Genomic DNA, 112627 nt, shown 5'->3' with positions numbered 1-112627 from the left:
AAATCAAATCAAGAGTCTGCTTTCTATTTCGCAACAAAGCCTCCTTCACTCACGCCGCCAAACTTACCTTAGTAAAACTGACTATCCTCCCGATCCTCGACTTCGGCGATGTCATCTACAAAATAGCTTCCAATACTCTACTCAGCAAACTGGATGCAGTTTATCACAGTGCCATCCGTTTTGTTACTAAAGCACCTTATACCACCCACCACTGCGACCTGTATGCTCTAGTCGGCTGGCCCTCGCTACATGTTCGCCACCAGACCCACTGGCTCCAGGTCATCTACAAGTCTATGCTAGGTAAAGCTCCGCCTTATCTCAGTTCACTGGTCACGATGGCAACACCCGTCCGTAGCAGGCGGTAGAGAACTGCAGAGCACTCGCTCCAGCAGGTGTATCTCACTGATCATCCCTAAAGCCAAAACCTCATTTGGCCGCCTTTCGTTCCAGTTCTCTGCCGCCTGCGACTGGAAAGAATTGCAAAAATCTCTGAAGTTGGAGACTTTAATCTCCCTCACCAACTTCAAACATCTGCTATCTGAGCAGCTAACCGATCTCTGCAGCTGTACATAGTCCATCGGTATATAACCCACCCCATTTACCTACCTCACCCCATACTGTTTTTATTTGATTTACCTTTCTGCTCTTTTGCACACCAGTATCTCTACCTGCACATGTTCATCTGATCATTTATCACTCCAGTGTTAATCTGCTAAATTGTAATTATTCACTCCTATGGCCTATTTATTGCCTCATGCCTTTTGCACACAATCTCTACCGTTATTGTTAATGGTTTACTCCATGTGTAACTCTGTGTTGTCTGTTCACACTGCTTTGCTTTATCTTGGCCAGGTCGCAGTTGCAAATGAGAACTTGTTCTCAACTAGCCTACCTGGTTAAATAAAGGTGAAATAAAAAAAATAAAAAAATCATCACCGCCTGGTATGGCAACTGCTCGGCATCTCACCGTAAGGCGCTACAGAGGGTAGTGCGAACAGCCCAGTACATCACTGGGGACAAGCTTCCTGCCATTCAGGACGTGTATAATTGGAGGAAAGCCCATAAAATTGTCAGAGGCTCCAGTCACCCAAGTCATAGATTGTTCTCTCTGCTACCACACGGCAAGCGGTACCGGAGCGCCAAGTCTAGGACAAAAAGGCTCCTCAACAGCTTCTACTCCAAAGCCAGAAGACTTCTGAACAATTAATCAAATGGCCACCAGACTATTTACATTGACACATCGTCCCTTTACCTTAACTAACCTGTACCCCCTGCACATTGACCCTGTACCGGTACCCCCTGTATATAGCCTCCACATTGACTCTGTACCAGTACCCCCTGTATATAGCCTCTACATTGACTCTGTACCGGTACCCCCTGTATATAGCCTCCACATTGACTCTGTACCGGTACCCCCTGTATATAGCCTCCACATTGACTCTGTACCGGTACCCCCTGTATATAACCTCCACGTTGACTCTGTACCGGTACCCCCAGTATATAGCCTCCACGTTGACTCTGTACCGGTACCCCCTGTATATAGCCTCCACGTTGACTCTGTACCGGTACCCCCTGTATATAGCCTCCACATTGACTCTGTATCGGTACCCCCTGTATATAACCTCCACATTGACTCTGTACTGGTACCCCCTGTATATAGCCTCCACGTTGACCCTGTACCGGTACCCCCAGTATATAGCCTCCACGTTGACTCTGTACCGGTACCACCTGTATATAGCCTCCACATTGACTCCGCACCGGTACCCCCTGTATATAGCCTACACATTGACTCTGTACCGTAACACCCTGTATATAGCCTCCACATTGACTCTGTACCGGTACCCCCTGTATATAGCCTCCACGTTGACTCTGTACCGGTACCCCCTGTATATAGCCTCCACGTTGACTCTGTACCGGTACTCCCTGTATATAGCCTCCACGTTGACTCTGTACCGGTACCCCCTGTATATAGCCTCCACATTGACTCTGTACCGGTACCCCCTGTATATAGCCTCGACGTTGACTCTGTACCGGTACTCCCTGTATATAGCCTCCATGTTGACTCTGTACCGGTACTCCCTGTATATAGCCTCCACGTTGACTCTGTACCGGTACCCCCTGTATATAGCCTCCACATTGACTCTGTACTGGTACCCCCTGTATATAGCCTCCACATTGACTCTGTACCGGTACCCCCTGTATATAGCCTCCACATTGACTCTGTACTGGTACCCCCTGTATATAACCTCCACATTGACTCTGTACCAGTACCCCCTGTATATAGCCTCCACATTGACTCTGTACCGGTACCACCTGTATATAGCCTCCACATTGACTCTGTACCGGTACCCCCTGTATATAGCCTCCATATTGACTCTGTACTGGTACCCCCAGTATATAGCCTCCACATTGACTCTGTACCGGTACCCCCTGTATATAGCCTCCACATTGACTCTGTACCGGTACCCCCTGTATATAGCCTCCATATTGACTCTGTACTGGTACCCCCAGTATATAGCCTCCACATTGACTCTGTACTGGTACCCCCTGTATATAGCCTCCACATTGACTCTGTACCGGTACCCCCTGTATATAACCTCCACATTGACTCTGTACCGTAACACCCTGTATATAGCCTCCACATTGACTCTGTACTGGTACCCCCTGTATATAACCTCCACATTGACTCTGTACCGTAACACCCTGTATATAGTCTCCACATTGACTCTGTACTGGTACCCCCTGTATATAGCCTCCACATTGACTCTGTACTGGTACCCCCTGTATATAGCCTCCACATTGACTCTGTACTGGTACCCCCTGTATATAGCCTCCACATTGACCCTGTACTGGTACCCCCAGTATATAGCCTCCACATTGACTCTGTACTGGTACCCCCAGTATATAGCCTCATTATTGTTATTCTTAGTGTTACTTTTTATTTTAGTCTACTTGGTAAATCTTATCTTCTTCTTGAACTGCACTGTTGGTTAAGGGCTTGTAAGTAAATGTTTCACGGTGAAATCTACACCTGTTGTATTCGCCGCATGTGACAAATAAAATTTGATGTGATGTCATCCCTCTACCAGATTGATCCCTACCAACCAGTCAGAGATGAGAAGTCTACTCCACCTCAGGTTTGATGCCACAGAAGACTGTATAGGAGGCTGATGAAGACCTGGGAAGGCGGTTCAGGCCTCACAGAGTTGACATGAACTATGCTGGATGTTGGGCTCTGGCCGGTTCTGACGCCAAAGAGCATCATTAAAGCATTGTGTGGACAACGGCGGCGCGTTCAGTAACACAGGGCAGGCAGCTGCTTCCTTCATTTCCTTTCTGGAGACTAGATGCAATGCAGCTTCTTACACTTGACTCATCCAGAGCGACTTGGTTAGTTAATTCTGTACCTTGGCGTGCTCAGACTCCCTGCAGCAACACACTAGAGAAAGGAGGTCAGACTCCATAAAGTGCACTATTGTGACCAGGGTCCATAGGGCTTTAATCAAATGTAGTGCACTATTGACCAGGGTCCATAGGGCTTTAATCAAATGTAGTGCACTATTAACCAGGGTCCATAGGGCTTTAATCAAATGTAGTGCACTATTAACCAGGGTCCATAGGGCTTTAATCAAATGTAGTGCACTATGTAAGGGATAGGGTGCGATTTGGGATGCATTCCCAAAATCTCAGAAGCTGCGAGTGACTAGATTTCTTGCCACTAAAGTGCAGATTATGCAGAGAGGCTCTAGAAACACAATGTGGGAGAGATGTGGTGTGCCTCATCGAGATTCAAGTTCAACCATATATTGGGGAATTGTAATCTGAACCTCCAAACTGGTCACACTTGTAACGCAGCCAGTCTTTCGTTCAAAACCTGTCATCGTGCATTCATTTTGGAGTGTAAACATCCCCCCCCCCCACAGAACCATTAATGTGAAATGTAATGAACATTGGTTTAAATCACCAAAACATAATATATTTTCACTGTATTCAGTTAAACCAATAGCAAACAACGCAAGAGACGTGTTTAAAATCACCCTTAGAAGAGTTATGATGTTACTGTAGATTACCCAACTAAACTGACAGAAAACCTATAATCAATGAAGACATCCTCTAACGTCAGTCATGCAAAAAAATAAACAGTTAGATTTTTCAGATATAATTGTAACATAAGTGTACAGTTTTTATTTAATTAGGCAAGTCAGTTATGAACAAATTCTTATTTACAATGACGGCCAAACCCTAACCTGGACAACGCTGGGCCAATTGTGCGCCGCCCTATGGAACTCCTAATCACGGGCAGTTGTGATACAGCCTGGAATTGAACTAGGGTCTGTAGTGACGCCTCTAGCACTGAGATGCAGTGCCTTAGACCACTGAACCAGGGTCTGTAGTGACGCCTCTAGCACTGAGATGCAGTGCCTTAGACCACTGAACCAGGGTCTGTAGTGACGCCTCTAGCACTGAGATGCAGTGCCTTAGACCACTGAACCAGGGTCTGTAGTGATGCCTCTAGCACTAGAAATAGCATAAACTCCTCTCTACATGAGGCCTGGCACTAATCTTCAAAGTATCATATTATCAATCCAGACTGATAGTTACACAGCACCACAATAGTAGAAAAATGAACAGTTTAGGGTCAACCTTTAGGTTTAGAGAATTTAACTCTGGACTGACAAGCCAGCCCCCCTAAACCAGTTCCCCTCTAATCAGGAACTGGTTTAGACCTGGGACACCAGGTGGGTGCAATGAATGATCAGATCGAACAGGAAACCAGCAGGCTACAGACCTCGTAGGGTCAGAGTTGAATATCCCTGGTTTAGAGTACACATTCATGCACTCTGAGAATCACAGGTACGTAGCCCTAACGCTTTCCGTGTTCAAAGATGAATCGTTTCGTTTGAACATGTACTAACACGCCAAAAAATACCCCCCCCGAAGACGTCTCATTCTTGATGAAACCATAGCCTTTGAACCACTTGACTGCACCCAAGACGGTTGTCACAGTGTTGACTGCACCCAAGACGGTTGTCACAGTGTTGACTGCACCCAAGACTGTTGTCACAGTGTTGACTGCACCCAAGACGGTTGTCACAGTGTTGACTGCACCCAAGACGGTTGTCACAGTGTTGACTGCACCCAAGACTGTTGTCACAGTGTTGACTGCACCCAAGACGGTTGTCACAGTGTTGACTGCACCCAAGACTGTTGTCACAGTGTTGACTGCACCCAAGACTGTTGTCACAGTGTTGACTGCACCCAAGACAAGACCTTTGTTACAGTGAAGAAGTGGAAGGGAACTGTACAGCTGAAGCGTTTCCCCCCCCAAATCCTTCAAATAAACACTAAGCTATAGGTGAATGTTACTCATTAAATCAGATCATGGACCGCTTGGCAGAAGGTTGTCTTAAATGCTACACTATATAGGGAATAGGGCTCCATTGGACACCGACTCGGTCTGCTCTGCAGAGCAACACTACACCCCTCATCAGGGGTCCTCAGGAGTGAGGGTTCAACCACAGTAGCCTGTTCTGTCTTTGGTAGGCTAGGTGGTTACCAGATTGGTGTGTCCATTAGCATCTCTTGACTTGTTAAACACAATGATGATGGGATGGTTAGCATCTTGACTTGCTAAACACAATGACGGGATGGTTAGCATCTCTTGACTTGCTAAACACAATGACTGGATGGTTAGCATCTCTTGACTTGCTAAACACAATGACGGGATGGTTAGCATCTCTTGACTTGCTAAACACAATGACGGGATGGTTAGCATCTCTTGACTTGCTAAACACAATGACGGGATGGTTAGATAGGATCTGTAGCGATAACAACACTTAGACATTCTGCTTTTCTCTCAATTTCTTTGGTTGCGTCCCAGATGGCACCCTATTCCCTATATAGTGATCAGGGCCCATAGTAGTGCACTACACAGGGAATGGGGACACAGTCCTGTATCTATTGAAGAGACAGGATGAGGTGCAAACAGACAAGCAGCTTTTTCAAAAAGGCAACATAGGTAGAAAAATCCTCATTTGCATGGTTCCAATGGAGAGGTGTTTGAAACGACCTGAATGCATCACCGTTAGGCCTGGCTTGTCCCCTCCAACGGGTGATAATGACCTACGAGTTGAAGACAGCACAGATCATGAACTCAGGCTTTAAATCACCATAGCCTTTTAATTAGAAGTGATGTAGATCTATAACAGAATGAAAAGAGAGTCAACCTCTTATCGCTCCCTTTATACCAAACGACCGCTGTTGTCCTCCTACTGATGATGGGCCAGCTCAACTCTGAGGCCTGATTCTTTCTGGAATATTTACTTATATTGGAAATCCAATCCTGACAGTTAAAATCTGTGTTGTTTAAGAAGAAGACAAAAGGGTTAAATTAGTTGACTCCTCCTTCCTTCCCTCTGCTCACCCCAACCCCCACTGGCCTCCCCAAACACAGGATCTTACCCCACAGGGCTCAACATGGAAAATACTAAAACTACAGAACAATATTCATCAACATCTTAAAAGTAATATTCATTTTTTTTTTTATAGAATCATGGAAAAAATAAAAATGACTTATTGACTGGTCCCTCTTAGGTCAGTTTGACCTTTTCTTTGACCGGTTTATATTATAACTGAAGCTTGACAATCCTTTACGCTGTGGTGTGATGCGACTGACTGACTGGCTGGCTGGCTCTTCTCACCACAGACATAGAAGTCTGTCTCAAATGGAACCCTACTCATCTAGTAACGCAGTACACGGTGAATATGATGCCACCTGAGACGGGGTTCGTTTTGAGTCGGATCCATAGGAGCTTCCTGGATGGACAGTCGTGTGGCCTTCTGGAGAATCTGTCCCCCATGTGAAGGCTAGTATAGAACACTGCTACATCATCACCCCACTGATACACCTCGTCCTCGTACATTTAACTGGAACTTTCCATGGGCCTTGGTCCATCTAAATGTTACCACCGACCAAAAACACTCCGGACATGAGATTTAATCAAGACTTCCCATCCAGACTGCCAACGTCTCTTCTATATGAATAAAACCCTTAAACCAGTAGGAGAGCTTTCTCCCTCTCTATAGCCTGTCTACCTTATTCCTCCACCTGTATCACTACCCAGTCTACCTTATTCCTCCACCCAGTCTACCTTATTCCTCCACCTGTATCACCACCCAGTCTACCTTATTCCTCCACCTGTATCACTACCCAGTCTACCTTATTCCTCCACCCAGTCTACCTTATTCCTCCACCTGTATCACCACCCAGTCTACCTTATTCCTCCACCTGTATCACCACCCAGTCTACCTTATTCCTCCACCCAGTCTACCTTATTCCTCCACCTGTATCACCACCCAGTCTACCCTATTCCTCCACCTGTATCACCACCCAGTCTACCTTATTCCTCCACCCAGTCTACCTTATTCCTCCACCCAGTCTACCTTATTCCTCCACCTGTACCACCACCCAGTCTACCTTATTCCTCCACCTGTATCACCACCCAGTCTACCTTATTCCTCCACCTGTATCACCACCCAGTCTACCTTATCCCTCCACCTGTACCACCACCCAGTCTACCTTATCCCTCCACCTGTATCACCACCCAGTCTACCTTATTCCTCTACCTGTACCACCACCCAGTCTACCTTATTCCTCCACCTGTATCACCACCCAGTCTACCTTATTCCTCCACCTGTATCACCACCCAGTCTACCTTATCCCTCCACCTGTACCACCACCCAGTCTACCTTATCCCTCCACCCGTATCACCACCCAGTCTACCTTATTCCTCCACCCAGTCTACCTTATTCCTCCACCTGTATCACCACCCAGTCTACCTTATTCCTCCACCTGTACCACCACCCAGTCTACCTTATTCCTCCACCTGTACCACCACCCAGTCTACCTTATCCCTCCACCTGTATCACCACCCAGTCTACCTTATTCCTCCACCTGTATCACCACCCAGTCTACCTTATCCCTCCACCTGTACCACCACCCAGTCTACCTTATCCCTCCACCTGTATCACCACCCAGTCTACCTTATTCCTCCACCCAGTCTACCTTATTCCTCCACCTGTATCACCACCCAGTCTACCTTATTCCTCCACCTGTACCACCACCCAGTCTACCTTATTCCTCCACCTGTATCACCACCCAGTCTACCTTATTCCTCCACCTGTACCACCACCCAGTCTACCTTATTCCTCCACCTGTACCACCACCCAGTCTACCTTATCCCTCCACCTGTATCACCACCCAGTCTACCTTATCCCTCCACCTGTATCACCACCCAGTCTACCTTATTCCTCCACCCAGTCTACCTTATTCCTCCACCTGTATCACCACCCAGTCTACCTTATTCCTCCACCTGTATCACCACCCAGTCTACCTTATTCCTCCACCTGTACCACCACCCAGTCTACCTTATTCCTCCACCTGTATCACCACCCAGTCTACCTTATTCCTCCACCTGTATCACCACCCAGTCTACCTTATTCCTCCACCTGTACCACCACCCAGTCTACCTTATCCCTCCACCTGTATCACCACCCAGTCTACCTTATCCCTCCACCTGTATCACCACCCAGTCTACCTTATTCCTCCACCTGTACCACCACCCAGTCTACCCTCAACCATCACATGATTTTATCTTCCATATTAGCAGACATGGATAAAACACCTCTCCTCCTCTGCTGTCCTGTCTGTCTCTCTACTCTGTCCTGTCTTTCTCTCTACTCTGTCCTGTCTTTCTCTCTACTCTTCCGTAAAACGAGCTTGCCCACTCAGAGACAGAAGTGGATTTCAGGCTAGCTGTGAAAAAAGATGGCATAAACATTAGGTCAGTCTGTAGTAGTAGCCCTGGAGTCAGCCAGCCAGTCAGCCAGCCAGCCAGTCAGTCAACCAGCCAGCCAGTCAGTCAGTCAACCAGCCAGGAGAGCTTATATCTCAGTCTGAATGCAGCCACTCCTCACAGGGCTGGAAGGCTGCTGGGATACGACACCTCCGTCCAACATGTTGTTATTGGTCTCCTTCAGGACCTCCTCCACCGCCATGGAGTCCAGCTCCTCCTGCGTCGTCCTCATCAGCCCTAAGCTCTCCTCGGCGATGTAGAGGAGCATACCTCCTCCTACCCCTCCTTCTGTGTAGACGGGGGCCGCGGAAGAAGGTGAGGAGGAGGAGGATGCAACGGGACAGTTCTCCAGATGGTCGTTCTCCACCTCCGGCAGGGGGTGACGGTGACCAGGTCTGTTCCCAGGGAGGTGAGGGGGCGCTGGGGGTGGAGGTCAATGCAGCAGGGGGTGAGAGGAGGAGGTCTGGAGGTCTCCGGATCAGAGCAGCTGAACTCTGATAAGTGGCTGCAGTGGGAGTCTGCTACGGAGGGCAGGGAGCCGCTGAGGGAGTCGAACTCTGAGGAGTTAGTGCTGCGCTGTTCTAGGAGCTGAGCATCCATGTCCTCACGGGTCTCCTGGATCTTAGTTCCTCCGCTGGTCTTCTTAGTCCTCAGCTTGCCCTTGCTCTTCTTGCCCCCCGAGGAAGAGGGGTCCTTCACCCATTTGGAGGAGCGAGACTCATGAGGGCAGCCGGAGGGACACACTCCAACCCCTCTCCCCTCGCCGCTGGCGTCGTCCAGGCTGCTGCTGTTGCTATGGTGATGTAGTTTCTTCTCCTGCTTCCCCTCCATGTCCACCTCCAGATTACCCTCTCTGTAACCATGACAACAAGACATGTTAACACCACCTCCCGACGGTTCTCTGTAACCGTGACAACAAGACATGCTAACAGGTTGGTGATTGGTGATCATATAGGGACAGTAGTATTTGGTGACTGTGCAAAAACCATCTAGTGGTGAAGACGACAACAATGTCAACTACCAGAACTGAACCAGTGCTGCGGAGGGTGCTGACCTGTCCAGAGGCATGTAGTTGAGAATGGATCCAGCCATTGCTTTGGTGCTAGTGTTGTCACTGATGGTCCCCAAGCTGACATTTGCAGACTCCCCACTCAGACTACCCTGCTCCTTCTGAACGTCAGCCTGGACCTCCAACCTAGGTAGAGAAGGAGATAAACATCAGAGATATACAGTGTTGTGAGCAGGAAGGACAGAGATAGTGTTGTGGGGAGGAGTAAGAACAGAGATAGTGTTGTGAGGAGGAGTAAGAACAGAGATAGTGTTGTGAGGAGGAGTAAGAACAGAGATAGTGTTGTGAGGAGGAGTAGGAACAGAGATAGTGTTGTGGGGAGGAGTAGGAACAGAGATAGTGTTGTGGGGAGGAGTAAGAACAGAGATAGTGTTGTGGGGAGGAGTAAGAACAGAGATAGTGTTGTGGGGAGGAGTAAGAACAGAGATAGTGTTGTGGGGAGGAGTAGGAACAGAGATAGTGTTGTGAGGAGGAAGAACAGAGATGTATAGTGTTGTGGGGAGGAAGGACAGAGATGTATAGTGTTGTGGGGAGGAAGAACAGAGATAGTGTTGTGGGGAGGAAGAACAGAGATGTATAGTGTTGTGGGGAGGAAGAACAGAGATGTATAGTGTTGTGAGGAGGAAGGACAGAGATGTATAGTGTTGTGGGGAGGAAGAACAGAGATGTATAGTGTTGTGAGGAGGAAGAACAGAGATAGTGTTGTGGGGAGGAAGAACAGAGATGTATAGTGTTGTGGGGAGGAAGAACAGAGATGTATAGTGTTGTGGGGAGGAAGAACAGAGATGTATAGTGTTGTGAGGAGGAAGAACAGAGATAGTGTTGTGGGGAGGAAGAACAGAGATGTATAGTGTTGTGGGGAGGAAGAACAGAGATGTATAGTGTTGTGGGGAGGAAGAACAGAGATGTATAGTGTTGTGGGGAGGAAGGACAGAGATGTATAGTGTTGTGGGGAGGAAGGACAGAGATAGTGTTGTGGGGAGGAAGAACAGAGATGTATAGTGTTGTGAGGAGGAAGGACAGAGATGTATAGTGTTGTGGGGAGGAAGAACAGAGATGTATAGTGTTGTGAGGAGGAAGGACAGAGATGTATAGTGTTGTGGGGAGGAAGAACAGAGATGTATAGTGTTGTGGGGAGGAAGGACAGAGATGTATAGTGTTGTGAGGAGGAAGAACAGAGATAGTGTTGTGGGGAGGAAGGACAGAGATGTATAGTGTTGTGGGGAGGAAGAACAGAGATAGTGTTGTGGGGAGGAAGAACAGAGATGTATAGTGTTGTGGGGAGGAAGAACAGAGATGTATAGTGTTGTGGGGAGGAAGAACAGAGATGTATAGTGTTGTGGGGAGGAAGAACAGAGATGTATAGTGTTGTGGGGAGGAAGAACAGAGATAGTGTTGTGGGGAGGAAGAACAGAGATGTATAGTGTTGTGGGGAGGAAGAACAGAGATGTATAGTGTTGTGAGGAGGAAGAACAGAGATGTATAGTGTTGTGGGGAGGAAGGACAGAGATGTATAGTGTTGTGGGGAGGAAGGACAGAGATAGTGTTGTGGGGAGGAAGAACAGAGATGTATAGTGTTGTGAGGAGGAAGGACAGAGATGTATAGTGTTGTGGGGAGGAAGAACAGAGATGTATAGTGTTGTGAGGAGGAAGGACAGAGATGTATAGTGTTGTGGGGAGGAAGAACAGAGATGTATAGTGTTGTGGGGAGGAAGAACAGAGATGTATAGTGTTGTGAGGAGGAAGGACAGAGATGTATAGTGTTGTGGGGAGGAAGAACAGAGATAGTGTTGTGGGGAGGAAGAACAGAGATAGTGTTGTGAGGAGGAAGAACAGAGATGTATAGTGTTGTGAGGAGGAAGAACAGAGATAGTGTTGTGAGGAGGAAGAACAGAGATAGTGTTGTGAGGAGGAAGAACAGAGATAGTGTTGTGAGGAGGAAGAACAGAGATAGTGTTGTGAGGAGGAAGAACAGAGATGTATAGTGTTGTGAGGAGGAAGAACAGAGATGTATAGTGTTGTGAGGAGGAAGAACAGAGATAGTGTTGTGGGGAGGAAGGACAGAGATGTATAGTGTTGTGGGGAGGAAGAACAGAGATGTATAGTGTTGTGGGGAGGAAGGACAGAGATGTATAGTGTTGTGGGGAGGAAGAACAGAGATGTATAGTGTTGTGGGGAGGAAGAGCAGAGATAGTGTTGTGGGGAGGAAGAACAGAGATAGTGTTGTGGGGAGGAAGAGCAGAGATAGTGTTGTGGGGAGGAAGAACAGAGATAGTGTTGTGGGGAGGAAGAACAGAGATAGTGTTGTGGGGAGGAAGAACAGAGATAGTGTTGTGGGGAGGAAGAGCAGAGATAGTGTTGTGTGGAGGAAGAACAGAGATGTATAGTGTTGTGGGGAGGAAGGACAGAGATGTATAGTGTTGTGGGGAGGAGTAGGAACAGAGATGTATAGTGTTGTGGGGAGGAAGAACAGAGATGTATAGTGTTGTGAGGAGGAAGGACAGAGATAGTGTTGTGGGGAGGAAGGACAGAGATGTATAGTGTTGTGGGGAGGAAGAACAGAGATGTATAGTGTTGTGGGGAGGAAGGACAGAGATGTATAGTGTTGTGAGGAGGAAGGACAGAGATAGTGTTGTGGGGAGGAAGAACAGAGATGTATAGTGTTGTGGGGAGGAAGGACAGAGATGTATAGTGTTGTGGGGAGGAAGGACAGAGATGTATAGTGTTGTGAGGAGGAAGAACAGAGATAGTGTTGTGGGGATGAAGAACAGAGATGTATAGTGTTGTGGGGAGGAAGGACAGAGATGTATAGTGTTGTGAGGAGGAAGGACAGAGATGTATAGTGTTGTGGGGAGGAAGAACAGAGATGTATAGTGTTGTGGGGAGGAAGAACAGAGATAGTGTTGTGAGGAGGAAGAACAGAGATAGTGTTGTGAGGAGGAAGAACAGAGATGTATAGTGTTGTGAGGAGGAAGAACAGAGATAGTGTTGTGAGGAGGAAGAACAGAGATAGTGTTGTGAGGAGGAAGAACAGAGATAGTGTTGTGAGGAGGAAGAACAGAGATAGTGTTGTGAGGAGGAAGAACAGAGATAGTGTTGTGGGGAGGAAGGACAGAGATGTATAGTGTTGTGGGGAGGAAGAACAGAGATGTATAGTGTTGTGGGGAGGAAGGACAGAGATGTATAGTGTTGTGGGGAGGAAGAACAGAGATGTATAGTGTTGTGGGGAGGAAGAGCAGAGATAGTGTTGTGGGGAGGAAGAACAGAGATAGTGTTGTGGGGAGGAAGAACAGAGATAGTGTTGTGGGGAGGAAGAACAGAGATAGTGTTGTGGGGAGGAAGAGCAGAGATAGTGTTGTGGGGAGGAAGAACAGAGATAGTGTTGTGGGGAGGAAGAACAGAGATAGTGTTGTGGGGAGGAAGAACAGAGATAGTGTTGTGGGGAGGAAGAGCAGAGATAGTGTTGTGGGGAGGAAGAACAGAGATGTATAGTGTTGTGGGGAGGAAGGACAGAGATGTATAGTGTTGTGGGGAGGAGTAGGAACAGAGATGTATAGTGTTGTGGGGAGGAGTAGGAACAGATGTATAGTGTTGTGGGGAGGAAGAACAGAGATGTATAGTGTTGTGAGGAGGAAGGACAGAGATAGTGTTGTGGGGAGGAAGAACAGAGATATATAGTGTTGTGGGGAGGAAGGACAGAGATGTATAGTGTTGTGAGGAGGAAGGACAGAGATAGTGTTGTGGGGAGGAAGAACAGAGATGTATAGTGTTGTGGGGAGGAAGGACAGAGATGTATAGTGTTGTGGGGAGGAAGGACAGAGATGTATAGTGTTGTGAGGAGGAAGAACAGAGATAGTGTTGTGGGGAGGAAGAACAGAGATGTATAGTGTTGTGGGGAGGAAGGACAGAGATGTATAGTGTTGTGGGGAGGAAGAACAGAGATGTATAGTGTTGTGGGGAGGAAGGACAGAGATGTATAGTGTTGTGGGGAGGAAGAACAGAGATGTATAGTGTTGTGGGGAGGAAGAACAGAGATAGTGTTGTGGGGAGGAAGGACAGAGATAATGTTGTGGGGAGGAAGGACAGAGATGTATAGTGTTGTGGGGAGGAAGGACAGAGATGTATAGTGTTGTGGGGAGGAAGGACAGAGATGTATAGTGTTGTGGGGAGGAAGGACAGAGATGTATAGTGTTGTGGGGAGGAAGGACAGAGATGTATAGTGTTGTGGGGAGGAGTAGGAACAGAGATGTATAGTGTTGTGGGGAGGAGTAGGAACAGAGATGTATAGTGTTGTGGGGAGGAGTAGGAACAGATAGATGGCACAACATTTGAATACGCATTACATTTATTTTATAAATAAAGATATGCAACACCAGCGCTCCTGTGTGAAAAAGTATTTGTCCCCTTACTCTCACTAACTGGTTGTGCCTCCTTTAGCTGCACTGACTCCAACCAAACACTTCCTGTAGTTGTTGATCAGTCCACCTTTAGCTGCACTGACTCCAACCAAACACTTCCTGTAGTTGTTGATCAATCTCTCACATCATTGGAGGAATTATGGCCCACTCTTCTATGCAGAACTGCTGTAAATCAGCAACATGTTGGTTTTCGAGCATAAACTGCTCGTTTCAGGTCCTGCCACAACATCTCAAAATCGGGTTTAAGTCTTTCACGAGGCCATTCCAGAACTTTACATTTAAACAAATCCAAGACGGCGCTGCAGTAGGACGTGTGTGTTTGTCTGTCTTAACCTGTGTAAATAGCCGGTCTTTCTCGTATACATCTTAATCTCACTTTCTATCTACGAACTAATTAAACTTTCCTCACCCAATGTGGTACGGATCTGCTATTTTCATTCCTTATAACGGGAACTTCCATCAGGTGCTAGCCAGCTAACTAGAACCTAGTCTTTATTAGCCATGGCTAGCGGTCCTCTAGCCAGCTAACTAGAACCTTGTCTTTATTAGCCATGGCTAGCGGTCCTCTAGCCAGCTAACTAGCACCTAGTCTTTATTAGCCATGGCTAGCGGTCCTCTAGCCAGCTAACTAGAACCTTGTCTTTATTAGCCATGGCTAGCGGTCCTCTAGCCAGCTAACTAGCACCTTGTCTTTATTAGCCATGGCTAGCGGTCCTCTAGCCAGCTAACTAGCACCTAGTCTTTATTAGCCATGGCTAGCGGTCCTCTAGCCAGCTAACTAGCACCTAGTCTTTATTAGCCATGGCTAGCGGTCCTCTAGCCAGCTAACTAGCACCTAGTTTTTATTAGCCATGGCTAGCAGTCCTCTCCTTTTTACCCCGTCATCAGCCAGCCTTAGCTCGGAAAACACCAGCCAGTCTGCACAGTGCGATATCAACCCAGAGCATATCGGACTGCTTCTCTCTACCACATCACCGGATTCATCATATATTCCAAGATGGCATAGCAGTTCAGACGTCTTTTGTCCTCGTCTTGTTGTGTCCCGTATATATATATATATTTACAACTTTTCACATACCTTTTTATATATATATTTTTTTAATTTTCCATAAACTCGTTTTCAAAACTCTCCTGCAACACGCCTCACCAATTTATATTTATAAAAAAAGTATTTTTTACCTCAAATCTGTAATCCTCCAAGAAGCTAGCCAGAAGCTAGCCAGGAGCTAATCCAGAAGCTAGTTAGCTTCTTTACTGGCAAATCGTTAGTATTCAGCTAACCACGGTTTGTGGTCATCAGCTATCCTTTAGCTCGAAAATCTATCGCCAGTTTTGTACAGCGCAGCGCGGCTCGGAATGGAACATACCGGACCAATTTTTCTCTCCATGTCCCTGGATTTCAACCGCTAACTCTGGACATTCATACCTGGATCTCACAGCTAGCTAGCTGCTATCCGTGTGACTATCCGCTTTCGTCGATTCCAGAGCAAACATAAATTATTCCGGAGCTAGCCAGCTGAAGAGTTCCATCAATCACTCCTGGGCTACAATCACCTATCCGGACCCGTTTTACTGCCTACGCGGACCTTCACAACTGGACTGCCGACGTTATCTACCCGAAGGAGTTATCCGGCTGGCTCCTCCGTCGCGACGTTACCTGAATGCCCATCTGCGGCCCGCTAACCGTTAGCGGTCAACAGCACTGCACCCCCCACAGCAACTCGCCCAAGCCTTCCCCATTTCTCCTTCTCCCAAATCCATTCAGCTGATGTTCTGAAAGAGCTGCAAAATCTGGACCCCTACAAATCAGCCGGGCTAGACAATCTGGACCCTTTCCTTCTAAAATTATCTGCCGAAATTGTTGCCACCCCTATTACTAGCCTGTTCAACCTCTCTTTCGTGTCGTCTGAGATTCCCAAAGATTGGAAAGCAGCTGCGGTCATCCCCCTCTTCAAAGGGGGGGACACTCTTGACCCAAACTGCTACAGACCTATATCTATCCTACCATGCCTTTCTAAGGTCTTCGAAAGCCAAGTCAACAAACAGATTACCGACCATTTCGAATCTCACCATACCTTCTCTGCTATGCAATCTGGTTTCAGAGCTGGTCATGGGTGCACCTCAGCCACGCTCAAGGTCCTAAACGATATCTTAACCGCCACCGATAAGAAACATTACTGTGCAGCCGTATTCATTGATCTGGCCAAGGCTTTCGACTCTGTCAATCACCACATCCTCATCAGCAGACTCGACAGCCTTGGTTTCACAAATGATTGCCTCGCTTGGTTCACCAACTACTTCTCTGATAGAGTTCAGTGTGTCAAATCGGAGGGTCTGCTGTCCGGACCTCTGGCAGTCTCTATGGGGGTGCCACAGGGTTCAATTCTTGGACCGACTCTCTTCTCGGTATACATCAATGAGGTCGCTCTTGCTGCTGGTGAGTCTCTGATCCACCTCTACGCAGACGACACCATTCTGTATACTTCCGGCCCTTCTTTGGACACTGTGTTAACAACCCTCCAGGCAAGCTTCAATGCCATACAACTCTCCTTCCGTGGCCTCCAATTGCTCTTAAATACAAGTAAAACTAAATGCATGCTCTTCAACCGATCGCTACCTGCACCTGCCCGCCTGTCCAACATCACTACTCTGGACGGCTCTGACTTAGAATACGTGGACAACTACAAATACTTAGGTGTCTGGTTAGTTTTTATTTTATTTTATTTTTACAGGGACAATGCACATTAATCAACGTTTCAGTAAAAGTGCCGGTTTTAGCCAGCCGGCTAATTTTCAACCGCAGTCCCTGGGCAGGTTATTAAAAACAATTACAATATAGACAATAGCGCCATAGAACAAGCAAGACATAGGACAAGCAAGACATAGCATACAGACAGAGCAACATAGAACAAAAAGCAGCAAGACAAAATTAATAAAAGCAACAAAGTGTTTCCACACCTCACAAGCTACAGACAACAGACAACATGGAAAGCGGCAACACGCAGCTAGGGACCATGTTCACAAATCTGATTGACCTTTAGCCAGGTCTTCAAGCATTTTGTGAAAGTGTGATATGTGGTGCAGTTATGTGTGTCTGATGGCAGTGTATTCCAGACATGGGAAGCTCTCACAGAGAATGCAGATTTACTAAAGGTGCTTTTCCTTAGGGGAACTATACAGTCACCTCTCATGGCAGACCTTGTGGATCTGCTGCCATATGTCTGGGTTTTCTGTTTAACAAAAATATTGAGTGGAGGGGGAGCCAGGCCATTAAGGATCTTGAATACAAGACATGCGTCGGTGTATTGCACAAGATTTTCCCAACTCAAGAGCTCATGCTTTCTAAGGATGTGACAATGATGATGGCTATTGGGCTTCCTATCAAGCACTTTGAGAGCCTGTTTGTAGACAGACTGAATAGGTTTTAATGTTGTACAGCAAGCTTGGGCCCAACTAGTCAAGCAGTATGTTAAGTGGGGGAGTATCATAGATTTGAAGTACAGTTTTGCTACTTCTGTAGTCAAACAATTTCGTATAAATCGGAAATTAGCTAGATTGAATTTAGTTATTTGAATGACCTTTTTCACATGCTTTTTAAAAGAGAGGTTGGAATCAAGTATGATGCCAAGGTACTTAAAATCGGATACCACCTGGAGCTTCTCCCCTGACACATAGACATCTGGCTCAGTAGCATCTGTTGCCCTCTTTGTGAAGAACATGCAAACAGTTTTTTTCACATTGAGATGCAAACACGAGTCACTGAGCCACTTTGTAACCTGGACCATTACAGTAGTGAGTTCTTGTGCAGCTGTAAACTCTCCTTCCAGACCCATATCAAACATCTCCAATCCAAAGTTAAATCTAGAATTGGCTTCCTATTTCGCAACAAAGCATGCTGCCAAACATGCTGCCAAACATACCCTTGTAAAACTGACCATCCTACCAATCCTCGACTTTGGCGATGTCATTTACAAAATAGCCTCCAATACCCTACTCAACAAATTGGATGCAGTCTATCACAGTGCAATCTGTTTTGTCACCACTACCCACCATTGCGACCTGTACGCTCTCGTTGGCTGGCCCTCGCTTCATACTCGTCGCCAAACCCACTGGCTCCATGTCATCTACAAGACCCTGCTAGGTAAAGTCCCCCCTTATCTCAGCTCGCTGGTCCCCATAGCATCTCCCACCTGTAGCACACGCTCCAGCAGGTATATCACTCTAGTCACCCCCAAAACCAATTCTTTCTTTGGCCGCCTCTCCTTCCAGTTCTCTGCTGCCAGTGACTGGAACGAACTACAAAAATCTCTGAAACTGGAAACACTTATCTCCCTCACTAGCTTTAAGCACCAACTGTCAGAGCAGCTCACAGATTACTGCACCTGTACATAGCCCACCTATAATTTAGCCCAAACAACTACCCCTTTCCCTACTGTATTTCATTTATTTATTTATTTTGCACCCCATTATTTTTATTTCTACTTTGCACATTCTTCCATTGCAAATCTACCATTCCTGTGTTTTACTTGCTATATTGTATTTACTTTGCCACCATGGCCTTTTTTTGCCTTTACCTCCCTTATCTCACCTCATTTGCTCACATCGTATATAGACTTGTTTATACTGTATTATTGACTGTATGTTTGTTTTACTCCATGTGTAACTCTGTGTTGTTGTATGTGTCGAACTGCTTTGCTTTATCTTGGCCAGGTCGCAATTGTAAATGAGAACTTGTTCTCAGCTGGCCTACCTGGTTAAATAAAGGTGTTCTCAGCTGGCCTACCTGGTTAAATAAAGGTGTTCTCAGCTGGCCTACCTGGTTAAATAAAGGTGTTCTCAGCTGGCCTACCTGGTTAAATAAAGGTGAAAAAAAATAAAAATAAAATCGTGCCGCTCTGGATCATTACACCGGATCATCGCAGCTAGCTAGCTGCAAACGAGGTCTACTGTTCGCTAACGCTTCTGTCCCGAAGCAAGCACCAGTTAGCCTTCAGCGAGCCTCGAGCCAGGCCCATATACCAACTAATTCTAGGGCTACAATACCTCCTTTGCCAATTGGCCTGGACCCTTTATTGTCGGCACGGAGCCCCGCCCATCCATCACGACTGGACTGCCGACATGATCGCCCGATGTGGTCTCAACAGGCTATTCTGTAACAATGTCGCCGAAGAACCATCTACTAGCCCCGGCCGCTAGCTTTTCTGAACGCTGTGTCCCCTGCTTGCCTAGTAATGACTACAGAACGGCACCCTGACTCACCTAGCGTAGTAGTGACTACAGAACGGCATCCTGACTCACCCAGTGTAGTAGTGACTACCGAACAGCACCCTGACTCACCTAGCGTAGTAATGACTACAGAACGGCACCCTGACTCACCCAGTGTAGTAGTGACTACCGAACAGCACCCTGACTCACCCAGTGTAGTAATGACTACAGAACGGCACCCTGACTCACCTAGCGTAGTAGTGACTACAGAACGGCACCCTGACTCACCTAGCGTAGTAGTGACTACAGCACCCTGACTCAGCCCAGTGTAGTAATGACTACAGAACGGCACCCTGACTCACCTAGCGTAATGTAGTGACTAATGACTACAGAACGGCACCCTGACTCACCTAGCGTAGTACGGCACCCTGTGACTACAGAACGGCACCCTGACTCACCTAGCGTAGTAGTGACTGACAGAACAGCACCCTGACTCACCTAGCGTAGTAATGACTCACAGAACGGCACCCTGACTCACCTAGCGTATGTACGGCACCCTGACTCACCTAGTGTAGTAGTGAGAACAGCACCCTGACTCACCCAGTGTAGTAATGACTACAGAACGGCACCCTGACTCACCTAGTAGTAGTGAGAACAGCACCCTGAGCTAGTAATGACCAGAACGGCACCCTGACTCACCTAGCGTAGTAATGACTACAGAACGGCACCCTGACTCACCCAGTGTAGTAGTGACTACCGAACAGCACCCTGACTCACCTAGCGTAATGACTACGGCATGACTACAGAGTGACGAACAGCACCCTGACTCACCTAGCGTAGTAATGACTACAGAACAGCACCCTGACTCACCTAGCGTAGTAATGACTACAGAAACGGCACCCTGACTCCCCTAGTGTAGTAGTGACTACAGAACGGCACCCTGACTCACCTATTACTGCTCTTTTGACCCTATGATCACTCGGCTACACAGCTGATGCCCCTGGACTGTTTCAATAACACGGTACCTCATTTTGTTTATCTGTCTGCCCCAGCCTCTAACTCAGGTCCTGTATGTACCTCACTGACCCTGTCTGCCCATTCATCACCATTTACCTGTCTGCCCCAGCCTCTAACTCAGGTCCTGTATGTACCTCACTGACCCTGTCTGCCCCAGCCTCTAACTCCCAGGTCCTGTATGTACCTCACTGACCCTGTCTGCCCCAGCCTCTAACTCAGGTCCTGTATGTACCTCACTGACCCTGTCGGCCCCAGCCTCTAACTCAGGTCCTGTATGTACCTCACTGACCCCCTCTTACCCGTTGCGGTCTTAGCTCTCCTGATCAACACCTGTGATGTCTTTTTGCCTCTAATGTCAACATGCCTTGTCTACTGCTGTCTTGGCTAGTTTACGGTTTTATTTCACTGTAGAGCCCCCAGTCCTGCTCAAAATGCCTTAAATAGCTCTTTCATCCCACCCCACACAGATGCGTACCTCACCTGGATAAACTTGTCCCCTCCAGAGACAAAACCTCTCATCGTCACTCAACGCCTAGGTTTACCTCCACTGTACTCACGTCTTACCATTCCCTTGTCTGTAAATTAAGCCTTGAATATATTCTACCACACCCAGAAATGTTTTTGACCCAGCAGTGCCCTGGACACCATATGTGAATTAATTGCCCCCATTACCCCACCTGCCCAAACAACTTTATCTTCAGAGTTCGTACTGTTAGGTGACCTAAACTGGGATATGCTTACCCTCAGCAGTCCTACAATCTAAGCTAGATGCCCTCAAGGTGTTCTCATGCAAATTATCATGGAACCCACCAGGTACAACCCTAAAATCCGAAAAAAAAATAAAAAATAAAACGCTCTGGACTCCCTCATTGATATCATCCTGACCAACCTGCCCTCTAAATACACCTCTGCTGTCTTCAATCAGGATCTCACCGATCACTGCCTCATTGCCTGCATCCGTACTCATGGGTCCGCAGCATCCTGACTCAGTGTAGTAGTGCGACCACCCCTCATCACTGTCAAACACTCCCTGAAACACTTCAGCGAGCAGGTCTTTCTAATCGCACCTGGCCCGGGTATCCTGTAATGAAGGATATTGAACTCCTCCCGTCAGTAGAGGATGCCTGGTTATTCTTTAAAAGTGCCTTCCTCACCATCTTAAATAAGCATGCCTCATTCAAAAGATTTAGAACTAGGAACTGATATAGCCCATGGTTCACTCCAGACCTGACCGCCCTTGACCAAAGCGGCACAAAAACATCCTGTGGCGTACTGCATTAGCATCGAATAGACTCCCCGGCGATATGCAACTTTTCAGGCACCCTATGTTAGGAAAGCAAAGGCAAGCTTTTTCAAACAGAAATTTGTATCCTGTAGCACAAACTCCAAAAGTTCTGGGACAACTTAAAGTCCATGGAGAATAAGAGGACCTCCAGTGCCCACTGCACTGAGGCTAGGAAACATGGTCACCATCGATAAATCTAACTCACGTACCTCACTGACCCTGTCTGCCCCATAATCAAACATTTTTCTACAGCTGGCCATGCTTTCCACCTGGCTACCCCAGTCAAGCCCCCAGCCCTGCACCCCCACAGCAACCTGGATTGCCCAAACCCCCCATTTCTCCTTCACCCAGATCCAAGACCCAGCAGCTGGCATATGTGAATTAATTGCCTGGCCAAACTGATCAATCGGGGGAGAAGGGCCTTGGTCAGGAGGTGACCAAGAACCCGATGGTCACTGACAGAGCTCAAGAGTTTCTCTGTGGAGATGGTAGTCCTTCTAGAAGGTTCTCCCATCTCTGCAGCATTCCACCACAATCAGGCCTTTATGGTAGAGTGGCCAGACGCACGCCACTCCTCAGTAAAAGGCATGGCGGCCCGATAATCAAACATTTTCTGGACTACACTGGCTACCCCAAAAGGCAGCTAAAGATTCTCTGGTCTGATGAAACCAAGATTGAACTCTTTGGCCTGAACGCCAAGCGTCACATTTGGAGGTTTGAAACTGCCACCATCCCTACGGTGAAGCATGGTGGTGGCAGCATCATGCTGTGGGGATGTTTTTAAGCGGCAGGGACTGGGAGACTAGTCTGGATTGAGGGAAAGACGAACGGAAGAAAGTACAGAGAGATCCTTGATGAAAATCTATGAAATCAAAGACCAACTTCTAAAGAAGCATGAATTATTCTGAACAGTAAGTTAAAGGGATTCTGGCTTCTCCACTCTAGTACCCTACCTGTTATAACAGTTGACCATGGCGCTGCCAGACAGAGATCCGGTGATGCTGGCCCCAGCCAGAGCCATGGTGGAGGCGTTCTCACTCAGGTTGTCCCTCATGGCGCCCATCCGGTCCATGTGGCTCCCGCTGGCACTCAGACTGCCTGTCATGCCCCCCACGCTGCCCTCTCCGATGCTGGGGTTGTGTCTGGTCTCTGCCACCGATGTGGCGTCTGAGGAGAATAATATATCACTTCAGATGCCACATTACACAGGGCCATGTTCAGCGGGACACATTGTGGATAATGTTTGTTCTCAGTAACATGTTCCTCTGACATGTAATTATCATTATCTTTTTGTCTACTGAACAGGGCCCAAAGATAGATTTTTCACCATCACCTGATGAGGTGGTGGAGATAGAGGGGCGATGGTGGTGGAGATAGAGGGGCGGTGGTGGTGGAGATAGAGGGGCGGTGGTGGTGGAGATAGAGGGGCGGTGGTGGAGATGGAGATAGGGCGGTGGTGGAGATAGAGGGGCGGTGGTGATTAGATGAGTGGGATGGTGGGTGATTATGATGAGTGGTGATTATGATGGGTGGTGATGGGTGGTGATTATGATGAGTGGTGATGGGTGGTGATTATGATGAGTGGTGATTATGATGGGTGGTGATGTGTGGTTATGATGAGTGGTGATTATGATGGGTGGTGATTTATGGGTGGTGATTATGATGAGTGGTGATTATGATGATGATGGGTGGTGATTATGATGGGTGGTGATTATGATGGGTGGTGATTATGATGAGTGGTGATGATGAGTGGTGATTATGATGGGTGGTGATTATGATGAGTGGTGATTATGATGGGTGGTGATTATGATGAGTGGTGATTATGATGAGTGGTGATGGGTGGTGATTATGATGAGTGGTGATTATGATGGGTGGTGATTATGATGAGTGGTGATGAGTGGTGATTATGATGGGTGGTGATTATGATGAGTGGTGATGGGTGGTGATGGGTGGTGATTATGATGAGTGGTGATGGGTGGTGATTATGATGGGTGGTGATTATGATGAGTTATGATGAGTGGTGATTATGATGAGTGGTGATGAGTGGTGATTATGATGGGTGGTGATTATGATGAGTGGTGATGAGTGGTGATTATGATGGGTGGTGATTATGATGAGTGGTGATTATGATGAGTGGTGATGGGTGGTGATTATGATGAGTGGTGATTATGATGAGTGGTGATGAGTGGTGATTATGATGGGTGGTGATTATGATGAGTGGTGATTATGATGAGTGGTGATGAGTGGTGATTATGATGGGTGGTGATTATGATGAGTGGTGATTATGATGAGTGGTGATGAGTGGTGATTATGATGGGTGGTGATTATGATGAGTGGTGATTATGATGGGTGGTGATTATGATGAGTGGTGATTATGATGGGTGGTGGGTGGTGATGAGTGGTGATTATGATGGGTGGTGATTATGATGAGTGGTGATTATGATGAGTGGTGATGAGTGGTGATTATGATGAGTGGTGATTATGATGGGTGGTGATTATGATGAGTGGTGAGTGGTGATTATGATGGGTGGTGATTATGATGAGTGGTGATTATGATGAGTGGTGATGATGGGTGGTGATTATGATGGTGGTGATTATGATGATGAGTGGTGATTATGATGGGTGGTGATTATGATGAGTGGTGATTATGATGAGTGGTTGAGTGGTGATTATGATGGGTGGTGATTATGATGAGTGGTGATTATGATGGTGGTGATTATGATGATGAGTGGTGATTATGATGGGTGGTGATTATGATGAGTGGTGATTATGATGGGTGGTGATTATGATGAGTGGTGATTATGATGGGTGGTGATGTGGTGATTATGATGGGTGGTGATTGATGATGAGTGGTGATTATGATGAGTGGTGATTATGTGGTGATTATGATGAGTGGTGATTATGATGGGTGGTGATTATGATGAGTGGTGATGATGATGGGTGGTGATTATGATGAGTGGTGATTATGATGGGTGGTGATTATGATGGGTGGTGATGATGGGTGGTGATTATGATGAGTGGTGATTATGATGAGTGGTGATTATGATGGGTGGTGGATGATTATTATGGGTGGTGATTATGATGGGTGGTGATTATGATGAGTGGTGATGAGTGGGTGGTGATTATGATGGGTGGTGATTATGATGGGTGGTGATTATGATGAGTGGTGATTATGGGTGGTGATTATGATGGGTGGTGATTATGATGAGTGGTGATAGTGGTGATTATGATGGGTGGTGATTATGATGAGTGGTGATTATGATGATGGTGGTGATTATGATGAGTGGTGATTATGATGGGTGGTGATGATGAGTGGTGATGGGTGGTGATTATGATGAGTGGTGATTATGATGAGTGGTGATGAGTGGTGATTATGATGGGTGGTGATTATGATGAGTGGTGATTATGATGGGTGGTGATTATGATGAGTGGTGATTATGATGGGTGGTGATTATGATGGTGGTGATTATGATGAGTGGTGATGAGTGGTGATTATGATGGGTGGTGATTATGATGAGTGGTGATTATGATGAGTGGTGATGAGTGGTGATTATGATGGGTGGTGATTGGTGATTATGATGAGTGGGATGATTGATGTGAGTGGTGATTATGATGGGTGGTGATTATGATGAGTGGTGGTGATTATGATGAGTGGTGATTATGATGATGAGTGGTGATTATGATGGGTGGTGATTATGATGAGTGGTGATTATGATGAGTGGTGTGGTGATTATGATGAGTGGTGATTATGATGGGTGGTGATTATGATGAGTGGTGATTATGATGAGTGGTGATTATGGGTGGTGATGAGTGGTGATTATGATGAGTGGTGATGAGTGGTGATTATGATGGGTGGTGATTATGATGGGTGGTGATTATGATGAGTGGTGATGAGTGGTGATTATGATGGGTGGTGATTATGATGAGTGGTGATTATGATGGGTGGTGATTATGATGAGTGGTGATTATGATGAGTGGTGTGGTGATTATGATGGGTGGTGATTATGATGAGTGGTGATGAGTGGTGATTATGATGGGTGGTGATTATGATGGGTGGTGATTATGATGAGTGGTGATGGGTGGTGATTATGATGGGTGGTGATTATGATGAGTTATGATGAGTGGTGATTATGATGGGTGGTGATTATGATGAGTGGTGATTATGATAGTGGTGATGAGTGGTGATTATGATGGAGTGGTGATTATGATGAGTGGTGGTGAGTGGTGATTATGATGGGTGGTGATTATGATGGGTGGTGATTATGATGGGTGGTGATGATGAGTGGTGAGTGGTGATTATGATGAGTGGTGATTATGATGAGTGGTGATAGTGGTGATTATGGTGGTGATTATGATGAGTGGTGATTATGATGAGTGGTGATTATGATGATTATGGTGGTGATTATGATGAGTGGTGATGGGTGGTGATTATGATGGGTGGTGATTATGATGAGTGGTGATTATGATGGGTGGTGATTATGATGAGTGGTGATTATTATGATGAGTGGTGATTTGATGGGTGGTGATGAGTGGTGATGATTATGATGGGTGGTGATGAGTGGTGATTATGATGAGTGGTGATTATGATGAGTGGTGATTATGATGAGTGGTGATGGTGGTGATTATGATGAGTGGTGATTATGATGAGTGGTGATGAGTGGTGATTATGATGGGTGGTGATTATGATGAGTGGTGATTATGATGAGTGGTGATGAGTGGTGATTATGATGGGTGGTGATTATGATGAGTGGTGATGAGTGGTGATTATGATGGGTGGTGATTATGTGAGTGGTGATTATGATGAGTGGTGATTATGATGGGTGGTGATTATGATGAGTGGTGATTATGATGAGTGGTGATTATGATGAGTGGTGATTATGATGAGTGGTGATTATGAGTGGTGATTATGATGGGTGGTGATTATGATGATGGGTGGTGATTATGATGGTGATTATGTGGTGATTATGATGAGTGGTGATTATGATGAGTGGTGATGATGATGGGTGGTGAGTGGTGATGAGTGGTGATGATGGGTGGTGATTATGATGAGTGGTGATTATGATGGGTGGTGATTATGATGGGTGGTGATTATGATGATTATGGTGGTGATTATTAGTGGTGATGAGTGGTGATTATGATGGGTGGTGATTATGATGAGTGGTGATAGTGGTGATGAGTGGTGATTATGATGGGTGGTGATTATGATGGTGGTGATTATGATGGTGGTGATTATGATGGGTGGTGATTATGATGAGTGGTGATTATGAGTGGTGATTATGATGGGTGGTGATTATGATGGGTGGGTGGTGATTATGATGAGTGGTGTGATGAGTGGTGATTATGATGGGTGGTGGTGAGTGGTGATTATGATGGGTGGTGATGATGGTGGTGATTATGATGAGTGGTGATTATGAGTGGTGAGTGGTGATTATGATGAGTGGTGATTATGATGATGGGTGGTGATTATGATGAGTGGTGGGTGGTGATTATGAGTGGTGATTATGATGAGTGGTGATTATGATGAGTGGTGATTATGATGGGTGGTGATTATGATGAGTGGTGATTATGATGGGTGGTGATTATGATGAGTGGTGATGATGGTGGTGATTATGATGGTGGTGATTATGATGGGTGGTGAGTGGTGATTATGATGAGTGGTGATGAGTGGTGATTATGATGAGTGGTGATTATGATGAGTGGTGATGATGATGAGTGGTGATTATGATGGGTGGTGATGAGTGGTGATTAGTGGTGATGGTGGTGATTATGATGAGTGGTGATTATGATGGGTGGTGATTATGAGTGGTGATTATGAGTGGTGATGGTGGTGATTATGATGGGTGGTGATTATGATGGGTGGTGGTGATTGATGGGTGGTGATTATGATGATGGGTGGTGATTATGATGGGTGGTGATGGGTGGTGATTATTGATGATGATGAGTGGTGATTATGATGGGTGGTGATTTATGATGAGTGGTGATTATGATGAGTGTGATTATGATGAGTGGTGATTATGATGAGTATGATGGTGGTGATTATGATGAGTGGTGATTATGATGAGTGGTGATTATGATGGGTGGTGATTATGATGAGTGGTGATTATGATGGGTGGTGATTATGAGTGGTGATTATGATGAGTGGGATTATGATGGGTGGTGATTATGATGAGTGGTGATTATGATGGTGGTGATTATGATGGGTGGGTGATGAGTGGTGATTATGATGAGTGGTGATTATTGAGTGGTGATTATGATGGAGTGGTGATTATGATGAGTGGTGATTATGATGAGTGGTGATTATGATGAGTGGTGATTATTGATGATTGGTGATGAGTGGTGATTATGATGAGTGGTGATTATGATGGGTGGTGATTATGATGAGTGGTGATTATGATGGGTGGTGATTATGATGGGTGGTGATTATGATGAGTGGTGATTATGATGAGTGGTGATGATGGGTGGTGATTATGATGAGTGGTGATGATGGGTGGTGATTATGATGGGTGGTGATTATGATGTGGTGGTGATTATGATGAGTGGTGATTATGATGAGTGGTGATTATGATGAGTGGTGATTATGATGGGTGGTGATTATGATGGGTGGTGATTATGATGAGTGGTGATTATGATGAGTGGTGATTATGAGTGGTGATTGGGTGGTGATGGGTGGTGATTATGATGAGTGGTGATTATGATGAGTGGTGATGAGTATGATGAGTGGTGATTATGATGGGTGGATTATGATGAGTGGTGATTATGATGAGTGGTGATTATGATGAGTGGTGATTATGATGGTGGTGATTATGATGAGTGGTGATTATGATGAGTGGTGATTATGATGGGTGGTGATTATTATGATGAGTGGTGATTATGATGGGTGGTGATTATGATGAGTGTGATTATGATTATGATGATGGGTGGTGATTATGATGGGTGATGAGTGGTGATGATGAGTGGTGATTATGATGAGTGGTGATTATGATGAGTGGTGATTATGATGAGTGGTGATTATGATGAGTGGTGATTATGATGAGTGGTGATTATGATGAGTGGTGATTATGATGAGTGGTGATGAGTGGTGATTATGATGAGTGGTGATTATGATGAGTGGTGATGAGTGGTGATTATGATGAGTGGTGATTATGATGAGTGGTGATTATGATGGTGGTGATTATGATGAGTGGTGATTATTGAGTGGTGATGGGTGGTGATTATGATGGGTGGTGATTATGATGAGTGGTGATTATGATGAGTGGTGATGAGTGGTGATGATGAGTGGTGATTATGATGAGTGGTGATTATGATGAGTGGTGATGATGAGTGGTGATTATGATGGTGGTGATTATGATGAGTGGTGATTGATGAGTGGTGATTATGATGAGTGGTGATGGTGGTGATTATGATGAGTGGTGATTATGATGGGTGGTGATTATGATGGGTGGTGATTATGATGGGTGGTGATTATGATGAGTGGTGATGATGGGTGGTGATGAGTGGTGATTATGATGGGTGGTGATTATGATGGTGGTGATGATGGGTGGTGATGAGTGGTGGTGGTGATGATGATGGGTGGTGATTATGATGGTGGTGATTATGGTGGTGATTATGATGAGTGGTGATTATGATGAGTGGTGATTTGATGGGTGGTGATTATGAGTGGTGATTATGATGAGTGGTGATTATGATGAGTGGTGATTATGATGGGTGGTGATTATGATGAGTGGTGATTATGATGGGTGGTGATTATGATGAGTGGTGATTATGTGGTGATTATGATGGTGGTGGGTGGTGATTATGATGAGTGGTGATTATGATGGGTGGTGATTATGATGATTATGATGGGTGGTGATTATGATGAGTGGTGATTATGATGGGTGGTGATTATGATGGGTGGTGGTGATTATGATGAGTGGTGATTATGATGTGGTGATTATGATGAGTGGTGATTATGATGAGTGGTGATTGGTGATGATGGGTGGTGATTATGATGGGTGGTGATTATGATGGGTGGTGATTATGATGAGTGGTGATTATGATGAGTGGTGATTATGATGGGTGGTGATTATGATGAGTGGTGATTATGATGGGTGGTGATTATGATGGGTGGTGATTATGATGAGTGGTGTGATTGATTATGATGAGTGGTGATGAGTGGTGATGATTATGATGGGTGGTGATTATGATGAGTGGTGATGATGATGGGTGGTGATTATGATGGGTGGTGATGAGTGGTGATTATGATGAGTGGTGATTATGATGAGTGGTGATTATGATGGGTGGTGATTATGATGGGTGGTGATTATGATGAGTGGTGATTATGATGAGTGTGATGAGTGGATGATTATGATGATGGGTGGTGATTATGATGGGTGGTGATTATGATGAGTGGTGATTATGATGAGTGGTGATTATGATGAGTGGTGATTATGATGAGTGGTGATTGAGTGGTGATGAGTGGTGATTATGATGAGTGGTGATGATGATGGTGGTGATTATGATGGGTGGTGATTATGATGAGTGGTGATTATGATGAGTGGTGATTATGATGGGTGGTGATTATGATGAGTGGTGATGGTGGTGATTATGATGGTGGTGATTATGAGTGGTGATTATGATGAGTGGTGATTATGATGGTGGTGATTATTAGTGGTGATTATGATGAGTGGTGATTATGATGAGTGGTGATTAGTGGTGATTATGATGGGTGGTGATTATGATGAGTGGTGATGATGAGTGGTGATGAGTGGTGATTATGAGTGGTGATTATTATGATGAGTGGTGATTATGATGAGTGGTGATTATGATGAGTGGTGATGAGTGGTGATTATGATGAGTGGTGATTATGATGAGTGGTGATGAGTGGTGATTATGATGAGTGGTGATTATGATGAGTGGTGATGAGTGGTGATTATGATGGGTGGTGATTATGATGAGTGGTGATTATGATGAGTGGTGATGGAGTGGTGATTATGTGGTGATTATGATGAGTGGTGATTAGTGGTGATGATGAGTGGTGATTATGATGATTATGTGGTGATTATGATGAGTGGTGATTATGATGAGTGGTGATTATGAGTGGTGAGTGGTGATTATGATGAGTGGTGATGAGTGGTGATGAGTGGTGATTATGATGAGTGGTGATGAGTGGTGATGAGTGGTGATTATGATGAGTGGTGATGATGAGTGGTGATGAGTGGTGATTATGATGAGTGGTGATGAGTGGTGATTATGATGAGTGGTGATTATGATGAGTGGTGATTATGATGAGTGGTGATTATGATGAGTGGTGATGAGTGGTGATTATGATGAGTGGTGATTATGATGAGTGGTGATTATGATGAGTGGTGATTATGATGAGTGGTGATTATGATGAGTGGTGATTATGATGAGTGGTGATTATGATGAGTGGTGATGAGTGGTGATTATGATGAGTGGTGATTGATGAGTGGTGATGAGTGGTGATTATGATGGGTGGTGATTATGATGAGTGGTGATGAGTGGTGATTATGATGGGTGGTGATTATGATGAGTGGTGATTATGATGAGTGGTGATTATGATGAGTGGTGATTATGATGGGTGGTGATTATGATGGGTGGTGATTATGATGGGTGGTGATTATGATGGCTCACCAGTTGCAGCCGCTGCACTTCCGACGTTCATCTCATTCTCGTCATCAAAATCGATGCGGACCCCTTTCCCGTTACCGGCAGAGACGCCACACCCACCGCTGCGACACAGAGAGATGGGCACCACCCCGTAGACGTATGCCAGCATGATGGGCACGCCGATACCTGGAGACACAATCAGAAAGCACAGAAGCTCCTGCTAATGGTGGATCTGAATGACATACTAAAGAAGAATATCATACAACGTTCCCCTGGGAGTGACAGAGGATATTGAAGATGGCTTGTCTTGTATAGAGACCAGTTAACATTTTAACTCAACTAACCTCTTAGATATGATAAGAGCACTAGGGAGAGGGACTTACCAACAGTAACTGCTGCCACCACGGGGGAGACGATGACAGATAAGGTCACGCCACCCGCTATCACCAAGTTCCTCTTATGTTTGGAGATGTCCTTTCCTTCATAGCGATTGTGAATCTGAGAGGAGAGGGAGGAGGAAGAGAAGACGAGTTGGAGGAAGAGGGGGGAAGAAGAGAAAGTGGAGGTAGGATGAAGAGGAAGGGGATGGATGAAGAGGAAGGATGAAGAGGAAGGGGATGGATGAAGAGGAAGGAGATGGATGAAGAGGAAGGAGATGGATGAAGAGGAAGGAGATGGATGAAGAGGAAGGATGAAGAGGAAGGAGATGGATGAAGAGGAAGGAGATGGATGAAGAGGAAGGAGATGGATGAAGAGGAAGGAGATGGATGAAGAGGGAGGAGATGGATGAAGAGGGAGGAGATGGATGAAGAGGGAGGAGATGGATGAAGAGGAAGGAGATGGATGAAGAGGAAGGAGATGGATGAAGAGGAAGGAGATGGATGAAGAGGAAGGAGATGGATGAAGAGGAAGGAGATGGATGAAGAGGAAGGAGATGGATGAAGAGGAAGGAGATGGATGAAGAGGAAGGAGATGGATGAAGAGGAAGGAGATGGATGAAGAGGAAGGAGATGGATGATGAGACAAGAGGAGAGGGGGGAGGTGGTGAGGGTAAAGGAGGAGAGGAAAGAGAGGATATGTCAGTAACAGGCACGTCACAGACTTTAACACAGGGGGATTACGGACTGCAGCAGCCCCCAGATAGATAAACCAAACCCATCCAAACCAAACGCCTCATTAAGGATGACCCTGATCTTAATGAACAACTAAGCTCCTACTTCCAACTAGAGCTCAGCTAAAGTTAGACAGTGGATCGTTATTTTTGTAATCATATGTTGCCAACATGTTTGTTGCAGGGTTCCGTTAGCTGGTAAATGGTGTTTTTTGGGTAGCAGGACAGTGTGTGTGTAGGATACCTAATGTTTGTGGGCTGGGTAGCAGGACAGTGTGTGTGTAGGATACCTAATCTTTGTGGGCTGGGTAGCAGGACAGTGTGTGTGTAGGATACCTAATGTTTGTGGGCTGGGTAGCAGGACAGTGTGTGTGTAGGATACCTAATCTTTGTGGGCTGGGTAGCAGGACAGTGTGTGCGTAGGATACCTAATGTTTGTGTGTGAAAGTATGTGCGTAAGAAGCCAGTATAAAATGAATGGTTTTGCACAACAGACCAGCGCTCTCATGAATGAACTTTTTTGACTATTTAGCTGGGCCTCCGTCTGCTTCATTCGACCAGTATCTCGCCAATTCTAGGTTACAGACTGAGTAGTATAATTGAATTGGGTTATGAACCTTGAGAACATAATTCTCATAACAGCAGCCCACTGCCTTACAGTAGGAAACAGTTCATCACTAGGCAGCCCACTGCCTTACAGTAGGAAACAGTTGTTAATCACTAGGCAGCCCACTGCCTTACAGTAGGAAACAGTTCATCACTAGGCAGCCCACTGCCTTACAGTAGGAAACAGTTCATCAATAGGCAGCCCACTGCCTTACAGTAGGAAACAGTTCATCACTAGGCAGCCCACTGCCTTACAGTAGGAAACAGTTGTTAATCACTAGGCAGCCCACTGCCTTACAGTAGGAAACAGTTCATCACTAGGCAGCCCACTGCCTTACAGTAGGAAACAGTTCATCACTAGGCAGCCCACTGCCTTACAGTAGGAAACAGTTATTCACTAGGCAGCCCACTGCCTTACAGTAGGAAACAGTTCATCACTAGGCAGCCCACTGCCTTACAGTAGGAAACAGTTCATCACTAGGCAGCCAACTGCCTTACAGTAGGAAACAGTTCATCACTAGGCAGCCCACTGCCTTACAGTAGGAAACAGTTCATCACTAGGCAGCCCACTGCCTTACAGTAGGAAACAGTTCATCACTAGGCAGCCCACTGCCTTACAGTAGGAAACAGTTGTTAATCACTAGGCAGCCCACTGCCTTACAGTAGGAAACAGTTGTTAATCACTAGGCAGCCCACTGCCTTACAGTAGGAAACAGTTCATCACTAGGCAGCCCACTGCCTTACAGTAGGAAACAGTTGTTAATCACTAGGCAGCCCACTGCCTTACAGTAGGAAACAGTTGTTAATCACTAGGCAGCCCACTGCCTTACAGTAGGAAACAGTTGTTAATCACTAGGCAGCCCACTGCCTTACAGTAGGAAACAGTTGTTAATCACTAGGCAGCCCACTGCCTTACAGTAGGAAACAGTTGTTAATCACTAGGCAGCCCACTGCCTTACAGTAGGAAACAGTTCATCACTAGGCAGCCCACTGCCTTACAGTAGGAAACAGTTCATCACTAGGCAGCCAACTGCCTTACAGTAGGAAACAGTTGTTAATCACTAGGCAGCCAACTGCCTTACAGTAGGAAACAGTTGTTAATCACTAGGCAGCCCACTGCCTTACAGTAGGAAACAGTTGTTAATCACTAGGCAGCCAACTGCCTTACAGTAGGAAACAGTTGTTAATCACTCATCTCTAAGAGACAGAACACGTCTCCTTCCTGAGCGGTTTGACGGCTGCGTGGTCCCATGGTGTTTATACTTGCATACTATTGTTTGTACAGATGAATGTGGTATCTTCAGGCATTTGGAAATTGCTCCAAAGGATGAACCAGACTTGTCAACAATTATTTTCTAAGGTCTTGGCTGATTTCTTTTGATTTTCCATGAAGTCAAGCAAAGAGGCACTGAGTTTGAAGTTAGGCCATGAAATACATCCACAGGTACACCTCCAATTGACTCAAATGATGTCAATTAGCCTATCAGAAGCTTCTAAAGCCATGACATAATTTCCTGGAATTTTCCAAGCTGTTTAAAGGCACAGTCAACTTAGTGTATGTAAACTTCTGACCCACTGGAATTGTGATACAGTGAATTAATCAGTCTGTAAACAATTGTTAGAAAAATTACTTGTGTCATGCACAAAGTAGATCTCCTAAACAACTTGCCAAAACTATAGTTTGTTAACAAGAAATGTGTGGAGTGGTTGAAAAACAAGTTTTTCTAACACCTAAGTGTATGTCAACTTCCGACTTCAACTGGGTATCACATGACACAAGGCACGGCACGGCAGTTCAAATTAATTTAGCTAAACCTAACCCTTTTCCTTGCCTGCTACGAAAACTCAAATCTGACATTAATTTGACAAAAGCTGGATCCCTGCTAGCCATGACCGTCCGGCCCTGGAGTTCATTTACAGTTTAATTTATTAGGCCTCATTTAAAATGTTCATGCCTAAGCTAAATGAAACGAGAGGCCTAGATTGAATTTGAAAACAGCTGTTTTGTTATTTATTTCTTAAAATGTTCATACAGATGGTTTATAGGACAGGTCGTTCACAAGTTATATTAGACAAATATATTTATAGGTTGTGTTTTATTACAGTGTAGGTGGCTTGTTCTTCTAAGCTGAATGTTTTACCTTTAAGCGTTAATCGTTTATGATTTATAGCAGGGATGAAGATGCAATGGGCAATGTTATGCTTTTCAATAAAACCCTATATTTTATTATTTTAAGATGATTTACAATCACCCCTAAATGCAATTGAGAACCGTGGCTGGATGCTCTAATGTTTTACCCATCCAATGCATATGTATGTCTGGTCAATTTCTCAAATGTCCGGTCAATTAAAAATCTTGCCGGTCACGTTGTCCAGCACCAACCCTGGTTGGATCCCATACACTAGTTCGGTTTAACTACGTTGTAGCTGTATCATGTGGAACTACTTTGTAGCTTTGGCTGAATGTGGTGGCTGCATCAGGTGGAACTACGTTGTAGCTTTGGCTGAATGTGGTGGCCAGGTGGAACTACGTTGTAGCTTTGGCTGAATGTGGTGGCCAGGTGGAACTACGTTGTAGCTTTGGCTGAATGTGGTGGCCAGGTGGAACTACGTTGTAGCTTTGGCTGAATGTGGTGGCCAGGTGGAACTACGTTGTAGCTTTGGTTGAATGTGGTGGCTGCATCAGGTGGAACTACGTTGTAGCTTTGGTTGAATGTGGTGGCTGCATCAGGTGGAACTACGTTGTAGCTTTGGCTGAATGTGGTGGCCAGGTGGAACTACGTTGTAGCTTTGGCTGAATGTGGTGGCCAGGTGGAACTACGTTGTAGCTATGGTTTTATTTCTACTGGTCAAGCCACAACTGAGCGAGACAAAAAAAAATACTTTTGGTTATACTCAACCTCTGACACTAGCGCCTCTATTTCTGTTTCATAAAATAAAGAATTAATGAAACGGCGTTGTATATTACCAACATAATTTAAAGGGATGATTTTGACCATATGCTGAATTTGGGGCATTTCGAAATGCAAATAGCCAAGGCTGTGCATGAGCATTGAGGCTGAGAACAATTGGTATTTCAATGGTTCTCTGCTACCGGTGTGCGTATGGCTCTCATAGGACACTTTTTCTATGCGTACGACCATTCTAAATTATTTCGTAAGTAGCATTACTCAATATTGATAAATGAGGCCCCAGATCTACAATGCTCTGAGACTTACCCAGAAAAACTCCTCATTAAATCGCTACCGAAGGTCATTTTAACATTATTGACCCAGGCGTGTGAATACTTACGTAAATGAGATATTTCTGCATTTCATTTTCAATAAAATTGGCAAAAATGTCTAAAAACATGTTTTCATTTTCTCATTATGGGGTATTGTGTTATAGATGGGTGAGACATCTCTTTAATCCAGGCTGAAACAACAAAATGTGGAAAAAGTTAAGGGGCGTGAACACTTTCTGAAGGTACTGTATATAATGAATTTATAAGTCCAATAATGTACATCGCAATTAAGGATTCTCTCTTTAAAGCAGCAGTAGCATTGGCAGCAACAGCTGTATGAAATACCTCCCTGTTTCCCTCTGTTTTCAATGTGCTACTAGTACAATCAGATTCCTTTAACTGTTTGTAGCTGTGCGTGTCAGTGGCTTTTGAGGGTCATCGAAACACATTCCTAAAAAAAAAAAAAGGTTCTAAACTATTCCGGTGTCCAAACTCACCTTCCTCCCCACGTAGACAGGGATGCCTATGATCATGGCGGGGATGGCGATGCCAGCGATCAGAGCGATGCCCACCGGTGCGCCCACCAGCGTGCCCAGCTGCCACAGAATCTTCTTCTTCCTGCTCCATGGCTTCTTACCCCAGAAGGTACATCCTGACGGGCTGGGGGGAGAGAGAGAGAGAGAGGACATTACAACACCATCCTGGGGGGAGAGAGAGGACATTACAACACCATCCTGATGGGCTGGGGGAGAGAGAGGACATTACAACACCATCCTGGGGGAGAGAGAGGACATTACAACACCATCCTGATGGGCTGGGGGGGAGAGAGAGAGGACATTACAACACCATCCTGGGGGAGAGAGAGGACATTACAACACCATCCTGATGGGCTGGGGGAGAGAGAGGACATTACAACACCATCCTGATGGGCTGGGGGGGAGAGAGAGGACATTACAACACCATCCTGATGGGCTGGGGGAGAGAGAGGACATTACAACACCATCCTGATGGGCTGGGGGAGAGAGAGGACATTACAACACCATCCTGATGGGCTGGGGGAGAGAGAGGACATTACAACACCATCCTGATGGGCTGGGGGAGAGAGAGAGGACATTACAACACCATCCTGATGGGCTGGGGGACGGAGAGAGGACATTACAACACCATCCTGATGGGCTGGGGAGAGAGAGAGGACATTACAACACCATCCTGATGGGCTGGGGGAGAGAGAGGACATTACAACACCATCCTGATGGGCTGGGGAGAGAGAGAGGACATTACAACACCATCCTGATGGGCTGGGGGAGAGAGGACATTACAACACCATCCTGATGGGCTGGGGGGGAGAGAGAGGACATTACAACACCATCCTGATGGGCTGGGGGGAGAGAGAGGACATTACAACACCATCCTGATGGGCTGGGGGGAGAGAGAGGACATTACAACACCATCCTGATGGGCTGGGGGGAGAGAGAGAGGACATTACAACACCATCCTGATGGGCTGGAGGGGAGAGAGAGAGGACATTACAACACCATCCTGGGGGAGAGAGAGAGGACATTACAACACCATCCTGGGGGAGAGAGAGGACATTACAACACCATCCTGGGGGGAGAGAGAGGACATTACAACACCATCCTGATGGGGAGAGAGAGAGGACATTACAACACCATCCTGATGGGCTGGGGGGAGAGAGAGGACATTACAACACCATCCTGATGGGCTGGGGGAGAGAGAGGACATTACAACACCATCCTGGGGGAGAGAGAGGACATTACAACACCATCCTGGGGGAGAGAGAGAGGACATTACAACACCATCCTGGGGGAGAGAGAGGACATTACAACACCATCCTGACGGGCTGGGGGGGAGAGAGAGGACATTACAACACCATCCTGGGGGAGAGAGAGAGGACATTACAACACCATCCTGACGGGCTGGGGGGGGGAGAGAGGACATTACAACACCATCCTGATGGGCTGGGGGAGAGAGAGGACATTACAACACCATCCTGACGGGCTGGGGGAGAGAGAGAGGACATTACAACACCATCCTGATGGGCTGGGGGGAGAGAGAGGACATTACAACACCATCCTGATGGGCTGGGAGAGAGAGAGAGGACATTACAACACCATCCTGATGGGCTGGGGGGGGAGAGAGAGGACATTACAACACCATCCTGACGGGCTGGGGGGGAGAGAGGACATTACAACACCACCATGATGGGCTGGGAGAGAGAGAGAGAGGACATTACAACACCATCCTGGGGGGGGGAGAGAGGACATTACAACACCATCCTGACGGGCTGGGAGAGAGAGAGAGGACATTACAACACCATCCTGATGGGCTGGGAGAGAGAGAGGACATTACAACACCACCATGATGGGCTGGGAGAGAGAGAGAGGACATTACAACACCATCCTGGGGGAGAGAGGACATTACAACACCATCCTGACGGGCTGGGGGGAGAGAGAGAGGACATTACAACACCATCCTGATGGGCTGGGGGGAGAGAGAGAGGACATTACAACACCATCCTGATGGGCTGGGAGAGAGAGAGGACATTACAACACCATCCTGATGGGCTGGGAGAGAGAGAGAGGACATTACAACACCATCCTGGGGGGGGAGAGAGAGGACATTACAACACCATCCTGATGGGCTGGGGGGAGAGAGAGAGGACATTACAACACCATCCTGATGGGCTGGGGGGAGAGAGAGGACATTACAACACCATCCTGATGGGCTGGGGGAGAGAGAGGACATTACAACACCATCCTGATGGGCTGGGGAGAGAGAGGACATTACAACACCATCCTGATGGGCTGGGGGGGAGAGAGAGGACATTACAACACCATCCTGATGGGCTGGGGGAGAGAGAGGACATTACAACACCATCCTGATGGGCTGGGGGGAGAGAGAGGACATTACAACACCATCCTGATGGGCTGGGGGGAGAGAGGACATTACAACACCATCCTGATGGGCTGGGGGGAGAGAGGACATTACAACACCATCCTGATGGGCTGGGGGAGAGAGGACATTACAACACCATCCTGACGGGCTGGGGGAGAGAGAGGACATTACAACACCATCCTGACGGGCTGGGGGGGGAGAGAGGACATTACAACACCATCCTGATGGGCTGGGGGGAGAGAGAGGACATTACAACACCATCCTGATGGGCTGGGGGAGAGAGAGGACATTACAACACTATCCTGACGGGCTGGGGGGGGGGAGAGGACATTACAACACCATCCTGATGGGCTGGGGGAGAGAGGACATTACAACACCATCCTGGGGGAGAGAGAGGACATTACAACACCATCCTGACGGGCTGGGGGGGAGAGGACATTACAACACCATCCTGATGGGCTGGGGGAGAGAGAGAGGACATTACAACACCATCCTGATGGGCTGGGGGAGAGAGAGGACATTACAACACCATCCTGGGGGAGAGAGAGGACATTACAACACCATCCTGATGGGCTGGGGGAGAGAGAGGACATTACAACACCATCCTGGGGGAGAGAGAGAGGACATTACAACACCATCCTGGGGAGAGAGAGAGGACATTACAACACCATCCTGATGGGCTGGGGGAGAGAGAGAGGACATTACAACACCATCCTGGGGGGGAGAGAGAGGACATTACAACACCATCCTGGGGAGAGAGAGAGGACATTACAACACCATCCTGGGGGGGAGAGAGGACATTACAACACCATCCTGGGGGAGAGAGAGAGGACATTACAACACCATCCTGATGGGCTGGGGGAGAGAGAGGACATTACAACACCATCCTGGGGGGAGAGAGGACATTACAACACCATCCTGGGGGAGAGAGAGAGGACATTACAACACCATCCTGATGGGCTGGGGGAGAGAGAGGACATTAAAACACCATCCTGATGGGCTGGGGGAGAGAGGACATTACAACACCATCCTGATGGGCTGGGGGGGAGAGAGAGAGGACATTACAACACCATCCTGGGGGGAGAGAGAGAGGACATTACAACACCATCCTGATGGGCTGGGGGGAGAGAGAGGACATTACAACACCATCCTGATGGGCTGGGGGAGAGAGGACATTACAACACCATCCTGGGGAGAGAGAGAGGACATTACAACACCATCCTGGGGGAGAGAGAGGACATTACAACACCATCCTGGGGGAGAGAGAGGACATTACAACACCATCCTGGGGGAGAGAGAGGACATTACAACACCATCCTGATGGGCTGGGGGGAGAGAGAGGACATTACAACACCATCCTGATGGGCTGGGGGAGAGAGAGGACATTACAACACCATCCTGATGGGCTGGGGGGAGAGAGAGGACATTACAACACCATCCTGATGGGCTGGGGGAGAGAGAGGACATTACAACACCATCCTGATGGGCTGGGGGGGAGAGAGAGGACATTACAACACCATCCTGATGGGCTGGGGGAGAGAGAGAGGACATTACAACACCATCCTGATGGGCTGGGAGAGAGAGAGGACATTACAACACCATCCTGATGGGCTGGGGGAGAGAGAGGACATTACAACACCATCCTGGGGGAGAGAGAGGACATTACAACACCATCCTGATGGGCTGGGGGAGAGAGAGGACATTACAACACCATCCTGATGGGCTGGGGGGAGAGAGAGAGGACATTACAACACCATCCTGATGGGCTGGGGAGAGAGAGAGGACATTACAACACCATCCTGATGGGCTGGGGGGAGAGAGAGGACATTACAACACCATCCTGGGGGAGAGAGAGGACATTACAACACCATCCTGATGGGCTGGGGGAGAGAGAGGACATTACAACACCATCCTGATGGGCTGGAGAGAGAGAGGACATTACAACACCATCCTGATGGGCTGGGGGAGAGAGAGAGGACATTACAACACCATCCTGATGGGCTGGGGGAGAGAGAGAGGACATTACAACACCATCCTGATGGGCTGGGGGGAGAGAGGACATTACAACACCATCCTGGGGGAGAGAGAGGACATTACAACACCATCCTGATGGGCTGGGGGGAGAGAGAGGACATTACAACACCATCCTGGGGGAGAGAGAGAGGACATTACAACACCATCCTGATGGGCTGGGGGAGAGAGAGGACATTACAACACCATCCTGATGGGCTGGGGGAGAGAGAGGACATTACAACACCATCCTGATGGGCTGGGGGAGAGAGAGAGGACATTACAACACCATCCTGATGGGCTGGGGGGGAGGACATTACAACACCATCCTGGGGGAGAGAGAGAGGACATTACAACACCATCCTGATGGGCTGGGGGAGAGAGGACATTACAACACCATCCTGATGGGCTGGGGAGAGAGAGAGGACATTACAACACCATCCTGATGGGCTGGGGGGGAGAGAGGACATTACAACACCATCCTGATGGGCTGGGGGAGAGAGAGGACATTACAACACCATCCTGATGGGCTGGGGAGAGAGAGGACATTACAACACCATCCTGATGGGCTGGGAGAGAGAGGACATTACAACACCATCCTGATGGGCTGGGGAGAGAGAGGACATTACAACACCATCCTGATGGGCTGGGGGGAGAGAGAGGACATTACAACACCATCCTGATGGGCTGGGGGAGAGAGAGGACATTACAACACCATCCTGATGGGCTGGGGGGGAGAGGACATTACAACACCATCCTGATGGGCTGGGGGAGAGGACATTACAACACCATCCTGGGGAGAGAGAGGACATTACAACACCATCCTGGGGGAGAGAGAGGACATTACAACACCATCCTGGGGGAGAGAGAGGACATTACAACACCATCCTGGGGGGAGAGAGGACATTACAACACCATCCTGATGGGCTGGGGGAGAGAGAGGACATTACAACACCATCCTGATGGGCTGGGGGAGAGAGAGGACATTACAACACCATCCTGATGGGCTGGGGGAGAGAGGACATTACAACACCATCCTGATGGGCTGGGGGAGAGAGAGGACATTACAACACCATCCTGATGGGCTGGGGGAGAGAGAGGACATTACAACACCATCCTGATGGGCTGGGGGAGAGAGAGAGGACATTACAACACCATCCTGATGGGCTGGGGGAGAGAGAGGACATTACAACACCATCCTGGGGGGAGAGAGAGGACATTACAACACCATCCTGGGGGAGAGAGAGAGGACATTACAACACCATCCTGGGGGAGAGAGAGGACATTACAACACCATCCTGATGGGCTGGGGGGGAGAGAGAGGACATTACAACACCATCCTGATGGGCTGGGGGAGAGAGAGGACATTACAACACCATCCTGATGGGCTGGGGGAGAGAGAGGACATTACAACACCATCCTGGGGGGAGAGAGAGGACATTACAACACCATCCTGATGGGCTGGGGGGAGAGAGAGGACATTACAACACCATCCTGATGGGCTGGGGGGGAGAGGACATTACAACACCATCCTGATGGGCTGGGGTGAGAGAGAGGACATTACAACACCATCCTGATGGGCTGGGGGAGAGAGAGGACATTACAACACCATCCTGATGGGCTGGGGGAGAGAGAGGACATTACAACACCATCCTGATGGGCTGGGGGGGAGAGAGAGGACATTACAACACCATCCTGATGGGCTGGGGGAGAGAGAGGACATTACAACACCATCCTGATGGGCTGGGGGGGAGAGAGAGAGGACATTACAACACCATCCTGATGGGCTGGGGGGGAGAGGACATTACAACACCATCCTGATGGGCTGGGGGGAGAGAGAGGACATTACAACACCATCCTGATGGGCTGGGGGAGAGAGAGGACATTACAACACCATCCTGATGGGCTGGGGGAGAGAGAGGACATTACAACACCATCCTGATGGGCTGGGGGGGGGAGAGAGAGGACATTACAACACCATCCTGATGGGCTGGGGGAGAGAGAGGACATTACAACACCATCCTGATGGGCTGGGGGAGAGAGAGGACATTACAACACCATCCTGATGGGCTGGGGGAGAGAGAGGACATTACAACACCATCCTGGGGGGAGAGAGAGGACATTACAACACCATCCTGGGGGGAGAGAGAGGACATTACAACACCATCCTGGGGGAGAGAGAGGACATTACAACACCATCCTGATGGGCTGGGGGAGAGAGAGGACATTACAACACCATCCTGGGGGAGAGAGAGGACATTACAACACCATCCTGATGGGCTGGGGGGAGAGAGAGAGGACATTACAACACCATCCTGATGGGCTGGGGGGAGAGAGAGGACATTACAACACCATCCTGACGGGCTGGGGGGGGGAGAGAGGACATTACAACACCATCCTGATGGGCTGGGGGGAGAGAGAGGACATTACAACACCATCCTGATGGGCTGGGGGAGAGAGGACATTACAACACCATCCTGATGGGCTGGGGGAGAGAGAGAGGACATTACAACACCATCCTGATGGGCTGGGGGAGAGAGAGAGGACATTACAACACCATCCTGATGGGCTGGGGGGAGAGAGAGAGGACATTACAACACCATCCTGGGGGAGAGAGAGGACATTACAACACCATCCTGATGGGCTGGGAGAGAGGACATTACAACACCATCCTGATGGGCTGGGGGGGGGGAGAGAGGACATTACAACACCATCCTGGGGGAGAGAGAGAGGACATTACAACACCACCATGATGGGCTGGAGGGGATATTTGTTACTTTACTTTCACTGTCAGAGCAGGTTAGAAAAGCAATGTGTGCAAACCAATCATATCCCTTCCCTCAATGAAAAAAGCAATGTGTGCAAACCAATCATATCCCTTCCCTCAATGAATAAAGCGATGTGTGCAAACCAATCATATCCCTTCCCTCAATGAATAAAGCGATGTGTTATAGACATTTACATTAAAGAACAGCTGCCTTTAAAAACAGCCCATGTGGCATCAAGAGTCAGAAAGTTATTCTAGGGTAGAATGTACTACAAAGTGTAAATAGGATCCTTTGTCATAAAGTCTGTCTTGTCTAAAATGGAGTTCGGAATATCCGTACGTCACACAATATGTAAATGAAGGTTGGGTCCATTTGTCCACTAACATGGGGAGAGCAGCTGCAGTGTTTTGCTCTCCATCCAATAGACAGACCCACCCATTTGTCCACTAACATGGGGAGAGCAGCTGCAGTGTTTTGCTCTCCATCCAATAGACAGACCCACCCATTTGTCCACTAACATGGGGAGAGCAGCTGCAGTGTTTTGCTCTCCATCCAATAGACAGACCCACCCATCTTTTTTTCCGGAAGCCAACAGGTTGAGAAATACTGCATCAAACACCTTGGTTAGATGTCAAACTGCTCAACTAAAACATCCGACAAAAAATTCCAACATTTATTACAGATGTCTTGAGTTATCTTGGACACATTCTGGTAAAAAATAAATAAAAATCTGTTTTTTCTAATGAGCAACAGAAAAGCATAGGTACCAATCAGCGTGTTTAGTGGTTCTAACATTGGTCATTTATCAAACGCTCTGATCCAAATGTAATGCCTATGGAGGTAGGTAAAACAACCACATATCACAGGCATTACAAATAAAACTCAATCCGTACAGGCAAGACAAGTGTGAGAGTTAATTGAAGACATGGTTGTTGTTTGTCAACCCCTCACCTCAGGTAGTGCAGGTCAGAGATCTCCTTCATGCAGAGCCAGCAGAACTCACAGCCGCACACGGCGCAGGTCATGTGGTTACAGCTGCCGTCGTTCATCTTGATGATGTAAGCCGCGCAGCGCGGACACGGCTTGATGTCATCAGCTGGTGACGGTGAGAGAGAAGGGACGGACAGATCAGATTCATCCTCTGTGTGAACTGATAAGAGCTGTGAGGTGGTATGAGCTGTGAGGTGGTATGAGCTGTGAGGAGGTATGAGCCGTGAGGAGGTATGAGCCGTGAGGAGGCATGAGCCGTGAGGAGGCATGAGCCGTGAGGAGGCATGAGCCGTGAGGAGGCATGAGCCGTGAGGAGGCATGAGCCGTGAGGAGGCATGAGCCGTGAGGAGGCATGAGCCGTGAGGAGGTATGAGCCGTGAGGAGGTATGAGCCGTGAGTGAGTGTTACCTGCAGCACCACTCTCCTGGCTGTAGTTGAGAGATGAGGAACGGAAGGTGCGTAGCCTCAGGCTCTGGGCTCTCTGCTGCCGGGCGGCATCACACGTCTGGTTGGGGTGCCACAGCTGCTTACAGTGGTAACAGAACTCCGTGCCACACCCCTCACGTCCACACGTGATCTTAGGACAGCTGGCACAGCCGAAGGCAATGACTGCATACCTGGGGAAAGGAGAACAAAAACAAAAATGGTGGCCATTAGTCCCAGAGGTTTCTGTTAGAATCAGTACTGCAGAAGGACACCAGGGGCGATGGGGGGGCTTTATTTGGCTCATCGCACTCTAGCGACTCCTTGTGGCGGGCAACGCTGACCTCGGTCGTCAGGTGAACGGTGTTTCCTCCGACACATTGGTGCGGCTGGCTTGGGGTTAAGCAAGAGGGTGTTAATAAGCGCAGTTTAGCTGGTCATGTTACGGAAGACGCATGACTCGACCTTCGCCTCCTAAGCCCGTTGGGGAATTGCAGCAATGCGACAAGATTGAAATTGGGGAGAAGGGGGATAAAAATATATTGATCTGGCGAGGTGAAACACACAGGTTTAACCCATTTACAGCCTCTTAACCCCATCGGTCCCGAGACCCCAGCAAAAATAAATCGCTTCATTTATGTGCGTATCAAGTAGAGGTCGACCGATTAATCGTAATGGCCGATTAATTAGGGCAGATTTTTTACACCTCTATTTTATCTTTAGGCAAGTCTTGATAGAACAGATTCTCCACTTCTTAGACTGGCTTTCAATGAGAATGACAGATCTACACTGAGTGTACAAAACATTAGGAACAAGTGCCTAATATTGAGTTGCACCCCCTTTTGCCCTCAGAACAGCCTCAAATCGTCTGGGGTTGGACTCTACAAGGTGTCGAAAGCGCTCCACAGCGATGCTGGCTCATGTTGACTCCAACGTTTCCCACAGCTCTGTTAAGTAGACTGGATGTCCTTTGGGTGGTGGACCATTCTTGATACACAGAGGAAACCTAAGCGTAAAAAAGAATCCAACAGCACTGACACACCGGGGCACCTACTACCATAACGCATTCAAAAGGCACTTAAATCTTTTGTCTTGCCCATTCACCCACTGAATGACACACATACGCAATCCAAGTCTACATTTTCTCTAGGCTTACAAATCCTTTAACTTGTCTCCTCATCAACACTGATTTAACAAGGGACATCAATAAGGGATCATAGCCGTCAGTCTGTCATGGAAAGACTCCCATTTCTAGGTGAATTTGGTCGGGTTTTCTGAAAGGGTACATGTTACAGCTGTAAGACATGGTCTTGAATCTAGGTTGTGCCTTCAGATACTCTCAATGACTTCTCAAACTCCCAACACCGGCCTGGTCTGTTTCACAGGCATTCTGGGAAGTCTAGCGATGTTGTGCCTCTGGGTTTAAAAACTCAGTGATAACATGGGAGTAGCATGCGACAGGATAGGGCTGGGCAGGCAGGACACTAATATTATCCAGTGTTGTACTTCTTCTGAACTACAAAAATACATTTTTACCACTGGACCTTAATATCACAAACACAACCTATTTTTTTTTATTTTTACTTTCACCTGTTGATCTGGTTACTCGGTACACCTGGCCTACCGTTGAGACAATGATTTATCAATGACCCAAGACCAGCTCAGTTAATCCCTAACATTGTGTCGCTGAGTCATCACAATGCTTCAGCAAATTTACATTAAACCAGTGGCGTTGGTAGACACAATGTAAGTAACCTAATTTTACGTCCCTCTAACTGCCCTGAATGCCTCTGCTGATCCTACAGCTATTGTATACAGTAATCATGTGCATATGAACCAGAATTATACTGTTAGCACTGAGGCGGTGTGCCCTAGTAGGAAGTCCACTGTTAGCACTGAGGCGGTGTGCCCTAGTAGGAAGTCCACTGTTAGCACTGAGGCGGTGTGCCCTAGTAGGAAGTCCACTGTTAGCACTGAGGCGGTGTGCCCTAGTAGGAAGTCCACTGTTAGCACTGAGGCGGTGTGCCCTAGTAGGAAGTCCACTGTTAGCACTGAGGCGGTGTGCCCTAGTAGGAAGTCCACTGTTAGCACTGAGGCGGTGTGCCCTAGTAGGAAGTCCACTGTTAGCACTGAGGCGGTGTGCCCTAGTAGGAAGTCCACTGTTAGCACTGAGGCGGTGTGCCCTAGTAGGAAGTCCACTGTTAGCACTGAGGCGGTGTGCCCTAGTAGGAAGTCCACTGTTAGCACTGAGGCGGTGTGCCCTAGTAGGAAGTCCACTGTTAGCACTGAGGCGGTGTGCCCTAGTAGGAAGTCCACTGTTAGCACTGAGGCGGTGTGCCCTAGTAGGAAGTCCACTGTTAGCACTGAGGCGGTGTGCCCTAGTAGGAAGTCCACTGTTAGCACTGAGGCGGTGTGCCCTAGTAGGAAGTCCACTGTTAGCACTGAGGCGGTGTGCCCTAGTAGGAAGTCCACTGTTAGCACTGAGGCGGTGTGCCCTAGTAGGAAGTCCACTGTTAGCACTGAGGCGGTGTGCCCTAGTAGGAAGTCCACTGTTAGCACTGAGGAGGTGTGCCCTAGTAGGAAGTCCACTGTGTGCAGCTCACTCTGCACTAACATAAATCACATGAGAATATTTACTTCTGCTATGAAAACAAGCAAGCATCCCAGAAAAGTTGTTAAAACATGTACCTTGACTGGCTTTCAGCAAGCTGCCCACTCAAGAAAAACCTTCAAACTGTAACCAGTGCCTGCAACCTGGTTCAGGTTATCAGTCAACCTACCAGGGTAGATACAAACAGCACAGGAAGGAAATCATCAACATGTATTGATCACATCTTTACTAATGCTGCAGAAACCTACTGTAAAGCAGTATCCAGATCCATGGGCTGTAGTGATCACATCTTTACTAATGCTGCAGAAACCTACTGTAAAGCAGTATCCAGATCCATGGGCTGTAGTGATCACACCTTTACTAATGCTGCAGAAACCTACTGTAAAGCAGCATCCAGATCCATGGGCTGTAGTGATCACACCTTTACTAATGCTGCAGAAACCTACTGTAAAGCAGTATCCAGATCCATGGACTGTAGTGATCACACCTTTACTAATGCTGCAGAAACCTACTGTAAAGCAGTATCCAGATCCATGGGCTGTAGTGATCACACCTTTACTAATGCTGCAGAAACCTACTGTAAAGCAGCATCCAGATCCATGGGCTGTAGTGATCACACCTTTACTAATGCTGCAGAAACCTACTGTAAAGCAGTATCCAGATCCATGGGCTGTAGTGATCACACCTTTACTAATGCTGCAGAAACCTACTGTAAAGCAGCATCCAGATCCATGGGCTGTAGTGATCACACCTTTACTAATGCTGCATAAACCTACTGTAAAGCAGCATCCAGATCCATGGGCTGTATTGATCACACCTTTACTAATGCTGCAGAAACCTACTGTAAAGCAGCATCCAGATCCATGGGCTGTAGTGATCACACCTTTACTAATGCTGCAGAAACCTACTGTAAAGCAGTATCCAGATCCATGGGCTGTAGTGATCACACCTTTACTAATGCTGCAGAAACCTACTGTAAAGCAGCATCCAGATCCATGGGCTGTAGTGATCACACCTTTACTAATGCTGCAGAAACCTACTGTAAAGCAGTATCCAGATCCATGGGCTGTAGTGATCACACCTTTACTAATGCTGCAGAAACCTACTGTAAAGCAGCATCCAGATCCATGGGCTGTAGTGATCACACCTTTACTAATGCTGCAGAAACCTACTGTAAAGCAGCATCCAGATCCATGGGCTGTAGTGATCACACCTTTACTAATGCTGCAGAAACCTACTGTAAAGCAGCATCCAGATCCATGGGCTGTAGTGATCACACCTTTACTAATGCTGCAGAAACCTACTGTAAAGCAGTATCCAGATCCATGGGCTGTAGTGATCACACCTTTACTAATGCTGCAGAAACCTACTGTAAAGCAGCATCCAGATCCATGGGCTGTAGTGATCACAATATAGTAGCCATATCTAGGAAAACCACAGTTCCAAAGGCTGGGCCTAATATAGTGTACAAGAGGTCAGGCTGGGCCTAATATAGTGTATAAGAGGTCATACAATAAGTTTCGTAGTGATTCATATGCTGATGAAAGAATATCTGTTGGTCCGTGGTGTAATGAGCAACCAGACGTTACAACTTCACAGTTATGTAATTGCTTATCCCAGTTACTAATAAACATGCACCCAAGAAGAAACTCCACTATTAAACAAAGATAAGTGACAACGAAATATAGTAAAAAGCTTTGGAGCACCTTCAATTTTGGGAAAAAAGGCAAACTCAGTTCCATCATTCATTGAATCAGATTCAGATTCATCACAAAAACGATGGATATTTCTACTTTAAAGAAGTTTTCATTAGAAAATTTAGGCATGACATGCCAGCAACAAACGCTGACCCATTCAAGTATATCTGACCAAATTATAAAAGAATTGTAATTTTCAATTCCGTAAAGTGAGAGTGGAAGAGGTGAAAAACATTATTGTTCAAGAACATTATTGTTCTTTATTAACAATGACAAGCCACCTAGGTCTGACAACTTGGATGGAAAATTACTGAGGATAATAGCGGACGATATTTCCACTATTCGCCATATCTTCAATTTCATCCTATTAGAAAGTGTGTGCCCTCAGAACTGGAGGGAAGCTAAAGTCATTCCACTACCTAAGAATAGTAAAGCCCCCTTTACGTGCTCAAATAGCCGAACAATCAGCCTGTTACCAACCCGTAGTAAACTTCTGGAAAAAATGGTTTGATCAGATACAATGCTATTTTACAGTAATTAAAATTGACAACAGACTTTCAGCACGCTTATAGGGAAGGACATTCAATGTGGATAAAGAGTTACCTGTCTAACAGAACACAGAGGGTGTTCTTTAATGGAAGCCTCTCCAACATAATCCAGGTAGAATCAGGAATTCCCCAGGGCAGCTGTCTAGGCCCCTTACTTTTTTCAATCTTTACTAAAGACATGCCACTGGCTTTCAGTAAAGTGTCTATGTATGCAGCATGGCTGGCACATAGATGTACACAGAGAGCTAACAATAATATACATGTCAATCTCTCCTGGCTCAAAATAGAGGAGAGATTGACTTCATCATATATAACCGTTTTAATTTTGCCGGACCCCAGGAAGAGTAGCTGCTGCTGCCTTGGCATAATAAATAGAAATACAAATTAACTGTAATGACTGATAATGAACTCTGCCTATTGCCGTGAGGTGTGTGTCTCTTACCCGCAGTCAGGGGCGGGGCACCAGCGGCAGTCAGGGTCGGCCACCAGCCATCGTCTCAACATGAACTCCTCGTACTTCTCCATGAGGGGCTGGTCTCCCAGGATGATGCGGATGTCGTGGGGGTTGAACCGCTCAGAGCACTCTGGACAGCTGATGTTGACACGCGACTCACTGATCTCTATACGTAAGTACTGGCGCAGGCAATCCGCACAGGAGCGGTGGTGGCAGGTCATGATGTCAGGGAAACGGTCTCTGGCGTGGCGGAGGAGACAGAGAGGACACTCCAGGAACTCAGAGGAGGAAGAGGCCACAACGGGGGCGGAGAGCGTTGAGGTCTTGTCTCCATGACATATCTCTGAATGGATGCTCTCCACGCTGGCGATCCCGTCCACACCGCCAACCTGTAAGTCCTGTGATTTCCTCTTGGGGTCTCGATCCCCACGGTGGCGCCGGCTGAACAGCGAGCGCAGGGAGAGGCGTCTCTTCTTGGGGGCCTTCCTGACGGAGGGCAGGCTGATGGAGGAGGCTGCTGAGTGGAGGTCCCTCTCAGACCCAGAACCCCCCCGATCCCCCCTCAGCTGCTGCAGGCTCATCTCCCCACCAGAGGAGGCTCCTCCTCCACCAGGCAGGGGGGCATCCACAGGGAGGGAGGGGGATGGTGAGAGGGGCTGGGGGGACAGGGTGTTAAGGAGCAGGCGCAGGCTGGTAAGACATGGTGGTGGTCTCTGGTGGCGGCCTGGGCCTGCTCTCCAGGTCTGGTCTCGTATGGCCCACAGGGCTGGATCTGTTCTGGACACTACCTGGAGGGAGAGAAGGAGCGGGTCAGTGACTGAACACAGAAACAGGGTCAGAGACAGACGTTTTGGTGAAGGGAAGTGTTCTCACTGTTTCAGTTAGAGAAGACATTTCCTCATTTAGTACAGAAAACATGTGCAACACTGGAAAAATTCCTCAACATTTTACTAACATCAATAGATACTATCTTATGTGTGGTCAGAGAAGTGTTCTGGGACAAAGGCTAGTTAATGTCATGGAACATCTAAGTGGGTGCTGAAAAATATATACAGTAAGGAGTATTGGAGCACCGAAACAAGATAATTATACTACTTCCTGGTGAAACAACACGTGTGTTGGATTCATCAAAGAGCAAGTCAAAGGTGCAGTACCAGTAATCACATCAAGACACAGCTCCAGGCCACCCCGGGGGCCGTAATGGCTCCAGGCCACCCCGGGTGGCCGTAATGGCTCCAGGCCACCCCCGGTGGCCGTAATGGCTCCAGGCCACCCCGGGTGGCCGTAATGGCTCCAGGCCACCCCGGGTGGCCGTAATGGCTCCAGGCCACCCCGGGTGGCCGTAATGGCTCCAGGCCACCCCGGGTGGCCGTAATGGCTCCAGGCCACCCCGGGGGGCCGTAATGGCTCCAGGCCACCCCCGGGGGCCGTAATGGCTCCAGGCCACCCCGGGTGGCCGTAATGGCTCCAGGCCACCCCGGGTGGCCGTAATGGCTCCAGGCCACCCCGGGGCCGTAATGGCTCCAGGCCACCCCGGGGCCGTAATGGCTCCAACACTGACATCCGCGCTGGATCAGATAACAGAACTCTGTACAATCCAGTATATAAACACTGTCCTGCTGCTGCCTAGTAGAGACCTGTGGTGACGGGACCACACACCAGAGACCTGTGGTTACGGGACCACACACACACACCAGAGACCTGTGGTGACGGGACCACACACACTAGAGACCTGTGGTGACGGGACCACACACACACCAGAGACCTGTGGTGACGGGACCACACACACACCAGAGACCTGTGGTGACGGGACCACACACACACCAGAGACCTGTGGTGACGGGACCACACACACACCAGAGACCTGTGGTGACGGGACCACACACACACCAGAGACCTGTGGTGACGGGACCACACACACACCAGAGACCTGTGGTGACGGGACCACACACACACCAGAGACCTGTGGTGACGGGACCACACACACACCAGAGACCTGTGGTGACGGGACCACACACACACACCAGAGACCTGTGGTGACAGGACCACACACACACCAGAGACCTGTGGTGACGGGACCACACACACACCAGAGACCTGTGGTGACGGGACAACACACAGTAGAGACCTGTGGTGACAGGACCACACACACAGTAGAGACCTGTGGTGACGGGACCACACACACCAGAGACCTGTGGTGACGGGACCACACACACCAGAGACCTGTGGTGACGGGACAACACACACCAGAGACCTGTGGTGACGGGACCACACACACAGTAGAGACCTGTGGTGACAGGACCACACACACAGTAGAGACCTGTGGTGACGGAACCACACACACAGTAGAGACCTGTGGTGACGGAACCACACACACAGTAGAGACCTGTGGTGACGGAACCACACACACAGTAGAGACCTGTGGTGACGGGACCACACACAGTAGAGACCTGTGGTGACGGGACCACACACACACCAGAGACCTGTGGTGACGGGACCACACACACTAGAGACCTGTGGTGACGGGACCACACACACAGTAGAGACCTGTGGTGACGGGACCACACACACAGTAGAGACCTGTGGTGACGGGACCACACACACAGTAGAGACCTGTGGTGACGGGACCACACACACAGTAGAGACCTGTGGTGACGGGACCACACACAGTAGAGACCTGTGGTGACGGGACCACACACACACCAGAGACCTGTGGTGACGGGACCACACACACACCAGAGACCTGTGGTGACGGGACCACACACACACCAGAGACCTGTGGTGACGGGACCACACACACACCAGAGACCTGTGGTGACGGGACCACACACACACCAGAGACCTGTGGTGACGGGACCACACACACACCAGAGACCTGTGGTGACGGGACCACACACACAGTAGAGACCTGTGGTGACAGGACCACACACACAGTAGAGACCTGTGGTGACGGGACCACACACACAGTAGAGACCTGTGGTGACGGGACCACACACACACAGTAGAGACCTGTGGTGACAGGACCACACACAGTAGAGACCTGTGGTGACGGGACCACACACACACCAGAGACCTGTGGTGACGGGACCACACACACAGTAGAGACCTGTGGTGACAGGACCACACACACAGTAGAGACCTGTGGTGACGGGACCACACACACAGTAGAGACCTGTGGTGACAGGACCACACACACAGTAGAGACCTGTGGTGACGGGACCACACACACACCAGAGACCTGTGGTGACGGGACCACACACACCAGAGACCTGTGGTGACGGGACCACACACACACCAGAGACCTGTGGTGACGGGACCACACACACACACAGTAGAGACCTGTGACGGGACCATTGTGGAGTAAGGGCACACATACACACTAAATAATTTGTGAGCTTGATGTAGATCAAGTCTTGTTTAGACAACTTAGATTCTGGCGCAGCTCCTCTTCTCCTAAGCCCTCCCAACTTTCCTCAGAAGCAGCAGCCCTTCTTCACAACCATAGCCTCTTTAGGTAAACCACAGTGTCCACAGTGGCTACACTGGGAGTAGACATTTAGGCCTGGTAGTCCACCGATCAATTCTCAGTACGACAAATAACTTCTGAGTTGTCCCCTTTAAGGATCTCATAAACGAGGCAATAAATCAAACCGCTGAAGATAAAACATGTGCTATATGCTAGCTATGTCTGCCCGCTATCTCTCCCTCTCATGTTGATAATGCTACATGCTAGCTACAGCTGCCAGCTAGCTACCCCTCATGTTGATAATGCTACATGCTAGCTATGTCTGCCCGCTATCTCCCGCTCTCTCTCATGTTGATAATGCTACATGCTAGCTACAGCTGCCAGCTAGCTACCCCTCATGTTGATAATGCTACATGCTAGCTATGTCTGCCCGCTATCTCCCGCTCTCCCTCTCATGTTGATAATGCTACATGCTAGCTACAGCTGCCAGCTAGCTACCCCTCATGTTGATAATGCTACATGCTAGCTACAGCTGCCAGCTAGCTACCCCTCATGTTGATAATGCTACATGCTAGCTACAGCTGCCAGCTAGCTACCCCTCATGTTGATAATGCTACATGCTAGCTACAGCTGCCAGCTAGCTACCCCTCATGTTGATAATGCTACATGCTAGCTACAGCTGCCAGCTAGCTACCCCTCATGTTGATAATGCTACATGCTAGCTACAGCTGCCAGCTAGCTACCCCTCATGTTGATAATGCTACATGCTAGCTACATCTGCCAGCTAGATCCCTCTCAGTCCCTCATGTTGATAATCCTACATGCTAGCTACATCTGCCAGCTAGATCCCTCTCAGTCCCTCATGTTGATAATCCTACATGCTAGCTACATCTGCCAGCTAGATCCCTCTCAGTCCCTCATGTTGATAATCCTACATGCTAGCTACATCTGCCAGCTAGATCCCTCTCAGTCCCTCATGTTGATAATCCTACATGCTAGCTACATCTGCCAGCTAGATCCCTCTCAGTCCCTCATGTTGATAATGCTACATCTGCCAGCTAGATCCCTCTCAGTCCCTCATGTTGATAATCCTACATGCTAGCTACATCTGCCAGCTAGATCCCTCTCAGTCCCTCATGTTGATAATCCTACATGCTAGCTACATCTGCCAGCTAGATCCCTCTCAGTCCCTCATGTTGATAATCCTACATGCTAGCTACATCTGCCAGCTAGATCCCTCTCAGTCCCTCATGTTGATAATGCTACATGCTAGCTACATCTGCCAGCTAGATCCCTCTCAGTCCCTCATGTTGATAATGCTACATGCTAGCTACATCTGCCAGCTAGATCCCTCTCAGTCCCTCATGTTGATAATCCTACATGCTAGCTACATCTGCCAGCTAGATCCCTCTCAGTCCCTCACACAATACCCCAACAGGCCTACACACAATACCCCAATCGGCCTACACACAATACCCCAACAGGCCTACACACAATACCCCAACAGGAGGCCTACACACAATACCCCAACAGGAGGCCTACACACAATACCCCAACAGGAGGCCTACACACAATACCCCAACAGGAGGCCTACACACAATACCCCAACAGGAGGCCTACACACAATACCCCAACCGGAGGCCTACACACAATACCCCAACCGGAGGCCTACACACAATACCCCAACCGGAGGCCTACACACAATACCCCAACCGGAGGCCTACACACAATACCCCAACCGGAGGCCTACACACAATACCCCAACCGGAGGCCTACACACAATACCCCAACCGGAGGCCTACACACAATACCCCAACCGGAGGCCTACACACAATACCCCAACCGGCCTACACACAATACCCCAACCGGCCTACACACAATACCCCAACCGGCCTACACACAATACCCCAACAGGCCTACACACAATACCCCAACAGGCCTACACACAATACCCCAACAGGCCTACACACAATACCCCAACAGGCCTACACACAATACCCCAACCGGAGGCCTACACACAATACCCCAACCGGAGGCCTACACACAATACCCCAACCGGAGGCCTACACACAATACCCCAACCGGAGGCCTACACACAATACCCCAACCGGAGGCCTACACACAATACCCCAACCGGCCTACACACAATACCCCAACCGGCCTACACACAATACCCCAACCGGCCTACACACAATACCCCAACAGGCCTACACACAATACCCCAACAGGCCTACACACAATACCCCAACAGGCCTACACACAATACCCCAACAGGCCTACACACAATACCCCAACAGGCCTACACACAATACCCCAACAGGCCTACACACAATACCCCAACAGGCCTACACACAATACCCCAACAGGCCTACACACAAGTGTTTACAACTGATTAAAAATGAAAAGTTTAAATGTCTTGAGTCAATAAGTATTCAACCCCTTTGTTAAGGAAAGCCTAAATAAGTTCAGGAGTAAAACATTTCTTAACAAGTCACATAAATTGCAGGGACTGTGTGAGAGCTGGATGACCTCGTCACTGTACCCCACACACACAATTATCTGTAAGGCCCCTCTGTTGAGCAGTGAATTTCAAACACAGATTCAACCACAACGACCAGGGAGGTTTTCCAATGCCTTGCAAAGAAGATCACCTATTGGTAGATGGGTAAAAATAAAAATCAGACATTGAATATCCCTTTGAGCATGGTGAAGTTATTAATTACACTTTGGATGGTGTATCAATACACCCAGTCACTACAAAGATACAGGCGTCCTTCCTAACTCAGTTGCCGGAGAGGAAGGAAACTGCTCAGGGATTTCACCATGAGGTCAATGGTGACTTTAAAACAGTTACAGAGTTTAATAGCTGTGATAGGAGAAAACTGAGGATGGATCAACAACATTGTAGTTACTCCACAATACTAACCTAAATGACAGAGTGAAAATAAGGAAACCTGTACAGAATAAAAATATTCCAAAACATGCATCTGGTTTGCAACAAGGCACTAAAGTCATACTGCAAAAAATGTTGCAAAGCAATTAACTTTTTGTCCTGAATACAAAGTGTTATGTTTGGGACAAATCAAATACGTCACTGAGTACCACTCCATATTTTCAAGCATAGTTATGGGTATGCTTGTGATCATTAAGGACTGAGGCATTTTAGGATAACAAACTTAAATGGAGATAAGCACAGGCAAAATCCTAGAAAAAAAAAACTGGTTGCCTTTTTTCCAACCAGACACTGGGAGATGAATTCACCTTTCAGCAGGACAATAACCTATGACACCAGGCCAAATCTACAATGGAGTTGCTAACCAAGAACACAGTGCTGTATACATGCTGATTATAGACTTTTCTACTATATTATTGATTGTTTGTTTATCCCATGTGTGTTGTATATTTCGAGCTGCTTTGCTTTATCTTGGCCAGGTCGCAGTTGTAAATGAGAACTTGTTCTCAACTAGCCTACCTGGTTAAATAAAGGTGAATTTAAAAAAAATAAACAGTGAATATTCTTGAGTGGCCGAGTTCGTTTGAAAATCTATGTTAAGACCTGAAAATGGTTGCATTAGCAATGATCAACAACCAACCTGACAGAGCTTGAAGAATTTAGAGAATAATAATATTGTACAATCCAGGTGTTGTCTTCACGTCCCCTCAAAACCCATTGGAGGAGAAGGTCAGAGGGGAGAGACCTCTGGCTGTCTAATCCAATGGGTTTTGAAAAGGAGACGATAGAGAAAAGGCGCCTACGCAATTGATATCTTCCGAACACACCTTCACGACACACACTTCGTGAAAGGATTCACACACTGGGCTAAGGGTGTCAGCAGAGGAACAAATATCCAAATGGCCAGGCTGAGAACTGGGAAGTGTACAACCCCATCAGCCATACAGACAAACTCACCACAACCTACAAGTGGAAACTACACCGGAAAAATAAATAAATATTTATATTTAAATCAAAGATTTTCAAAGTTACAGTTCAGAAAATCACTTACATTGAATAATTAATTAGGCCCTAATCTATGAACTTCACATGACAGGGAATACAGATATGCATCTGTTGGATCCAGATACCTTTTTAGTGTATGTGGACACCACTTAAATTAGTGGGTTAGGCTATTTCAGCCACACCCGTTGCTGACAGGGGTATAAAAATTGAGCACAGCCATGCAATGTCCATAGACAAACAATGGCAGTAGAATGGCATTACTGAACAGCTCAGTGACTTTCAATGTGGCACCGTCATAGAATGTCACCTTTCCAACAAGTCAGTTAATCAAATGTTTGTCCTGCTAGAGCGGCCCCGGCCAACTGCTAGAGCGGCCAACTGCTAGAGCGGCCCCGGCCAACTGCTAGAGCGGCCCCGGCCAACTGCTAGAGCCGCCCCGGCCAACTGCTAGAGCCGCCCCGGCCAACTGCTAGAGCCGCCCCGGCCAACTGCTAGAGCGGCCCCGGCCAACTGCTAGAGCTGCCCCGGCCAACTGCTAGAGCTGCCCCGGCCAACTGCTAGAGCTGCCCCGGCCAACTGCTAGAGCTGCCCCGGCCAACTGCTAGAGCTGCCCCGGCCAACTGCTAGAGCTGCCCCGGCCAACAGCTCAGCCGTGAAGTGGTAGGCCACACAAGCTCACAGAATGGGACTGCAGAGTGCTGAAGCGCGTGAAGATTGTCTGTCCTCGATTGCAACACTCACTACAGAGTTCCAAACTGCCTCTGGAAGCAACGTCAGCAAAATAACCGTTAGTCGGGAGCTTCATGAAATGGGTTTCCCTGGCCAAGCAGCCGCACACAAGCCGAAGATAACCATGCGTAATACCAAGTGTTGACTGGAGTGGTGTAAAGCTCGCTGTCATTGTACTCTGGAGCAGTGGAAACGCTTTCTCTGGAGTGATGAATCACGCTTTACCACCGTCTGACATACAAATCTAGTTTTGGCTTGTATAAAATCGAGCTCACAGCCATGCAATCTCCATAGACAAACATTGCCAGTAGAATAGTCATCTGTAAGTGCTGTTATTGTGAAGTTGAAACGTAAAAATGGTCTGTCCTCAGTTGCGACACTCACTACCGAGTTCCAAACTACCTCTGGAAGCAACGTTAGCACAAGAACCGACATCGCCGCCATTGCACTCTGGACCAGTGGAAGCGCGTTCTCTGGAGTGAAGAATCACGCTTCACCATCTGGCAGTCCAATGGATGAAGCTGGGTTTGGCGGATGCCAGGAGAACGCTACCAGCCCCAATGCATAGAGCCAACTGTAAAGTTTGGTGGAGGAGGAATAGTGGTCTGGGCTGTTTTTCATGGGTAGGACTAGGCCCCTTAGTTCCACGGAAGGGAAATCTTAATGCTACAGCATACAAAGACATTCTAGACAATTCTGTGCTTCCAACTGTGGTAACAGCTTGGGGAAGGCCCTTTCCTGTTTCAGCATGACAACGCCCATGTGCACAAAGCGAGGTCCACACAGAAATGGTTTGTCGAGATCGGTGTGGAAGAACTTGACAGGTTTGCAAAGAGCCCTGACCTCAACCCCATCGAACACCTTGGGGATAACTTGTAACGTCGACTGCGAGCCAGGCCTAATCGCACAACATCAGTACCCGATCTCACTAATGCTCGTGGCTGAATGGAAGCAAGCAATGTTCCAACATCTAGTGGAAAGCCTCCCCAGAAGAGTAGAGGCTGTTAAAGCAGAAAAGTGGGGTCCAAGTCCATATTAATGCCCATGTCAGTAAGGGGAAAACACTGCATTAGGAAACCTTCAATCGTCAGTCAACACAAACACCTTCTCTCAGACACAAAGCTCCCAATTTAAAACCAAGCCCGATACAGACCAGACCAGACAGACATGATTTTGATCTAGTCTTCTACTAGTCCTATTGGAAATGGCTTTTGCCTTTGTTCCTGTGCCAATAATATTGGCCTAGACCTACTGGCCGTGCCCAGGTTGTGAGGATAGGCAACATATCTGCCACACTGACCCTCAACACAGGGGCCCCTCAGGGGTGCAAGCTTAGTCTCCTCCTGTACTGTGGTAGGCATGATCACAGACAACAACAAGACAGCCTATAGGGAGGAAGTCAGAGACCTGGCCGTGTGGTGCCAGGACAACAAACTCTCCCTCAACGTGATCAAGACAAAGAAGATGATTGTGGACTACAGGAAAAAGAGGATTGAGCACGCCCCCATTCTCATTGATGGGGCTGCATTGGAGCAGGTTGAGAGCTTCAAGTTCCTTGGTGTCCACATCAACAAACTAACATGGTCCAAGCACACCATGACAGTCATGAAGTGGGCACGACAAAACCTACTCCCCCTCAGGAGCCTAAAAAGATTTGGCATGGGTCCTCAGATCCTCAAAAGATTCTACAGCTGCACCATCGAGAGCATCCTGACTAGTTACATCACTGCCTGGTATGACAACTGCTCGGCCTCCGACCACAAGGCACTACAGAGGGTAGTGCGTATGGCCCAGTACATCACTGGGGTCAAGCTTCCTGACATCCAGGACCTCTATACCAGGTGGTGTCAGAGGAAGGCACTAAAAATGGTTAGACTCCAGCCACCCTAATCATGGACTGTTCTCCCTGCTTCCGCACTGCAAGCGGTACCAGAGCGCCAAGTCTAGGTCCAAGAGGCTTCTAAACAGCTTCTACCCCCAAGCCATAAGACTCCTGAACATCTAATCTAATGGTTACCCTGACTATTTGCATTGCCCCCCCGTCATCTATGCATAGTTACTTTAATAACTCTACCTACATGTACATACTACCTCAACTAACCAGTTCCCCCGCATATTGACTCTGTACCGGCACCCCCATTGTATATAGTCTTGCTATTGTTATTTCACTGTTCCTCTTTAATTACTTGTTACTTTGATCTCTTATTCTTATCTGCATTTTTTAAAACCGTACTGTTGGTTAGGGACTCGTAAGTAAGCATTTCACTGTAAGGTCTACACCGGTTGTATTTGGCGCATGTGACTAATAAAATGTGATTTGATTACTCCCGGATCACCCAAGACTACGTGACAGCGCATGACTCCAACACCATCTTCAAGTCTGCAGACGACATGACAGTGGTAGGCCTGATCACTGACGACAAGATAGCTTATCGGGAGGTCAGAGACCTGGCAGTGTGGTGCCAGGACAACAACCTCTCCCTCAACGTCAGCATGACATAGGAGCTGATCATGGATTACAGGAAAAGGAGGGTTTAGCACACTTTAGCTTGAAATGAAACCACTCAAAATTAGAAATGTGTATTAGCTGGGAAAAAAGTATAGCGTTAGCGAACTACAATCTTATCCGCATATATCAGGTATGGCCGCCATGCCACGGTTGCCCTTAATTTGAAGATGGAATCCGGAGACAGGTGCTTTCTCCATCTCTGTAGCTATCATACTCTAATTCCACTGATTTCAAAACTTGATCCTCCAGAAAGTTGAGCAACACATTAAAAAAATAAAAAAGCAGCATTCGACAGGATTAACACAGACTGACCAGCTCAAATAGACAGAAGCCTGCTAATATGGCAGACCAATCCTAACTCCTCTCCTCTAACAATTTTATTCATATTTACAGACGACATAGAAGTTTGTTATTAAGGCACATGAAAGTTCACATGTTCCAGAAGCAATTTCTGCCCCAAAAACAAATTTAGAAAGAAAATAATAATAATAATTTAAAGCATGTTTAAATGGCTCTCCTGTGAAGTCATGACATGCCTAGTTTCCTGAACCGGGTCACATATTTGAAATTTGATATGGCTACTCGTGTCTGAAAATGAATGATATCAGAAGATGTATTTTTGCAGTCCTTCATGGACAGTTTTGAATAAGTCATACAAAGATGCATAGGATATTAAGTGCTCCAGGAATCACATTTAATTTTATATTTTTAGCATTGTGCACATGTTAGGCAGAGATGAAAGGGGGACTCAACTCAAACACATCATAGTGTCTATGTAGAGTAAGATGATGCCAAGGATCTTCAACTAGTAGGCACAAACCACCCGAATATTGATATTCATTAAATGTTTTTGAAGGTTGGGTGACTGAGAAACTAATTACTAGAACATTTTCAAACACCCAGAACTTCAGAGGACAACCCTCCTGGAGTGCAAGCAGGATGTTCTTACCTCGAAAGCTGCCTATGGACAAGGGGGCCGCAGTCTGACTTGGTTAGCCACTGCCACAACCATCAACATTACAATTCTACTTTAAATGTCGCCCGCTAAAAATCTCAAAGTGGTCGAATTGAGTGTGCATTTAATGTTAAAGTCGTCAAATTGAGTGTGCATTCAATGTTAAGTCGTCAAATTGAGTGTGCATTCAATGTTCAAAGTGGTCGAATTGAGTGTGCATTCAATGTTCAAAGTGGTCGAACTGAGTGTGCATTCAATGTTCAAAGTGGTCGAATTGAGTGTGCATTCAATGTTCAAAGTGGTCGAATTGAGTGTGCATTCAATGTTCAAAGTGGTCGAATTGAGTGTGAAATTGAAACCTGGCAACATCCCTACGGTGAAGTATGGTGGTGGCAGCATCATGCCTGGAGGAAACCTGGCCCCCTCTCTACGGTGAAGCATGGTGGTGGCAGCATCATGCCGCGGGGATGTTTTTCAGCGGCAGTGACTGGTAGACTAGTCTGGGTCGAGGGAAAGACGAACGGAGGAAAGTACAGAGAGATCCTTGATGAAAAGTGCTCTGGAGCTCTCAGGACCTCAGACTGGGGTGAAGGTTCACCTTCCAACAGGACAACGACCGTAAGCACACCGCCACTCCTGCATTGTCTTGGCTATCGGACAAGTCTCTGAATGTCCTTGAGGCCCTGCCAGAGCCCGGTCTTGAACCCGAACGAACAATATGGAGAGACCTGAAAATAGCTGTGCAACGGCGCTCCCCATCCAACCTGACAGAGCTTGAGAGGATCTGCAGAGAAGAATGGGAGAAACTCCCCAAATACAGGTGTGCCAAGCATGTACCATCATACCCAGGAAGATTACTTATGTAAAGGTGATAAAAAAAAATCGTAATAAATTGGCAAATATATTTCTAAAAACCTGTTTTTGCTTTGTCATTATGGGGTATTGGGTGTAGATTTAAGAGAGAAAAAATGATTTAATAAATGTTAGAATAAAGCTGTAACGTAACAAAGCAAAACAAGTCAATCAAATCAAATGTATTTATATAGCCCTTCGTACATCAGCTGATATCCCAAAGTGCTGTACAGAAACCCAGCCTAAAACCCCAAACAGAAAACAATGTCTAGAAGCACGGTGGCTAGGAAAAACTCCCTAGAAAGGCCAAAACCAAGGAAGAGACCTAGAGAGGAACCAGGCTATGTGGGATGGCCAGTCCTCTTCTGGCTGTGCCAGGTGGAGATTATAACAGAACATGGCCAATATGTTCATAACTGACCAGCAGGGTCAAATAATAATAATCACAGTAGTTGTCGAGGGTGCAGCAAGTCAGCACCTCAGGAGTAATTGTCAGTTGACTTTTCATAGCCGATCATTAAGAGTATCTCTACCACTCTTGCAGTCTCTAGAGTTGAAAACAGCAGGTCTGGGACAGGTACCCCCCCCACAGGGAGCGCCCCCCACAGTTTGGAACCACTGATTTAAAGCGCAATAATGTGTTCTCTCTCAAGTACATTGCCATGATTGTCAGCTATGTAGCTGCTCTGGGGCTAGGCGATATGGCCTAAAACTCATACAGTGGTTCTTCCTTTAAAAGTTGCGTCATACCGCAGCACAGCTTGCGGGCTGCCGCAGAATTCTATGGCACGTTATTTAAGTGTCAGCCATTGTTGCCATTAATGGTAGTTAGTGCTAGTTTGCCCACCAGAGGGCATCTTTGAGAAGCTAAGTTACTGAAATGATATAGGCCTAAGCTTCAAGAAGCAAACGGAGCCTTGAATTGAACAGACTATATGGGATTGATTTTAGAAATGTAGCTTCATACATTTGAACATTATGGTTTTTCTCTTCCAAGAGAAAAACAAAATGTGAGTATAGTACAGAATAATCCTTACATTTCCACATAAACATCTGATTGATTTATAAAGACCAGTCCCCATGCGGTGTCATTCAGTGACATTTATTCCCATAGTAATTCCTTATGGATCCAGATGTTAGACAACATTTGGTAGGCTATGCAAAAGAGATGGGAGTAGTGACATCCATTGATACTGTACATTTAAAGTCCCTAAAGTTGGCCAAGGAGTCCATTGTCCTGTTGATAGCCCATCAAGGATATGTTGTTTGCAGAGTTCAAACACTTGTGAATGCCTCCAGCTGTACATAACTACTGTAAATAAAAAAACACAGCATCTACAATGGTACAAGTATATTATTGAATTCAACTTGTTTTAAAATATATAATGTTTATTATGCTACTGCCTACAGTACATAGTAAACATGGTAAAGTACTTAATTCCTTACATAAGGGAGAGCAGGCCATGTCCAAACTTTCTCAGTGACCTCAAGTACTCATTAACTCTGTCTTTAACTCTTTTTCAGGTTGCATCAGTCACCAGTGAGACTCATGTGTACTGTGAACGCTCATCTTTGTTGTCGTGAGTTTTAGGGGAAGGGGCTTGGGAGAAAGAGGTGAAGCGAGAGGTTTCACTCTCACCAAAAAACGCTCTAAAATAAGCCCAATGCATTTCTATGCGCTTATTTTGACTCCAAGCTTGTCGCCTGCCTTCCCTCCTTCCTTCGGGACAAGACTCCCACTGTTAGGGGGAGACATGAGCATCTCATTTGGGAGATCTCTGGTGTAATTGGGAAGGTGCACATAAGGAGTGAAGGAGACGAAACCAAAAAGACATGAGAACAAGTAGACAAGTAGACAAATGCTCATAATAAAACCTTGATTGTTGTGATACAGATGTCTGGAATTTCACAAAACAGCATTAATTCGATATATCACATCGGCTCTAAACTGCTCTACTGATAATCTCAGTACGTCCTCCCTGGGATGATAATCTACTGTTGACGTCGGGAAATGCCAACCCCCCCCCAGACAAACGCCTTTGTTCACCGTTCCACGGAAGCGGGCAATACTCAGCATATCATAAGGTCCTAAATAATGGCCAAGTCTACCTCTCTCCCTGCTCGACTGAATCGCTTGGTAGTAACAAACAAGTCCTCCAACACCTATCAAAAACTGCTAAACTACCCTCCTGTTCCCCAGACCTGACACCGCCGAGCCAGCCTCAACCCTGGGCTCCTGATACCCAAAGGAATGAAAAGCAGTGGATGGCCCCATCGTCAAATCATCACCACCGCCACAGTGGGTGACTGCTGTGGTCCCATGATTTCTCTCGAGTTTACAAGCTCCAAGATTAACTTTGACTGCCCAAAAATATCCAAGTCACTATACGCGATCCCAGACTCTGCTTTTGGCATGCAAGCTGTTTTAATTAGTTCCCAGCATCCAGTGCAAGAGAGAGAGGTAAATTCACTACCGAACTGCCTCCAATAAGAACGAAAACAGCCTAAACCCAACAGTCAGAACATGTTACGTTTTTTTCAAACTGTCAATCACACTCGAGTAATCTGAGACCCACGAGCTAAACCCAAGGGACTACTAAGGGGGAGGAGGGGGTTCTTGAACATTTGCTGTGTCATTCCAAAAAGTGATCAAATTCAACATCTCACAGACTCCAACCTTGACATCGACTGCCTTTCAGAGACATGGCTCCATAAAAACTCTACATCTGCTGCTTTGTGCCTGGCTACAATGTTTTCAGGAGAGACAGGATAAAAGGAGGAGGGGGTCTGCCCAGCTGCAATGTTTTCAGGAGAGACAGGATGGAAGGAAGAGGAGGGGGTTTGATTATTTACATTAAAGAACATATCCGATGTAAACAAATTGAGTGGTCATGTGATAATGAACTAGAAGGTATTGGCCTAAAGAATCCACTGTCTCCTCAAATGCCTAATAGCCTTCAGGAATGTACAGACCCCTTTACACCAAAACACTGTTTTTGACATTTCAGGACATTGTTCGTCTTAAAATGGGAGATTTTAACATGAATTATGAAGACAAGTCTTGTAGGAAAATCCTAAAACAGATCATAAATACCTTTGACCTCACAGCTCATAAAAAGGCCAACCAGGGTGACTTGTCTTATGGACAGAACCCCTCCACTGGTTTCTTGGGCACAGCACCAGTGAATGACACTCATAAGGGAGGTTTCTGAGGTGAACAAGATGATTAGCTCTCTAATGAACTAAAGCCAAAGATGTTTGGACTAGACTCTACCTTAGGGGGGGGGGGGGTCCAAGGGTCTGGAGGTCATCCATAAGAACACCCATCTTTAAATCTTCTACACGCAATGCAGTTTGGCTTCAGAACAAACCACTCCACAGAAATGGCCAACTACTTTCTTCTGGAAAACGTGAAGTCCAAGATGGAGCAATGTTACAAGGGTCTCAGTGACTCATGTTTCCATCTCAATGTAAGAAGAAGTAAAACACAGTCTATGTTCTTCACAAAGAGGACAACCGATGCTACTGAACCAGATGTCTATGAGTCAGGGGAGAAGAACAGTCTGTATGTTCTTCACAAAGAGGACAACCGATGCTACTGAACCAGATGTCTATGAGTCAGGGGAGAAGAACAGTCTGTATGTTCTTCACCAAGAGGACAACCGATGCTACTGAACCAGATGTCTATGAGTCAGGGGAGAAGAACAGTCTGTATGTTCTTCACCAAGAGGACAACCGATGCTACTGAACCAGATGTCTATGAGTCAGGGGAGAAGAACAGTCTGTATGTTCTTCACCAAGAGGACAACCGATGCTACTGAACCAGATGTCGAAACCCTAGACCGACTCCAATCTGCATACCGCCCCAACAGATCCACAGATGATGCAATCTCTACTGCACTTCACACTGCCCTTTCCCACCTGGACAAAAGCAACACCTGTGTGAGAATGCTGTTAATTTACTACAGCTCAGCGTTCAACACCATAGTGCCCTCAAAGCTCATCACTAAACTAAGGACTCTGGGACTAAACACCTCCTCCAGCAACTGGATCCTGGACTTTCTGGCGGGCCACCCCCAGGTGGCAAGGGTAGGTAACAATACATATTCCATGCTGATCCTCAACACAGGGCCCCTCAGGGGTGTGTGCTCAGTCCCCTCCAGTACCCCCTGTTCACTCATGACTGCATGGCCAGGCACAACTCCAACACCATCATTAAATTTGCAGACGACACAACAGCGGTAGGCCTGATCATCGACGAGACAGCCTATAGGGAGGAGGTCAGAGACCTGGCCTGGTGCTGCCAGGACAACGTGATCAAGACAAAGGAGCTGATCGTGGACTACAGGAAAAGGAGGACCGAGCACGCCCACATTCTCATCGACAGGGCTGTAGTGGAGCAGGTTGAGAGCTTCAAGTTCCTTGGTGTCCACATCACCAACAAGCCATCATGGTCCAAACACACCAAGACAGTCACGAAGAGGGCATGACAAAGCCTATTCCCCCTCAGGAGACTGAAAAGATTTGGCATGTCTGTCTCCTCGGACCCTCAATAAGTTCTACAGCTGCACCATAGCACTGGTTGCATCTGTCTGGTATGGCAACCGCTCGGCCTCCGACTGCAAGGCACTACAGGGTAGTGTGAACGGCCCAGTACATCACTGGGGCAAAGCTTCCTGACATCCAGTACCTCTATACCAGGCGGTGTCAGAGGAAAGCCCTACAAATTGTCAAGGACTCCAGTCACCCTAGTCATCGACTTCACGCTGCTACCGCACGGCAAGCAGAACCGGAGCGCAATGTCTAGGTCCAAGAGGCCTCTTAACAGATTCTACCCCCAAGCTATAACACTCCTGAACAGCTAATCAATTGGTTATTTGCACCCTCCCCCCCTCCCTCTTTTACACTACTGCTACTCTGTTTATTATCTATGCATAGTCACTTTAACTCTACCCAGATGTACATATTACCTCAATTACCTTGACTAACCTGCGCCTCCACACATCGACTCTGACCCCCTGTATATAGCCATGCTACTGTTATTTGACCGCTGATGTTTAATCATTTGTTTTAAAAAACAACAATTTTTTCTTAAAACTGCATTGTTGGTTATGGGCATGAGGTCCTACGCATTTCACTGAAAGGTCTACTACACCTGTTGTATTCAGCATTACACTGTAAGGTCTACTACACCTGTTGTATTCAGCATTTCACTGTAAGGTCTACTACTGTTGTATTCAGCATTTCACTGTAAGGTCTACTACACCAGCTGTATTCAGCATTTCACTGTAAGGTCTACTACACCCGTTGTATTCAGCATTTCACTGTAAGGTCTACTACACCTTTTGTATTCAGCATTTCACTGTAAGGTCTACACCTTTTGTATTCAGCATTTTACTGTAAGGTCTACTACACCAGCTGTATTCAGCATTTCACTGAAAGGTCTACTACACCTGTTGTATTCAGCATTACACTGTAAGGTCTACTACACCTGTTGTATTCAGCATTTCACTGTAAGGTCTACTACTGTTGTATTCAGCATTTCACTGTAAGGTCTACTACACCAGCTGTATTCAGCATTTCACTGTAAGGTCTACTACACCCGTTGTATTCAGCATTTCACTGTAAGGTCTACTACACCTTTTGTATTCAGCATTTCACTGTAAGGTCTACACCTTTTGTATTCAGCATTTTACTGTAAGGTCTACTACACCTTTTGTATTCAGCATTTCACTGTGAGGTCTACACCAGCTGTATTCAGCATTTCACTGTAAGGTCTACTACACCTGTTGTATTCAGCATTTCACTAAGGTCTACTACACCTGTTGTATTCAGCATTTCACTGTAAGGTCTACTACACCTGTTGTATTCAGCATTTCACTGTAAGGTCTACTACACCAGCTGTATTCAGCATTTCACTGTAAGGTCTACTACACCTTTTGTATTCAGCATTTCACTGTAAGGTCTACACCTTTTGTATTCAGCATTTTACTGTAAGGTCTACTACTGTTGTATTCAGCATTTCACTGTAAGGTCTACTACACCAGCTGTATTCAGCATTTCACTGTAAGGTCTACTACACCTGTTGTATTCATCATTTCACTGTGAGGTCTACTACACCTGTTGTATTCAGCATTTCACTGTAAGGTCTACCTACACCTGTTGTATTCAGCATTTCACTGTAAGGTCTACTACACCTGTTGTATTCAGCATTTCACTGTGAGGTCTACTACACCTGTTGTATTCGGCATTTCACTGTAAGGTCTACTACACCTGTTGTATTCAGCATTTCACTGTAAGGTCTACACCTGCTGTATTTGGCGCATGTGACAAATAAGATTTGATTTGACTAGTTGGGCCGAAGCTTGCTGTACCAACATTAAAACCCATTCAGTGCATCTACAAACAGGCTCTCAAAGTGCTTGATAGAAAGCCCAATAGACACTGTTAAATCCTCAGAAAGCATGAGCTCCTATATTGGGAAAATCTTGTGCAATACAGCAACATGTCTTGTATTCGGCAGGAAGCCTGGCAGGTAGGAGCACTGAGCCAGTAACCGAAAGGTTGCTGGATCGAATCCCTTAGCTGACTAGGTAAAAATCTGTCGTTCTGGCCCTGAGCAAGGCAGTAAACCTACTGTTCCCCGGGCGCCGAAGACGTGGATGAATACATTCAGTTGTACAACTGACTAGGTATCCCCCTTTCCAGATCCTAAATGGCCTGGCTACCCTCCACTTAATATCCCAAACCCACTGCGGCAGATTCACAAGTTCTGCCATGAGAGGTGACTGTATAGTTCCCTTAAGGAAAAGCACCTTTAGTAAATCCACTTTCTCTGTGAGAGCTTCCCATGTCTGGAATACACTGCCATCAGACACACATAACTGCACCACATATCACACTTTCACAAAATGCTTGAAGACCTGGCTAAAGGCCAATCAGATTTGTGATCATAATCCCTAGCTGTGTACTGCCGCTTTCCCATGTTGTCTGTTGATTGTTTAGTGTGTAAACGGTTATTGTTTTAATAACCTGTTGAGGGACTACAGTTGAAAATTACCCGGCTCGCTAGAACTTTTACTGTAAAGTTGATTAATGTGCACTGTCCCTGTAAACATAAACGCAATAAAGTAAATCAAATTGCTAGCTAGCTAATAGCTACAATAACACAAATAAGCCAAACATGAACATTAGCTCGCAAATAGAAAGCTAGCTAGTTAGCTAAAAATGGTAATTGATCAGAACTCCGGGTAAAATTAAAATATGTTGGGTAGTTAGCTAGTCAGATGCCAACATCATTGTCTAGTTTGCTAGGAAACTGTCTGAAATGTATTTTGTACAATTTGCTCGCTAGCTAACGTCAACTAAATGTCTTTCTGTATAACGTTACAATTTATAAAGTAGTCAAAAGGACAGTCGCAACATATTTGTAAGCAAATATAACTAGCCTATTCGCTATCTAATTTTAAACTATTTCAAACATTTGGAGGGGGGTGTTTTCATGTTAGCTAGTTAGTCATCCAGATGGCTAACAGTAGCTAGCGAGCTACAGCCAACACTTCGGGGAAGTCGAAACTCACCAGGGCGGTTTTTACCAAAGAAATGTTCCTGGTATGAAAACAGAAGCTTAGCGAAGTTATCTAGGCAGGAGAATCGAGTGTAGTAACATATTACAGAACAAAACGAATAACTAAATTAATAGGTTAAATTGAAAGCGTATTATCTTCCCTACGCTAACTAGTTAGCTTGCAGGCCGTCGTTGCATTGATTTAGGAAGCTACTTCATTCCGACTTACCGTTTCAAAAACAAAGATCCACCTCACGGTTTGTCCCGTAAAGGGGGGGGGGGTTGAACTACAACGATTCACCGATGTCACTTCGGTATAAAAGTGGATTGATCACAAAATGGCATTTGTGTTCTTCGTTGTAACGGGTTACTTCTCCGTTCCAGACTTCTGCCCTTCCCATTGGAAACACCGACCGACCGGTTCCTTGTGGATGGATTCAAACGATCACTACGGAATCTCGCGAGGACACGTACACAGTTGTTCAAGTCTTTGGACAGGCCCTTGTGGTACAGGCAAAAGTTGCATTGTGGTCACGGACCAGGATGCCCCATCAAGAAAACATTAAGTGAAACCTTTTCAGGAAACATTACAGTTCAATGTGTCTCCTAAAGAAGGAAACACTACACGGCTCAATGCCTCCTAAAGCAGGACGCACTACATAGTTCAATATTTCTCCTAAAGCAGGAAACATTGCAGTTCAATATGCCTCCAAAAGCAGGACACACTACAAGGTTCAATATTTCTCCTGAAGCAGGACACATTACAGTTCAATATGCCTCCAAAAGCAGGAAACATTGCAGTTCAATATGCCTCCTAAAGCAGAAACATTACAGTTCAACATGCCTCCTAAAGCAGGACACACTACAAGGTTCAATATTTCTCCTGAAGCAGGAAACATTGCAGTTCAATATGCCTCCTAAAGCAGGACACACTACAAGGTTCAATATTTCTCCTAAAGCAGGAAACATTGCAGTTCAATATGCCTCCTGAAGCAGGACACATTGCAGTTCAATATGCCTCCTAAAGCAGGACACACTACAAGGTTCAATATTTCTCCTAAAGCAGGAAACATTACAGTTCAATATGCCTCCTAAAGCACGAAATATTACAGTTCAATATGCCTCCAAAAGCAGGAAACACTACACGGTTCAATATGCCTCCTAAAGCTGGGTTCCCAAGTGGCCCAGCAGTCTAAGGCACTGCATTTCAGTGTTAGAGGTGTCACTACAGACCCTGGTTCAATTCCAGGCTGTGTCACATTGAGTCATCCAGGTTAGGGTGTGGCCGGGGTAGGCTGTCATTGTTAATATGAATCTCTTCTGAACTGACTTTTCTAGTTAAATAAAGCAATGTGTCATGACTGGCCGGGCCAAGTTACCGTGGACCACAAACCTACAGAGAGATCTCTCACACCAGAGGGGAAGAGATGGAGATGGGGGGGGGGTTTATGACACCTCACGCCCATTTTAAATCTAAGGCAGCAGACAACATTCCTTTGTCCTCTCACTATGGAGAACGGGGCTCAGAACATTAACATGCAATAAATGGACTTTGGGACAATATCACATTTCTTTATAAAGCCCTTCTTACATCAGCTGAAATCTCAAAGTGCTGTACAGAAACCTAAAACCCCAAACAGCAAGCAATGCAGGTGTAGAAGCACGGTGCCTAGGAAAAACTCCCTAGAAAGGCCAGAACCTAGGAAGAAACCTAGAGAGGAACCAAGCTATGAGGGTTGGCCAGTCCTCTTCTGGCTGTGCTGGGTGGAGATTATAACAGAACATGTTCAAATGTTCATAAATGACCAGCATGGTCAAATAATAATAATCACAGTGGTTGTCGAGGGTGCAACAGGTCAGCACCTCAGGAGTAAATGTCAGTTGGCTTTTCATAGCCGATCATTAAGAGTATCTCTACCGCTCCTGCTGTCTCTAGAGAGTTGAAAACAGCAGGTCTGGGACAGGTAGCACGTCCGGTGAACAGGTCAGGGTTCCATAGCCGCAGGCAGAACAGTTGAAACTGGAACAGCAGCACGGCCAGGTGGACTGGGGACAGCAAGGAGTCATCATGCCAGGTAGTCCTGAGGCATGGTCCTAGGGCTCAGGTCCTCTGAGAGAGAGAACGAAAGAGAGAATTAGAGAGAGCATACTTAAATTCACACAGGACACCGGATAAGACAGGAGAAATACTCCAGATATAACAGACTGACCCTAGCCTCCCGACACATAAACTACTGCAGCTTAAATACTGGAGGCTGAGACAGGAGGGGTCAGGAGACACTGTGGCCCCATCAGATGATACCCCCGGACAGGGCCAAACAGGCGGATATAACCCCACCCATTTTTCTAAAGCACAGCCCCCACACCACTAGAGGGATATCTTCAACCACCAACTTACCATCCTGAGACAAGGCCGAGTATAGCCCACAATAGGTTTCGTCAGCCACAATGGTGGTAATGACGATATAGGAAAATTAATGTTGTTTTTGTTATGTTATTACAAGTTAAAGGACAGCATTATAATGAAAACATTGTAACTTTAAGAATTTTCCTAGTACAGTATATGCTTGATGTTTGCATATTGTACGTTGTCCAGATCAAAGAGAATGTTTCTGTAAAGATGAAATGTGAAGGTAGTTGTCTAAATCGAATCTGAGTCGAATCCAGACCTCGCCTCGTGACTAGGTACGCCCAGACGATCTTGCCATAAAAGTGGAAACGCCTATTTATGACCCGAGGGTATAAAACTTGCAGACTAAGTGACCTGAGCTTCAGCCAAGGTCTGAGTAGTCAACAACCCCAAAACACAACACGAGGTTGAAGACAAAAGGAACCTTTTATCTATCCGTGCCTAGGATGAGTAGTTACGTTTAAGAGGGTGAATTCAAGCAGAACCACCCAGTCACCACTCTCCATCGAATCGTGTGTCTACACTGCTTTTATTCCTACGCTGTGAGCCCTGAGCTACAGGGCTGGCAGTTCTCAAAAGAACCCATTCAGAACAAGGGCGAGGAAACAGACCACTAAGACAAAGGACACTGACATTGTGAGGACAACCATAGAGTTACACCCTGTAACCAGAGAAGTGTGTCATCAGAGAAGCCGAAACTCGTTCACGTCGGAGACTTTCGACACGTAATTACATCATTATATTCTGACCCATAAGAGACGGCCGTCCGGTTAGGGTTAAACTAGGCCTAGTTTCCAAATGTACCCAAGTGTGCTTTCTCTCTTTTAAATCCCCATCGTGTGTAACACGTGTCATATTGTGTTGGCCCACTAGGGAGCTGTTTCGTTGTACTAAGTTCTAATCAATAGCCTAGACTGTGTGTTTGTGTATCTTATATTATCATTTTAGCTTGTTAGTAAATAAATAATCAACTCAATTGGTGTGGTACGAACTCATTGGTGAGACCCGGGTTTGTGCAGATTTACGAATTATGCAACGTTCAGAATGAGACTGTAGAGGAAATTGATTGATTAGCAACTGTTTGTAAAATCGATATTTAATTTGGGAAATAGAAACTCAATAAAACCAAACTTTACCATGGTGCCCCAGGTTAATGAGTTAATAATTACCTCATTCATTTAATCACTTTGTTTTAACTGTTAATCACTCGATGAGCAGCAGTCGTCACATTAATCAATACAACGTCACGACAAGTGTCTCTGTGTCACGTCAAGATGTCACTAAGCTTTCAATGAATTGTAGGAATGACTCACCTTTTAAAATGATTGACTGTAGTTCTGTGATGACTAAACTGAACAGATGTTTTGGTTGCTTGAAGGAGGGAGGAATTCACCCCATTCCTTCATCAGTGGAAGCCTGGAATGTCAGCTGGGGCCACCTGGAGGAAAAGAAGATTTGGAAATTCTAAAAGTACATCAGTTGTGATTGAATGGATGGGGATTCGGTCACGACTCAGTCAATAACCTATAGTGGAGACCTCATAGGCGGCACTCTCTCTCCTTCTCCCACTTGGAACGCATGATGAGGTCCAATGAGGACTGATTCTGCCACAGTTTGAGCACTGATTAGTCCATGTGTGCATCAAAAATGGCAACCCTTATACAGTGCCTTCAGAAGGTATTCACACCCCTTGACTTTTTCCCCCTAAAAAAGTTGTGTTACAGCCTGAATTTAAAATTGATTAAATTGAGATTTATTTTGTCGCTAGTCTACACACAATACCCCATAATGTCAAAGTGGAATTATGCTTTTGGAATCTTATACAAAGTAATTTAAAATGAGAAGTTGAAATTTCTTGAGCCATTAAGTATTCACCACTTTGTTATAGCAAGTTCAGGAGTAAAAATGTGATTAACAAGTCACATAATAAATTGCATGGACTCACTCTGTGTGCAATAATAGTGTTTAACTTGATTTTTGAATGACCTCATCTCTGTACCCCAGACATACAATTATCTGTAAGCTCCCTCAGTCAAGCAGTGAATTTCAAACACAGATTAAACCACAAAGACCAGGGAGGTTTTCCAATGCCTCTCAAAGGACACCTATTGGTAGATGGGTACAAAAATAAATAGACATTGAATATCCCTTTGAGCATGGTGAAGTTATTAATTACAAAGATACAGGCGTCCTTCCTAACTCAGTTGCCGGAGAGGAAGGAAACCACTCAGGGATTTTACCATAAGGCCAATGGTGACTTTAAAACAGTTACAGAGTTTAATAGCTGTGATAGGAGAAAACTGAGGATGGATCAACAACATTGTAGTTACTCCACAATACTAACCTAAATGACAGAGTGAAAATAAGGAAACCTGTACAGAATAAAAATATTCCAAAACATGCATCATGTTTGCAACAATGCACTAAAGTCATACTGCAAAAAACGTGGCAAAGAAATGAACTTTTTGTCCTGAATGCAAAGTGTTATGTTTGGGACAAATCCAATACAACACATTACTGAGTACCCTTCTGTCAAGTGAAATGTCGGTATAGGGACAAAGTGGAGTCGCAATTCAACAGCTCAGACACGAGAGGTATGTGGCAGGGTCTATAGACAATCATGGACAACAAAAAGAAAACCAGCCCCGTCACGGACACCGACATCTTGCTTCCAGACAAACTGAACACCTTCTTTGCCCACTTTGAGGATAATACAGAGCTACCAACGTGGCCCGCTAACAAGGACTGCGGCCCCCCCCTCTCCTTCTCCGTGGCTGACATGAGTAATACATTGTGTTAACCCTCGCAAGCTGCCGGACCAGACATCATTCCTAGCCATGTCGTCAGAGCATGCACAGATCAGCTGGCTGGTGTGTTTGGGGACATATTCAATCTCTCCCTATCCCATGCTGTCCCCACATGCTTCAAGATGGCCACAATTGTTCCTGTACCCAAGAAGGCAAAGGTAACTGAACTAAATGACTAGTAGGACTCACTTCTGTCATCATGAAGTGCTTTGAGAGACAAGTCAAGGATCATATCACCTCCACCTTACCTGCCACCCTAGACCCACCTCAATTTGAATACCGCCCCAATAGGTACAGATGCACACTACACACTGCCCTATCCCATCTGGACAAGAGGAATACCTATGTAAGAATGCTGTTCATTGACTACAGCTCAGCATTCAACACTATAGTACCCTCCAAGCTCATCAGTAAGCTTGAAGCCCTGGGTTTGAACCCCATCCTGTGCAATTGGGTCCTGGACTTCCTGATGGGCCGCCCCCAGCTGGTGAAGGTAGGAAACAACATCTCCACTTGGCTGATCCTCAACAGTGGGGCCCCACAAGGGTGTGTACTCAGCCCCCTCCTGTACTCCCTGATCATCCATGACAGCGTGTCCATGCACGCCTCCAACTCAATCATCAAGTTTGCATACGACACAACAGTAGTTGTCCTGATTACCAACAACAAGACAGCCTACATGGAGGAGGTGAGGAACCCAGGAAAACAACCTCTCACTCAACGTCAACAAAAGGAGATGTTCGTGGACTTCAGGAAACAGCAGAGGGAGAACCCCCTATCCACATCAAAGGGACTGCAGTGGAGAAGGTGGAAAGATTTAAATTCCTGGGCGTACACATCACAGACAAACTGAATTGGTCCACCCACATAAACATGTGGTGAAGGTGCAACATCGCCTCTTCAACCTCAAGAGGTTGAAGACATTTGGCTTAGCACCTAAAACCCTGACAAAGTTTTACAGATGCACAATTGAGAGCATCCTGTAGGGCTAGGATAGGATAAAGTAATCCTTCTCACCCCCCCCCCCCTCCCCCTTAAAAGACCTAGATGCACTATTGTAAAGTGGCTGTTCCACTGGATGTCATAAGGTGAAAGCACCAATTTGTAAGTCGCTCTGGATAAGAGCGTCTGCTAAATGACTTAAATGTAAATGTAAATGTAGTACGGCAACTGCACCACGCACAACCACAAGGCTCTCCAGAGGGTAGTGAGGTCTGCACAATGCATCACCGGGGGCATCACCGGGGCCCTCCAGGACACCTACAGCACCCGATGTTACAGGAAGGTCAACAATATAATCAAGGACAACAACCACCCGAGCCACTACCTGTTCACTCCGCTACCATCCACTCACCCCTGATCCTCACTAATCATGGAACTGTTTGACAACGGTCCAGTCGTGAACAGGTTTAACCTGCTACATGTGGTCTGAGTCCCATAATGATTCACAATAAACGATGATAGACGACATGTCACAAATTATTGCGTTAGCCGAATGTGATCCACCAACGCTAGCTACCCTCAGGAACAACTACACTGACATGACAGAGGAAATAAAGGTAAACGGAATGGCACGATGCAAAACCTAAGCTACAAATGGAAGAAAACGAACACTAAAGTGACAGTTATAAATGTATGTGAGTATTACTGACGGTGGCTCTCCAATGGTGGGTAATATTTAACGTGATACAAATTGCAAAACAAAACGGAGAAAAAGTTGGGAGCTAAATTTGAGACATTCTAAAGTGCATATATCAATTACAGTGGCCTATAGCTTGGGTGTCCACATTTTCGTCCACTCCAATTACGAGGGCACACAATTACAATTTTTTTAATAACGGCACAGCTATTTATAGCCTCTTTCACAGTGGAAAAGGGGCTGCAATACATGTTATGTTTTTATTTAACGAGGAAAGTCAGTTAAGAACAAATTCTTATTTACAATGACGGCCTACCAGAAGGCAAAAGGCCTCCTGCGGAGATGGGGGCTAAAAATATAGGACAAAACACACGACAAGACAGACACCACAACACTACAAAAAGAGAGACCTAAAGACAACAACATAGCATGGCAGCAACACAACATGACAACATGGTAGCAGCACAACATGGTAGCAGCACAACATGGTAGCAGCACAACATGGTAGCAACACAACATGGTAGCAGCACAACATGGTAGCAGCACAACATGGTAGCAACACAACATGGTAGCAGCACAACATGGTAGCAACACAACATGGTAGCAGCACAACATGGTAGCAACACAACATGGTAGCAGCACAACATGGTAGCAACACAACATGGTAGCAACACAACATGGTAGCAGCACAACATGGCACAGACAACAGCACAAAGGTAGATAGGGTGTATTGTGAAATGTATTATGTTCTAACGAGTTTAGTTGTAAAATGGTTAGAAATAGCCAATGGGATTTGAAATGCAGGGGTTGAGTTATTTGAATTAACAAATGATAATGGGGTTTCCGTTCTTGCATTGAAGTGATTGGATTATGAGATGCAAGGTAGGTAAAATAGAGAGCAGTAGACTGTTGGGCTGAAGAGGCTGTAGAGAGCAGTAGACGGTTGGGCTGAAGAGGCTGTAGAGAGCAGTCGAGTGTTGGGCTGAAGAGGCTGTAGAGAGCAGTCGAGTGTTGGGCTGAAGAGGCTGTAGAGAGCAGTCGAGTGTTGGGCTGAAAAGGCTGTAGAAAGCAGTCGAGTGTTGGGCTGAAGACGCTGTAGAGAGCAGTAGACTGTTGGGCTGAAGACGCTGTAGAGAGCAGTAGACTGTTGGGCTGAAGACGCTGTAGAGAGCAGTAGACTGTTGGGCTGAAGAGGCTGTAGAGAGCAGTAGACTGTTGGGCTGAAGAGGCTGTAGAGAGCAGTAGACTGTTGGGCTGAAGAGGCTGTAGAGAGCAGTAGACTGTTGGGCTGAAGAGGCTGTAGAGAGCAGTCGAGTGTTGGGCTGAAGAGGCTGTAGAGAGCAGTCGAGTGTTGGGCTGAAGAGGCTGTAGAGAGCAGTCGAGTGTTGGGCTGAAGAGGCTGTAGAGAGCAGTAGACTGTTGGGCTGAAGAGGCTGTAGAGAGCAGTAGACTGTTGGGCTGAAGAGGCTGTAGAGAGCAGTAGACTGTTGGGCTGAAGAGGCTGTAGAGAGCAGTAGACTGTTGGGCTGAAGAGGCTGTAGAGAGCAGTCGAGTGTTGGGCTGAAGAGGCTGTAGAGAGCAGTCGAGTGTTGGGCTGAAGAGGCTGTAGAGAGCAGTAGACTGTTGGGCTGAAGAGGCTGTAGAGAGCAGTAGACTGTTGGGCTGAAGAGGCTGTAGAGAGCAGTCGAGTGTTGGGCTGAAGAGGCTGTAGAGAGCAGTAGACTGAAATATGTTAAGGAGAACATTAAATAAATCTGTTCCGTTTATTATCAGTACGCTTTGTAGTCTTCAGTAAAAGAACCCAGCATCTTAGGATGTAACAGTAGAAACAACAATACATCACCCGAAGCATCCACAGCTGTCAGTAAGATCTGCATGGAGGAATGGGCCAAAATACCAGCAACAGTGTGTGAAAATCTTGTGAAGACTTACAGAAAACATTTGACCTCTGTCATTGCCAACAAAGGGTATATAACAAAGTATTGAGATAAACTTTTGTTATTGACCAAATACTTATTTTCCACCATAATTTACAAATAAATTCATTAAAAATCCTATAATGTGATTTTCTGGATTTTTCCCCCCTCATTTTGTCTGTCATAGTTGAAGTGTACCTATGATGAAAATTACAGGCCTCTCTCATCTTTTAAGTGGGAGAACTTTCACAATTGGTGGCTGACTAAATACTTTTTTGCCCCACTGTATACAGGGGGTACCGGTACTGAGTCAATGTGTGGAGGTACATGTTAGTTGAGGTAATTTGTACATGTAGGTAGGGATGAAGTGACTATGCATAGATAATTAACAGCGAGAGTAGCATCAGCGTAAGAAAAAGGGAGGAGGGGGTCAATGCAAATATCCCAGGTAGCCATCTGATTAGATGTTCAGGAGTCTTATGGCTTGGGGGTAGAAGCTGTTAAGAAGAAGCCTTTTGGACCTAGACATGGCGCTGTGGTACCGCTTGCCGTGCGGTAGCAGAGAAAACAGTCTATGACTAGAGTGGCTGGAGTCTTTTGCCAATTTAGGTCCTTCCTCTGACACCACCTGATATAGAGGTCCTGGATGGCAGGAAGCTTGGCCCCAGTGATGTACTGGGCCGTACGCACTACCCTCTGTAGTGCCTTACAGTCGGAGTCTGAGCAGTTGTCATACCAGGCAGTGATGCAACCAGTCAGGATGCTCTTGATTGTGCAGCTGTAGAACCTTTTGAGGATCTGGGGGCGCATGACAAATCTTTTCAGTCTCCTGAGGGGGAATAGGTTTTGTCGTGCCCTCTTCACGACTGTCTTGGTGTGCTTGGACCATGTTAGTTTGTTGGTGATGTGGACACCAAGGAACTTGAAGCTCTTAACCTGCTCCATTACAGCCCCGTCGATGAGAATGTGGGCGTGCTCGGTCCTCTTTTTCTCGCAGTCCACGATCATCTTCTTTGACTTGATCACGTTGAGGGAGAGGTTGTTGTCTCTGCCCTCCTCCCTATAGGCTGTCCCATTCTTGTTGGTGATCAGGCCTACCACCGTTGTGTTGTCTGCAAACTTAATGATGTTGGAGTCATGCTTGGCCACGCAGTCATGGGTGAACAGGGAGTACAGGAGGGGACTAAGCACGCACCCGAGGGGCTCCCGTGTAGAGGATCAGCTTGGCAGATGTGTTGTTGCCTACTCTTACCCCCTGGGGGTGGCCCGTCAGGAAGTCCAGGATCCAGTTGCAGAGGGAGGTGTTTAGTCCCAGGGTCCTTAGCTTAGTGATGAGCTTTGAGGGCACTATGGTGTTGAACGCTGAGCTGTAGTCAATGAATAGCATTCTCACGAAGGTGTTGCTTTTGTCCAGGTGGGAAAGGGCAGTGCAAGAGAACAAAGCATATCTGTCGACACACCTTCATTAATGTGGTGTTTGTAGACCCACCTCCACCCCACCTTCATTAATGTGGTGTCTGTAGACCCACCTCCACCCCACCTTCATTAATGTGGTGTCTGTAGACCCACCTCCACCCCACCTTCATTAATGTGGTGTCTGTAGACCCACCTCCACCCCACCTTCATTAATGTGGTGTCTGTAGACCCACCTCCACCCCACCTTCATTAATGTGGTGTCTGTAGACCCACCTCCACCCCACCTTCATTAATGTGGTGTTTGTAGACCCACCTCCACCTATTAGATCTCCACCCCCAACGAATAGTAGGTGAATAGCAAAGGTGTTTCTAACATGTATTGAGTCAGGGGGTTGAAAACTTGTCTAATCAAGATATATTCCTGTTTTATTTATTTACAAATGCTACAACTGTCCTCCCACTTTGACAGAGTATTTGTGTAGATTGAATTGCCATTTTTTGTCAACAAACCATTTGAATCCCACTTTGTAACAACAAAATGTGGAAAGGTGTGAACACTTTCTGGAAACACTGGAGAGCACTGCCTTCGACCAGAAGGAAGTTCACTATAATGGAAATAGGTTGTAATTTGGGAGAATCTCAATTGAATACTTCTCGCGTCCTTTCTCCTCGCCTCCTTCTCAAAACCAATTGGAGGAGGTCAGAGGGGATGGATCTCTGGCTTTCTCATCCAATGGGTTTTGAGAAGGAGAGGCGAGAGAACGCGAGGAGTATACATTTGAGATTCTCCGCGTGTATCGAGTTCCACACAGGCGGTGGATTAACTATCCTGGATTGACCTGGAATTCACAAGGGACTTTTGTTTAACCAAGATCTATTTTTAAGCCAATACATTTACAAGATGTCAGACTGGCCCTAGCCTTGGCAGGACCAGTTTTGCCTCAAATATTTTGGCCCTCATGTGGAAAGCACTAAAAGCTCATTTCTGCTCGCTGTTGAGTACAATCTGGACTGGACTGGTCTGTGTTGTTTAACTAACTTATCGTTATGGTTCAAAACAAATGGACCTTCTACACCTGCATTGCTTGCTGTTTGGGGTTTTAGGCTGGGTTTCTGTACAGCACTTTGAGATATCAGCTGATGTACGAAGGGCTATATAAATAAATTTGATTTGATATCAGCTGATGTACGAAGGGCTTTATAAATACATTTGATTTGATATCAGCTGATGTACGAAGGGCTTTATAAATACATTTGATTTGATATCAGCTGATGTACGAAGGGCTTTATAAATACATTTGATTTGATATCAGCTGATGTACGAAGGGCTTTATAAATACATTTGATTTGATATCAGCTGATGTACGAAGGGCTATATAAATACATTTGATTTGATTTGACCTATTCTGATTTTTGCTATGAAGAAATATCGACTAACCTTGACTCTTGATTTTCGTTTGTTTTGAAGTAGTCCATGACAGGCAATGGACATCGCTATAATGCGAGTCAGCTCTCTACTTCATCAAAGCACACAGGAAACGTTTATTTTATTATGACATAAGACCAGTCACATGATGTCATTCCTGATAAAGGCACAGTAGGCCACTACAGTAATGCAGTATGTTCTAAATCCTAACTAGTACATTATTATAGCATCTACTTCTGATTATATTAATCAAACCTCAGAAGCATGACTTCAGTGTGTATGTAGTGTTGAGTGTATCTTCTCAGTAAACATGTCCACACTGGCACCATGTGGGGTAAAATATTGGTCTCACGTAGGCTGCCAACATTGGGCCGATGTGCCTTTGTACATCAGCTCCACACCAGGCCCCATGGTCAGCCCTCACTTCTCCCTGATATAGTCCACTCTTTTGGATCAGCTGCCTGTTACATTATATTTTTTTGATACAAAGTTGTTACTATCATATATCCACGTTGGACTGGCGTGGGACACTGGCATCATTAGGCCAGCCCTGAACGTTTTGATGGTCAAATATTAGTTTCCATAACCACACATCACTTGAGCTATGCAGTATTTAAAAAAAAAAAAAAAAAAATTCATGACAAAAAAATGTACAATACAATATAGTGTGCTCGTCACGACTTCCGCCGAAGTCGGGTCCTCTCCTTGTTCGGGCGTCGCCGGTCTTCTAGTCATCATCGATCCACTTTTCATTTTCCATGTGTTTTGTCTTGTTTTTCCTCACACCTGGTTTCAATTCCCACAATCACTTGTTGTGTGTCCATCTGTTCCCCCCCCCCCATGTCTTGGTGTGGGATTATGTAAGGGGTGCGTAACCAGTGGCAGGGAAGTCAGACGCAGGAGAGCAGAACCTGGTAATAGCCGGAGCAGTTTAATAGCAAAACCAACGGCATAAAAATAACAAAATATTGGGTACAAAAACCCATCACGTACAATAAACAATCCCACACAATATGACAAACGAAATTCAACAGGGCGGCCAGAAAGACCGGGGAAAAGGGTCAGCTTTGTACTTAGATTGGAAGTGAACAAAACGTTGAACAATCATAAGTAAAAAAAATCATAAATCTTTTTTTTCTTTTTCCTACGGTGTTATTGACTTGTTAATTGTTTACTCCATGTGTAACTCTGTGTTGTCTGTTCACACTGCTATGCTTTATCTTGGCCAGGTCGCAGTTGCAAATGAGAACTTGTTCTCAACTAGCCTACCTGGTTAAATAAAGGTGAAAAAAAATAAATAAATATGTCCTCAAATGTTATGTAATGTAAAAATCTCACAGCTGAAATTAATCATTACATTCTACAGGTAATTTTTATTGGGCTCATGTCTCTTTATATTCATATAGACTCGGGGCTATGTAGCTTCTCATCTGTTATGTTTGGAGTTGTGTTGCTCTGTTATGTGGACACTTGAATGTCTCTTTACAGTTGAGTTGCCCTGTTTGTGTCGGTATACAGTAACTTTAAAGAACAACTGCCCATAAAAATCAACTTTCATTTAGAAAATGGACCAGAAACATCTATTCTACTGTCAAAATTGCCTACAAAGTGTAAATAGGATCATTTTGGTAATAAAGTCAGTCTCGTTCAAAACGTGTGACCTTGAATGCATCATAACGTAAATGAAGGTTGGGTTTGTTTCAATTCTGCCCACATGACCACAGCTGGCAGCACAGTATTCATCAATTCTGACCACATGACCACAGCTGGCAGGACAGTATTCATCAATTCTGACCACATGACCACAGCTGGCAGGACAGTATTCATCAATTCTGCCCACATGACCACAGCTGGCAGGACAGTATTCATCAATTCTGCCCACATGACCACAGCTGGCAGGACAGTATTCATCAATTCTGCCCACATGACCACAGCTGGCAGGACAGTATTCATCAATTCTGCCCACATGACCACAGCTGGCAGGACAGTATTCATCAATTCTGCCCACATGACCACAGCTGGCAGGACAGTATTCATCAATTCTGCCCACATGACCACAGCTGGCAGGACAGTATTAATCAATTCTGCCCACATGACCACAGCTGGCAGGACAGTATTCATCAATTCTGCCCACATGACCACAGCTGGCAGGACAGTATTCATCAATTCTGCCCACATGACCACAGCTGGCAGGACAGTATTCATCAATTCTGCCCACATGACCACAGCTGGCAGGACAGTATTCATCAATTCTGTCCACATGACCACAGCTGGCAGGACAGTATTCATCAATTCTGCCCACATGACCACAGCTGGCAGGACAGTATTCATCAATTCTGCCCACATGACCACAGCTGGCAGGACAGTATTCATCAATTCTGCCCACATGACCACAGCTGGCAGGACAGTATTCATCAATTCTGCCCACATGACCACAGCTGGCAGGACAGTATTCATCAATTCTGCCCACATGACCACAGCTGGCAGGACAGTATTCATCAATTCTGCCCACATGACCACAGCTGGCAGGACAGTATTCATCAATTCTGCCCACATGACCACAGCTGGCAGGACAGTATTCATCAATTCTGCCCACATGACCACAGCTGGCAGGACAGTATTCATCAATTCTGCCCACATGACCACAGCTGGCAGGACAGTATTCATCAATTCTGCCCACATGACCACAGCTGGCAGGACAGTATTCATCAATTCTGCCCACATGACCACAGCTGGCAGGACAGTATTCATCAATTCTGCCCACATGACCACAGCTGGCAGGACAGTATTCATCAATTCTGCCCACATGACCACAGCTGGCAGGACAGTATTCATCAATTCTGCCCACATGACCACAGCTGGCAGGACAGTATTCATCAATTCTGCCCACATGACCACAGCTGGCAGGACAGTATTCATCAATTCTGCCCACATGACCACAGCTGGCAGGACAGTATTCATGTATTCAGAGTGCAGCTGCATATGACCTGATAGTTTACTACAGGCATTCCTTGGGTTGACTTTGGATATCCCTATGGCGTGATTTAGGGACCATCTGTAAATGACACAATGTATATGGGACAATATGTTAAAAATCCAATAGCTCCAAATTACAATGACTTAAAAACCTCATACCAACCAAAATTAATAGACAGACATCGAAAGCATTAGAACTAAAGGTGTGCAACATGAGAATATTGTCACATTTACATTGTGTAATTTATTGACAGTCCCTAACTAGCCCCTGAGCTAGGGTTCAAAGTCAGGTCACAAACCAGCCTGGCTCAAGCTAAATGGTGAAATAAATTTGACCAACTCTTCCCACCAGCAAATACAGGAGACACCCACATCAAACCACACCAGATATCAACTCGTGTTTGAATGTAGTCATGGCTACGAGCATTTCAAAATCAGGAAGTGTAGTTGCCCTTTAAAACTAACTAATGACATATTGCAGCTCTACTTTGCTACATTTCAGATTAGACAGGAGCCCTATTTTGCACAGGACTAGTTGGTTATGGAATTATTACTCCAGAATGTCTGTTATTCCAGAGGACGATTAGCACAGGATCCGTTAGCTTTTTTGCTCAAACCGTGAGCAACTCATTCCAAAGCCAACACCTCATTCGGCCGCCTTTCGTTCCAGTACTCTGCTGCCTGTGACTGGAACGAATTGCAAAAATCGCTGAAGTTGGAGACTTTTATCTCCCTCACCAACTTCAAACATCAGCTATCTGAGCAGCTAACCGATCGCTGCAGCTGTACATAATCTATCGGTAAATAGCCCACCCATTTTCACCTACCTCATTCCCACAGTTTTTATTTATTTACTTTTCTGCTCTTTTGCACACCAATATCTCTACCTGTACATGACCATCTGATCATTTATCACTCCAGTGTTAATCTGCAATATTGTAATTATTCGCCTACCTCCTCATGCCTTTTGCACACATTGTATATAGACTCCCCTTTTTTTCTACTATGTTATTGACTTGTTAATTGTTTACTCCATGTGTAACTCTGTGTTGTCTGTTCACACTGCTATGCTTTATCTTGGCCAGGTCACAGTTGCAAATGAGAACTTTTTCTCAACTAGCCTACCTGGTTAAATAAAGGTGAAATAAAAAAAATAAAAAAAACACCTGTCAGAGACATTTCTCTCAAAACACAGGGATGTCAATTTGCGCGGGTCTAGTATTATCAGAGGATCTTGGAGTGGGCCAAAAAACAGTAGATTATTCCGGTTGGAATTGTGACTCTCCATGTAAAAACTACTGATGTGGCAGATTCGGACAGGACTAAAATTACAGATGTGTTTTGTGCTTGTGCACATAATTCCATTACCTGACCTCCCCCAGTAAAACTAATCCTGTCTGATTACCTGACCTCCCCCAGTAAAACTAATCCTGTCTGATTACCTGACCTCCCCCAGTAAAACTAATCCTGTCTGATTACCTGACCTGCCCCAGTAAAACTAATCCTGTCTGATTACCTGACCTCCCCCAGTAAAACTAATCCTGACCTCCCCCAGTAAAACTAATCCTGTCTGATTACCTGACCTCCCCCAGTAAAACTAATCCTGTCTGATTACCTGACCTCCCCCAGTAAAACTAACCCCGTCTGATTACCTGACCTCCCCCAGTAAAACTAATCCTGTCTGATTACCTGACCTCCCCCAGTAAAACTAATCCTGTCTGATTACCTGACCTCCCCCAGTAAAACTAATCCTGTCTGATTACCTGACCTCCCCCAGTAAAACTAATCCTGTCTGATTACCTGACCTGCCCCAGTAAAACTAATCCTGTCTGATTACCCGACCTGCCCAGTAAAACTAATCCTGTCTGATTACCTGACCTCCCCCAGTAAAACTAATCCTGTCTGATTACCTGACCTCCCCCAGTAAAACTAATCCTGTCTGATTACCCGACCTGCCCAGTAAAACTAATCCTGTCTGATTACCTGACCTGCCCCAGTAAAACTAATCCTGTCTGATTACCCGACCTCCCCCAGTAAAACTAATCCTGTCTGATTACCCGACCTGCCCAGTAAAACTAATCCTGTCTGATTACCTGATCTCCCCCAGTAAAACTAATCCTGTCTGATTACCTGACCTCCCCCAGTAAAACTAATCCTGTCTGATTACCTGACCTCCCCCCAAAACTAACCCCGTCTGATTACCTAACCTCCCCCAGTAAAACTAATCCTGTCTGATTACCTGACCTCCCCAGTAAAACTAACCCTGTCTGATTACCTGACCTCCCCAGTAAAACTAATCCTGTCTGATTACCTGACCTCCCCCAGTAAAACTAATCCTGTCTGATTACCTGACCTCCCCCAGTAAAACTAATCCTGTCTGATTACCTGACCTCCAGTAAAACTAATCCTGTCTGATTACCTGACCTGCCCCAGTAAAACTAATCCTGTCTGATTACCCGACCTGCCCAGTAAAACTAATCCTGTCTGATTACCTGACCTCCCCCAGTAAAACTAATCCTGTCTGATTACCTGACCTCCCCCAGTAAAACTAATCCTGTCTGATTACCCGACCTGCCCAGTAAAACTAATCCTGTCTGATTACCTGACCTGCCCCAGTAAAACTAATCCTGTCTGATTACCCGACCTCCCCCAGTAAAACTAATCCTGTCTGATTACCCGACCTGCCCAGTAAAACTAATCCTGTCTGATTACCTGATCTCCCCCAGTAAAACTAATCCTGTCTGATTACCTGATCTCCCCCAGTAAAACTAATCCTGTCTGATTACCTGACCTCCCCCAGTAAAACTAACCCCGTCTGATTACCTGACCTCCCCCAGTAAAACTAATCCTGTCTGATTACCTGACCTCCCCCAGTAAAACTAATCCTGTCTGATTACCTGACCTCCCCCAGTAAAACTAACCCTGTCTGATTACCTGACCTCCCCCAGTAAAACTAATCCTGTCTGATTACCTGACCTCCCCCAGTAAAACTAATCCTGTCTGATTACCTGACCTCCCCCAGTAAAACTAATCCTTTCTGATTACCTGACTGAATCATTGAATGACTCGGCATGATACACTATGAAACCACACACTATTGCAGAGACTTTGATATTACTGGCTGCAATTGATATGGTGAAAACAATGTGTGTGGAGGCAGAGGGACAGAAAGTCACACCAATACCTTTGTCAGAAAACACAAAGAATGTATGCTATTGCTAACAATCAAGAGAAAACTGACTGAATGACTCAAACTCCCCAGATTATGCTCTCCAAATGGACGTTAGCTGTGAGGGCCCAGATGACCATGCATTGACTTTTGTTGACTAAACACGTCACCGGATGCTATTCATGAGGACATATTGTTCTGTCTCACGATTCGGGAGCATGAAACGGTATATGGGATTGCTCCTTGTGCTGCGTGGCTATATTGATGAAAAACAGAATCCATATGTCATAAAAATGGTGGGCTTTTGCACAGATGTGCCTCATCTTTGGCGTGGCGGTGGGCAGGCCTCTGCACTAGTTATGGATGTGTTTCTTTCTGCCATATGGACACGTTGGATGATACACCGAGAACAACTGGCAGCAAAAGAACTGAGCACAGAACTAGGAGACATACTGCAGCAGGTAACTTCCACGGTGCCCAAGCATGTGGACACCTGCACGAACATCTCATTCCAAAATCATGGGCATTAATATGGACTTGGGCACTGATGTTGGGCGATAAGGCCTGGCTCGCAGTCGGCGTTCCAAATCATCCCGAAGGTGTTCAATCCCCCATCGAGGTCAGGGATCTGTGCGGTGAACTTAGGCTTGTGTGCGGCTGCTCAGCCATGGAAATCATGAAGCTCCCGATGGAACAGTTCTTGTGCTGACGTTGCTTCCAGAGGTAGTTTGGAACTCTGTAGTGAGTGTTGCAACTGAGGACAGGCGTCTTTACAAGCTTCAGCACTCTGCAGTCCCGTTCTGTGAGCTTGTGTGGCCTACCACTTCGTGGCTGAGCTGTCGTTCTCTAGACGTTTCCACTTCCCAATAACAGCACTTATAGTTGACCAGAGCAGCTCTAGCAGGGCAGACATTTGACAAACTGACTTGTTGGAAAGGTGGCATCCTATGACGGTGCCACATTGAACGTCACTGAAGGCCATTCTACTGCCAATGTTTGTCTATGGAAATTGTATGGCTGTGTGCTCAACTTTATACACCCGTCAGCAACAGGTATGGCTGAAATAGCCAAATCCACTCATTTGAAGGGGTCTCCACATTTTTTTTATCACAGTGTAAGTTCCCGTTCTAATGCTCTTTATCACAGTGTAAGTTCCCGTTCTAATGCTCTTTATCACAGTGTAAGTTCCCGTTCTAATGCTCTTTATCACAGTGTAAGTTCCCGTTCTAATGCTCTTTATCTAATGCTAATGCTCTTTATCACAGTGTAAGTTCCCGTTCTAATGCTCTTTATCACAGTGTAAGTTCTAATGCTCTTATTATAGTGTAAGTTCCCGTTCTAATGCTCTTTATCACAGTGTAAGTTCCCGTTCTAATGCTCTTTATCACAGTGTAAGTTCCCGTTCTAATGCTCTTTATTACAGTGTAAGTTCCCGTTCTAATGCTCTTTATCACAGTGTAAGTTCCCGTTCTAATGCTCTTTATTACAGTGTAAGTTCCCGTTCTAATGCTCTTTATCACAGTGTAAGTTCCCGTTCTAATGCTCTTATTATAGTGTAAGTTCCCGTTCTAATGCTCTTTATTACAGTGTAAGTTCCCGTTCTAATGCTCTTATATGTTGTGGGGAACAGAAGATCATTGTTCCCTCAATAAAATGCACTATTTACTGTATTTATAAACATGAGGTTAACATGCTATGTATCCCATTGAACGCTCATGTCTGCCTTTGTTCAATTTAGCCGTTCTGTAAAGTTAAGACCAATTTCCACTCATCTCAGGTCATTTGAAAAAAAACATGGTTTTAACTTGACCACTACTTGGTGCTCCCTACTGTGCTAATTAGGGACTACACATTAGGCCATTCTCAGCTAGCAGGCTTCATGTCTTCCACCAGTTAATGACAACTTCCACCAATATTAGATGTAAAAAAACATGAGCTGGCGCACACCCGGAATAGTAGTTTAGGTGGAGGTGCTGACTATCGTCCAATAAACTATCAAAATAAAGAAAGTCTCACATTCCATGTGTAATCTCCCAGCATCACGGGGGTTGCCTTCCTCACAGGGGGAAGCCTTCCTCACAGGGGGAAGCCTTCCTCACAGGGGGAAGCCTTCCTCACAGGGGGAAGCCTTCCTCACAGGGGGAACGTTGGTAAATACCCATTACATTGCTGGAAGAGTACACACGGAGTGTGTGACTTTATTTCGATCGTTTATAACTTCCACCAATATGACAACATCCAATCTTTTAAGAAGTTTAATTCAAGCAAACAAAGGTAAAAGGTACATTTCACAACGCTGGGTTATTCAACATCCTGGCCACGTACACCCCAAACATTGATACATCTAAAAGGAATAAAACACCAGAAGGGAACGCTTTCTGGAAGCCCTCATTCCATCATATGGAATTCTCTTCTAAAACACTTTAAATGTTTATTTTGACACTTTTTCCAAAGCCAGTGTGCTCTTCTCTAGGCCTGGCTGAAAGAAGACTTGCCTTTTTAGAACAGGTTTTCTTTTTGCATTGTTTTGGTGTTAACTTTTTCCAAAGTTTCATCAGAATTATCATTTTTTAAAAGATGAAGTTCCAAGGTTCCCAATCCCTGTGAAGACAGAAAAAGCATTCAGTCATAATCGTAGGTATACAACAAGTATCCGAGCATCAGATGACCAATGTATAATGCTGAGTGTAATGCTAGACCTGAAACAGGCCTACCCGGGCTCAGAGACCCGGCCTACCCGGGCTCAGACACCCGGCCTACCCGGGCTCAGACACCCGGCCTACCCGGGCTCAGACACCCGGCCTACCTGGGCTCAGACACTCGGACCACCAGCAGAGTTGGGGACAGTCTTCTGGACTAATTCCTTGGCCTGGTGGGCCTGCAGCACAGCCACAGCCTCATCCACCTACCAGCAACATCAACCAGGTTAATAACAGCATCACCTATTACCACAGCTACAAACTCATCTGTACACTACAACATTTAAAATCTGTCAGAGGGTTACACAGTTTCCTCAAATGCTCTGACTACTTGGGCTCGCCTGGCTTCAAGGAATTTCTCCTGATGACACATTCTGGTCAGGGAGCAGAACTGACCTTAGAGCGGAGAGACTCGGGAGACTCCAGCATGTGAAGCAGTTCAGAGTTGTCTATCTCCAACAGCATGCCAGTGATCTTCCCAGCCAGACTGGGGTGCATGTTCTGGATGCACGGGAACAAGCGCTCACCTGGGGACAAACAGGGTTTTAGTGTCCTGGCTCAGAAACAGGAGGGAGATTGACAGTGTGGTGGGTTGAATGGATGTTAAGCCCAATTTTATGCAGTTTTATAACGCAGTTTGCTTGATCTGAACGGCTTTAAAATGTCTGCATGTCAAATCTTAGTGAAAGACTTGCGACGAGACGGATTCCGCTAGCCAATAAGAGAACAATGAGCTGACGTTAGTGAAAGACTTGAGACGAGACGGATTCCGCTAGCCAATAAGAGAACAATGAGCTGACGTTAGTGAAAGACTTGAGACGAGACGGATTCCGCTAGCCAATAAGAGAACAATGAGCTGACGTTAGTGAAAGACTTGCGACGAGACGGATTCCGCTAGCCAATAAGAGAACAATGCGCTGACGTTAGTGAAAGACTTGCGGCGAGACGGATTCCGCTAGCCAATAAGAGAACAATGAGCTGACGTTAGTGAAAGACTTGCGGCGAGACGGATTCCGCTAGCCAATAAGAGAACAATGAGCTGACGTTAGTGAAAGACTTGAGACGAGACGGATTCCGCTAGCCAATAAGAGAACAATGAGCTGACGTTAGTGAAAGACTTGAGACGAGACGGATTCCGCTAGCCAATAAGAGAACAATGAGCTGACGTTAGTGAAAGACTTGCGACGAGACGGATTCCGCTAGCCAATAAGAGAACAATGAGCTGACGTTAGTGAAAGACTTGCGACGAGACGGATTCCGCTAGCCAATAAGAGAACAATGAGCTGACGTTAGTGAAAGACTTGCGACGAGACGGATTCCGCTAGCCAATAAGAGAACAATGCGCTGACGTTAGTGAAAGACTTGAGACGAGACGGATTCCGCTAGCCAATAAGAGAACAATGAGCTGACGTTAGTGAAAGACTTGCGACGAGACGGATTCCGCTAGCCAATAAGAGAACAATGAGCTGACGTTAGTGAAAGACTTGCGACGAGACGGATTCCGCTAGCCAATAAGAGAACAATGCGCTGACGCGAGACGGATTCCGCTAGCCAATAAGAGAACAATGCGCTGACGTTAGTGAAAGACTTGCGGCGAGACGGATTCCGCTAGCCAATAAGAGAACAATGCGCTGACGTTAGTGAAAGACTTGCGGCGAGACGGATTCCGCTAGCCAATAAGAGAACAATGCGCTGACGTTCTGCGTTTGCTGCAGTAATAGCAGTGGTGTAAAGTTGTTAAGTAAAAATACTTGAAAGAACTGAAGTAGTTTTTGGAGGCATCTGTACTTTACTATTTATATTTTTGACAACTTTTAAATTTCTTTATGAATGTAGTAAAGTATGTACTTTTTACTCTATACTTTTCCCATGACACTCAAAAGTACATTTTGAATGCTTAGCAGGACAGGAAAATAGTCTAATTCACACACCAAAGAGAACATCCCTGGTCATCCCTACTGCCTCTGATCTGGAGGACTCACTAAACAGAGAACATCCCTGGTCATCCCTACTGCCTCTGATCTGGAGGACTCACTAAACAGAGAACATCCCTGGTCATCCCTACTGCCTCTGATCTGGAGGACTCACTAAACAGAGAACATCCCTGGTCATCCGTTTACTGCCTCTGATCTGGAGGACTCACTAAACAGAGAACATTCCTGGTCATCCCTACTGCCTCTGATCTGAGGACTCACTAAACAGAGAACATCCCTGGTCATCCCTACTGCCTCTGATCTGGAGGACTCAGTAAACAGAGAACATCCCTGGTCATCCCTACTTCTGATCTGGAGGACTCACTAAACAGAGAACATCCCTGGTCATCCCTACTGTCTCTGATCTGGAGGACTCACTAAACAGAGAACATCCCTGGTCATCCCTACTGCCTCTGATCTGGAGGACTCACTAAACACTCTGATCTGGAGGACTCACTAAACAGAGAACATCCCTGGTCATCCCTACTGCCTCTGATCTGGAGGACTCACTAAACAGAGAACATCCCTGGTCATCCCTACTGCCTCTGATCTGGAGGACTCACTAAACAGAGAACATCCCTGGTCATCCCTACTGTCTCTGATCTGGAGGACTCACTAAACAGAGAACATCCCTGGTCATCCCTACTGCCTCTGATCTGGAGGACTCACTAAACAGAGAACATCCCTGGTCATCCCTACTGCCTCTGATCTGGAGGACTCACTAAACAGAGAACATCCCTGGTCATCCCTACTGCCTCTGATCTGGAGGACTCACTAAACAGAGAACATCCCTGGTCATCCCTACTGCCTCTGATCTGGAGGACTCACTAAACAGAGAACATCCCTGGTCATCCCTACTGCCTCTGATCTGGAGGACTCACTAAACAGAGAACATCCCTGGTCATCCCTACTGCCTCTGATCTGGAGGACTCACTAAACAGAGAACATCCCTGGTCATCCCTACTGCCTCTGATCTGGAGGACTCACTAAACAGAGAACATCCCTGGTCATCCCTACTGCCTCTGATCTGGAGGACTCACTAAACAGAGAACATCCCTGGTCATCCCTACTGCCTCTGATCTGGAGGACTCACTAAACAGAGAACATCCCTGGTCATCCCTACTGCCTCTGATCAGGTGGACTCACTAAACAGAGAACATCCCTGGTCATCCCTACTGCCTCTGATCTGGAGGACTCACTAAACAGAGAACATCCCTGGTCATCCCTACTGCCTCTGATCTGGAGGACTCACTAAACAGATATTTAGTTTTTAATTGATATCTGAGTGTTGGAGCGTGCCCTGGCTATGTATAAAAAAACAAAATGGTGCCATCTGCTTTGCTTAATAAGGAATTTGAAATTATTTATACTTTTACTTTTGATACTTAAGTATATTTGAGCAATTCCATTTACTTTAGATAACTTTACTGAAGTCAGATTTTCCTGGGTGACTCACTTTTACTTGAGTCATTTTCTATTAAGGTATCTTTACTTTTATACTCAAGTATGACAATTGGGTACTTTTTCTACCACTGAGTAATAGCTAGTCTAGCTTGCTGATATTTCTCTGGAAAGTCACAAAGCGTACCCTGTTTCTGGTGCATGTAGGGGCGGCAGGTAGCCTAGTGGTTAGAGCGGGACAGTACCCGAAAGGTTGCTGGATCGAATCCCTGACCTAACAAGGTAAAAATAGTTTTGCCCCTGAACAAGGCAGTTAACCCACTGTTCCCCGGTAGGTCGTCATTGTTGAGGCCCCACGGCCGTGGAAACAGTCGTATTGATCTGAATGCTTGAGTTTACACTCACCCAACATCTGCTTCTGTTCCTGAGGTGGTGCAGCGGCCAGCATGGAGGCAGTCAGAGGGTCCTGGCCTTGCACATGGACAGCAGGCTACACACACAGACACAGGGTTAGAGAGAACACACCAAGGTAATATTGACACGGTAGATAATATTTTTGTGGTCCCCTGTAAAGCCACGCGGTTCCCCAACGGAGTTGGTAGAGCATGGTGCTTGTAGTGGGTTCGATTCCCGGGACCACCCATAAACAAAATGTAAGCACGTAAATAACTTTGGATAAAAATGTCTGATAAATGGCACATTATTATTTTCTAATACTGCCTTCAGTTGACATTTGATAGGAGAGAGGAGGCATACCTGCTGCATAGTGACTTGGGGCTGTGAGTTAATGTGGTTCTGTGGGTTGCGGACTCCTGTGGCATACTTATACTGAGGCACGCCACGCACCGGGGCTCCACTCACTGTGGCCGAAGGGGCGCGGGGCCCCATGGTCTGGGGGCCTGCGGAGGGGCAAGAAGAGATCATTTTGACGTTATTTCAAATGTAACGTCATAAAGCACCTAAATCCAATATAAATCCTGCATTAGCATGTACATAACGCAGAAGCACTACTACATATTACAAAGACAGGGGCACACATGAGTATCTCTCCAGGTTACTCACCCACGCTTCGCGTAGACATCATGCGAGGCACCTGGTTGGTTGGCCTCATAGGGCTGAAGCTGGGCTGTCTGGGTGTGGAGCCTGGCATGTTCTGGAAGTCTGAAGTCCCAACAATGTCATTTAGGAATACTTTTAACACTAAACTATGATTGTAGAAGTCCGTGGTCATATCGTAAAGAAGTAGAGGTTATGAGGGCGTACTACTCACGTTGAGGTCTCACACCCTGGGTGGCCCAGCGAGGGCTGGGTCTCAGCTGGGCTATCTGGTTGGCAGGGTAGTAAGCAGCTCTGTTATGAGCCTATAGGGATGGAGAACACAGTGCAGGTATTATCTACATCCAACAGCATCCAGTCTGACACACTTCCACTTTGTCCATGGACTGAACTGTGATCCTGTGAACATCATGAATATCAAGGGCTAGATCGATTGATTGACATAAATGTGATTGTTTGATTGACATGAACTGAATTGACCAAGTGGTGACCTGTGGGATGGCAGCCATGAAGTACCCAGAAGGAGGGGCAGGCTGGTAGGGGTTGAGGACTGGGTTGGGTACGGGCCGGACGGTGGCCATCCTCTGCATGTACTGGTTGGTGAGGTGAGCCTGGCGCTCCTCTTTCCTCTGAGCCAGCGCCACGTACAGAGGCTTAGTGGCCACGATGCGCCCGTTCATCTCTGTCACGGCCTTGGTGGCCTCCTCCGGGGAGGAGAAGCACACGAAGCCGAAGCCCTTGCTGCGACCACCCTCCATCATCACCTAATGGAGGAGAGGGGGGAGGAAACGGTTTTCTGAACAGAACAGCTGAACAGAACAGCTGAACAGAACAGCTGAATAGAACAGCTGAACAGAACAGCTGAAGTGAACAGAACAGAACAGCTGAACAGAACAGTTCTCTTAAACACGTGTCAACAGCCAATAGGTTGGTTCTCTTAAACACGTGTCAACAGCCAATAGGTTGGTTCTCTTTAACATGTCAACAGCCAATAGGTTGGTTCTCTTTAACATGTCAACAGCCAATAGGTTGGTTCTCTTTAACATGTCAACAGCCAATAGGTTGGTTCTCTTTAACATGTCAACAGCCAGGAGGTTGGTTCTCTTTAACATGTCAACAGCCAGGAGGTTGGTTCTCTTTAACATGTCAACAGCCAGGAGGTTGGTTCTCTTTAACATGTCAACAGCCAGGAGGTTGGTTCTCTTTAACATGTCAACAGCCAATAGGTTGGTTCTCTTTAACATGTCAACAGCCAGGAGGTTGGTTCTCTTTAACATGTCAACAGGTTGGTTCTCTTTAACATGTCAACAGCCAGGAGGTTGGTTCTCTTTAACATGCCAACAGCCAGGAGGTTGGTTCTCTTTAACATGCCAACAGCCAGGAGGTTGGTTCTCTTTAACATGTCAACAGCCAATAGGCTGGTTCTCTTAAACACGTGTCAACAGCCAATAGGCTGGTTCGCTTTAACATGTCAACAGCCAATAGGTTGGTTCGCTTTAACATGTCAACAGCCAATAGGTTGGTTCTCTTTAACATGCCAACAGCCAGGAGGTTGGTTCTCTTTAACATGCCAACAGCCAGGAGGTTGGTTCTCTTTAACATGCCAACAGCCAGGAGGTTGGTTCTCTTTAACACGCCAACAACCAGGAGGTTGGTTCTCCTTAACATGCCAACAGCCAGGAGGTTGGTTCTCTTAAACATGCCAACAGCCAGGAGGTTGGTTCTCTTTAACATGTCAACAGCCAATAGGTTGGTTCTCTTTAACATGCCAACAGCCAGGAGGTTGGTTCTCTTTAACATGCCAACAGCCAATAGGTTGGTTCTCTTTAACACGCCAACAGCCAGGAGGTTGGTTCTCTTTAACACGCCAACAGCCAGGAGGTTGGTTCTCTTTAACATGCCAACAGCCAGGAGGTTGGTTCTCTTTAACATGCCAACAGCCAGGAGGTTAGTTCTCTTTAACACGCCAACAGGTTGGTTCTCTTTAACACACCAACAGCCAGGAGGTTGGTTCTCTTTAACACGCCAACAGCCAGGAGGTTGGTTCTCTTTAACATGCCAACAGCCAGGAGGTTGGTTCTCTTTAACACACCAACAGCCAGGAGGTTGGTTCTCTTTAACATGCCAACAGGCAGGAGGTTGGTTCTCTTTAACACGCCAACAGCCAGGAGGTTGGTTCTCTTTAACATGCCAACAGCCAGGAGGTTGGTTCTCTTTAACATGCCAACAGCCAGGAGGTTGGTTCTCTTTAACATGCCAACAGCCAGGAGGTTGGTTCTCTTTAACATGCCAACAGCCAGGAGGTTGGTTCTCTTTAACATGCCAACAGCCAGGAGGTTGGTTCTCTTTAACATGCCAACAGCCAGGAGGTTGGTTCTCTTTAACACGCCAACAGCCAGGAGGTTGGTCCTTACCTTGGCACTGGTGATGGTGCCGAATGGGGAGAATTCTTTACGCAGGCGCTCGTCATCAATTCCATCGTCAAGATTCTTCACGTAGAGATTGACACCCTGGAGAAGACATGTAGAACATACTTTTACAAAACAATACTATTCAACATTCCTTTTGATTCTGACCTTGCATTGATAGACTACATATTAACCGTCAATGAACTGGTAATTGTCTGTAGAACACATTTATCCCCAGCAATCATGCCAGAGGGATGTGGGGCTCATGAATTACTCACTGTGGCAGCCATTTTGGCCAGTACAGTCAATTGTAGAGAAAACATGGAATTTGACAAGGCTGCAACAAAAACTGCACATCATCACAAAGTGCTGATTCACTGTGACCTGGTAGCGCGTCATGCGATCCTGTTTCATCTGTTCAAACTTGCGTTTCAGCTCCGTCTGACGCTCCACCTTCTTCTGGGCGCGGCCCACGTAGATGAGCTTTCCATTCAGCTCCTTCCCATTCATCTCATCAACAGCCTGGAACAGACATCCTCTTTTACAATATGGCCATAAGCCTTCCCATCCTTGATTGAGACCCTCCGTATAAAACGCCACCAACCAAGCAACCATTTCAAACACATTAAGCTCACCTTTTGGGCGTCCTCGTGTCTCTCGAAGCTCACAAAGCCAAAGCCTCTGGATTTGCCACTGTCATCAGTCATGACGCGGATACTCATGGTACTGCCTAGATGATAGAGGAGCCAGTTCAGATACTCATGGCACTGCCTAGATGATAGAGGAGCCAGTTCAGATACTCATGGCACTGCCTAGATGATAGAGGAGCCAGTTCAGATACTCATGGCACTGCCTAGATGATAGAGGAGCCAGTTCAGATACTCATGGCACTGCCTAGATGATAGAGGAGCCAGTTCAGATACTCATGGCACTGCCTAGATGATAGAGGAGCCAGTTCAGATACTCATGGCACTGCCTAGATGATAGAGGAGCCAGTTCAGATACTCATGGCACTGCCTAGATGATAGAGGAGCCAGTTCAGATACTCATGGCACTGCCTAGATGTTACAGGAGCCAGTTCAGATACTCATGGCACTGCCTAGATGATAGAGGAGCCAGTTCAGATACTCATGGCACTGCCTAGATGATAGAGGAGCCAGTTCAGATACTCATGGCACTGCCTAGATGTTAGAGACTAGAGGTCGACAGATTATGATTTTTCAACGCCGATACCGATTATTGGAGGACCAATAAGGCCGATACCGATTGATCGGCCAATTTAAAAAAAATGTATTTATTTGTAACAATGACAATAATACTGAATTAACACTTATTTTAACTTAATATAAAGCAACAAAATCAATTGAGCCTCAAATAAATAATTAAACATGTTCAATTTGGTTTAAATAATGCAAAAACAAAGTGTTGAGAAGAAAGTAATATGTGCCATGTAAAAATGTGTGTAAAAAGCTAACGTTTAAGTTCCTTGCTCAAAACATGAGAACATATGAAAGTTGTTGGTTCCTTTTAACATGAGTCTTCAATATTCCAAGGTAATAGGTTTTAGGTTGTAGTTAATATAGTATTTATAGGACTATTTCTCTCTATACCATTTTGTATTTCATATACCTTTGACTATTGGATGTTCTTATAGGCACTATAGTATTGCCAGTGTAACAGTATAGCTTCAGTCCCTCTCCTCGCCCCTACCTGGGCTCGAACCAGGAACACATCGACAACAGCCACACTCGAAGCATCGTTACCCATCGCTTCACAAAAGCCGCAGCCCTTGCAGCGCAAGGGGAATAACTACTCCAAATCTAAAAGCGAGTGACGTTTGAAACAGTATTAGCGCACACCCTGCTAACTAGCTAGCCATTTCACATTGGTTACACCAGCCATTAGGCTGATAGACTTGAAGTCATAAACAGCGCTGTGCTTGCGAAGAGCTGCTGGCAAAACGCAATAAAGTGCTGTTTGAATGACTGATTACAGGCCTGTTGCTTCTCAGTCAGACTGCTCTATCAAATCAGACTTAATTATAACATAATAACAGACAGAAATACGAGCCTTTGGTCATTAATATGATCAAATCCGGAAACTATAATTTTGAAAACAAAACGTTTATTATTTCAGTGAAATAAATTTATTTGTGACATACACATGGTTAGCAGATGTTAATGCGAGTGTAGCGAAATGCTTGTGCTTCTAGTTCCGACAATGCAGTAACAACCAAATACGGAACCGTTTGGTATTTATCTAACGGGTAGCATCCATAAGTCTAAATATTCTTGTTACATTGCACAACCTTCAATGTTATGTCATAATTACATAAAATTCTGGCAAATTAGTTCGCAATGAGCCAGGCAGCCCAAACTGCGTGCAATGAACGCAAGAGAAATGACAATTTCACCTGGTTAATATTGCCTGCTAAACTGGATCAGTAGTTATAACTAGTGATTATGATTGATTGATTGTTTTTTTTTATAAGATAAGTTTAATGCTATCTAGCAATTTACCTTGGCTTCTACTGCGTTCGCGTAACAGGCAGGCTACTCGTGGAGTGCAATGGTTAGAGCGTTGGACTAGTTAACTGTGCGGTTGCAAGATTGGAACCCCTGAGCTGACAAGGTGAAAATCTGTTGTTCTGCCCCTGAACAAGGCAGTTAACCCACTGTTCCCCTGAACAAGGCAGTTAACCCACTGTTCCCCTGAACAAGGCAGTTAACCCACTGTTCCCCTGAACAAGGCAGTTAACCCACTGTTCCCCTGAACAAGGCAGTTAACCCCACTGTTCCCCTGAACAAGGCAGTTAACCCACTGTTCCCCTGAACAAGGCAGTTAACCCACTGTTCCCCTGAACAAGGCAGTTAACCCACTGTTCCCCTGAACAAGGCAGTTAACCCACTGTTCCCCTGAACAAGGCAGTTAACCCACTGTTCCCCTGAACAAGGCAGTTTACCCACCGTTCCTAGGCAGTCATTGAAAATAAGAATGTGTTCTTAACTGACTTGCCTCATTAAATAAAAGGTATAATTATTTTATTTTTTAAATAAATGGAAATCGGCACCCAAAAATAACAATTTCCGATTGTTATGAAAACTTGAAATCGGCCATTCCGATTAATCGGTCGACCTCTAGAGGAGACCGTTCAAATGCTCATGGCACTGCCTAGATGTTAGAGACACGACCCAGTAACCAGCTCGTAGCCTACAGCTATGTGACTTGGTTTCTGAGTGTGGGCGGAAAGTATTAAAACCATAACATACCATACTCTGCATACTTGCTGAAGACCTCCCTCAGTTTCTCATCATCCATATCTTCACCAAAGTTCTTGATGTAAACGTTGGTGAACTCTTTGGCCCGGGCACCAAGCTCAGCCTCACGTTCTTTGCGAGATTTGAATCGTCCCACAAACCTGCGATAGAAACACTAGTTGGAGCTGGCAGACAAAACCCTCACCAAAATGTCCAGACCTGCTCCCCGTAGCCTACTACACAAGGCTTTCCCAAACTCTGTCCTAACTCCCCCCCCCCCCCCAAACTGTCCTACCACCCCTCCCCCAAACTCGGTCAAATCCAATGTATTTATAAGCCCTTCTTACATCTGCTGATATCTCAAAGTGCTGTACAGAAACCCAGCCTAAACCCACAAACAGCAAGTAATGCAGGCGTAGAAGCACGTTTACAACCAAGTCACATAGCTGTAGGCTACGAGCTGGTTACTGAGTCGTGTCCTATCCCCCCACCCGGGTGCACGTTTCATTTTTTGCCCTAGCACTACACAGATGATTCAAATAACCATCTCATCATCAGGCAAAAAACAAAAAACAAACGTGCACCAAACAGGGGCCCCAGGACCGAGTTTGGGAAACCCTGTACAACACAACCTCGTTACCAGAATGTACACTTCCAGGTAGAACTGTGGCATTGCAGCAAGAAACCAAGTTCAGTCAGAGACGCAAAAGATGTAAATAACTAACAACCACACCATTAGCATTAAAGAGCCACGTCAGAAGAAACCTTTACTGATCACACTTACACTTTCCTGTCATTGAGCAGCATGCCGTTCATTTTCTCAATGGCTCTTTCAGCAGCCTCCTGAGTCTCAAAATGCACAAAGCCATAGCCCTTTGAGCCATTCTCATCACAAACCACCTTGGAGAAAGGAGGGTTGGCACGAGCTTTAGATATGCAATACAATTAAGGTCAACTTGAGGATAAAAACTTTTCCCATCATGCAACACATTTCTAACCAATACAACACCCTCCTTGGGGCTGAAAGGTTGTGTGAGTTATTACCTTGCAGGACAGGATGTTGCCGAAGGCAGAAAATGTGTCATAGAGGGCCTTGTTGTCAATAGATTTGTCTAGGTTCTTGATGAAGATGTTGCCCACCCCGCTCTTCCTCAGGGATGGGTCACGCTGAGACCACATGATGCGGACAGGACGACCCTTGATCACGTCAAAGTTCATGGTGTCTAGAGCCCTCTCAGCTGAGAAGAGGAATTATATTAACACATTATGCCTCCTGTGATAGCCCCCACTCAGATATTAAATCCATCCAGGGATATGGTTTATACTACAGCCAGTTCATCTGGTCAGATATTAAATCCATCCAGGGATATGGTTTATACTACAGCCAGTTCATTTGGTCAGATATTAAATCCATCCAGGGATATGGTTTATACTACAGCCAGTTCATTTGGTCAGATATTAAATCCATCCAGGGATATGGTTTATACTACAGCCAGTTCATTTGGTCAGATATTAAATCCATCCAGGGATATGGTTTATACACGAAGCCCCACCCAAAACAAAGAGGACAATCCAACTGTTGTCCTGTCTCTAGAATGGCAGCTATTCATCTCGATTATGATTCAATGACTAGTGATACATGTATGTGGAATCAGACAGTGTAGAACAGTCATACAGACAGCTGTGTGTAGGTAGCGAGTTGTTTGTGACTAGACTAGCCAAGCCAGCGATGCCCGTGTACAATTTCTGTCTCACTGTCACATGGAGGAGAAACAGACTAGCCGTGTCATCTTTCCTGGCTTTGACAACCTTTAAAATAGATACAATATTTACATGACAGTTCGCTACATACCATCAGCTGGCTGTTGGAAGTTGACATAGGCGTACCCGAGGGAACGACGGGTGATCATATCCCTGCAGACCCGGATGGAAAGGATGGCCCCGGCGGGACTGAATTTTTCGTATAGCAAAGCTTCGGTCACATCTTGATGAAGATCACCGACATACAGGGATGCCATGGGGTAAGTAGGAGCACCGGGGTTCATTTTCGTAACGAAATCCGAAAAAAATATGTTACCTTTCAGACGAAATTGTTCGTAATTTAAAAAGGGTCTGGTTACGCTAACTCGAGGGTTGAATCTTAACCAGCTGGCTAGCAAAGTTTAACAAGCTTGACAAGTTCTAATGAAGTTTACATTTAGAAGATAAATATTTGAAACGTTTAAAATACGACCAGTTCGTTACGTATATGTTGCTTAAAATGTCTATATAATTGACAAAATAGAGCTTGAAATCAACATGTCCTTGCTTGCTTTTCCCGTTGCAGATGGTAACAGTAACCAGAGAAACGCAGCGTAACATTCTCGTCGTTCCACTTCAGTTCGAATATCAACTCCTGCTTCAACGAGTTGGTTAAAAAATATATATGTTTTTAAGGTTAATTTTTTATTATTTTTTAGATATATATTTTTTCTTGGAATAAGTGGCGAGGAAGGGCTGGCGTTCACACAGCACTATCACCCGGGGTTTAGAGGAGGGAAATATGAAATATGGTCTTACTTATACCCTTACATATGGTTAAGAAAAACGTCGAGGTGTTTCTGTACTGCGGCGTCTCAACAACTACGATGCTGATTGGTTGAAAAACTTTAGACTCTCATGATCAACAAATAAAATGTGAAAGCGATGAATCATGGTTGATCAAAACATTTTGATGTTTTTTTATATTTTTAACTAGGCAAGTCAGTTAGGAAACAAACTGCTACAGACCTATATCTATCCTACCCTGCCTTTCTATCCTACCCTGCCAGATCACCGACCATTTAGAATCCCACCGCACCTTCTCCGCTATACAATCTGGTTTCAGAGCTGGTCATGGGTGCACCTCAGCCACTCTCAAGGTCCTAAACGATATCTTAACCGCCATCGGTAAGAAACAATACTGTGCAGCCGTATTCATTGACCTGGCCAAGGCTTTCGACTCTGTCAATCACCACATCCTCATTGGCAGACTCAACAGCCTTGGTTTCTCAAATTATTGCCTCGTCTGGTTCACCAACTACTTCTCCGACAGAGTTCAGTGTGTCAAATCTGAGGGCCTGTTGTCCGGGCCTCTGGCAGTCTCTATGGGTGTGCCACAGGGTTCAATTCTTGGGCTGACTCTCTTTTCTGTATACATCAATGATGTCGCTCTTGCTGCTGGTGAGTCTCTGATCCACCTCTACGCAGACAACACCATTCTGTATACTTCTGGCTCTTCTTTGGACACTGTGTTAACAACCCTCCAGATGAGCTTCAATGCCATACAACTCTCCTCCCGTGGCCTCCAACTGCTCTTAAATACAAGTAAAACTAAATGCATGCTCTTCAACCGATCGCTGCCTGCACCTGCCCGCCCGTCCAGCATCACTACTCTGGACGGTTCTGACTTAGAATATGTGGACAACTACAAATACCTAGGTGTCTGGTTAGACTGTAAACTCTCCTTCCAGACTCACATTAAACATCTCCAATCCAAAGTTAAATCTAGAATTGGCTTCCTATTTCGCAACAAAGCATCCTTCACCCATGCTGCCAAACATACCCTCGTAAAACTGACCATCCTACCGATCCTCGACTTCGGCGATGTCATTTACAAAATAGCCTCCAATACCCTACTCAATCAATTGGATGCAGTCTATCAGAGTGCCATCCGTTATGTCACCAAAGCCCCATACACTACCCACCATTGCGACCTGTACGCTCTCGTTGGCTGGCCCTTGCTTCATACTCGTCGCCAAACCCACTGGCTCCAGGTCATCTACAAGATCCTGCTAGGTAAAGTCCCCCCTTATCTCAGCTCACTGGTCACCATAGCAGCACCTACCCGTAGCACGCGTTCCAGCAGGTATATCTCACTTGTCACCCCCGAAGCCAATTCCTCCAATTCCTCTCTCCTTCCAGTTCTCTGCTGCCATTGACTAGAACGAACTACAAAAATCTCTGAAACTGGAAACACTTATCTCCCTCACTAGCTTTAAGCACCAGCTGTCAGAGCAGCTCAAATAGCCAAAACAACTACCCCTTCCCCTACTGTATTTATTTATTTATTTTGCTCCTTTGCACCCATTATTTTAATTTCTACTTTTCACATTCTTCAAATCTACCTTTCCAGTGTTTTAATTGCTATATTGTATTTACTTTGCCACCATGACCTATGTTGCCTTTACCTCCCTTATCTCACCTCATTTGCTCACATTGTATATAGACTTATTTTTCTACTGTATTATTGACTTTTGTTTGTTTTACTCCATGTGTGTTGTTATACGCGTCGAACTGCTTTGCTTTATCTTGGCCAGGTCGCAGTTGTAAATGAGAACTTGTTCACCTGGTTAAATAAAGGTGAAAAAAAATAAAAAAAATAAAGAACACATTCTTATTTACCATGACCACCTTGTTCAGTGGCAGAACCACAGACTTTTACCTTGTCAGCTCGGGGATTCGAGCCAGCAACCTTTCGGCCCAATACTCTAACCACTCTAGGCTACCTTCTGCCGCGTGTGCATGGTTGTCCTTGTATCTATTAGAATCCTCTCACTAGAGCCCTATCTTGATTTGATTGGGTGGCAGATAGACAATATACCTCCATGCTCATGCTCTGTTTTCCATATTGAGGAATGTTCTACGATAAATAATGTACTGCAGGCGTTCATATAATTTTTTTAAATTTGTAATTGTACCTTTTTTTAACCAGGCAAGTCAGTTAAGAACAAATTCTTATTTTCAATGACGGCCTAGGAACAGTGGGTTATTAACTGCCTGTTCAGGGGCAGAACGACAGATTTGTACCTTGTCAGCTCGGGGGTTTGAACTTGCAACCTTCCGGTTACTAGTCCAACGCTCTAACCACTAGGCTACCCTGCCGCCCGTCATAATAATGCAGACAGGGGTTAATCATCTAATTAGATAAGTATTGACATTAGTATCTTCTACTTATCTGGTTTCTAATGAAATATTTTCTCAAGGTCAATTTATTTGTCCAATATAACCCAGTAGGGTATCATGGCATTACTAAACAAGAGAATAAATTGTATTATAATTATAATATATTCGATTAGTTTATTATTATTAGAATGAATATCATTCCCCAGATTAGAATAGCCTTCTATGGCCTACCCGTAGCACGCGTTCCAGCAGGTATATCTCACTTGTCACCTCCGAAGCCAATTCCTCCTTTGGCCGCCTCTCCTTCCAGTTCTCTTCTATGGCTTTCCAACCTGTATGACACAAGCAGTTGGTCGGATTTATTCACTGACTGATTAACAGTCTATCAAAACTAAACCAACTGGTCAATTGTAAATTAGATTCCAGTAACATACTACGAAACACCTCACAATGCCCCTTAAATGAAAACCACTACTGTATAGTAATGTTTGGTATGACTGGGTCAATGTTATATCCCAACTGTATCAGCAGAGGGCGCCATTGTCATTGTAAAATAGATGGGCTTCCAGTCAGAGCCTGCCGGCTGAATGAACGTTCTGTAAGTGTCTATGTTATTTTATACCACTGATGTGGCTTTAGATAATGCAGAGTGATGACTGGTTGGTATTAGGAGAAATTCCTTTGACTACTGTACATTAATCACAATCGGCCGTGATCGGGAGTCCAATAGGGCGGCGCACAATTGGCCCATCTTCGTCCGGGTTAAGGGAGTGTTTGGCCGTCATTGTAAAATAAAAATGTGTTCTTAACTGACTTGCCTAGTTAAATAAAGGTTAAGAAAAAAAATGAAATATGGTATGACCAGACTGTCTGTGAATGACATGACCTATTTTAAAGTGATTTCATTCAGTCACAATGAAGCTCGGAAATGACCACTACAGAATATCCATTCTTGAAGAAGAGGTTATATACAGGGAGTACCAGGTAATTTTTTATTTTACCTTTATTTAACTAGGCAAGTCAGTTAAGAACAAATTCTTATTTTCAATGATGGCCTAGGAACAGTGGGTTAACTGCCTGTTCAGGGGCAGAACGACAGATTTCTAACTTGTCAGCTTGAACTTGCAACCTTCCGGTTACTAGTCCAACACTCTTACCACTAGGCTACCCTGCCACCCCATATAACATGACTATATACAGGGAGGTAATAACATGGTTATATACAGGGAGTACCAGGTAATAACATCGCTATATACAGGGAGTACCAGGTAATAACATGGCTATATACAGGAAGTACCAGGTAATAACATGACTATATACAGGGAGTACCAGGTAATAACATGGCTATATACAGGGAGGTAATAACATGGTTATATACAGGGAGGTAATAACATGGTTATATACAGGGAGTACCAGGTAATAACATGGTTATATACATGAAGTACCAGGTAATAACATGGCTATATACAGGGAGTACCAGGTAATAACATGGCTGTATACAGGGAGTACCAGGTAATAACATGGCTATATACAGGGAGTACCAGGTAATAACATGGCTATATACAGGGAGTACCAGGTAACAACATGGCTATATACAGGGAGGTAATAACATGGCTATATACAGGGAGTACCAGGTAATAACATGGTTATATACAGGGAGGTAATAACATGGCTATATACAGGGAGTACCAGGTAATAACATGGCTATATACAGGGAGGTAATAACATGACTATATACAGGGAGTACCAGGTAATAACATGGCTATATACAGGGAGTACCAGGTAATAACATGACTATATACAGGGAGGTAATAACATGGCTATATACAGGGAGTACCAGGTAATAACATGGCTATATACAGGGAGTACCAGGTAATAACATGGCTATATACAGGGAGTACCAGGTAATAACATGACTATATACAGGGAGGTAATAACATGGCTATATACAGGGAGTACCAGGTAATAACATGGCTATATACAGGAAGTAGCAGGTAATAACATGACTATATACAGGGAGTACCAGGTAATAACATGACTATATACAGGGAGGTAATAACATGGCTATATACAGGGAGTACCAGGTAATAACATGGCTATATACAGGGAGGTAATAACATGGCTATATACAGGGAGTACCAGGTAATACCATGGCTATATAGAGGGAGGTAATAACATGACTATATACAGGGAGTACCAGGTAATAACATGGCTATATACAGGGAGGTAATAACATGACTATATACAGGGAGTACCAGGTAATAACATGGCTATATACAGGGAGTACCAGGTAATAACATGGCTATATACAGGGAGGTAATACCATGACTATATACAGGGAGTACCAGGTAATAACATGGCTATATACAGGGAGGTAATAACATGACTATATACAGGGAGTACCAGGTAATAACATGGCTATATACAGGGAGTACCAGGTAATAACATGGCTATATACAGGGAGTACCAGGTAATAACATGGCTATATACAGGGAGTAACAGGTAATAACATGGCTATATACAGGGAGTACCAGGTAACAACATGGCTATATACAGGGAGGTAATAACATGGCTATATACAGGGAGTACCAGGTAATAACATGGTTATATACAGGGAGGTAATAACATGGCTATATACAGGGAGTACCAGGTAATAACATGGCTATATACAGGGAGGTAATAACATGACTATATACAGGGAGTACCAGGTAATAACATGGCTATATACAGGGAGTACCAGGTAATAACATGACTATATACAGGGAGGTAATAACATGGCTATATACAGGGAGTACCAGGTAATAACATGGCTATATACAGGGAGTACCAGGTAATAACATGGCTATATACAGGGAGGTAATAACATGACTATATACAGGGAGTACCAGGTAATAACATGACTATATACAGGGAGGTAATAACATGGCTATATACAGGGAGTACCAGGTAATAACATGGCTATATACAGGGAGGTAATAACATGGCTATATACAGGGAGTACCAGGTAATACCATGGCTATATAGAGGGAGGTAATAACATGACTATATACAGGGAGTACCAGGTAATAACATGGCTATATACAGGGAGTACCAGGTAATAACATGGCTATATACAGGGAGGTAATAACATGGCTATATACAGGGAGTACCAGGTAATAACATGGCTATATACAGGAGGTAATAACATGACTATATACAGGGAGTACCAGGTAATAACATGGCTATATACAGGGAGGTAATAACATGACTATATACAGGAGGTAATAACATGGCTATATACAGGAGTACCAGGTAATAACATGGCTATATACAGGAGGTAATAACATGGCTATATACAGGGAGTACCAGGTAATAACATGGTTATATACAGGAGTACCAGGTAATAACATGGTTATATACAGGGAGGTAATAACATGGCTATATACAGGGAGTACCAGGTAATAACATGGCTATATACAGGTACCAGGTAATAACATGGCTATATACAGGAGGTAATAACATGGCTATATACAGGGTAATAACATGGCTATATACAGGAGGTAATAACATGGCTATATACAGGGAGTACCAGGTAATAACATGGCTATATACAGGGAGTACCAGGTAATAACATGGCTATATACAGGGAGTACCAGGTAATAACATGGCTATATACAGGAAGTAATAACATGGCTATATACAGGGAGTACCAGGTAATAACATGGCTATATACAGGAGTAATAACATGGCTATATACAGGAGTACCAGGTAATAACATGGCTATATACAGGGAGGTAATAACATGGCTATATACAGGGGAGGTAATAACATGGCTATATACAGGGAATACCAGGTAATAACATGGCTATATACAGGAGTACCAGGTAATAACATGGCTATATACAGGAGTACCAGGTAATAACATGGCTATATACAGGAGGTAATAACATGACTATATACAGGGAGAGGTAATAACATGGTTATATACAGGGAATACCAGGTAATAACATGGCTATATACAGGAGTACCAGGTAATAACATGGCTATATACAGGAGTACCAGGTAATAACATGGCTATATACAGGGAGGTAATAACATGGCTATATACAGGGAGGTAATAACATGGCTATATACAGGGAGGTAATAACATGGCTATATACAGGGAGTACCAGGTAATAACATGGCTATATACAGGGAGTACCAGGTAATAACATGGCTATATACAGGGAGGTAATAACATGGCTATATACAGGGAGTACCAGGTAATAACATGGCTATATACAGGGAGTACCAGGTAATAACATGGCTATATACAGGAGTACCAGGTAATAACATGGCTATATACAGGAGTACCAGGTAATAACATGGCTATATACAGGAGTACCAGGTAATAACATGGCTATATACAGGAGTACCAGGTAATAACATGGCTATATACAGGGAGGTAATAACATGGCTATATACAGGAGTACCAGGTAATAACATGGCTATATACAGGAGGTAATAACATGGCTATATACAGGGAGTACCAGGTAATAACATGGCTATATACAGGGAGTACCAGGTAATAACATGGCTATATACAGGAGTACCAGGTAATAACATGGCTATATACAGGAGGTAATAACATGGCTATATACAGGAGTACCAGGTAATAACATGGCTATATACAGGGAGGTAATAACATGGCTATATACAGGGAGTACCAGGTAATAACATGGCTATATACAGGGAGTACCAGGTAATAACATGGCTATATACAGGGAGTACCAGGTAATAACATGGCTATATACAGGGAGTACCAGGTAATAACATGGCTATATACAGGGAGTACCAGGTAATAACATGGTTATATACAGGAGTACCAGGTAATAACATGGCTATATACAGGAGTACCAGGTAATAACATGGCTATATACAGGAGTACCAGGTAATAACATGGTTATATACATGAAGTACCAGGTAATAACATGGCTATATACAGGAGTACCAGGTAACAACATGGCTATATACAGGAGGTAATAACATGGCTATATACAGGGAGTACCAGGTAATACCATGGCTATATACAGGGAGGTAATAACATGACTATATACAGGGAGTACCAGGTAATAACATGGCTATATACAGGGAGTACCAGGTAATACCATGGCTATATACAGGGAGGTAATAACATGGCTATATGCAGGGAGTACCAGGTAATACCATGGCTATATACAGGGAGGTAATAACATGACTATATACAGGGAGTACCAGGTAATAACATGGCTATATACAGGGAGGTAATAACATGACTATATACAGGGAGGTAATAACATGGCTATATACAGGAGTACCAGGTAATAACATGGCTATATACAGGAGTACCAGGTAATAACATGGCTATATACAGGAGTACCAGGTAATAACATGGCTATATACAGGGGAGGTAATAACATGACTATATACAGGGAGTACCAGGTAATAACATGGCTATATACAGGGAGGTAATAACATGGCTATATACAGGGAGTACCAGGTAATAACATGGCTATATACAGGGAGTACCAGGTAATAACATGGCTATATACAGGGAGTACCAGGTAATAACATGGTTATATACATGGAGTACCAGGTAATAACATGGCTATATACAGGGAGGTAATAACATGGCTATATACAGGGAGTACCAGGTAATAACATGGCTATATACAGGGAGGTAATAACATGACTATATACAGGGAGTACCAGGTAATAACATGGCTATATACAGGGAGGTAATAACATGACTATATACAGGAGTACCAGGTAATAACATGGCTATATACAGGAGTACCAGGTAATAACATGGCTATATACAGGGAGTACCAGGTAATAACATGGCTATATACAGGAGTACCAGGTAATAACATGGCTATATACAGGAGTACCAGGTAATAACATGGTTATATACAGGAGTACCAGGTAATAACATGGCTATATACAGGAGGTAATAACATGGTTATATACAGGAGTACCAGGTAATAACATGGCTATATACAGGAGTACCAGGTAATAACATGGCTATATACAGGGAGTACCAGGTAATAACATGGTTATATACATGAAGTACCAGGTAATAACATGGCTATATACAGAAGAGGTAACATGGCTATATACAGGAGGTAATAACATGGCTATATACAGGAGTACCAGGTAATAACATGGCTATATACAGGGAGGTAATAACATGGCTATATACAGGAGTACCAGGTAATAACATGGCTATATACAGGAGGAAATAACATGACTATATACAGGAGTACCAGGTAATAACATGGCTATATACAGGGAGGTAATAACATG

The 112627-nt window shown here is 45.8% G+C and overlaps 2 protein-coding genes and 1 non-coding gene across 3 annotated transcripts; all 3 read right to left on the bottom strand.

Annotated features, from left to right (window-relative positions):
* Positions 1 to 8437: 8437 nt before the first annotated feature.
* Positions 8438 to 71171, bottom strand: rnf19a (ring finger protein 19A, RBR E3 ubiquitin protein ligase). Its single transcript, XM_065020094.1, is given in 11 exon segments — positions 8438 to 9230; positions 9233 to 9708; positions 9910 to 10050; positions 22803 to 23016; positions 31480 to 31641; positions 31839 to 31953; positions 36893 to 37055; positions 45041 to 45185; positions 45488 to 45696; positions 50801 to 51600; positions 71078 to 71171. Coding segments are annotated over 10 exon segments (2505 nt in total). The 5' UTR covers positions 51394 to 51600; positions 71078 to 71171; the 3' UTR covers positions 8438 to 8943.
* Positions 71172 to 90844: 19673 nt separating this feature from the next.
* On the bottom strand, positions 90845 to 103964 carry pabpc1b (poly A binding protein, cytoplasmic 1 b). The gene is made up of 15 exons (XM_065020093.1): positions 103254 to 103964; positions 102446 to 102639; positions 102186 to 102301; positions 101414 to 101562; positions 98780 to 98874; positions 98529 to 98666; positions 98151 to 98246; positions 96228 to 96500; positions 95951 to 96041; positions 95743 to 95841; positions 95437 to 95579; positions 95086 to 95170; positions 91703 to 91833; positions 91414 to 91512; positions 90845 to 91208 (listed from the first exon to the last, which is right to left on the bottom strand). Exons 1-14 carry the CDS (start codon positions 103444 to 103446, stop codon positions 91420 to 91422), a joined length of 1896 nt encoding a protein of 631 aa, XP_064876165.1. The 5' UTR covers positions 103447 to 103964; the 3' UTR covers positions 90845 to 91208; positions 91414 to 91419.
* Positions 98354 to 98486, bottom strand: LOC115118832 (small nucleolar RNA SNORA5). The gene has a single exon (XR_003861905.2). It is a non-coding gene; the product is annotated as a small nucleolar RNA SNORA5 (small nucleolar RNA).
* Positions 103965 to 112627: the final 8663 nt, after the last annotated feature.

The sequence above is a fragment of the Oncorhynchus nerka genome, linkage group LG7 (genome assembly GCF_034236695.1).
Source record: "Oncorhynchus nerka isolate Pitt River linkage group LG7, Oner_Uvic_2.0, whole genome shotgun sequence".
NCBI lineage: Eukaryota > Metazoa > Chordata > Actinopteri > Salmoniformes > Salmonidae > Oncorhynchus > Oncorhynchus nerka.
Note: the sequence above shows the minus strand (reverse complement) of the source record. Positions and strands in the feature narration are given on the sequence as shown.

Coding starts and splice junctions, on each gene's coding strand:
- pabpc1b (XM_065020093.1), bottom strand. CDS start 103,446: ATGAACCCCGGTGCTCCTACTTACCCCATGGCATCCCTGTATGTCGGT. Junction 102,302..102,445: donor GCAACATCCTGTCCTGCAAG/GTAATAACTCAC, acceptor CCTTTCTCCAAG/GTGGTTTGTGATGAGAATGG. Junction 98,667..98,779: donor GACACGAGGACGCCCAAAAG/GTGAGCTTAATG, acceptor TGTCTGTTCCAG/GCTGTTGATGAGATGAATGG.